Source organism: Corythoichthys intestinalis, chromosome 13 (assembly GCF_030265065.1).
Source record: "Corythoichthys intestinalis isolate RoL2023-P3 chromosome 13, ASM3026506v1, whole genome shotgun sequence".
Lineage (NCBI taxonomy): Eukaryota > Metazoa > Chordata > Actinopteri > Syngnathiformes > Syngnathidae > Corythoichthys > Corythoichthys intestinalis.
Window position 1 is genome coordinate 45,691,617 of NC_080407.1, and position 144,179 is coordinate 45,835,795.

Consider the following 144,179-nt stretch of genomic DNA (forward strand, 5'->3'; position numbering starts at 1 on the left):
AAATGGTTTTATATTCGATAAAATGTCTTGTTTTCTCATGTATATTTTAGGGCTGTCAAAATTATCGCGTTAACGGGCTTTAATTAATTTTTTAAATTAATCACGTTAAAATATTTGACGCAATTAACGCACTCCCCCCACTCAGACAGATTTAAATGACAGTACAGTGAACTGCTTGTTAATTGTGTTTTATGGAGTTTTGAATTGGTTTGAATTGCGATTAATTACGATAAATTTTTAAGCTGTAATTAACTCGATTAAAAATTTTAATCGTTTGACAGCCCTAGTTTTATTGCTTTACAACTTATATATATATATATATAGGAAAGTCTATTACATGCCAGGCCCCCCCTGCCCCCCTCTTAACACCCGCTTATGCGTCCAATCTAGGGCTGCAGCTATCGATTATTTTAGTTGTCGATTAATCAATTAACTAGTTAGTTCGAATAATCGAGTAATCGGATAGGCAACATGAAAAATTAAAATACCTGAGCTGAGCCTCAAACGGTATAAAAACAAAAACAAAAAAATGAGGATATCTATGTACAACAAAAGAACAATTGGTCTGCTAGCTTAAATGCTATAAAATGCTAACATTTTACAATGCTCTTAACAAATTGTTCAGACACATATTTCCACAAAAAACGGCTATGTATACCTATAAACGGAATTACGAATGCATTAAAAAACATTAGCTCAAACAAAAACTTAGCTTATGTTGGTCTTAACAGGGAGAGGTTGGGATTCATCCATGTAAAATGAGGCTTACCAGAGGGCAGTGTTTCCACCCTAATCAGTAAAACTAAATGTGAACACCAGGGCCATTTGGGGGCCCTAAGCAAAATAATGCCAAGGGTCCCATATTTTTGGCCCACCATTTCGTCACACTGTACTGTGAAACCCATACATGCAATCCAACCCATACGTCCATATTTTGTATATTAATCAGATTTTGTTGCACTGCATACTTCAAACTTCTTACCCCAAATGATTGTCAGTACTTCAAGTAGATAGCGCCAAACCTTTTTCTAAAAGAGGAAAAGAACACAGTTAAGGAAGAACTTTTATTTTTTAAGCTTGAAATTAAGTATCAAAACTCACAAAAGTCAACTAACGCAAACTAGTAAACAAAAAAAATATATATATAAATTAAACAATTGCCAGATTGGGGGCCCCCTAGTGGTCAGGGGCCCTAAGCAGCTGCATAGTCTGCGTATAGGCTGAGCCGGCCCTGTTGAACACTTTCAAAATACACCATTACAACACCACTTTAATTAAACGAATACTCGAAGCAATAAAATTTAATTCGAATATTTTTTTTCTAATCGAATACTCGAGTTAATCGTTGCAGCGCAAGTCCAATCCATTTGAAGTGGGAGGTTGGCAGCGAATGAACTCCCATTTCAAATGGATTGGACGTCAATCACCGTCGTTTGCTGCCAAACTGCTTGGAAAGAAGAACGAGATGATTGAAAACTGGATGTAATCGAGCGATTACTTCCAATCGATCGCACTTGTGGGCTTCCCGGAAGGAGCCGAGGAAAGCCGAAGTCTCTCCCCCGCCTCTTCCCTCCCTCTCCGGTGGTGGTGCAAGCAAGCAGCCATGTTGCCTCGAGCTTGTTCCGGTACGAGGGCTGTCCGCTGCGCATGAACCGCATTCGGACGCAGCTCGTCGCTCCCCCCTGCTCCAGCCCAGGAAGCCGCAGTCCGCTTAAACATGGATCGGAGCACCTGATTCCCGAATCTGTGGAACATCGTCGTCATCGGGTACTAGCGATCGGGTGTTTATCGGCCGCAACGCACCGCAGTGCAGCGCGCTCCTGGCGAACGACCTTATTATTCCCGTGAAAGCAAAAAAACGCCAGGTTCGTGGATTTTGGACTTTGGTGGTGGTGGCACCAGCCTCCTCCTCTTCCTCCTCTTCTTCCTCCTCCTCCTCCTCCGCTGGAGCGCTAGCGGCTAGCGAACTAGCCCAGTTAGCTCCGCCTTGAAGGGAAAGTCGGGCTAGCTCGATGGGCTAAAAAAGCAAAAGAAAGGAAAATATCGGACTAAATCATTCCCAATCGGGCCATGTTAGCCTTCGACGATCTGGCGATTTTATTCTCCCGATGTTTGGATATCTCGCCGGGGACGATTGTTTGGTGTGAGTTGGCAAGGTCGGGACCGAGACCTCGCCGGGAATAACTTTGGCCTGAAAGTTTTTTTGGGCTCTCCTGCTCTTTTGAACTCCTCGGAAAGAAGCAAAAGCCAGCGAAACCGCAAGAAATAAATGACTTGGAAGCTAACGCTCAGTGGACGTTTGTCGTCGCGTCACCTAGTTGAACCTTGTCTTGTTTATACACCCCCACAAGCCAACTTTGGATTCCTTCGTGGCTACTTACGCCTTCAAATGGTTCCGATCAAGCCAGATTCTTCAGAGTGACACTTATTATTTTTTTTTTTTTGGAATTATTGACCAACATGAAACGCGCGATTGACGCTAGCTAAGTGCTAGCCGCCGATGTGGGATCCAACTTGTTGCTTCACGGGCCGCGTTCCGACCACCGGGGCTTGAATGTGTAAAAGACACTGAAAAGTCCAATCTTTCCGGGAGTCTTTTAGCAAGAAAAACCATCCAAAATGTCAACAAGGACCCCACTAGTGCAAGTCATTGAAAATTCCTCCGGGCAGGTAAGATTATCCATCACTTTTTGGAGTGTTAATTTGCCGATAATTGTCAGACAAGTGCAAAGTGGGGACCCATTGACATTGATAGAGGTCCAACTACCACAACGTAATTAGTATGTTTGCAATCCAAAACTGGTGAAAATGCGCCAATTGTTTGCCCAAAATGTTTGTACAGTGGTACCTCTACCATAGACTTCATAATATATTTTCATGGGACCCGCGCACACCTGCACAGTGTTGTAAAATCATCAAATAACATTTCTGCATAGACTTCATAACCCGTTGACATGACACGGGAAACGAGGCCAATCTGTTGGGGGCCTACTGAGTTTAAATATTTTCAAAACCAAAGCTGCTACCAACCTAAAAACAAAACCGGCACCTACCTTAGCCATATATCAGTCCCCATGAGCAGCGGCATAAAAAAATCCAAAGTCGTTCCCTTATAAAATCCCGATTCTTTTTTTTTTTTTATATATAGGAACAACAAAACTTAAAATGGCTATAAAATTCTCAGATTTTACACTCGATTCACAAAAATCACCCAATGCAGAGATAATCACCTATATTTTCAGGATCAATAGCAATATTTAACATATCGTCATATAGTTTTTACCCAAAATAGCAACTTAATTAATCAATAGCTAATAAATCAAACAATTTTCACATCAGAAACTTAATACTTGAGAAAAACATGCAGAATCAATTATAAATAATTTATGAATAGATTATTATTAAATTCTATGTGCAATCACAACTTATTATAGAATAGAATAGCTCTTTATTGTCATTATACAGTTGTATACTGTAGTTAGTTATATAGTTGTAGTGACATAAACAGAGCTTTTCTGGTGAAAATTCTTGTGAATAAATGCTTAATTCCCAGAATTCTTCATATATACGGCCGTAAAACAGTCTCGATTCTTGGTTAAAAGCAAAAAAAACGTGCATTTAGCGTTTATGTAAATATGTCGAAATACAATGTGACTCTGTTCGCGACTGAGGCTAGCGGCCGCCTGACGTAAACAGAGCTTTTCTGGTGAAAATTCTTGTGAATAAATGCTTAAATGCCCAAATTCTTCATCGATATGGATGTAAAACAGTCTCGATTCTTGGTTAACAGCAAAAAAACGTGGAGTTAGGGTTTATTTTACGTAAATATGGCTGACTCTGATGCCAATGCAATAGCGGCTGATTTCTCCCATTGATTTTTTTCACAACGTTTAAAAATGCATGCATGGTACGAAAAGTATAATAATTACCTTGAATCCTTGAACAAATCACTCCTGAGACAATCCTTCCTATTTGCCGATCATTGTCCGACAAGTGCAAAGTGGCGACCCATTGACATTGATAGAGGTCCAACTAGCACAACGTAATTAGTATGTTTACAATCCAAAGCTGGTGAAAATGCTTGCCTAAAATAAGAGTACAGTGGTAGCTCTACTTATGAATGTCTTTACATACAGAATTCTCAGGTTAAGACACACCTCAATGGGAAAAAATTGCCTCTTGTTAAGAATGAAATTTCAGTATAAAAGACACTGAGAAGTCCAATTTTTCCGGGATTCTTTTAGCAAAAAACAACTATCCAAAATGTCAACACGGACCCCATTAGTGCAAGTCATTGAAAATTCCTCCGAACAGGTAACCTGCTTTTTTGGGTGTTAATTTGCCTAATATTGTCAGACAAGTGCAAAATGGGGACTCATTGACAGCGATAGACGTCTAACTACCACAATGCAATCAGTGTGTTTACGATCCAAAACTAGTGAAAATGTGCCAATTGTTTGCCCAAAATATGAGTACAGTGGTACCTCTATGCCCAAAATATGAGTACAGTGGTACCTCTACTTACAAACGTCTCTACATACAGAATTTTCAGGTTAAGACACACCTCAATGCGAAAAAATTGCCTCTTGTTAAGAATGAAATTTCAGTATAAAAGACACTGAAAAGTCCAATCTTCCCGGGAGTCATTTAGCAAGAAAAACCATCCAAAATGTCAACAAGAACCCCATTAGTGCAAGTCATCATTGAAAATTCCTCTGAACAGGTAAGATACTTTTTGGAGTGTTAATTTGCCGATATTTGTCAGACAAGTACAAAATGGGGACTCATTGACAGTGCGAGACGTCCAACTACTACAACGCAATTAGTATGTTTACAATCGAAAACTTGTGCTGATGCGCCATTTGTTTGCCGAAAATATGAGTACAGTGGTACCTCTACTTACGAACGTCTTTACATACAGAATTTTCAGGTAAAGACATGCCTCAATGGGAAAATATTGTCTCTTGTTAAGAATGAAATTTCACGATAAAAGACACTAAAAAGTCCAATCTTCCCGGGAGACTTTTACAAAGAAAAACCATCCAAAATGTCAACAAGGACCCCACTAGTGCAAGTCATTGAAAATTCCTCCGGGCAGGTAAGATCATCCATCACTTTTTGGAGTGTTAATTTGCCGATAATTGTCAGACAAGTGCAAAGTGGGGACCCATTGACATTGATAGATGTCCAACTACCACAATGTAATTAGTATGTTTACAATCCAAAACTGGTGAAAATGCGCCAATTGTTTGCCCAAAATGTCAATACAGTGGTACCTCTACCATAGACTTCATAATATATTGACACTCGCACAGTGTTGTAAATTAATCAAATAACATTTCTGCATAGACTTCATAACCCATTGACATGACATGGGAAACAAGGCCGATCCGTAGGGGGCCTATTTTCAAAAACTTCAAATTCATATATTTACAAAACCAAAGCTGCTACCGACCTACAACCAAAACAGGCACCTACCTTAGCCATATACGAGTCTCCATGAGCAGCGCCATCAAAAAATTAAAAGTCGTTCCCTTACAAAATCCCGGTTAATTATTTTTATATAGGTATAAGAAAACTTAAAATGGCTATAAAATTCTCCAATTTTACACTAGATACACAAAAATCACCAAATGCAGAGATAATCCCTTATATTTTCAGGATAAATAGCAATATTTAACATATAAGATTTTGCCCAAAATAGCAACTAAAATTTTTTTCAACAGCTAATAAGTCACTCCATTTTCACATCAGAAACTTAATACCTTAATACCCTTTATTGTCATTATACAGTTATATAGTTGTAGTGAATGAGGCTAGCGGCCGCCTGACGTAAACAGAGCTTTTCCGGTGAAAATTCTTGTGAATAAATGCTTAAATCCCCAAATTCTTCATAGATATGGACGTAAAACAATCTCGATTCTTGGGTAAAAGCAAACAAACCGTGCAGTTCGCGTTTTATTTTACGTAAATATGTCGAAGTACAATGCTACTCTGTTAGCGGGCGCCTGATTTAAACAGAGCTTTCCTTGTGAAAATTCTTGCGAATAAATGCTTAAATCTCCAAATTCTTCATAGATGTGGACGTAAAACGGTCTTGATCCTTGGTTAACAGCAAAAAAAAACGTGCAATTAGGGTTTATTTTACGTAAATATGGCGAACTATGATGCCAATGCAGTAGCGGCTGATTTCTCCCATTTATTTTTTTCACAATGTTTAAAAATGCATCGTACGAAAAATATAATAATTACCTTGAATCCTTGAACACATCACTCCTGAGAGAATCCTTCCTATTTGCCGATCATTGTCCGACAAGTGCAAAGTAGGGACCCATTGACATTGATAGAGGTCCAGCTACCACAACGTAATTAGTATGTTTACAATCCAAAACTGGTGAAAATGGGCCAATTGTTTGCCTAAAATAAGAGTACAGTGGTAGCTCTACTTACAAACGTCTCTACATACAGAATTCTCAGGTTAAGGCACACCTCAATGCGAAAGAAATTGTCTCTTGTTAAGAATGAAATTTCAGTATAAAAGACACTGAAAAGCCCAATCTTTCCGGGAGTCTTTTAGCAAAAAACAACTATCCAAAATGTCAACAAGGACCCCATTAGTGCAAGTCATTGAAAATACCTCCGAACAGATAACATGCGTTTTTGGGTGTTAATATGCCTAATATTGTCAGACAAGTGCAAAATGGGGACTCACTGACATCGATAGAGGTCCAACTACCACAACGCAATTAGTGTATTTACAATCCAAAACTAGTGAAAATGCGCCAATTGTTTGCCCAAAATATGAGTACAGTGGTACCTCTACCCAGAATTTTTCATATATATGACCGTAAAACAGTCCCGATTCTTGGTTAAAAGCAAAAAATATGCATTTAGTGTTTATTTTACATAAATATGTCGAAATCCAATGCCACTCTGTTAGCGACTTAGGCTAGCGACCGCCTGACGTAAACAGAGCTTTTCTGGTGAAAATTCTTGCGAATAAATGCTTAAATCCCCAAATTCTTCATAGATATGCACGTAAAACAGTCTTGATTCTTGGTTAACAGCAAAAACAAAACGTGCAGTTAGGGTTTATTTTACGTAAATATGGCGAACTATGATGCCAATGCAGTAGCGGCTGATTTCTCCCATTGATTTTTTTCACAACCTTTAAAAATTTTTGGTAGTGTTAATTTGCCGATCATTGTCAGACAAGTGCAAAATGGGGACTCATTGATATCGATAGAGGTCAAACTACCACAACGCAATTGGTGTGTTCACTATCCAAAACTGGGGAAAATGCGCCTATTGTTTGCCTAAAATATGACTACAAGGGTAGCTCTACTTACGAACGTCTCTACATACAGAATTTTCAGGTTAAGACACGCCTCAATGAGAATATATTGCCTCTTGTTAAGAATGAAATTTCAGGATACAAAAGGCAACTCAGCCTCCAAGCAGGACAGAACGGGCCCTCGCAGTTTGGCGCAACTCGGACGTCACGCAACTCAGACGGGAAGCAGGTCATGGTGGTGGCAGATCGTCTCTCTCTCATCACCTCTTGAGAACCTAACTTTCTCAGAACTCGCCTCTTTTTTGGGGATTACAAATACATTCGCACACCAAGGTGAAAAAGCCCCTATTGAAGATAGTCCTACAGAAAAGCACGCGCTACCGGGCTGTGCAGCCACGCCGATATTCAAAACCAAAATGAATCTTCTAATTGGGCCAATTTGACCAAGTGTGCCAAATTTTGTGGGTCTATAAGCTGCCTAAGTCACTGAAAAAAATCGACTTCCTTTTAATAGTGAGCAGAGGGTCGTCACAGCAACAGACAGAGACTTGTGGACATGGGCCTTAAATTGTAGTCTTACAAAAGGTTTTGAAACTACAGTGAGCAACCTGAAAAGAACTGGACATGTATAAGTAAAATGAGTGACTTTCTGTTGCCACTAGTTGGCGCTACAGAATTAATGCAAATGTTCCCTACAGGACCCTTTCAGGGTACGACTCTTTGGCACAGTTATGTTGTATATCTGCCAAGTTAGAACTGTTCAGAATTTGTGGCGAGACGAAATAGCGACGGTCATTTTCACTTTCCGGTTTGGACCCCTCCGCTTCAACGAAACTTCAATATTTTTCATCAGGCACCTGAACATATGTCTTAAGGCTTCCCTGAAACAGGTTTGAGGTCAATAGATTTTTTTTCCTCTTGGAGGAGGAGACCGTAGAGCATTTCCTGTTCTCACTAGGGGGCGCCAGGCCTAATAGGTCATATGTCAATGCAGTCGTGTTCAGGCTGGGATACCTCACACACATGCCAGATATAAAAAAAGATTGAATGTTGTAGGAGGGAGTTATTAGTCGTTTTGTGAATTTTGTGTTTTGCCGACTTTGGCACCCTGCCCAGGTCAGGCCCGTGAATGAAAACTCAGTTTTGCGAACCTTAGCTCTCATGTGTCTCATGAACATTCTCACCAATTTTGAGGAGGATCCAACTAACACTCAAGGCACCAAGGTCTCAAATGTGCACCCTGTTAATCGATAAAAATTTCACATTCAATCCAAAATACTCGATTTCCTGTTGGGTTTGGAATATGAGTAATCGATTGATGAACATTAAATGCGTTGCAGATTAAATTTTAGGATATGGAAAATAAGTGTTTATTCTTGCAGTAATATTTACTGTGGCTTGCTAACACTTTCAAAATAAAATTCTTGATTTCTTCAAACTATACAGAATTGCGCTTTCATTAAGTACCTTAGCTCAGCCTCAAACGATATATAAAAAAAATGACTAAATAATGATCTAAGCATAACAAAAGAACAATTTGCTGACTTGCGAACCAAATGTCCGCTCTCTTAAATGCTAACTTTATTTTTATACAATGCTCTGAATAAATCGTTCAAAAACCTATTCCCACAAAGAACTGATAATTATACTTCTAAACGCGTAAACAAACATATTACGTAAAAAAACAACAACCTTCGGTTGGTCTTCACAGGGAGCAGCTGGATTTTTGGCATATTCATTGTTGTCACTAGAGGGCAGTGTATCCAACCAAATTAACAAAGCAAAATATAACACTTTCAAAACAACCCATTGAAACGAATCTTGGAATCAGCAAAATTTTCTAATCGAATAACTCGAGTTCGATTAATTGTTGTAGAACTAGCATAATGTTATAACATAGCTAATTTGACATTTTTATAGGATAAAAAAATTATTTCTGATGTAGCAGCATTATTATAGAGAGCAGCATTGTCATATAGCTATATACAGTTGTACCTCTACTAGGCAATGAAATGGTTCTGGAAGTAGTTGCGTAACTTGAAATTCTGTACGTAGAGACGTTCGGAAGTAGAGTTACCACTGTATATAAAAAACATTCATCCGTAAATCTGGAAAAGGGCTTTCGATGATGTAGTAACTTTGTATTTCTGCTCATTTTTGCGCTAATTTTACGAGAGAGCGAGAACAAAAAGTGGTATTTGGTATGTGGCAAAATTGATTTTGCCATGTAGCATTTTTTTGCCGCGTGGCAAAATGTATTTCGCCATATGACACTTTTTTGGCCATCAGTGGCATGGACGTGCATGGCTTGCAAAAATGCCATACACCCACAAAAAAAAAAAAAAAAAAAAAAAAGACACATACCAAAAAAAATGCAACATAGCAAAATCCATTTTGCCACATACCAAAAAAATGCAACATACCAAAATCCATTTTGCCACATACCAAAAAAAATGCAACATACCAAAATCCATTTTGCCACATACCAAAAAAATGCAACATACCAAAATCCATTTTGCCACATACCAAAAAAATGCAACATACCAAAATCCATTTTGCCACATACCAAAAAAATGCAAGATACCAAAATCCATTTTGCCACATACCAAAAAAATTGCAACATACCAAAATACATTTTGCCACATGCCAAAAAAATTGCAACATACCAAAATCCATTTTGCAACATGCCAAAACAATGCAAAATACCAAAATCCATTTTGCCACATACCAAAAAAATGCAACATACCAAAATCCATTTTGCCACATACCAAAAAATTGCAACATACCAAAATACATTTTGCCACATGCCAAAAAAATTGCAACATACCAAAATCCATTTTGCAACATGCCAAAACAATGCAACATACCAAAATCCATTTTGCCACATACCAAAAAAATGCAACATACCAAAATCCATTTTGCCACATACCAAAAAAATGCAACATACCAAAATCCATTTTACCACATACCAAAAAAAATTTCAACATACCAAAATCCATTTTACCACATACCAAAAAAAAAAAATTGCAACATACCAAAATCCATTTTACCACATACCAAAAAAAATTGCAACATACCAAAATCCATTTTGCCACATACCAAAAAATGCCACATGGAAAATAATGCCACATGCCAAAATGCATGTTGCCACATACCAAAAAAAATGCCACTCGGCAAAAAAAGCCAAAATCCATTTTGCTACATGGAAAAAAATGCCACATGACAAAATCAATTTTGCCACATACCAAAAAAATGCCACTTGGCAAAAAAAGCCAAAATACATTTTGCTACATGGCAAAAAAATGCCATATACCAAAATACATTTTGCCAAATGGCAAAAAATGGCACATGCCAAAATACATTTTGCCACACAATAAAAAAAGCCAAAATCCATTTTGCCACATGTCAAAATAATGCTACATGCCAAAATCCATTTTGCCACATGGAAAAAAAATGTCACATGTAAAAAAATGCTACATTCCAAAATACATTTTGCCACACACCAAAAAAAAAATGCCATATGGAAAAAAGAATGCCACATGCCAATACAATGCCATGGACCAAAATCCATTTTGCCACATACCAAAAAAATGCAACATACCAAAATTCATTTTACCACACATCCAAAAAAATGCCACATGCCAAAATCCATTTTGCCACATACCAAAAAAATACACACACCAAAAAAATGCCACATGACAAAATATATTTTGCCACATGGCAAAAAAATGCCATATGTAAAAAAATGCTACATGCCAAAATCCATTTTGCCACACACCAAAAAAAATGCCATATGGAAAAAAGAATGCCACATGCCAATACTATGCCATGGACCAAAATCCATTTTGCCACATACCAAAAAAATGCAACATACCAAAATTCATTTTACCACACACCCAAAAAAATGCCACATGCCAAAATCCATTTTGCCACATACCAAAAAAATACACACACCAAAAAAATGCCACATGCCAAAATATATTTAGCCACATGGCAATAAAATGCCATATGCCAAAATCCATTTTGCCACATGTCAAAAAAATGTCATATGTAAAAAAATGCTACATGCCAAAATACATTTTGCCACATGGCAAAAAAAAATGCCACATGCCAAAAAAAAAAGCCACATGCCAAAATCCATTTTGTCACATACAAAAAGATGCTACACGGCAAAAAAAATAAATCAAAATCCATTTTGCCACATGTAAAAAAAAATACAACATGCCAAAATTCATTTTGCCACATGGCAAAAAGAATGCCACATGCCAAAATACATTTCGCCACATGGCAAAATACATTTTGCTACACAACAAATACCACTTTTCGTTCTCGGCCCGGCTGAATTTTACACCAATTTTTCAAAAAGGTATGCGCAACTATCTCGCAAATAAGCCATGTATAGAAAGGCTCAGTACACACCAAGGACACAGGCTGTTTTTTTTTGTGTGATGTAACTTAAACCCTAAAAGTGGACTCCACAAACGCAGATATTTATAACCCGAGTGTTAAGAGGACAGGCCTTATGTTCACCCCGTGTTATATTGTAACAACTGAATTGAGATGTCATGACTCAAATAGACTCGAAGACTGAATTTGTTTATATCCTGAAGAGAATTCAAATGCTTTCCAGGTCGGAAATGAGACAAAACACACAAATTTTGGACTTGTGTTTGACTGTTCCGGCGTGTGATGCTACTGTTTTGGCTAGCAAAACAATTGGCAAGTTCAAATGAGCTCAGTGCGTGACTATTTTGTTACACGCGTGTGAGGAAGTACAGTATTTCCTGTTCGACCGTGTTCGTCCGAGACTGACTGAGCACGAAATACGAGTCTTCCCTCGACGTCATCCTTCAGTGTTCAGAGGAGTAAAAGGGGCGTGGTTGCAACATCACGCTCTTGGCCACGCTTCCTAGCTCATTCATTGACAGCCGTCCTATTCCTTTTGACTTGGAATATAAATTATGGCAGAAAAACCTGTGTGGTTGTGATTTTTAACCCAAAAACTTACCATGACAGCCCATTGACATTCAACTGGCACCCATGTAAGTCCATGCCATTGATATCAATGCAACCCCGAAATGTCCCAAAATAATTTAGGAAATGATATAGCGACCAGGACGTGGCATTATAATAGCCATGTGAAGAGTTTTACTAGTTTCGGTGAGAAGTTGAATAGCTTTTTGTTGTTGTTCGTGGACTACATATCCACACGAACGCACATCGAGGTACCATTTAGCTAAGCTAGGAGAGGTATCATTTTTGAGTGTCCCTGAGTTTGCGAAAATTTTTAAAAAATGCATTTATCAAGGCTTCATCGACCGTGGTTTGTGTGTATCCGTCTTCCGAAACAGCCTGATAGCACTGATAAAAGTACGCCTGCCTTCTGCTATTGGATGCGTTGTTGACGTCAGTGCGGTGGCGCTAAGGCTCTATTTTGGGCCCCGCCTCTCGGTGCAAATTCATTCAAACTTGCCGTTCCGCCCAAGACGACCCTGAACCCTTCGTGCTAGGCTGCCGCTCGTTTGAAACGGCCTTTAAACCCACCAGGACGTCACGACCAGATGTAAACACGTTAGAGTTTTGGAGGATGCTCGCCATGCTAGAGCGAATGCTATGCTAATGCTGCGAGTTACATTTAGAGTGTAAGGATCAGAGAAGTTTGATAGCTTTTTGTTGTTTTTTGTGAACTACATTTCCACACAAAGGCACATATATGTACCATTTAGCTTAGCTAGGAGAGGTTTTGATTTTTTGAGTGTCCCTGAGTTTGCGAAAATTTTAAAAAAGCGCATTTATCAAGGTTTCGTCGGCCGTGGTTTGTGTGTATCCGTCCTCCGAAACAGCCTGATAGCAGAGATAAAAGTACACCTTCCTTCTGCTATTGGTTGTGTTGTTGACGTCAGTACGGCGGCGCTCTGAAAATAGAGCAAGGCTCAATTTTGGCCCCGCCTCTCGGCGCAAATTCATTCCATCTTGCCGTTCCGCCCAAGACGGCTCTGAACCCTTTGTGCTAGGCTGCTGATAGCTTGAAACAGCCTTTAAACCCACCAGGATGTCAAGACGAGATGTAAACACATGAGAGTTTAAGAGGGTGCTCGCCATGCTAGAGCGAATGCTATGCTAACGCTACGAGTTACATTTAGAGTGCAGGGATCACTCAGTAAACACCTTAAAAGGCTAAACTAACATTGCATATTCTCTCATGCAAGATGATAAAAAATCTTGGAATATTTACAAAACAGGCATGCCTTTTATTGTTGCACTAGAAAACAGCGATTTTTTTTCTATTTCAAGAAGTAGAAGGCGTTATAATAGCCGTGTAAAGAGTTTTGCTTGTTTCGGTGAGATGATTAATAGCTTTTTGTTGTTGTTCGTGAACTACATTTCCGCACAAACGCACATCAAGGTACCATTTAGCTTAGCTACGAGAGGTATGAGAGTCATTTTTGAGTTTCTGAGTTTGCGAAAATGAAAAAAAAAGCGCATTTATCAAGGTTTCGTCGGCCATGGTTTGTGTGTATCCGTCTGCCGAAACAGCCTGATAGCACAGATAAAAGTACGCCTATCCCTCTGCTATTGGATGATTTGTTGACATCAGTGTGGTGGTGCTAAGGCTCTATTTTGGGCCTAGCCTTTCGGCGGAAATTCATTCCATCTTGCCGTTCCGCCCAAGACGACCCTGAACCCTTCGTGCTGGGCTGCCGCTCGTTTGAAACGGCCTTTAAGCCCACCAGGACGTCACGACGAGATGTAAAGCTGTGAGAGTTTAAGATGATGCTTGCCATGCTAGAGCGAACGCGAATGCTACGCTAATGCTACGAGTTACATTTTGAGTGTAAGGATCACTCAGTAAACCCAAGGCTAAACCAACATTGCATATTCTCTCATGCAAGATGATAAAAAATCGAGGGCTGCAGCTCTCGACTATTTTAGTAGTCGATTAATCGATGAACTAGTTAGTTCGAATAATCGAGTAATCGGATAAGGAACATAAAGAATTTAAATACCTGAGCGGAGCCTCAAACGTTATAAAAAATAAATAAATGAGGTTCTATGGACAACAAAAGAACAATTGGCTAACCTACATAGCAAAAGTCTGCTAGATTAAATGCTACGGTACGCTATGATACGTTTTTTTTGTTTTTGTTTTTTACAATGCTCTCAACATATGGTTCAGACTCATATTCCCACAAAAGGAAAAAAAAAAAAAAAAACGGCGAAATATACCTCTAAACTAAATTATGAACGCATTACAAAACATTAGCCCAAACAAAAACTTAGCTTATGTTGGTCATAACAAGGAGCAGTTGGATTCAGTCATGTGATATGAGGCAGACCAGAGAGCAGTGTATCCACTCTAATCAATAAAACTAAATGTAAACACTTTCAAAATAAACCAATACAACGCCACTTTAATTAAACAAATACTCGAAGCAACAAAATTTGGGCTGCAGCTATCGAATATTTTAGTAGTCGATTAATTGATGGACTAGTGAGTTCGAATAATCGAGTAATCGGATAAGGAACAACTCTTGATTCAAGCAGTTGAAGGCCGCACAGTACCTTTCAACTACTTTTATTTTGCGCCTCTGCCGTCGAATGAGTCATCGCACGAGCAACGGCGTCAATTCCGCCCGGCTCGTCCGACGCCGCGGTTGCTAGGCAGAACATGAACGGCGCCGGCTGGGGTCCTAGCAACAAAGACGCGCGCTTGCACATTCAGATTGGCGCGATAGCCCTCCTTCAGTTTGTGTTTCACTTGCCCGGAATGACATTTTCATCGAGTGAGCTGTGTCAGCGGCCCTATGAATTGCAGCAAGAACAGGTGCCGCCGCGTTACTCCGGCGCCGCGCGGTACGTGCGCGTGGGATTGTGGGAAACAAAAACAAGCCTTTCTGGTTGGGTTTCATAGCAGGTGTGGCGGCACACTGTTAACCTGTGCGCTTTGTCTGTTACCATGGAAAAGAAGTTGAAGAGATTTAGTGTCATTTTGGGATTGGCTATCTTAATAGCCACGAAGAACAGGGGTGACGACGTACTGGAAAATTCATACCGTGGGGTCAAATCAGGATTATTTGTACGAGGGGCGTATCCGTAAGAAAGTAGGGCTGCAGCTATCAAATATTTTAGTAATCGAGTATTCGACTGAAAATTCTATCGATTAATCGGATAAAACATTTATTTTAGGTAGAGAGCAATTATAAATATACATGAGAAAACAACACATTTAATCTAGGGCTGTCAAAATTATGGCGTTAACGGGCGTTAATTAATTTTTTAAATTAATCACGTTAAAATATTTGACGCAATTAACGCAGATGCCCCGCTCAGACAGATTTAAATGGCAATACAGTGAAAAGCTCACTTGTTGTGTTTTATGGAGTTTTGCCGCCCTCTGCTGGCTGATTTTATAGGCTTCAGCATCCATGAGAATTGTGTAAGTAATTATTGACATCAATAATGGCGGGCTACTAGTTTATTTTTTGATTGAAATTTTTTAAAATTTTATTAAAACGAAAACATTAAGACAGGTTTTAATATAAAATTTCTATAACTTGTACTAACATTTATCTTTTAAGAACTACAAGTCTTTCTATCCATGGATCGCTTTAACAGAATATGTAATAATGTTAAAGCCATCTTGTTGTTTTATTGTTATAATAAACAAATACAGTCCTTATGTACCGTATGTTGAATGTATATATCCATCTTGTGTCTTATCTTTCCATTCCAACAATAATTTACAGGAAAATATGGCATATTTTATAGATGGTTTGAATAGCGATTAATTGCAATTAATTACGATTAATTTTTAAGCTGTAATTAACTCGATTAAAAATTGTAATCATTTGACAGCCCTAATTTAATCTAATATTGAACTATTTTCAATCAATCAATGTCTTTATTTTCGAAGTAAATTGTTGAAACTAGTCGATTAATCGATGAACTAGTTAGTTCGAATAATCGAGTAATCGGATAAGGAACATAAAAAAAATTAAAATACCTGAGCTGAGCCTCAAATGTTTTAAAAAATAAATAAATAAGAATCTATATACAACAAAAGAAAAATGGCTAACTTACATAGCAAAAATCCGCTAGCTTAAAAGCTATAAAATGCTAACGCTTTTTTTTTTTTTTTTACAATGCTCTTAACAAATGGTTCAGACACAAAAAAACGGCTAAATATCCACTAATCTAAATTACGAAAGCATTAGAAAAAAGCAGTAGCTCATACAAAAACGTGGCTTATGTTGGTCTTAACGTGGAGCAGCTGGATTCAGCCATGTGAAATGAGGCAGACTAGAGGGCAGTGTATCCACCCAAATCAATAAAACTACAGTAAATGCAAACACTTTCAAAATAAACCATTACAACGCCACTTTAATTAAATGAATGCTCGAAGCAGCAAAATTTAATTCGAATCTTTTTTTCGAATCGAATACTCAAGTTAATCAATTAATCGTTGCAGCACTCGAAGAAGGCATAGACTTCATAACCTATTGACATGACACAGGAAACGGGGTAAATTCGTAGGGGGCCTATTTTTAAAAACATCAAATCGATAATCGAGTTAATCACAGCTTAAAAATTAATAAATTGTAATTAATCGCAATTCAAACCATCGATAAAATATGCCGTATTTTTCTGTAAATTATTGTTGGAATGGACATTCAGCATACTGTACATAAGTACTGTATTTGTTTATTATAACAAAAAATGAACAAGATGGCATTAGCATTAACATTCTGTTAAAGCGATCCATGGATGGAAAGACTTCTTAAAAGATAAATGTTAGTACAAGTTATAGAAATTTAAAATTAAAACCCCTCGTAATGTTTTGTTTTAATAAAATTTGTAAAATTTTCAATCAAAAAATTAACTAGTAGGTCGCCATTGTTGATTTCAATAATTACTAGAGGTGCATGATAATTATCGGTCTGATAACAGGAATTATGACGTCATCCCAATTAATCCGATAACATAATATATTATCGGCCCTATTAATAATATTTTTGGCACGGTGTCGGTTTGGGATTTGTGCGTTTGTTTCCACTCCTGTTTTTCCAGTATGCAAAGTTTTGTTACTGTCTTTTTTTTGTTCATTATAATAATGTAAATGTCATCATGAAAATTCTGGTTCGGTCAAAGGCAAATCTAAGCTGAATCAACCACTCGTATTTTTTACCTAAAGGTGTTCAAAAACTCAGGTGAATATACACAGAAAAATTATATATGTATTATCGGTTATCGTATCGTTATCTGCCTTGAGGAGCAGGAAGTTATCGATATCGGTTTCAAAAAAATGGATATCGTGCACCCCGAATAGTTACACAATTCTCATGGTCATAAAATCAGTCGCACCCAAGCGCCAGCAGAGGGCGACGAAACTCCCAAAAACACAAGTAACAAGTGCACATAACCCTGTGCTGTCATTTTAATCTGTTTGAGCGGGGCATGTGCGTTAATTGCGTCAAATATTTTAACGTGATTAATTTAAAAAAGTAATCACCGCCCGTTAACGCGATAATTTTGACAGCCCTAATTCAAATATTTATAAAACCAAAGCTGCTGCCCTAAAACCAAAACAGGTACCGACCTTAGCCATATATGAGTCTCCATGCGCAACGGCATCAAAAAATTCAAAGTCGTTCCCTTATAAAATCCCGATTATTTTTTATATAAGTATAACACAACCTAAAATGGCTATAAAAATCTCAGATTTTACACCAAATGCACAAAAATCACCAAATGCAGAGATAATCACCTATATTTTCAAATAGTCTCGATTCTTGGTTAAAAGCAAAGAAACCGTTCAGTTAGCGTTTATTATACGTATATTGACGAAGTACAATGCTACTCTGTTAGCAAATGAGGCTAGCGGCCGCCTGGCTTAAAAGGAGCTTCTCTGGCGAAAATTCTTGTGAATAAATGCTTAAAACCATGAATTCTACTTAAATATGGACGTAAACAGTCTCGATTCTTGGTGAAAAGCAAAGAAACCGTGCAGTTAGCATTTATTTTACGTATATTGACGAAGTACAATGCTACTCTATTAGTGAATGAGGCTAGCAGCCGGCTGGCGTAAATGGAGCTTTTCTGGCAAAATTCTTGTGAATAAATGCTTGAAAACCACAAATTCTTCATAGATATGGACGTAAAACAGTCTCGATTCTTGGTGAAAAGCAAAGCAACTGTGCAGTTAGCGTTTATTTTAAGTATATTGACGAAATACAATGCTACTATGTTAGCAAATGAGGCTAGCGGCCGCCTGGCGTAAATGGAGCTTTTCTGGCAAAATTCTTGTGAATAAATGCTTGAAAACCACAAATTCTTCATAGATATGGACGTAAAACCGTCTCGATTCTTGGTGAAAAGCAAAGAAACTGTGCAGTTAGCGTTTATTTTAAGTATATTGACGAAATACAATGCTACTATGTTAGCAAATGAGGCTAGCGGCCGCCTGGCGTAAAAGGAGCTTTTCTGGTGAAAATTCTTGTGAATAAATGCCCGAAAACCACAAATTCTTCATAGATATGGACGTAAAACAGTCTCGATTCTTGGTGAAAAGCAAAGAAACCGTGCAGTTAGCATTTATTTTACGTATATTGATGAAATACAATGCTATTCTGTTAGTGAATGAGGCTAGCGGCCGCCTGGCGTAAACAGAGCTTTTGTGGAGAAAATTCTTGTGAATAAATGCTTGAAAACCACATTCTTCATAGATATGGACGTAAAATAGTCTCGATTCTTTGTTAAAAGCAAAGAAACCGTGCAGTTAGCGTTTATTATACGTATATTGACGAAGTACAATGCTACTCTGTTAGCAAATGAGGCTAGCGGCCGCCTGGCTTAAAAGGAGCTTCTCTGGCGAAAATTCTTGTGAATAAATGCTTAAAACCATGAATTCTACTTAAATATGGACGTAAACAGTCTCGATTCTTGGTTAAAAGCAAAGAAACCGTGCAGTTAGCATTTATTTTACGTATATTGACGAAGTACAATGCTACTCTATTAGTGAATGAGGCTAGCAGCCGGCTGGCGTAAATGGAGCTTTTCTGGCAAAATTCTTGTGAATAAATGCTTGAAAACCACAAATTCTTCATAGATATGGACGTAAAACAGTCTCGATTCTTGGTAAAAAGCAAAGCAACTGTGCAGTTAGCGTTTATTTTAAGTATATTGACGAAATACAATGCTACTATGTTAGCAAATGAGGCTAGCGGCCGCCTGGCGTAAATGGAGCTTTTCTGGCAAAATTCTTGTGAATAAATGCTTGAAAACCACAAATTCTTCATAGATATGGACGTAAAACCGTCTCGATTCTTGGTGAAAAGCAAAGAAACTGTGCAGTTAGCGTTTATTTTAAGTATATTGACGAAATACAATGCTACTATGTTAGCAAATGAGGCTAGCGGCCGCCTGGCGTAAAAGGAGCTTTTCTGGTGAAAATTCTTGTGAATAAATGCCCGAAAACCACAAATTCTTCATAGATATTGACGTAAAACAGTCTCGATTCTTGGTGAAAAGCAAAGAAACCGTGCAGTTAGCATTTATTTTACGTATATTGATGAAATACAATGCTATTCTGTTAGTGAATGAGGCTAGCGGCCGCCTGGCGTAAACAGAGCTTTTGTGGAGAAAATTCTTGTGAATAAATGCTTGAAAACCACATTCTTCATAGATATGGACGTAAAATAGTCTCGATTCTTTGTTAAAAGCAAAGAAACCGTGCAGTTAGCGTTTATTATACGTATATTGACGAAGTACAATGCTACTCTGTTAGCAAATGAGGCTAGCGGCCGCCTGGCTTAAAAGGAGCTTCTCTGGCGAAAATTCTTGTGAATAAATGCTTAAAACCATGAATTCTACTTAAATATGGACGTAAACAGTCTCGATTCTTGGTTAAAAGCAAAGAAACCGTGCAGTTAGCATTTATTTTACGTATATTGACGAAGTACAATGCTACTCTATTAGTGAATGAGGCTAGCAGCCGGCTGGCGTAAATGGAGCTTTTCTGGCAAAATTCTTGTGAATAAATGCTTGAAAACCACAAATTCTTCATAGATATGGACGTAAAACAGTCTCGATTCTTGGTAAAAAGCAAAGCAACTGTGCAGTTAGCGTTTATTTTAAGTATATTGACGAAATACAATGCTACTATGTTAGCAAATGAGGCTAGCGGCCGCCTGGCGTAAATGGAGCTTTTCTGGCAAAATTCTTGTGAATAAATGCTTGAAAACCACAAATTCTTCATAGATATGGACGTAAAACCGTCTCGATTCTTGGTGAAAAGCAAAGAAACTGTGCAGTTAGCGTTTATTTTAAGTATATTGACGAAATACAATGCTACTATGTTAGCAAATGAGGCTAGCGGCCGCCTGGCGTAAAAGGAGCTTTTCTGGTGAAAATTCTTGTGAATAAATGCCCGAAAACCACAAATTCTTCATAGATATTGACGTAAAACAGTCTCGATTCTTGGTGAAAAGCAAAGAAACCGTGCAGTTAGCATTTATTTTACGTATATTGATGAAATACAATGCTATTCTGTTAGTGAATGAGGCTAGCGGCCGCCTGGCGTAAACAGAGCTTTTGTGGAGAAAATTCTTGTGAATAAATGCTTGAAAACCACATTCTTCATAGATATGGACGTAAAATAGTCTCGATTCTTTGTTAAAAGCAAAGAAACCGTGCAGTTAGCGTTTATTATACGTATATTGACGAAGTACAATGCTACTCTGTTAGCAAATGAGGCTAGCGGCCGCCTGGCTTAAAAGGAGCTTCTCTGGCGAAAATTCTTGTGAATAAATGCTTAAAACCATGAATTCTACTTAAATATGGACGTAAACAGTCTCGATTCTTGGTTAAAAGCAAAGAAACCGTGCAGTTAGCATTTATTTTACGTATATTGACGAAGTACAATGCTACTCTATTAGTGAATGAGGCTAGCAGCCGGCTGGCGTAAATGGAGCTTTTCTGGCAAAATTCTTGTGAATAAATGCTTGAAAACCACAAATTCTTCATAGATATGGACGTAAAACAGTCTCGATTCTTGGTAAAAAGCAAAGCAACTGTGCAGTTAGCGTTTATTTTAAGTATATTGACGAAATACAATGCTACTATGTTAGCAAATGAGGCTAGCGGCCGCCTGGCTTAAAAGGAGCTTGTCTGGTGAAAATTCTTGTGAAATAAATGCTTAAATCCCCGAATTCTTCATAGATATGGATGTAAAACAGTCTCGATTCTTGGTGAAAAGCAAAGAAACCGTGCAGTTAGCATTTATTTTACGTATATTGACGAAGTACAATGCTACTCTATTAGTGAATGAGGCTAGCAGCCGCCTGGCTTAATCGAAGCTTTTCTGGCGAAAATTCTTGTGAATAAATGCTTAAAACCACAAATTCCTTATAGATATGGATGTAAAACAGTCTCGATTCTTGGTTAAAAGTAAACTATGAGGCTTGTCAGTTACGAAAATTAGCCGCCTCCATGTGTAAACAAAGAAGAAAATTCCTCCGAATAAATGCTTCAATGTAAAATTTAATATTTACCTTGAATCCTCGAACAAATCACTCCTGAGACAATCGTTCCTGTTTGAATGCGGTATAGCTTTCGTAGTTAAATCCAACCATAATTCAAACCAAGCTTAAATCTGACATGAGCGTGTGCCGTCTTCGGCTATTACTCATTGAAGCTCGGCCCCTCTGACAAGGCGTCGCACAAAAATTGACGAAGTGACACGTCAATAGTGATGATGTCTATGAAGAAAGTTAGAATAGCTGACCTGGAATATCAAGGCTTGTTGTCTTTGTATTGAAATGGTGGTGCGTTTTCATTCGTTTTTAAAGCAACAAACATCCCAATATATCTAAAACATGAAAATAAGACTCATTCATCAACTGAAATTTTAGTTGAAATCTCAACATATTGTCAGGTTACGACCCCTGAGAGGCACTTTTTAAGTGCCGAATGCCATCTGGTGTTGAAGCTGAGAAGTGCAACAGAATGTCAGGTGTACTCCAGCTTCTTGTGTGGACCATATTTAATTATACAACCCCTAGCAAAAACTATGGAATCACCAGTATCGGATGAGCACTCACTCAGACATTTTATCATGTAGAACAAACTCCGATAAAAAGCTTGAAAAAATAATGAATTAGTTCAAAAGTGCAACTCTCTAGCATTCAGAAACACTAAAAGAAATGAATAAAAAACATTCTGGTCGTCAGTAAATGTTACTTTTATAGAGCAAGTGCAGGGAAATAGATATGGAATTACTCCATTCTGAGGGAAAAAATATGGAATCATTAGAAACAAACAAAGAAATAACAAAACACATCTCTAGCATTTAGTCCCACCACCTCTGGCTTTTATGACAGCTTGCAGTCTCTGAGGCATGGACTTGATGAGCATTCTTCATCAATTTGGTGCCAACTCTCTTTGATTGCAGTTGCCATATCATCCTTGCAGGTTGGAGCCCTGCTGTGGACCTTTTTTTTTTCCAATTTCCACCACAGGTTTTCAATAAGGTTGAGATCTGGGCTATTTGCAGGCCATTATATTGACTGGATGAGTCTTTCTCCAAGGAATGCTTTAACAGTTTTAGCTCTGTGGCATGATGCATTGTCATCTTGGAAAATGACATATTTTCAATGGAAGGGATAAGAAAAATTTCAATGTAAACTTGTGCATTTATTGAAGATTTAACCACATCCATCTCCCCAGCGCCTTTTGCCTGACATGCAGCCCCGTATTATCAAGGACTGAGGGAATTTTGCTGTTTTCTTCAGGCAATCATCTTTGTAAATCTCACTGGAACAGCACCAAACAAAAGTTCCAGCATCATCACTTTGTCCAATGCAGATTCTTGACTCTTGACACCTTATCCAATGCAGATTCTTGACTCTTGAGAACATGCCACAGAGCTAAAACTGTTAAAGCATTCCTTGGGAAAGGCCTGCATATAGCCCAGACCTCAACCCAATTGAAAACCTGTGGTGGAAATTGAAAAAAATGGTCCACAGCGAGGCTCCGCGTGAGTGCTCGTCCCAGACTGGTGATTCCATACTTTTTGCTAGGGGTTGTATTTGCATCTTTTGGGCTACAGAGCATAGTTTGGACACCCCTGGTTGAGACCATCAGGCTGTCCTCAACAGCAAATTCACACCAAACTGACACCCACTGCGACACCCGCGTGCTAAAGTTACCCGCCTGTGTCTACAGTACCGGCGTTTGCACATATTGTGCGCGCTTTTCCGATGCTCCCTCTTCAAACAGATTGGACGTCTAACGATGAAAATGGACATTTTCTGGTCGTGCAAAACCAAAAAACTGAATCCTTTTGCAATCAAATATACTGTCTAGATACACCATATCCGTATCAATAGTTTTGACAAGCCACTTCCCGACTCGCCACCTGTCTGCTCAGATCTAGCTTAGTCACACTTAGTCACCCTTTCCTGGATTTGGAACATTGTTGCTAGCCGTGCTAACACCTGCCGGCGCCTCAGTTCGATTCTTGGCTATCATGGTGCTCAGGAAACACAAGGTATTATCAGCAGATGTCTATTGTGGGTTAAACATTAACCACCTCTGTATTACTTGCGGTTCCTTGGTGAGTTTTTATTAACGTTGCAGACTGAAGGCCTGTGAAGTCGCCACTGGTCATGTGCCGATTACTGGTTTCAAGGTATACCGTGGTATGGAAACGTCCCGGTTACAAAACCACAGAAATAGTAGAAACCGTAAATATAGAAACAGTAAATATGTCAAACGTGATGCTTGTCTGGTAGCCAATGTGGCGCCACCTTGTCACAAGAGCTTTTTACGTTGAAAATTCATGTTAATAAATGTTTAATACCCTGAATTCTTTATTGATACGAATGTAAAACAATCTCGATTCTTGGTTAAAAGCAAAAAAACTGGCAGTTAGCATTTATTTTACGTAAATATGTTGAATATGACGCGAGTCTTTTAGCCACTGTGGCGCCGCCTTATCACCACAAAGAGCTTTTTACGTTGAAAATTCTTGTGAATAAATGCTTATATTTCTGAATTCTTTATAGATTTGGATGTAAAACTGCCTCGATTCTTGGTTAAAAGCAAAAAAACCAAGCAGTTAGCATTTATTTTACGTAAATATATCGAATGTGATGCTAGTCTGCTAGCCAATGTGGCGCCGCCGCCTTGTCACAACACAGCTTTTCACGATGAAAATTCCTGTGAATAAATGTTTCAATCCCTGAATTCTTTATATATGAATGTTAAACAGTCTTGATTCTTGGTTAAAAACAAAAATAAACGGGCAGTTAACATTTATTTTACGTAAATATGTCGAATGTGATGCGAGTCTTTTAGCCAATGTGGCGCCGCCTTGTCACAACAAAGAGCTTTTTACGATGAAAATTCTTGTGAATAAATGCTTAAAACCCTGAATTCTTTATAGATATCGATGTAAAACAGTCTCGATTTTTGGATAAAAGCAAAAAAACCGGGCAGTTCGCATTTATTTTACGTAAATATGTCAAATGTGCTGCTAGTGTTTAATCCACTGTGGCGCCGCCTTATCACCACAGAGCTTTTTACGTTGAAAATTCTTGTGAATAAAAGCTTAAATCCCTGAATTCTTTATAGATATCGATGTAAAAGAGTCTCGATTCTTGGTTAAAAGCAAAAAAAAAAAAAAAAAAAACGGGCAGTTCGCATGTATTTTACATAAATATGTCGAATGTGATGCTAGTCTGCTAGCCAATGTGGCGCTGCCTTGTCACAACAGAGCTTTTCACGATGAAAATTCTTGTGAATAAATGGTTAAATCGCTGAATTCTTTATAGATATGGACGTAATACAGTCTCAATTATTGGTTAAAAGCAAAATAAAACAGGCAATTAGCATTTATTATATGTAAATATGTCGAATTTGATGCTAGTCTTTTAGTGAATGTGGTGCCGCCTTGTCACACCAAACTTTTTACGATGAAACGTCTTGTGAATAAATGCTTAAATTAAATCCCTGAATTCTTTATAGATAAATGAATGTAAAACAGTCTCGATTCTTGGTTAAAAGCAAAAAAACAGGCAGTTAACATTTATTTTAAGTAAATATGTCGAATGTGATGCTAGTCTGCTAGCCAATGTGGCGCCGCCGCCTTGTCACAACACAGCTTTTCACGATGAAAATTCTTGTGAATAAATGTTTCAATCCCTGAATTCTTTATATATGAATGTAAAACAGTCTTGATTCTTGGTTAAAAACAAAAATAAACGGGCAGTTAGCATTTATTTTACGTAAATATGTCAAATGTGGTGCTAGTCTGCTAGCCAATGTGGCGCCGCCTTGTCACAACAAAGAGCTTTTTACGATGAAAATTCTTGTGAATAAATGCTTAAAACCCTGAATTCTTTATAGATATCGACGTAAAACAGTCTCGATTCTTGGTTAAAAGCAAAAAAATGGCGGTTAGCATTTATTTTACGTAAATATGTCAAATATGCTGCTAGTTTTTAAGCCACTGTGGCGCCGCCTCATCACCACAAAGCTTTTTACGTTGAAAATTCTTGTGAATAAATGCTTAAATAGCTGAATTCTTTATAGATTTGGATGTAAAACAGTCTTGATTCTTCGTTAAAAGCAAAAAAAACAGGCAATTCGCATTTATTTTACGCAAATATTGTGAATTATAACACCAATGCCGTCGCGTTTAATTTTTTCCATTGATTTTTGAAGGTTTCAAAATGCATGTATGGTTCGTAAAACTTGAATCTTTCAACAAATCACTCCTGAGACAATCCTGTTTGTATGCGGTACAGCTTTAGTCCTTTTTCAACCTAAATCCGGCTTTGGATCACTGCATGTGTTTGAGAATAATTGCGACTGACTTAAGTGGAGTGTGGGACAGCCTCCTACTTCAAGGCTTGGCGCAGTGTCTGTGGAATGTGTCCCCGCAATCTGATTATGAAGTCTGTGGCTCAACCCTCACCCACTGGTTGTTGCTCAGTGTCAGTGAGTCAGCTGTGCTACACAATGGCTGGAGGAGGTGAAACTCCATCGAAGAAAACGTCTGTAACTTTTCTGTAGCCGAAGTATTCCCATACTAGCGATTTCGTTTTCTTCGATGGGGGGCAAAAGTTCAGCAGTTTAACCTCCTCCAGCCATCCTGTAGCACAGCTGACTCACTGACACTGAGCAACAACCGGTGGGGGAGGGTTGAGCCTTACAACTGAAAGTGACGGATTTCTACATGCATTTTTGGGACATAAAAAATGGCTAAAACCTTAGGGACAGTATGACCTTGAAACCTTGACGCTTTCATACCACGGTGTCCCTTGAAACCGGTATTCGGCTCATATCTAGTCCCCACCTACTCACGTTATTGTTGGTGTGTACACTATCATTTTGAGCTATTTCTGCATTATTCGTTAACGGCTCATCATGAAATTTGGTAGGTGTATTCTTGCGATGTATGCACATTGATCCTTGGAACCTGTTTTTTGGTATTAGGGCTTATTAATCAACTGTGGTATCAGAGTTAGCAGGTAAAGGGCTGGACTGTTTTTGGTTAACCAAAAGATATCTTTTGTTGTCATCACTCAGGACGGCAAGTCATCCGCCCGCTTCAGCATGTCGCGATGTCGGAACTCCATCGCGACGACCACGTCCGACGACCAGCCGCACATCGGCAACTATCGTCTGCTGAAGACCATCGGCAAGGGCAATTTTGCCAAAGTCAAATTGGCTCGCCACGTCCTCACCGGGAAAGAGGTAGGCACTTGCTTCGTTTCAATCGTGGTGTCTTCTGACCATTTTTAGTTTGACACTCTGACAGTCCCTGGCAAAAGTCTTGTCGCTTATCCATTTTGTTGAAATAGTTGCTAATAACCTGACTTTCAATTATTCAATTGGTTTCAGAAATGGCTCATATGAAAGCTAAGATCCTCCAAAATGATGTTAAATGAACAAAAATATATTTGTTTCAATGAAAAAATATTTATCATTTAATGAAGACATAAAGGTCAAATTTTGGCAAGGCAATAGTTGTGCTGCCTACAGAAAGTAGTGTGAGAATAGAACAAAAAATGTACTTCAAATACAAAAATATGTTGCATAACATAAGCGAATTAAGTAGTGGTGCTGTGAGATCCATATTTAATATTTTGTCTGACTTCCATGGGCTTCAGCAAGGATTCATACAATTTATTGATGAAGTCATCAGGAACATAAAAAAAAAAGCAGTCTTGCATGCCTCCCAGAGTTCATCAACATTCTTGGGTTTCGTCTTCCATGCTTCCTCTTTCATCCTGTTCATGTTTGGTGACTGGGCTGGCCAGTCCTGGAGGATCTTGATCTTTGCTGCCTTGAGGAACTTTGAGGTAGAGATTGAAGTATGTGATGGAGCATCATCCTCCTGCAGAATTTGTCCCTTTTTATGGTTAAGAATGTTAGAGGCAGCTAAGATTTGTTGATATTTCAGACTATTTATCTCTCAGGGTGCAGACAATTAAAAAACCGTGTGGCATTTGCCAAGGCCCACAGCCTGTCAAAAGGATGGACGCTGGAAAAGTGGCAAAAGGTGGATTTTTCAGATGAATCTTCCATTGAATTACACCACAGTCGCCACAAATATTACAGGAGACCTACTGGAGCCCGCATGGATCCAAGATTCACTCCGAAAACAGTGAAGTTTGGTGGTGGCAAAATCATGGTCTGGGGTTACATCCAGTATGGGGGTGTGCGAGAGATCTGCAGGGTGGAAGGCAACATAAATAGCTTGAAATATCAACAAATCTTAGCTGTCTCATACATTCCTAACCATAAAAAGGGACAAATTCTGCTGCAGGATAATGCTCCATCGCATACTTCAATCTCTACCTCAAAGTTCCTCTAGGCAAAGAAGATCAAGATCCTCCAGGACTGGCCAGCCCAGTCCCCAGACATGAACAGGAAGAAAGAGGAAGCATGGAAGACGAAACCCAAGAATGTTTATGAACTCTGGGAGGCATGCAAGACTGCTTTCTTTGATGTTTCTGATGACTTCATCAATAAATTGTATGAATCCTTGCCGAACCACATGGGAGTCATACAAAATATTATATTTGGATCTCACAGCACCACTACTTAATTCGCTTATGTTATAAAACATATTTTTGTATTTGAAGTATATTTTTTGTTCAATTTTCACACTACTTTCTGTAGGCGACAAAACTTTTGTCTTGCCAAAATTTGACTTTTATGTCTTTATTAAATGATAAATCTTTTTTCAGTGAAACAAATATATTTTTGTATATTCAACAGTCTTAGCTTTCATATGAGCCATTTCTGAAACTAACTGAATAATTAAAAGTCAGGTTATTATTAGGGCTGTCAAAATGATTGCGTTAACGGGCGGAAATAATTTTTTAAAAATTAATCACGTTAAAATATTTGACGCAATTAACGCACATGCCCCGCTCAAACAGATTAAAATGACAGCACAGTGCAATGCCAAGTTGTTCGTTGTGTTTTTGGAGTTTTGTCGCCCTCTGCTGGCGCTTGGGTGCGACTGATTTTATGGGTTTAAGCACCCATGAGCATTGTGTAATTATTGACATTAACAATGGCGGGTTCCTAGTTTATTTTTTGATTGAAAATTTTACACATTTTAAGAAAACGAAAACATTAAGAGGGGTTTTAATATAAAATTTCTATAACTTGTACTAACATTTATCTTTTAAGAACTACAAGTCTTTCTATCCATGGATCGCTTTAAGAGAATGTTAATAATGTTAATGCCATATTGTTGATTTATTGTTATAATAAACAAATACAGTACTTATGTACCGTATGTTGAATGTATATATCCGTCTTGTGTCTTATCTTTCCATTCCAACAATAATTTACAGAAAAATATGGCATATTTTATGGATGGTTTGAATTGCCATTAATTACGATTAATTAATTTTTAAGCTGTAATTAACCCGATTAAGAATTTTATTAGCAACTGTTTCTACAAAATGGATAAGTGACAAGACTTTTGTCAGGGACTGTACTTTAAGGCCGGGGTCTCCGAACCGCTCTTCAAGGGCCGGTTTGGGTCCTGGTTTTTGTTCATACCGATCGTATGTTTAGTTTAAACTAAGGGTGGGCAAACCGGTCCCCAAGGGCTGCAGTTGGTCCTGGTCTTTGGTACAACTGATCCAGCACAGGCAGTTTAACCAATCAGGGGTCCGGGGAAACGAGAAACACCCGAGTGTAGGGTTGTTCCGATCATGTTTTTTTGCTCCCGATCCGATCCTGATCGTTTTAGTTTGAGTATCTGCCGATCCCAATGTTTCCCGATCCGATTGCTTTTTTTTTGCTCCCGATTCAATTCCAATCATTCCTGATAATTTTTCCCGATCATATACATTTTGGCAATGCATTAAGAAAAAAAATGAATAAAACTTGGACGAAATATACATTCAACATACAGTACATAAGTACTGTATTTGTTTATTATGACAATAAATCCTCAAGATGGCATTTACATTATTGACATTATTTCTGTGAGAGGGATCCACGGATAGAAGGACTTGTAATTCTTAAAGGATAAATGTGACGTTGTATATTGTGACTAAATATTGCCATCTAGTGTATTTGTTGAGCTTTCAGTAAATGATACTGTAGCCATTTAACTGTTCTGCCCAAATGCATGATGGGAAGTGCAACCATGACTGTGCGTATTGGTACCAATTGATATATCTTCTCTGCGTTAGGAAATAACATAAGGTGGTAAGAAAAAAATCGACTCCAACCTTTCTTCCCCACATTGCTTCCCACGACATTTCTAATCGTTGGGAGAGGGATTGTAAGGCTTTAGCCAATTAAAAAAAGTCTCCAAAGGCTGCCAAAATTCACTCTACTCATTTTACGCTGCCTTTTAGCTCTATATATAGGTATAACGGCGCCATTAAAGATACAACGCGACAATGCGTGAGTGGGTCGTCCAGCGCATGCGTTAATTGCGTTAAATATTTTAACGTGATCAATTTTTAAAAAATTTATTACCGCCGTTAACGTGATAAATTTAACACATTATGTCTGTAACGTTAGATACAATTAGAAAACGGTTTAATTAAAAAAAAATTTAAAAAGCATGTCCGATATTTTTTTGCCGATTCCGATACTTTGAAAGTGACATGATCGGACCCGATCGATCGGGAATCTGATCGATCGGGACATCTCTACCTGAGTGCAATCACCAGATTCATGCTCTTGATGAGTTGCAACGAAAACCCGCACCCACTGTGGCCCTTTGTGGAATAGTTTGCCCACCCCTGCTTTTAGGGAAAGCCCGTGTACCTCCTTTGGACCAGACTAGCCAGCTCATTGGTTGAGAGGGACGTGGGCGGGCTCTGTCAATGTGTGACAGCTCTCTGCCTGACACCCTGATAACACACACATTGGAAAAACAAGGGCATTGACTCAAGAGAGGAAGAAGGCACTCATTTGTCTTCAATCAGAGCTCCCTTCAAAGTCCAAGCCACTCCCTCTATTTTGGTTTTGGTTTCATCACTCCCTTTCTCTTCATGACCCTTGCCCCCGGTTATGCAAACGGCGCCTGCTGCCATTATGAGTTCTTTAATAAAGTATCTCTTCTTAAACCAACTTAAACTTTCTGCCTCCTAGGTGGCTGTGAAAATCATCGATAAGACGCAGCTCAACTCCTCCAGTTTGCAAAAGGTGGGTAGAACGAAAAACCAGTCCCTGTTCACCCGGCGGGTACCTTTGCAAGAGTGTCTTCTCAGTCTGAATCTTCCTTGTTTCTTTTCTGAAACGCTGCAGTCTCTCAGCGCATTTTAATTACAGGAAATAAGCTGCAATTACTTCCTTTGATGGGGGATAGGGTGGGGTTTAGTTCACGTGCACGCGCCACCGCGCGTTTGCATCAGGACAAAAAGAAATGCAGAACCGCCGACTGGCTTGCCACATATCCGCTGCTACCTTCACCCCCCATGCGCTTTCACGCAAAAGAATCTGTACTTGAGTTTCCAAAGTTTGACAGTGATAGATGTCCGATTCATTTCAAGTGGGAGGGTTGGCAGCGAATGAACGACCCCAGGAACCCTCCCACTTCAAATGGATCGGACTTATCCTTGCGAGAAACTCAGTGAATGAGTTCTAATTCAGGTTGTGTAAACGTTCAGCTAATCAACTCGGCTAGCTGTGTGCTAGCATAACCGCCAGGGTTTGACGCTACTGTTTCTGGCTCCTTTGCTAGCTCTTCCGGGAGGTGAGGATCATGAAGATGTTGAACCACCCCAACATAGGTGAGTCAACAAAACGTGAAGAGATCCGTTGACGTCTTGCTGACATCTCCTCCCCCAACAGTGAAACTCTTCGAGGTGATCGAGACCGAGAAGACTTTGTACTTGGTAATGGAGTACGCTAGCGGAGGTAAGCTGCTAATATGTCGATCTCTGAGCTGAACGGGAGCTTTATTGCGCGCTCGTCCGGTAGGAGAGGTATTCGATTACTTGGTGGCTCACGGCAGGATGAAGGAGAAGGAAGCCCGTGCCAAATTCCGACAGGTAAAACCACAAAAACGGTAGGTTTTTGACTGCGTTTTCTGATGGAATTCTCTCATTTCACAGATTGTTTCAGCAGTGCAGTATTGCCATCAGAAGTGTATAGTACACAGAGACCTCAAGGTAACATTCACACACGATTATGTTTTATCAATGGCACTGAACGAGTTGATTCTAAAAGATTGTCTGGAGGAAAGTGTTGCGTCCATCCATCATCTGCCGCTTAATCCAGGGTCTGGTCGCGGGGGCACCAGCTTTATCAGGGAAGTCCAGACTCCTCTGGCGGGATCCCAAGGCATTCCCAGGCCAGCCGAGAAGTATGGTCTCTCCAGTGTGTCCTGGGTTGTCCCCAGGGCCTCCCACCAGTGGGACATGCCTGGAACACCTCCTGGACCGGTGCAGAGTCTGCATCACTGCCGACGCTGCACCGATCTGCCTGTCGAGCTCCCGCTTACTCCTACCCTCACTCGTGAACAAGATACTTGAACTTCTCCACTTGGGGCAGGATCTCATCCCAGGCAGCCGAGACACATAGTCTCTCGAGCGTGTCCTGGGTAGTCCCCGGGGCCTCCCACTGGTGGGACATGCCTGGTACACCTCTCCAGGGAGGTGTCCAGGAGGCATCTGAACCAGATGCTCGAGCCACCTCAACGCGTAGGAGAAGCAGCTCAACACTGAGTCCCTCCCGGATGACCGAGCTTGTCACCCTATCTCTAAGGGAGACCTCAGACTCCCTGCAGAGGAAACTTATTTCGGCCGCTTGTATCTGGGATCTTGTCCTTTCGATCACGACCCACAGCTTGTGATGATAGGTGAGGTTAGGAACGTTGATCGACGGGTCAATCGACAGCTTCGCCTTTTGTCTCGGCTCCTTCATCACAACTACGGACCGGTGCAGAGTCCGCATCACTGCAAACGCTGCAACGATCCGCCTGTCGATGTCCCGCTTACTCCTACCCTCGCTCGTGAACAAAATACTTGAACTCCTTCACTTGGGGCAGGATCTCATCCCAGGCCAGCCGAGACACATAGTCTCTCTAATGTGTCCTGGGTCGTCCCCGGGGCCTCCCACCGGTGGAACATGCCCGGTACACTTCTCCAAGGAGGTGTCCAAAAGGCATCCGAACCAGATACCCGAGCCACCTCAACGCGTAGGAGAAGCAGCTCGACACTGAGTCCCTCCCGGATGACCAAACTTCTCACCCTCACTCTAAGGGAGACCTCAGACTCCCTGCGGAGGAAACTTATTTCGGCTGCTTGTATCCGGGATCTTGTCCTTTCGGACACGACCCACAGCTTGTGACGATAGGTGAGGTTAAGAACGTAGTTCGACGGGTCAATCGACAGCTTCGCCTTTCATCTCGGCTCCTTCTTCACAACTACGGACCAGTGCAGAGTCCGGATCACTGCAGACTCTGCACCGATCCGCCTGTCAATCTCCCGCTTACTCCTACCCTCACTCGTGAACCAAATACTTGAACTCCTCCACTTGGGGCAGGATCTCATCCTAGGCCAGCCGAGACACATAGTATCTCCAGCGTGTCCTGGGTCGTCCCCGGGGGCTCCCGACGGTGGGACGAAGGTGCTCGAAAAATAATTTTGACCCATTACAAAAATATTTTTTTTGTTCATTTCATTTTTGTTGCAGTTTTATTGTTTTAAAACTTTTATATACAATGCCTTGCAAAAGTATTCTGCCCCCTTGAACCTTGCAACCTTTCGCCACATTTCAGGCTTCAATCATAAACATATAAAATTTTAATTTTTTGTCAAGAATCAACAAGTGGGACACAATCGTGAAGTGGAACAAAATTTATTGGATAATTTAAACTTTTTTAACAAATAAAAAACTGAAAAGTGGGGCGTGCAATATTATTCGGCCCCCTTGTGTTAATACTTTGTAGCGCCACCTTTTGCTCCAGTTACAGCTGCAAGTCACTTGGGGTATGTTTCTATCAGTTTTGCACATCGAGAGACTGACATTCTTGCCCATTCTTCCTTGCAAAACAGCTCGAGCTCAGTGAGGTTGGATGGAGAGTGTTTGTGAACAGCAGGGTTCAGCTCTTTCCACAGATTCTCGATTGGATTCAGGTCTGGACTTTGACTTGGCCATTCTAACACCTGGATACGTTTATTTTTTAACCATTCCATTGTAGATTTGGCTTTATGTTTAGGATCATTGTTCTGTTGGAAGATAAATCTCCGTCCCAGTCTCAGGTCTTGTGCAGATACCAACAGGTTTTCTTCCAGAATGTTCCTGTATTTGGCTGCATCCATCTTCCCGTCAATTTTAACCATCTTCCCTGTCCCTGCTGAAGAAAAGCAGGCCCAAACCATGATGCTGCCACCACCATGTTTGACAGTGGGGATGGTGTGTTCAGGTTGATGAGCTGTGTTGCTTTTACGCCAAACATATCGTTTTGCATTGTGGCCAAAAAGTTCAATTTTGGTTTCATCTGACCAGAGCACCTTCTTCCACATGTTTGGTGTGTCTCCCAGGTGGCTTGTGGCAAACTTTAAACGAGACTTTTTATGGATATCTTTGAGAAATGGCTTTCTTCTTGCCACTCTTCCATAAAGGCCAGATTTGTGCAGTGTATGACTGATTTTTGTCCTATGGACAGACTCTCCCACCTCAGCTGTAGATCTCTGCAGTTCATTCAGAGTGATAATGGGCCTCTTGGCTGCATCTCTGATCAGTTTTCTCCTTGTTTGAGAAGAAAGTTTGGAAGGACGGCCGGGTCTTGGTAGATTTGCAGTGGTCTGATGCTCCTTCCATTTCAATATGATGGCTTGCGCAGTGCTCCTTGAGATGTTTAAAGCTTGGGAAATGTTTTTGTATCCAAATCCGGCTTTAAACTTCTCCACAACAGTATCTCGGACCTGCCTGACAGAACCCTGAGACTATCACAGAGCAGGTGCATTTATACGGAGACTTGATTACACACAGGTGGATTCTATTTATCATCATCGGTCATTTAGGACAACATTAGATCATTCAGAGATCCTCACTGAACTTCTGGAGTGAGTTTCTCGCACTGAAAGTAAAGGGGCCGAATAATATTGCACGCCCCACTTTTCAGTTTTTTATTTGTTAAAAAAGTTTAAATTATCCAATAAATGTTGTTCCACTTGACGATTGTGTCCCGCTTGTTGTTGATTCTTGACAAAAAAATAAAATTTCATATCTTTATGTTTGAAGCCTGAAATGTGGTGAAAGGTTGCAAGATTCAAGGGGGCCGAATACTTTTGCAAGGCACTGTGTATATATATATATATATATGTATATGTATGAAAGTCAATTACATGCAATGACACTTTGCGACCACCGGGGGGGGGGGGCTGGCTGGCCTCCCCTAAAAATCCGCTTATGGTGGGAATGACAGCTTTAAACCACTCGTCAGTGTTTGGGCGCACACCTGACTTAAAATGTTTGGTAAAAATTGGGAGGGTTCACTTATTTTTCCCGTTCTGTCATTGTTTGCATGCTATCCTCATGAAAATATGAAAACCTATAAATGTTTGGGTGGTTTTAGTTAAAGCAGACACTTTATTTTCATCTGTATGATTTTGACAAACACCAGATCACATTTGATGGTGATTTTATGCAGAAATGTGAGAATTTCCAAAAGGTTCAGACACTTTTTCTTACCACTCTAGAATCTTGATCGGAATGGAATTGACGGGGTCGGAATATTCCGAACGGGTGGGTGTATACGAAGCATTTTTATTCCGATCAGGTTTTACATTGGAACGAATGCGTCCGTGTCAAAGGTAACCAACGAGTCGTCGTGAAGTGAGCATCGACCTTTGAACGCAATCTGGCTTTGTTGCGTGGTTTCCCCACGTTATTGTTTCCAGGCAAGCTCCTTCAAGCCTTGAGATCGTAACGCGCAGAAGGTAGGGAATATTTAGAGCAAGTGAAAAGGAGAGTGCACCTGTTGCTAGGCAACCAGGGCCTTCTTGCTCAATAACTCACTTCAAGCTTCAGGAAGTGTCATCGTTGAGTTTGCTTATTGTGTTCTACCAGCCTTTTTTACCTCAAATTTGTCTTCAAAAAGAATCACATCCATGTTTGAATTCAATCCTCTATGTCTGTCTATAGGCAGAGAACCTGCTCCTGGACGCCGACATGAACATCAAGATCGCAGATTTCGGCTTCAGCAACGAGTTCACTCTGGGGAACAAATTGGACACGTTCTGCGGCTCCCCGCCGTACGCCGCGCCAGAACTGTTCCAGGGCAAAAAGTACGACGGGCCCGAGGTGGACGTTTGGAGCCTGGGCGTCATCCTCTACACGCTGGTCAGCGGCTCGCTGCCTTTCGACGGACAGAATCTAAAGGTTCGTCTTATATAAGCGGCTGTCTGTTCAGCGTGGGAGTTCGTGGCGTTTGCGTCGAAACAAGGGCGACCGTTGATTTTACTCCGACGGTGTTTTGACAAGATGCGGTAGAGCGGAGCGCTTTTCTTAACGCCGCCTACAATGCCTCGCCGCTATGACGCACAGACACATTTCGGGTGGGCGCGCTGATACCAAATGTGATGTTGGTATTATCAATCCTGTGAAAGATCTCAGACTCGCAAGTTTGCCTTTTCGCTGCCGGTTTCCGCGTTTGGTTTTGTTCAAAACCGACATCACCTGCCAATTCATTTCGACCGCTGCCAGACTTTCCTAGTTGAAATGGATCAGACAAAACTGTTTAGACGTCAATACGGCTGAAACATTATCGCGTTTCGGACTATACAGTCATGTGAAAAAGTTAGGATAGCTCATTAAATATTGAAGGAATTTGACCTTTTAGCCAGATGGCCGGAATCACGCCGCCGAACCCGACTACCCGGCCAAAAGGTCAAACTCCGCGCGTTCACCTAATAGTCTTAACCCGTTGTACAGTCTCTCACAAAAGTCTTCTCGCTTATCCATTTTGTAGAAACAATTGCTGACTTTTAATTAGGGTTGTTCCGATCATGTTTTTTTGCTCCCGATTCAATTCCAATTATTCCCGATAATTTTTTCCGATCATATACATTTTGGCAATGCGTTAAGAAAACAATGAATAAAACTCGGACGAATATATACATTCAACATACAGTACATAAGTACTGTATTTGTTTATTATGACAATAAATCCTCAAGATGGCATTTACGTGATTAACATTCTTTCTGTGAGAGGGATCCACGGATAGAAAGACTTGTAATTCTTAAAGGATAAATGTGATTTATATATTGTGACTAAATATTGTCATCTAGTGTATTTGTTGAGCTTTCAGTAAATGATACTGTAGCCATTGAACTTCTGCCCAAATGCATGATGGGAAGTGCAACCATGAATCTGCGTAGTGGTACCAATTGGCTTCATAGGCTGCCAAAATTCCCTCAACTCATTTTACGTTGCCTTTCAGCTCTATGTTTACGTAAAACGGTTCCATTATAGATTGAATGCATGTCTGTAATGTTAAATACAATTAGAAAACAATATATATATATATATATATATATATATATATATATATATATATATATAATTCCGATACTTTGAAAATGATGTCGATCGATCGGGACATTTTTACTTTCCGATCGATCGGGTCCGATCACGTCATTTTCAAAGAATCAGAATCGGCAAAAAAATATCAGACATGCCTTTTTTTAATACTGTGTATATTTTTTGATTAAATCGTTTTCTAATTGTATTTAACGTTACAGACGTAATATGTTAGTCATCCAGAGTCTTTAGGTAAGGTTATCAAATTTATCCCGATAACGCCACGAATTAATTTTTTAAAAAATGTATCACGTTAAAATATTTAACGCAATTAATGCATGCACTGCACGACCCACTCACGCATTGTCGCATTCAATCTGTAATGGCGCCGTTTTACCTATATAGAAAGCTAAAAGGCAGCGTAAAATGAGTAGAGTGAATTATGGCAGCCTTTGGAGCCTTTTTTTAATTGGCTAAAGCCTTTCAATCCCTCTCCCTACGATTAGAAATATCGTGGGAAGCAATGTGGGGAAGAAAGGTAGTAATTGATCTTTTTCTTAACACCCTATGTTATTTCCCAACGCAGAGAAGATATATCAATTGGTAGCTCTACGCACAGTCATGGTTGCACTTCCCATCATGCATTTGGGCATGGCTACAGTATCATTTACTGAAAGCTCAACAAATACACGAGATGGCAATATTTAGTCACAATATACAAAGTCACAAGTTATTCTATCTGTGGATCCCTCTCACAGAAAGAATGTTAATAATGTAAATGCCATCTTGAGGATTTATTGTCATAATAAACAAATACAGTACTTATGTACTGTATATTGAATGGATATATTCGTCCGAGTTTTATTCATTTTTTTCTTCATGCATTGCCAAAATGTATATGATCGGGAAAAATTATCGGGAGTGATTGGAATTGAATCGGGAGCAAAAAAAAAAAGCAATCGGATCGGGAAATGTCGGGATCGGCAGATACTCAAACTGAAACGATCGGGAGCAAAAAAACATGATCGGAACAACCCTACTTTTAATGATTCAATTGGTTTCAGAAATGGCTCATATGAAAGCTAAGACCCTCCCAAATGATGTTGAATGTACAAAAATGTTTGTTTCACTGAAATAAATATTTATCATTTAACGAAGATATCAAGGTCAAATTTTGGCAAGACAAAAGTTTTGTCGACTACAGAAAGTAATGTGAAAACTGAACCAAAAATGTACTTCAAATACAAAAAATTGTTACATAAGATAAGCGAATTAAGTAGTGGTGCTGTGAGATTCAAATGTAATATTTTGTATGACTTCCATGGGCTTCGGCAGGGATTCATACAATTTATTAATGAAGTCATCAGGAACATCAAAGAAAGCAGTCTTGCATGCCTCCCAGAGTTCATCAACATTATTGGGTTTCGTCTTCCATGCTTCCTCTTTCATCCTGTTCATGTCTGGTGACTGGGCTGGCCAGTCCTGGAGGATCTTGATCTTCTTTGCCTTGAGGAACTTTGAGGTAGAGATTGAAGTATGCGATGGAGCACCATCCTGCTGCAGAATATGTCCCTTTTTATGGTTAGGAATGTAAGAGGCAGCTAAGATTTGTTGATATTTCAGACAATTTGTCTCTCAGGGTGCAGACAATTAATTAAAAATGTGTGGCATTATCCAAGGTCCACAGCCTGTCAAAAGGATGGACGCTGGTAAAGTGGCAAAAGGTGGATTTTTCAGATGAATATTTCACTGAATTACACCACAGTTGCCGCAAATATTGCAGGAGACCTACTGGAGCCCGCATGGATCCGAGATTCACTCAGAAAACAGTGAAGTTTGGTGGTGGCAAAATCATGGTCTGGGGTTATATCCAGTATGGGGGTGTGCGAGAGATCTGTAGGGTGGAAGGCAACTTAAATAGTCTGAAATATTGACAAATCTTAGCTGCCTCTTACATTTTGAACCATAAAAAGGGTAAAATTCTGCGGCAGGATGGTGCTCCATCACATACTTCAATCTCTATCTCAAAGTTCAAGGCAAAGAAGATCAAGATCCTCCAGGACTGGCCAGCCCAGTGACCAAACATGAACATCATTGAGAATGTCTGGGGTAGGATGAAAGAGGAAGCAAGGAAGACGAAACCCAAAAATGTTGATGAACTCTGGGAGGCATGCAAGACAGCTTTCTTTGATGTTCCTGATGACTTCATCAAAAAATTGTATGGATCCTTGCTGAAGCCCATGGAAGTCATACAAAATATTAAATTTGGATCTCACAGCACCACTACTTAATTCGCTTATGTAACATATTTTTGTATTTAAAGTACATTTTTTGTTCACTTTTCACACTACTTTCTGTAGGCGACAAAACTTTTGTCTTGCCAAAATTTGACCTTTATGTCTTCATTTCTGAAACCAATTGAATATTTAAAAGTCAGGTTATTGGCAATTGTTTCTACAAAATGGGTAAGCGACAAGACTTTTGTCAGGGACTGTAGAATGCACCATGAATTCTATTGTGTGTCAGAGGGTGCTTGAGGAACACTTGAGATCATCTGTGAAAAATACTAAAGCTGAAGCGAAACTGGACCCTTCAACATGACAATGACCCAAAACATACCAGTAAATCCACCAAGGACTGACTGAAAGACCTGGAATGGTCGAGTCAAAGCCCAGATTGTGATCCCATTGAGGTTCTGTGGGTTGCTGTACATGCAAGAAACCCCTCAAACATCTCACAGCTGAAAGTATTCTGCGTTGAGGACTGGGGCAAACTTTCTTCAGACTGTATTCTCGCTAATCACTGACTGCCGGCACTCCCGTAGGAGCTGAGAGAGCGCGTTCTCCGCGGCAAATACAGGATTCCGTTCTACATGTCCACCGACTGTGAGAACTTGCTCAAGAAGTTCCTCATCCTGAACCCTTCCAAAAGAGGAAGCCTCGAGGTACGCCGGTCCTCAGCGCTCTTGCTTTTGATCCCAACTTATATTTTTCCTGATTTTTCTCCCAGCAGCAGATCATGAGGGACCGATGGATGAACGTCGGACACGAGGACGAGGAACTAAAGCCCTACATCGAACCGCAACCAGATTATAAGGACCCGAGGAGGACAGGTACGCACGTACCGCGGGTTATACCGTGCGTCCACAAGTCTTAACAAGTCGACTGTGTTTGTAGACATCATGCTCCAGATGGGATTCTCTCAAGAGGAGATCCAGGACTCACTGGTGAATCAGAAGTACAACGACGTCATGGCTACCTACCTGCTACTGGACTATAGGAACTCTGAGGTAAATCCTTTTATCCCCTGCTCATTAGCAGCGGTTCATTCATGCTTTTCTGTCTTTTCTGCACCAGCTGGACGAGGGTGGTATCAAGCCCCGGCCCGGAAGCGATGTAAGCAACAAAAATGCCCCCTCCCCGCCGCACAAGGTACAATGGGAACTATTGCTAACTAATAGCCGGAGATGACGGCGGAGTCATAATCGGCATTTCCTGAAACGTTCGGCTTCACGCAGGAGTGTGACTCTCAATCCCCGACCCGCCTCAAGGTCCTTTCCGTCTCTTTCAGGTACAGCGGAGCGTGTCTTCCAACCAGAAGGCTCAAAGCCGCAGAGCTACCGAGCAGGGTGAGAGACGGTTATACAACCCCTTGCAAAAAGTATGGAATCACCAGTCTCGGACGAGCACTCAATCAGTTCAGAAACATTAAATGGAATGAAGAAAAAACATTGTGGTGGTCAGTAAATGTTACTTTTATAGAGCAAGTGCAGGGAAATATATATGGAATCACTCTATTCTGAGGAAAAAAATATGGAATCATTAGAAACAAACAAAGAAATAACAATCAAAACACATCTCTAGTATTTTGTAGCACCACCTCTGGCTTTTATGACAGCTTGCAGTCTCTGAGGCATGGATTTGATGAGTATTCTTCATCAATTTGCAGTTGGCAGATCATCCTTGCAGGTCGGAGCCTTGCTGTGAACCATTTTTTTCCTCATTTCCACCACAAGTTTTCAATAGGGTTGAGATCTAGGCTATTTGCAGGCCATGACACTGACTGGATGAGTCTTTCTTCAAGGAATGCTTTAACAGTTTTAGCTCTGTGGCATGATGTTTCACTGGAACGGCACCAAACCAAAGTTCCAGCATCATCACCTTGTCAAAGGTCAAGAATCTCCATTGGACAAGGTGTCAAAGGTCAAGAATCTGCATTGGACAAGGTGGTGATGCTGGACCTTTTGTTTGGTCCTGTTCCAGTGAGACTTACAAAGATGACTGCCTGAAGAAAACATCAAAATTCCCGCAGTCCTTGATAATATGGGGCTGTATGTCAGGCAAAGGCACTGGGGAGATGGCTGTGGTTAAATCTTCAATAAATGCAGAAATTTACCCAGACATTTAAGACAGCTTTCTTATCCTTTCAATTGAAAATATGTTTGTCATTGATGCATTTTGTAAATCTCACTGGAACAGCACCAAACAAAAGTTCAGTTCAGTTAGTTTATTGTTGCCTAACGAGGGGAAACTTATCTTCCAGCAGGTGAGCACACAGATACACAACAACAGATAACACATACACATAAAATAACAAAGACCCCAATTTAAAAAATGCTATGAACAGCTTCGCCTCTCGGTGCAAGAATTGTTTAACCACAGCCATCTCCCCAGTGCCTTTGCCTGACAAGCAGCCCCATATCATCAAGGACTGAGGGAATTTTGATGTTTTCGTCAGGCAGTCATCTTTGTAAATCTCACTGGAACAGCACCAAACAAAAGTTCCAGCATCATCACCTTGTCCAATGCAGATTCTTCACTATTGACAATGTGATGATCCAGCATCATCACTTTGTCCAATTGTTGACTCTTGACAAGGTGATGATGATGGAACTTTTGTTTGGTGCGGTTCCAGTGAGATTTACAAAGATGACTTCCTGAAGAAAACATCAAAATTCCTTCAGTCCTGGATTATATGGGGCTGCTTGTCACATTGAAGTTTTAGACAGCTTTCTTATCCTTTGAATTGAAAATATGTTTGTCATTTATGCATTTTGTAAATCTCACTGGAACGGCACCAAACAAAAGTTCCAGCATCATCACCTTGTCCAATGCAGATTTTTGAGTCTTGACACCTTGTCCAATGCAGATTCTTAAGTCTTGACAAGGTGATGATGCTGGAACTTTGGTTTGGTGCGGTTCCAGTGAGACTTACAAAGATGATATCCAAGATGACAATGCATCATGCCACAGAGCTAAAGATGTTAAAGCATTCCTTGGAGAAAGACTCATCCAGTCAATGTCATCCATCCATACTTTTTGCTAGGGGTTGTAGGACATGAGGGTTTGGAAATGCTACATCTCTCTTGTCCTTTCCAGGCTCCTCCTACTCCAAGAGAGGGGGGCAAGCGGACAACCGGGCCGCCGGCGAGGATGCTGGAAGGAAAGGATCCTCGGGCAGCTCCACCACCAAAGTGTCGGCCAGCCCCTTGGTGTCCTCTGATCGCAAAAAGAGCGCCACGCCCTCCACCGTGAGCTCCCTAGTGTTTCATTTTAATTCACTCATGCTAGACTAGCTAAGGGAACGCAGGCGTTGCCTGTGTTTTATCAGCGGCAGGGTCCAAAGATCAACATTGAAACAAGTTACTCATTAACAGCCATGTGACTCAAACTTGGAGTTAAATCATCATGACATTTTTTTTTGTTTGTTTGTTTGTGCATCTTCTTCCGTGTCTCTTCAGAATAGCATCCTGTCAACCGGCACCGGTCGCAGTCGGAATTCTCCTCTGACTGAGAGAGCCACGCTGGGTCAGGGCATCCAGAACGGCAAAGACAGGTACACAGAAACAGCCACAATGGCCAAATGGTGAACTACAACCCATAGCAAAAAGCATGGAATCACCAGTCTCGGACGAGCACTCACTCAGACAGTTTATCATGTAGAACAAACTCTGATAAAAAGCTTGAAAAAATAATGAATTAGTTCAAAAGTGCAACTCTTTAGCGTTCAGAAACACTTAAAGAAATGAATAAATAACATTGTGGTGGTCAGTAAATGTTAATTTTATAGAGCAAGTGCAGGGAAATAGATATGGAATCACTCCATTCTGAGGAAAAAAAGTATGGAATCATTAGAAACAAACAAAGAAATAACAATCAAAACACATCTCTAGTATTGAGTACCACCACCTCTGGCTTTTATGACAGCTTTCAGTCTCTGAGGCATGCACCTGATGAGTATTCTTCATCAATTTAGTCCCAACTCTCCTTGATTGCAGTTGCCAGATCATCCTTGCAGGTCGGAGCCTTGCTGTGGACCATTTTTTTCAATTTCCACCACAGGTTTTCAATAGGGTTGAGATCTGGGCTATTTGCAGGCCATGACATTGACTAGACGAGTCTTTCTCCAGGGAATGCTTTAACAGTTTTAGCTCTGTGGCATGTTCTCCAGAGTCAATCTGCATTGGACAAGGTGATGATGCTGGAACTTTTGTTTGGTGCTGTTCCAGTGAAATTTACAAACAGTTTTAATAGTTTTAGCTCTGTGGCATGATGCATTGTCATTTTAGATTATAACAAACATGTTTTCAATTGAAGGAATAAGAAAGCTGTCTAAAATTTCAATGTAAACTCGTGCATTTCTCAAAGATTTAACCACAGCCATCTCCCCAGTGCCTTTGCCTGACATGCAGCCACGGGCTGAGGGAATTTTTATGTCTTCTTCAGGCAGTCATCTTTGTAAATCTCACTGGAACAGCACCAAACATATGTTCCAGCATCATCACCTTGTCCAATGCAGATTCTTGACTCTAGACAAGGTGATGATGCTGGAACGTTTGTTTGGTGCTGTTCCAGTGAGATTTACAAAGATGACAAAATTCCCTCAGTCCTTGATAATAGGGAATTATGTTGAAAATAGTTCAAAATTCACAATGTAATGGTTCAAAATAGTTCAAAATGTTCAAAATTCCCTCAGTCCTTGATGATAGGGAATTTTGTCATCTTTGTAAATCTCACTGGAACAGCACCAAACAAAAGTTCCAGCACCATCACCTTGTCAAGAATCAGCATTGGACAAGGTGTCAAGAGTCAAGAATCTGCATTGGACAAGGTGATGATGCTGGAACTTTAGTTTGTGCTGTTCCAGTGAGATTTACAGAGATGACAAAATTCCCTCAGTCCTTGATGATAGGGAATTATGTCGAAAATAGTTCAAAATTCAAAATGTAATAGTTCAAAATGTTCAAAATTCCCTCAGTCCTTGATGGTAGGGAATTTTGTCATCTTTGTAAATCTCACTGGAACAGCACCAAACAAAAGTTCCAGCACCATCACCTTGTCAAGAGTCAAGAATCTGCAAAGGACAAGGTGATGATGCTGGAACTTTTGTTTGGTGCTGTTCCAGTGAGATTTACAAAGATGACTGCCTGAAGACCACCTCAGTTTACATTGAAAGTTTACATTGAAATTTTAGACAGCTTTCATATACCTTCATTGAAAATATGTTCGTCATTTTCCAAGATGACAATGCATCATGCCTAGTGCGGCAACGATGAACCGAGTATCGAGTATTAACTCGAGTATTTAATTAGAAAAAAATATCGAATTAAATTTTGTTGCTTCGACTATTCGTTTAAAGTGGCATTGTAATGGTTTATTTTGAAAGTGTTTGCCTTTAGTTTGATTGATTTGGTTGGATACACTGCTCTCTGGTCTGCCTCTTTTCACATGGCTGAATCCAACTGCTCCCTGTTCAGACCAACATAAACTAAGTTTTTGTTTGAGCGAATGTTTTTTTAATGCATTCATAATTTAGTTTATAGGTATATTTAGCAGTTTTTGTGGGAATATGTGTCTGAACCGTTTGTTAAGAGCTTTTTAAAAAAAAAAAAAAAAAAAAGGTAGCATTTTATAGCATTTAAGCTAGCTGACCTTTGGTATGTAAGTTAGCCAATTATTCTTTTGTTGTACATAGATCCTCATTTATTAATTTATTAATACCGTTTGAGGATCAGCTCCAGTATTTTAATTTTTCATGTTACTTATCCGATTACTAGATTAATGGAACTAACTTGTTCATCGATCAATCAACTACTAAAATAATCGATAGCTTTAGCCCTAGCTTTCTTATCCCTTCAAATTGAAAATATGTTTGTCATTTTCCAAGATAACAATGCATCATGCCACAGAGCTAAAACTGTTAAAGCATTCCTTGGAGAAAGACTCATCCAGTCAATGTCATGGCCTGCAAATAGCCCAGATCTTAACCCGATTAAAAAACTTTTTTAAAAATGGTCCACAGCAAGGCTCCGACCTGCAAGGATGATCTGGCCACTGCAATCAAAGAGAGTTGGCACCAAATTGATGAAGAATACTCATCAAGTCCATGCTTCAGAGACTGAAATCTGTCATAAAAGCCAGAGGTGGTGCTACTAAATACTAGAGATGTGTTTTGATTGTTATTTCTTTGTTTGTTTCTAATGATTCCATTTTTTTCCCCTCAGAATGGAGTGACTATGATAAAATGATATGATGATGATAAAACGTCTGAGTGAGTGCTTTTCCGAGACTGGTGATTCCATACTTGGTGATTCTAGGGATCGTAGATTAACAGCGGGGTGGACACGAAGGATATTTAGACCAAATCGCCAGTAGATTACAGATTACCCGAGTGGTTTCCAAGCAGCGTTCTATCGTCATTGCCGCTCCATTGCTTGTTTTGCTCATCATCAATCGACTGCGCGATTCTGTATGGTCATTAATGCTTTTAGCAGTCTCTGTTCCATCTGTTTTACTTCACCTACCTTTCTTGTCTTTGAGCCCCCCCCCCTCCTCGTTTTCTCTGTAAGGAGATTAAAATGACTTGTGATGGAATATTAACTCCTAGCGGCATGACGTGCTGCCTCATAATAGGCTTACGCACGCACAAAATCACCGTGCGACCTGCGAGCCTGGCGATATACGGCAAATTCGCTTACTCATGGAGTCTGTAACTTCCGTAGAATACCACAAGATGTCGCTAAAGACCTGAGTTTAAGGAAAATAGTCAATGATGTACTTTAGAAATCAGTCGTCATGCCCCGATACAGGTTGTCCCTGGGTTATGTGATTTCGACTTTACGATGTCCGCCATTTTGTCTTCAGTCGTTTACTTTTAGTCGCGTAAACAGTACCCAGTTCCCGTTTTTCATGCCAGGATTCCCTCATCCCCCAGTATAACGTATAATACAGTGGTACCTCTACTTACAGTGGTATAAAAAAGTATCTGAACCTTTTGGAATTTCTCACATTTCTGCATAAATTCACCATCAAATGTGATCTGTTCCTTGTCAAAATCACACAGATGAAAAAACAGTTTCTGCTTTGACTAAAACCACCCGAACATTTATAGATTTTCATATTTTGATGAGGATTATATGCAAAAAAAATGACAGAAGGGTGGGAAAATAAGTAAGTGAACCATCACATTTGTGGCTTAACTTCAACCAGACGCTTCCTGTAGCTGCAGATCAGTCTGGCATATCAATCAGGACTAATCTTGGCCCATTCTTCTCGACAAAACTGCTTTAGTTCAGTCAGATTCCTGGGATGTCTGGCATGAATCGCTGTCTTTAGGTCCTGCCACAGCTTCTCAATGGGGTTCAAGTCTGGACCTTTGACTTGGCCACTCCAGACCGTGTATTTTGTTCTTCTGAAACCATTCAGAAGTTGATTTACTTCTGTGTTTTGGTTCATTGTCTTGTTGCAACTTATAAGCTTCAACTGTCTGAGAGACTGCCTCAGGTTTTCCTGAAAAACATCCTGATAAACTTTTCATTAATGACTGCAAGTTGTCCAGGCTCTGAAGTAGCAAAACAGCCCCAAATCATGTTGCTCCTTCCACCATGCTTCACAGTGGGGAAGAAGTGTTGATGTTGGTGAGCTGTTCCCTTTTTCCTCCACACATGACATTGTGTGTCACTCCCAAACAATTCAACTTTGGTTTCATAAGTCCACCAAAACTTCTGTGGTGTGTCCAAGTTCCCTTTTGCAAACGAGCAATCATGTTTTTTTAGACAGTAGTGGCTTCCTCCGTGGAGTACAGTTCTTTTTTACTTCTCTAAGTATGCTGCATTGATTGATGAACACCCAGACTTTAAGAGAGGGTTTCGTATCCTTTCCCAGCTTTATAAAAATCAACAATCCTTGATCGCAGGTCTTGAGACAGCTGTTTTACCATGATGCACAACAGACAATGCCTTTCATCAAGACAATTCTTACCAGGAGTGTGTTTTATAGTGGGCAGGGCAGCTTTAAACCACTCCTCAGTAATTGGGCACGCACCTCACTTAAATTGTTTGGCAAAAAATGGTTTCAATTGCTCTTTAAGTCTCCTTAGGCAGAGGCTTCACTTGCTTATTTCCCCCCCTTCTGTCATTGTTTGAATGCTATCCTAATTAAAAAATGAAAACCTATAAATGTTTGGGTGGTTTTAGTTAAAGCAGACAGTTTTTTCATCTGTGTGATTTTGACAACGATTACATTTGATGTTGATTTTAGGCAAAAATGTGAGAGATTTCGAAGCTTTCAGATATTTTTTCATGCCCCTGGACAAACGTCTCAACATACAGAATTTTAGAGGTTAAGACACGCCTCAACAGGAACATATTGCCTCTTGTTACGGTAAAAATTTCAAGATACAAAAAGCAAAAATACAGTACAGCTGGTACTCGTAGCTCCAAGATTTTACTGAATGTAACATACCTAAAGCTCTTCAGCCTAACATTCCTGGAATCAGATTTCCGAAGATCGACCTCTACTGTATGTGTATGTGTTTATCCAAGCGTCCTCTTCATTTGCTCCTCGTGTTCAGACAGCTTTACATGAGTGAATTAACTCTAATTCTTTATTCGTGTTTTTTTTAATTATGCGCAACTCTGATTTTAGTTTTAGTTCAACAAAAGTGAGTACACACCTTAGAAACTACATCCCTAAGTGTCCTAATCGAGTACTGCTTGTCATTTTCCCTCCAAAATGTCATGTGACTTGTTTCAGGAGTGCTGTCAGCATTGCTGCAGAGATTGAAGGCGTGGGGGGTCAGCCTGTTAGTGCTCAGACCATACGCCGCACTCGACATCAAATTGGTGTGCATTGCTGTCACCCCAGGAGGAAGCCTCTTCTGAAGACTGTACACAAGAAAGCCCGCCCGTCTCATCAGACCATTGGACATGGTTCCAGTAATCCACGTGCTTTGTTGACATGTCTTCAGCAAACTGTTTGCGGGCTTTTTTTGTGTACTGTCTTCAGAAGAGGCTTCCTCCTGAGGTGACAGCCATGCACACCAATTTGATGTAGAGTGTGGCGTATGGTCTGAGCACTAACAGGCTGACCCCACACCCCTTCAATCTCTGTAGCATTGCTGGCAGCACTCCTGTAACAAGTCACATGACATTTTGGAGGGGAAAATGACAAGCAGTACTCGATTTGGACATTTAGGGATGTAGTTTCTAAGGGGTGTACTCACTTTTGTTGCCAGGTGTTTGGATATTAGTAAATTTTGAGTTATTTTGAGGGGAAAATGAATTATTATATAAGCTGCACACAGACTACTTTTCATTGTGTCAAAGTGTCATTTTGTCAGTGTTGTCCCATGAAAATACTTAAATATCTGCAGAAATGCGAGGGGTGTACTCACTTTTGTGAGACACTGTACATGGAAAACGCGTCTCTACTTAAAGAATGTGCAAGTTAGGAAACTACTCCCAGAAACAATTTCGTAAGTAGAGCTACAACTGTACATGTTTTTGAATAGTTATTTTGAGATTTAAGGGGTATTTAGGGGTACTTATCGGGTAAATCCCGACTTATGCGTAAATTCGGGTTACATCGCCAGTGTAGTAAGTAGGAACGGAAGTCATTCGTAACCCGGGGACTACCTGTACTTAAGTTAATTATGCCAAATGGCCACTAGATGTCCCTATACTAGCGGACCGAGGGTGGGGTACATAACTAAAACATAGTTAAATGATAATTGGAAAAAAATTAAGTGGCTAACAAGCTAACAGACCCATTCAACGCCTCATTATTAACTCATCGGCTGCCATTGACAGCAATCCATTTGAACTGGGAGGCTGACCTCCCACAACTAGCGATAAACTCATCGTCAATGGCAGCCAATGAGGTATTCATGCTGTATTTTTGAATGTATCCTTCCATTCCTCCTTACCTGCCATTAAGTGTTTTAATCTGTTCCGCTTCTAACCATGTGCTACCTCACTGCCCCGCCCACCAACACACATACAACTGTGTGTGTGTTTGTGTGTCTTGTCCTCACCATGTCCCTCCCAGCCTAAACACTCCGGGTTCCCGCGCCTCCACTGCCTCAGCCGCCGCCGTCCTCACCTCGTCCTCGCGTCCCCGCCACCACAAGTCCTTGTCTTCCTCCAATCATCCATGCCCCTCTGACCTGCATGCACCACGACCCAGGCAAGTCCGCTTAGCGACGATCCAACGGTGTGTCTTTTTACGAAGGGTGCCGTTGTTTTGAGCTAGCAGCGACGGCGATAGACATCCAATCCTGAACCTTTTTGCCTCACACTTCAGATTGGACGTCTACTATCGATAAACAATTTGATAGAGTTTAAACTGACTTTCGAAGAAGCACGTGATTGGACGTCTATCGCTGTCAATGGCACTAAACGATATATTCAATGAGTACTGAGTACTTCATCAAAGACGACAGAATTCCAAATAGTATTTTTCTGAATAAATGATTTAAAAAATGAATAATTCTAGGGCTGCAGCTATCGATTATTTTAGTAGACGATTAATCGATGAACTACTTAGTTCGAATCATCGAGTAATCTGATAAGGAACATATAAAATTAATATACCTGAGCTGAGCCTCAAAAGGTATAAAAACTAAATAAATGAGGATCTAAGTACAACAAAAGAACAATTGGCTAACTTGCATAGCAAAGGTCCGCTAGCTTAAATGCTATAAAATGCTAACAATGCTTTTTTTTTTTACAATGCTCACGGCTAAATATATCAATAAACTAAAAAACATTAGCTCAAACAAAAACTTAGCTTATGTCGGTCTTAACAGGGAGCTGCTGGATTCAGCCATGTGAAATGAGGCAGAGAAGAGGGCAGTGTATCCACTCAAATCAATAAAACTGAATGCAAACACTTTTGAAATAAACAATTACAATGCCACAATAATCAAACGAATACTCGAGTCGGCAAAATTTAATTCAAATCTTTTTTTTTTCACCTCGAATACTCGAGTTAATCGATTAATCGTTGCAGCACTAAAATGTATGCATTTATTGAATATTTAACCATAGCCTGTCTCACTGGAACGGCACCAAACCAAAGTTCCAGCATCATCACCTTGTCAAGAGTCAAGAATCTGCATTGGACAAGGTGATAATGCTGGAACTTTTGTTTGGTGCGGTTCCACTGAGATTTACAAAGATGACTGCCTGAAGAAAACATCAAAATACCCTCAGTCCTTGATGATATGGGGCTGCATGTCAGGCAACGGCACTGGGGAAGATGGCTGTGGTTAAATCTTCAATAAATGCACAAGTTTACATTGAAATTTTAGACAGCTTTCTTATCCTTTCAATTGAAAATATGTTTGTCATTTATGCATTTTGTAAATCTCACTGGAATGGCACCAAACAAAAGTTACAGCATCATCACCTTGTCCAATGCAGATTCTTGACTCTTGACATGCAGCCCCATATTATCAAGGACTGAGGGAATTTTGATGTTTTCTTCAGCCAGCCAACTTTGTAAATCTCACTGGAACTGCACCAAACAGAAGTGTGTATCCACCCAAATCAATACAATTAAATGCAAACACTTTGAAAACTAACCATGACAACGCCACTGTAATTAAACGAATACTCGAAGCAGCAAAATTTAAATTTACCCTTTTTTTTCTAATCGAATACTCGAGTTAATCGATTAATCGTTGCAGCACTAGATCAATAAACTAGTTAGTTTGAATACTCGAGTAATCGGAATAGGAACATTTAATGCGGTGCTTAAATGCTATAAAATGCTAACTTTTACATTGTTAACAAATTGTACAAACATATGTTGCCACAGAAATTGGGAACATTCTGTGAAAAATGCTTAAATCCCCAAATTTTTCATAGATATAGACGTAAAACAGTCTCGATTCTTGGTTAAAACCAAACAAAACGTGCAGCTTGCGTGTTTATTTTACGTATATTGTCAAAGTACAATGCGACTCTGTTAGTGACTGAGGCTAGCAGCCGCCTGACGTAAACAGAGCTTTTTTGGTGAAAATTGTACTGAATAAATGCTTAAATCACCAAATTCTTCATAGATATGGACGTAAAACAGTCTCGATTCTTGGTTAAAAGCAAACAAACCGTGCAGTTAGCGTTTATTTTACACAAATATTTTGAAGTACAGTGCTACTCTGTTAGCAAATGAGGCTAGCGGCCGCCTGGCGTAAACAGATTTTCTGGCGGAAATTCTTGTGAATAAATGCTTAAATCCCCGAATTCGTCATGGATATGGACGTAAAACATTCTCGATTCTTGGTTAAAAGCAAAGAAACCGTGCAGTTAGCGTTTATTTTCCGTAAATATGTCGAAGTACAATGCTACTCTGTTAGCGAATGAGGCTAGCGGCCGCCTGGCGTAAACAGATTTTCTGGCGGAAATTCTTGTGAATAAATGCTTAAATCCCCGAATTATTCATAGATATGGACGTAAAACAGTTTCGATTCTTTGTCAAAAGCAATGAAACCGTGCAGTTAGCATTTATTTTACATAAATATGTAGAAGTGCAATGCTAGTCTGTTAGTGAATGAGGCTAGCGGCCGCTTGACGTAAACAGAGCTCTTCTTGTGAAAATTCTTGTGAATAAATGTTTAAATCGCCGAATTCTTCATAGATATTGACGTAAAACAGTCTCGATTCTTGGTTAAAAGCAAAAAAATGTGCAGTTAGCGTTTGTTTTACGTATATTTTTGAAGTACAATGCTACTCTGTTAGTGACTGAGGCTAGCGGCCGCCTGATGTAAACAGTGCTTTTCTGTTGAAAATTCTTGTGAATAAATGCTTAAATTCCTGAACTCTTCATAGATATGGACGTAAAACAGTCCCGATTCTTGGTTAAAAGCCCAAAAAACGTGCGGTTGGAATTAATTTTACGTAAATATGTCGAAGTACAATGCTACTCTGTTAGCGACTGAGGCTAGCGCCCGCCTGACATAATCTCAGCTTCTCTGGCGAAAATTCTTGTGAATAAATGTTTAAATCCCCAAATTCTTCATAGATATGGACGTAAAACAGTCTTGATTCTTGGTTAAAACCAAACAAAACGTGCAGCTAGCGCTTTTATTTTATGTATATTGTCAAAGTACAATGCTACTCTGTTAGTGACTGAGGCTAGCAGCCGCCTGACGTAAACAGAGCTTTTTTTGGTGAAAATTGTACTGAATAAATGCTTAAATCACCAAATTCTTCATAGATATGGACGTAAAACAGTCTCGATTCTTGGTTAAAAGCAAACAAACCGTGCAGTTAGCGTTTATTTTACACAAATATTTTGAAGTACAATGCTACTCTGTTAGTGACTGAGGCTAGCAGCCGCCTGACGTAAACAGAGCTTTTTTTGGTGAAAATTGTACTGAATAAATGCTTAAATCACCAAATTCGTCATGGATATGGACGTAAAACAGTCTCGATTCTTGGTTAAAAGCAAACAAACCGTGCAGTTAGCGTTTATTTTACACAAATATTTTGAAGTACAATGCTACTCTTTTAGCGACTGAGGCTAGTGCCGGCCTGACATAAACAGAGCTTTTCTGGTGAAAATTCTTCTGAATAAATGCTCAAATCCCCCAATTCTTCATAGATTTGGACGTAAAACAGTCTCGATTCTTGGTTAAAAGGGAAAAAAAAGTGCAATTAGCGTTTTTTTTCCCACGTAAATATGTCAAAGTACAATGCTACTCTGTTAGCGAATTAGGCTAGCGGCTGCCTGACGGAAACAGAGCTTTTCTGGCGAAAATTCTTCTAAATAAATGCTTAAATCACCGAATTCTTCATAGATATGCACGTAAAACAGTCTTGATTCTTGGTTAAAAGCAAACAAACCGTGCAGTCAGCATTTATCTTACGTAAATATGCTGAAATACAATGCTACTCTGTTGGTGAATGAGGCTAGCGGCCGCCTGACGTAAACATAGCTTTTCTGGCGAAAATTCTTGTGAATAAATGCTTAAATCCCCCAACTCTTCATGGATATGGATGTAAAACAGTCTCGAGTCGTGGTTAAAAGCAAAGAAAGTTAGCAGTTAGCTTTTATTTTACGTAAATATGGCGAATGATGATGCCAGTGCAGTAGCGGCTGATTTCTCCCATTGATTTTTTAAACAACGTTTAAAAATGCATGCATGGTCCAAAAATTATAATAATAATTTACTTGAATCCTCGAACAAATCGATCCTGAGACAATCCTTCCTGTTTGTGTGCGGTCCAGCTTTTGTACTTCTTCAAAAATCCAAGCTTAAATCCGGCTTGGACATGAACGTATGCTGTCTTCGAATGACTATTACTAAATGAAGCTCAGCCCTCTATGGTAAGGCGTGACGCAAAGAATGACGACGTGTCAAGTCAATCGATGATATACCTATGATATACCTATAAACTAAATTACGAAAGCATAAAAAAATGAACATAGCAGCTCAAACAAAAGGTTTAACAAAACCTTACGTTGGTCTTAACAGGGAGCACCTGGATTCAACCATGTTAAATTAGTTATGTCATATTCACTGTTGCCACTAGAGTGCAGTGCATTCACCCAAATCAATAAAACTAAATGCAAACACTTTCAAAACAAACCATGACAACGCCACTTCAATTAAACGAATACTCGAATAAGAAGCATTTTTCCTAATCGAATTACTCGAGTTAATCGATTAATCGTTGCAGCACTAAATAATTCGGTTTTTTTTTGTTGTTTTTTGTTTTTTTTGACAAAATTATTTTTAAATGAATAATAATCTCATATTGAATTCTCCTTCATGAAAAATTGAACTCATTCACAGCCATTGACGTGGGCAGACCCTTCCCGTCCAAATAGATTGGACGGCTATCGCCGTCAATGGCGTCTACTTCCATCGCAAACCAGTGTTTGGTGTGTGAGCTTTGCTGTTGCGTTTTATTTTGGTATTTGTAGGCCACTTTGATATTTCCTGGCTATTGTCTCAAGATTTTCCACTTTTGGAGCTTATCAATCCCATCAGAAAATGTCAAGGTGGCCCCGTAGCTCTTTGTGGCTCACATCTGCTTCACATTGAGGTCTTATTATGTTGCATGCGTCCTTCAGCAATGAGCTCGGGCTCTTCAGAACCTGGTTGGGAACGCTGGAGAGAAGGTATTGCTCGAACACGTAGAGGAATAGGGGAATGAAAATGGCTGAATCATGAAAAAAGGGTGTATTTTGGTGGAAAAAACAAGTTCAAACTAGGCCTGAAGCAGGACTGAACAGGCCCGCGCACTTTGGTGCAACTCGGATGGCACGCAGGTCAGGGTGGTGGCAGATCGTCCCCATCTCATCATCTCTGGAGAACCCAACATGCTCGAAACGCCTCTTTTTTGGATTAGAAATACATTCACACACCTAGGTGGAAAACCCCTATTGAAGAGGGTGCTTCAAAAAAGGAGACGCTACTAAGCTGTGCAGCCATGCCCTTATTCAAAACCAAAATGAATCGTTTAATTGGGCCAAAACATGTGGCAAAACAAATGGCGACTGTCATTTTCACTTTCCTGTTTGAACCCCTCTATTTCAATGAAACATCAATATTTTTCATCAGGCACCTCAACACATGTCTTAAGGCTTAAATTTTCCCTGGGAGGAGGATCCTGTCTAGTATTAAAGGGCGTTTCCTGTTCCATGCAGGGGGCGCCAGGCCTAATGGGTAATATTTCAATGCAGTCGTGTTCAGGCTGGAATACTTCTCATAGATTCCAAATATAAAAAAGACTGAACCTTGGATCCTCAAGTTAAGTCATTTACTGAATTTGGTGTGTTGCCAAAAAATTGGTCGACTTTGGCACCCCGCCCAGGTCAGGCCCATGAATGAAAACTCACCATTTTCATAACTTGAGATCTTATATGTCTCATGAACAGTCTCACCAATTTTGAAGAGGATCCAACTAACTCCCTAGCTTGCAAAGTCTCAGATATGCACTCTGTAACTCGATATAAAATACACATTCAATCCAAAATACCCGATTCCCTGTTGGGTTTGGAATATGGGTATAAGAGTTTTTGGAGCGGTTTTGCACAAAGTATCAACTCTCCAAATGCTATACCGAACCGACTAAACCGATGTTTTTTTGAAAAATTCAAGGGCATGCCACAGTCATTTTATGTTTTTTTTCGCAACATTGAAAAAATAATTGAAATTTACGCCAAGCTGTACGTACAGTATTTGCAAACCTTGGTAAGTTTTCGAGCATGTTAAGGCCTCCAAATTTTAATTTGCCCTGAAGAAAAATGAAATAAAAAAATAATCCTTGGCATTACAATAGGGCTCTCGCACCACTTGGTGCTTGGGCCCTAATGAACTACGACCGCCCGCTTCAGTGCTTTTTCAATCGCACCCGCATTCCTGCCTATACGTTCATCACTAGTCGTTTAATCACCATCAATGGCAACTTATAAGTTAGTTAATCAAGCTTGATATATAAAAATTTTAAAAAATCAGGCTCTGAGGATAGATATAGATGCTAGTACATGCTACGTAGCTAGCAAATTTCAGTTTGACTGACAAATAGGATTCAAAGTAAGTGTCCACAAGAACAGTGGAGGGGCTCGGTAGGGAAAGAAACTACAGTGCCCGAAGTCAGGGTGCTAGAGTTTTCGCGATTGTTTTTCACCAGAGTTCTTTAGAGGATATAAACATTTTGGAACACTTAAACTCTTTAAGTACAAATAAACATGTAAGTACCAATAATAAATCACAAACAATGAGGTCAAATCTTAGTCAGTCTTGGAGCAATCACCTCTGCTTGAAATACAGATTTACGTACAAAAATAGAATACAATTCAGTACAATGGCAAAGAGCTGGGACAGGTTTCTTCACATATCGACCATAAGATGTCACTATTGCACTTTCTACCCTGTCACTAGAAGTGGTTAAAGTAATGATACGGTTCATATTTCATTTGTAGCATTGTTTTAGCCTGGCATGGGGAGCAAGAGGGCCGAGAACAAAAAGTGGTATTTGTCACGGGGCAGAATGGGTTTTTGCATGTGGCATTTTTTCTATGCCATGTGGCATTTTTCTTGCCATGTGGCAAAATGGATTTTGCCATGTGGCATTCTTTTCTTGCCATGTGGCAAAATGGATTTTGCCATGTGGCATTGTTTTTTGCCAAGTGGCAAAATGGATTTTGCCATGTGGCATTCTTTTCTTGCCATGTGGCAAAATGGATTTTGCCATGTGGCATTCTTTTCTTGCCACGTGGCATTCTTTTTTGCCATGTGGCAAAATGAATTTTGCCGTGTGGAATTTTTTCTTTGCCATGTGGCATTCTTTTTTGCCATGTGGCATTTTTTTTTGCTATTGGGCAAAATGGATTTTGCCATGTGGCATTCTTTTTGCCACGTGATAAAATGGATTTTGCCATGTGGCATTCTTTTTTGCCACGTGGCAAAATGGATTTTGCCATGTGGCATTTTTGTTTGCCACGTGGCAAAATGGATTTTGCCATGTGACATTTTTTTTTTGCCATGTGGCAAAATGGATTTTGCCATGTGGCATTTTTTTGGCATTGGGCAGAATGAATTTTGCCGTGTGGCAAAATGGATTTTGCCACGTGGCATTTTTTTTCCATTCGGCAAAATTAATTTTGTCATGTGGCAAAATTTATTTTGACATGTGGCCTTTTTTTGGTATGTGGCAAAATAGATTTTGGTTTGTGGCAATTTTTTTTGGTATGTGGCATTTTTTGGGGGTATATGGCATTATTGCAGGCCATGGATGTCCATGGCATTGGCGAGTATGCACGTCCAAATTTCCATTAATATTAAATGGCAGAAAAACATGTTTGGCTGTGATGTTTGACCATACACTTTACATTACAGCTCATTGACATCCAACTGAAAACCAACGGCTATGAACGTCCAAATTTTCCATTCATTTTAAATGGCAGAAAAACGTGTGGCACATACCCCAAAAAATGCCACAAACCAAAATCCATTTTGCCAGATGTCAAATACAATTTTGCCACGTTGCAAAGAAAAAATGCCACGTGGCAAAGAAAAAATGCCGCATGGCAAAATCCATTTTGCCACATGGCAAAGAAAAATTGCGACATGGCAAAATCCATTTTGCCACATGGCAATAAAAAAATGCCACATGGCAAAATCCATTTTGCCACATGGCAAAGAAAAATTGCGACATGGCAAAATCCATTTTGCCACATGGCAATAAAAAAATGCCACATGGCAAAATCCATTTTGCCACACGGCAATAAAAAAATGCCACATGGCAAAATCCTTTTTGCCACGTGACAAAGAAAAAATGCCACAGGGAAAAATCCATTTAGCCACAAAAAAAAATGCGACATGGCAAAATTCATTTTGCCACATGGCAAACACCACTTTTGGTTCTCGCTGTCTCTCGCAAGAGAAGCCCGCCAGGTTCATAATGTACTGAGGGCAACACTGATCTTGGTGTTTATCTCCCCACAGCGCCCCACCTCAGCGGGCCCCCGGCGCCTCCCCGTCGGCCCACAACATCAGCAGCGCGGCGGTGACGGACCGTACCAATTTCTCTCGCGGGGTGGGCATCCGCAGCACCTTCCACGCGGGACAGCAACGGGGGGCTCGGGACCAACAGGGCTCGGCCTACCCCGGCGGACCAGCCTCTCCGTCGCTATCGCACGGCAACAGTCAGGCCCGGCGGACGCACGGCGCCACCGGCATTTTCAGCAAGTTCACGTCCAAGTTTGTACGCAGGTGAGCAAAACGCGCCGGCTCCGAGAGAGGAGACGTGGCGGAATAATTCGAACCCCCGCTAACACACACGTCGCGATAGCGGTAGCACGAAAACTTATTTTTGGCCCTTTGAGGTTTCAGACTAGAGCAGAAAATAACTAGGTTTATGTTACATGTCATTTCATGTGCTCATTTCCTCTGAGGAACCACCTACTGTATGTCCATGTCATCTTTGTGAAAGGGGATCCTCTCCTGATGCGATCCCAGCGGCCTCTGTAATTTAGCAGCGAGCGTGGCAGCGTTCTTGTGGGCGGTGCCAATGAACTCGAACGAGTTCGCCGCCAGTTGAAACGATTTGATCAAACGTTCAAATTTGTTCTTGTGACCTCCCATCATTGATTTGATCACTATAGCAGTGTTGTTTTCATCAATGATGACTGTAATGAAAATATTTCATTGACTAACACTTTTTTCATGACGACCACGAGACGACAACGAGCTAAAAAGGACAGCTTTTTTTTACATACACTTTGTGGCGTCCATTTGGGTATAATTCTTAGATTTAGAAATTAATCTAGTCCTACAACTTGTATCATAAGTGTTGTATTCAGAATTTGGCAAAAACGTACAGTTCCCCCCAAATTTGCCAAAAACTTTTCCCATTCATTTCTAATGGGATGCCATTGACGGCCATGTTCGTCCAAATTTCCCATTCATTTTCAATGGCAGGAAAACAGGTTCTTGTTTTTGGCCATGACAGCCTACTGACATGAAACCGGCACCCATGTAAGTCGATGCCATTGACAGCCACGCAACAGGAAGTGTCCCCGAATGTTTCCAAATCAACAGGAAGTGACCCGTTATCCACAGTATGAACAGGAAGTAACCTGATATCAACAGGTCATGTGACCCAAATGTCTTCAAATCAACAGGAAATGACCTGATATCAACAGGAAGGGTCCCCGAAGTGTCCCCAACTCGACAGATATCAACAGGACGTGTCCCCAAAATGTCCTCAAATCAACGGGAAATGACCTGATATCAACAGGTCGTGTGACCCAAATGTCCTCAAATCAACAGGAAGTGACCCAATATCCACTGGCCGTGTCCCCAAAATGTCCCTGAATCAACAGGAAGTGACCTGATATGAACAGGTCGTGTGACCCTTATGTCCTCAAATCAACAGGAAGTGACCCGATAGCAACAGGAAGGGTCCCCGAAATGTCCCCAAATCAACAGATATCAACAGGACGTGTTCGTAAAATGTCCCCAAATCAACAGGAAATGACCTGACTTCAACAGGTCGTGTGACCCAGATGTCCCCAAATCAACAGGAAGTGACCCGATATCAACAGAAAGAGTCCCTGAAATGTCCCCAAATCAACAGATATCAACAGGATGTGTCCCTGAAATGTCCCCAAATCAACAAGAGGTGACCAGATATCAACAGGAAGGGTCCCGAAATTCCCCAAATCGACTGATATTAAAAGGATGTGTCCCCAAATCAACAGGAAGTGACCCGATATCAACAGGAAGGGTCCCTGAAATGTCCCCAAATCAACAGATATCAACATGTGTCCCTGAAATGTCCCCAAATCAACAGGAGGTGACCAGATATCAATAGGAACGGTCTCCGAAATGTCCCCAAATCGACAGATATCAACAGGACGTGTCCCCAAAATGTCCCCAAATGAACAGGAAGTGACCTGAAATCAATTGGTCGTGTGACCCAAATTTCCTCAAATCAATAGGTGACTCGATATCAACAGAAAGGGTCCCGAAATGTCCCCAGATCGACAGACATCAACAGGACGTGTCCCTGATTCAACAGAAGGTGACCTGGCATCAACAGTTCGAGTGACCCAAATATCCCCAAATCAACAGGAAGTGATGCGATATCAACAGGAAGGGTCCCCGAAATGTCCCCAAATTGACAGATATCAATAGGACGTGTCCCCAAAATGTCCCCAAATCTACAGTAAGTGACCCGATATTAACAGAAAGGGTTCCCGAAATGTCCCCAAATTGACAGATGCAACAGGACGTGTCCCCAAATCAACTGGAAGTGACCTGATGTCAACAGGACGTGTTACCAAAATGTCCCCCAAATCAACAGGACGTATCCCCGAAATGACCACAAATCAACAGGGAGTCACCTGATGTCAACAGGTAATGTGATCCAAATGTCCCCAAATCAACAGGAAATAACCTGATAATCAACAGGTTTGTGACCCAAATGTCCCCAAATCAAAAGTAAGTGACCTGATATCTACAGGAAGGGTTCCCGTAATGTCCCCAAATTGACACATATCAACAGGACGTGTTACTAAAATGTCCCCCAAATCAACAGGACTTGTCCCCGAAATGTCCCCGAATCAACAGGAAATGACCTGATATCAACAGGAAGGGTTCCCGTAATGTCCCCAAATTGACACATATCAACAGGACGTGTTACTAAAATGTCCCCCAAATCAACAGGACTTGTCCCCGAAATGTCCCCGAATCAACAGGAAATGACCTGATATCAACAGGAAGGGTCTTGAAATGTCCCCAAATCGACAGATATCAACAGTGCTTCTCCCCAAAATGTCCCTTAATCAACAGAAGGTGACCTGATATCAACAGAAAGGGTTCCCGAAATGTCCCCAAATTGACAGATATCAACAGGACGTGTCCCCAAATCAACTGGAAGTGACCTGATGTCCAAAGGACGTGTTACCAAAATGTTCCCCAAATCAACAGGACGTATCCCCGAAATGTCCCCAAATCAACAGGAAGCCACCTGATGTTAACAGGTCATGTGATCCAAATGTCCCCAAATCAACAGGAAATGACCTGATATCAACAGGTTTGTGACCCAAATGTCCCCAAATCAACAGTAAGTGACCTGATATCTACAGGAAGGGTTCCCGAAATGTCCCCAAATTGACATATATCAACAGGATGTGTTACTAAAATGTCCCCCAAATCAACAGGACATGTCCCCGAAATGTCCCCAAATCAACAGGAAATGACCTGATATCAACAGGAAGAGTCTTAAAATGTCCCCAAATCGACAGATATATGAAGGACTTGACCCCAAAATGTCCCCAAATCGTCTGTCAATGTTCGTTCGAAACGGATGAAAAACTTTATTTCCTTATTTTTGGAGTAAAACTATTGACTTTTGCAGACGAAAATATTTTGATTAAACACTGACTAAAACTAGACAAAATTATTACGAAATTTCGTCAACAAAAACTTTACGAAGACAAACACATTTTGAAATGACTAGAATACTGCATGGCTTAGTATTCTTGTCCAAAAGACTAAGACGAAAATTAAAAGGGATGCCAAAAACTTCCGGAACTCATTCAACTCACCGGCTGCCATTGACGGTGCGAGACGTCCAATCTGCTTTGACTAGGAGGGACCGACTCGTTCTGTCAGTGGCGCTGAAGCAAATTCAAATCAAAGGAAGTCCTGGACGTCAGCCCATCCATGCCTGTTTGCGTGAGGAGGCGGAGTCACCGCCCACTTGGTAACGCCGCGGCAACATTGCAGGCAGGGCACACCTTGGAAAGAAGTCGGACTGACACAGTGAAATTTCCCGACGTGCCTCAAATGTCTTCCCACGTTTATACATCCGTTTCTTTCTCTTTCTTTATCCCTCTTGTTTTTTGTAGAAATCTCTCGTTCAGGTTTCCCAGAAGGTAGGCCAACATCCCCAACGTTAACTCCAAAGCCTTGATACTGTATATCGTTATATTTTCTTCTTCATATTTATTTTGACATATCAGTATTTCCTCCCCTTTTGGTGTTTTGTGCAGCAATCTTCCCCTGTGCCTTGAGCCTTATCTTTTCTCCTGTTTATTGATTTTCTGTGGTTGCGCCCCTCTATATTTTTTTCCCCAGCCGTCTGGACCGGTTTTTGAGTTGTGTTTGGACCCTTTTTTTGTGTATTTTTTTGGGTTTCTTCATGCCACTAATGCCCCGCCCTCCCTCACCCGCCACGCACCTAATTCGCTCACTCGCCTGCTAGCTGTCATGGCCTCCACCGTCACCCGGCACATTAACACTTCAGCCCTATTTCTCTCCCGTCGACGGACGTCCAACGATCGTAGGTTACCAAATACCAGAAATTAATGAAACAACTAGAACAGTAACTGAAGAAACATCTCTAGCGCTGCAATGCATGTTAGGAGGCATGTTGGACGACAACAGTGTTGACAGCAGGTGGCAGCAGAGGTTGATTGTCTCCCCCAAGGGAGCAGTGAGGGCCAAATGAAGCTTCTTGAAGCAGTGAAGCTTCATGGTGGTTCATTCGGTCTTACGATAGTCGTAGTATGCCGCTGTCAAATAAAGTGTTACCGGTTAATATCTTTTGGTGTAAATATCCCATAATACATTGCAGTTTACCTATGAACAAATTCCGTTTTCGTGTTAAATTTGGTGGGTGGCGGCTTATAGTCAGGTGTGCCTTATAGTCCGAAAATTACGGTAATCGATTAAGAAATTCTCCAATCCGATTGCGTCGTTTTCAAATGAATTGGATGAGAAAGGTTAGGTTTTTTGAGTGGTACCTCTACTTATGAACGTCTCCACATACAGAATTTTCAGGTTAAGATGAGCATCGACGGGAAAATATGGAAATTTCAGGATACGAAAGGCAAAGCTCTCATAGTTTACTGAACGCAAAATACTTATAACTGCTCTGCCATTGGCTATTGCCTAGCGTTCCTGCCATCCAATTGGCTAAGAGGGTCCTCTACTTTATGTGTATGTGTGTATCCCAGAGTCCTCTTCGTTCATTATGAGGTGTTCCAACAGTTTTACATTAGTGCATTAACTTTATTTTTGTTTTTTTACTTTATGCACAACTCTGATTTTACGTTTTTTTGGGTATTAATTTAATTATAACAAAGATTATGACTGAATTTTGGGTGGCATGGAACGGATTAGCTAATTAATTTCATGAGTAGATGTACCACTGTATCAACTTCAGGACCCTCTCGTCAGGACTCGCTAGCTTCCACCGTCGTCGTCCCGTCGCTAATATATCTTAAAGAGCTGAAAACTGGCAGAAAAAACGATCAATTTGGTCACTGACGAGACCGTAGTTGGCTGCAAACAGCAAGTACAACCAGCTCCAAAATCAATTAATTTTGTAAGTAGAGGTACCACTGTTTTTATGGTAGGTGTGCACGCACGTTTGTTGTATGCGTTGCATAGAAACCTCCCTCCTGATGCCTTCAGGAGTGCTAGCTAAAGCTGCTAGCCTGGGCTTTTGGGTTGGCGGCTAAGCGTGTTTTCCCGCCGTGCTGGACGTGCCATGCGGCGCGGGTGCAAGTCCTGACCTGGAAAAGGAGGACTAATTGCGTCGTGCAGCGCAGCTCCATGCAGACCGGTTACATTGGTGCCGTGACCCGGATCAGCAGTGAAGGTTTCGGGGGTTGAGTGTATCTGGTGCACACAGGTTCGTTGTGTGTGTTGCATAGAAACCTCTCTCCCCGTGCCTTCAAGACTGAGCGCTGGCAGATAAAGTTGCTAGCCTGGGTTTTTGGCTTGGTGGCTAAGCGCGTGCTCCCTGGACTCGTCGTGGCTCGATGCAGACTAGTTAGATTGGTGCCGTGACCTTGATCGGCAGTGAAGGTTTTGGGGTGCGAGTGCCACGGGTGCATGCAGGTCCGTTAGGTGGGTTGCATAGCAACCTCCCTCCTGCTACCTTCAAGAGGGCGTGCTGGAAGCTAAAGACGCTAGCTTGGTGGCTAAGCACGCTCTCCTGCCATGCTGAACGCGTCGTGCAACACTGGTACGGAACATGTCGTGTGGCGCTGCTCCATGAAGACCGGTATCATTGGTGTCGTGACCCGGATCGGCACTGAAGGTTTCGGGATGTAAGTGTAACTGCTGCACGCAAGTTTGTCGTGTGCGTTGCATAGAAGCCTTCCTCCCGATGCCTTCAAGACTAAGCGCTGGCAGCTAAAGCTGCTAGTGGGGGGTTTTGGCCTGGCAGCTAATACGCTCTCCCGCCATACTGGACGCGTCGTGACTCCATGCAGACCAGTTACATTGGTGCCGTGACCCGGATCTAGAGTAAAAGTTTTGTGGGGTGAGTGTCACAGGTGCACGCAGTTCTGCTATGTGCGTTGCTTAGAAACCTCCCTCCCGATGCCTTCAAGACTGAGCGCTGGCAGCTAAAGCTGCTAGCCTGGGCTTTTGGCTTGGCAGCTAAGCGTGCTTTCCCACCATACTGGACACGTCATGCAGCGTGGCTCCATGCAGACTAGTTACATTGGTGCCATGCCCCCGGGTTGGCAGTGAAGGTTTCGTGGGGTGAGTGTCACAGGTGCGCCGAAGTCCGTTAGGTGCGTTGCCTAGAAACCTCCCTCCCGATATCTTTCAAGGGGGCGCGCTGGAAGTTACAGATGCCAGCTTGGCGGCGAAGCGCGCTGTCTCGCCATGCTGGACACGTTGTGGAACATGGGTTCGGATCATGTCGTGTGGCGCGGCTCCATGCGGACTGGAATCATCGGTGCCGTGACCCGGATCGGCATTGAAGGTTTTGGGGGGTGAGTGTCACAGGTGCACGCAGGTCCGTTAGGTGCGTTGCATAGAAACCTCAATCCTAATGCCTTCAAGCGGGCGCGCTGGAAGCTAAAGATGCTAGCTTAGCGGCTATGCGCGCTGTCCTGCCATGCTGGACGCGTCGTGCCGCCCGATTCCATGCAGACCGGTTACATTTGTCCCATGACCCGGATCAACAGCGAAGGTTTTGGGAGGTGGGTGTAACTGCTGCACGGTAGTTAGTTGTGTGCATTGTATAGAAACTTGCCTCCCGATGCTTTCAAGAGGGCGCGCTGGAAGATAAAGCTGCTAGCTAGGGTTTTTAACTAAGCTGGCTAAGCATGCTCTCCGCATGGGTACGAGTCCTTACCTGGAAAAGAGGGATGGATCGCGTCGTTCGGTGCGGCTCCAGTCAGACCGGTTACATAAATATTTGGACTTTCAATTTTATAAGGACTACAAAGTAACCAAACAACCACAACAAACGTCTGCCGATACTTTTAAAAACCATAATAAATTCCCATAGTCAGGTTGAAACCCAGAATAAAGTAACTGCAAATAACGCGATTTCTACATCACCCGATTAGTGGGCTTGTCGCGACAATAATCGCTGATTCATCAAAATTAGAGGGGGATGGAGATGGTTGGCGGAGGGATGGGGCTTTTTATTTTATTTTTTTTCTTTTCTGGAGGCTGCGCTCTCCTACTCTTTTCCTCTCACTGGCTGGCTAACAGACAGCAGCAGGAGCAACACCACTGGATGGCCGCTGATGTATATGTGCATGGTGCAAGTCATGGTCTGAATAGATTTTTTTGGAACAAAACAAAAACAAAAGTTGGACTTGCTGCTTCCAATAACTGCGAATGGTCATTCTGCGGCCTTCAAGATGGAGGCATCACTGCTACGTAGTCTTATCGATAAGTTTAATTGTATCCTAAACCATGCCCACGTATACGAAGCGTATTAACAACAAACAGCTAGCGTAAATTAGCATGAGCTAGCTGGCTAATTTTAAGCTCGTGAACTAAGCTATTTGATTAATTGCAGTGACGCCCCCATCTTGCACGCCGCGGAAAGATATAAAAACTTTGGTATTTTCAAACAAGGTGTAGCGTCACTCTGATGCCACCTGGTGGTCACGAACACTTGCCAATTGAACGCCACATAAACAACTGTCTTCATTGTCTCGTCTACGTCTGTTCCATGTATATAATGTTATCCTAACCTTGATCCTAATGATCACCTATTAACCCATTGGCTGCCACTGACGCTGATACACGTCCAATCCCTTTGGCACGACAGTTCAAATGGATCGGACGTCGATCTAGTGACAAACTCATTTAACTTCACAGCAGAAGAATGATAAGAGGCCCCGTAATATTCTATTCAAGCCCATTATTCGCATCAGGTTTTTTTTCGAGGGGTTATGTGCTTGGGTTTGGGTGGGTTTAGCTTAAACCTGGGACCCCAGAAAGACTAAACTTGTGTTGATTTTTCCCGAGGAGCCCGTTTGAGGGAGAGGGTCGGGAAGAGGGGAGCAGGTGAGATTAAAAAAACAAACAAACATAGAATACTCCGCCTACCCGATAATCAGTAGAGTGGAGTAAAACGCTGTAGATCACAGGTGTCAAACTCAAGGCTCGGGGGCCGGATCGGGCCTGCAAAACTAAATTACAGTGGGTGTAAGAAGTATCTGAACATGTGGAATTTCTCACATTTCTGCATAAAATCACCATCAAATGTGAGCTGATCTTTGTCAAAATCACACAGATGAAAAAACAGTGTCTGCTTTTATCTAAAACCACCCAAACATTTATTGGTTTTCATATTTGAATGAGGATAGTATGCAAACAATGACAGGAGGGGGAAAAAATAGTAAGTGAACCATCACATTTAATATTTTGTGGCCCCCCTTTGGCAGCAATAACTTCAACCAAATGCTTCCAGTAGCTGCAGATCAGTCTGGCACATCGATCAGGGCTAATCTTGGCCCATTCTTCTCAACAAAACTGCTGGAGTTCAGTCAGATTGCTGAGATGTCTGGCATGAATCACTGTCTTTAGGTCATGCCACTGCATCTCAATGGGGTTCAAGTCTGAACATTGACTTGGTCACTCCAGAACATGTATTTTGTTCTTCTGAAACCATTCTGAAGTTGATTTACTTCTGTGTTTTGGATCATTGTCTTGTTGCAACTTTTTAGCTTCAACTGTCTGAGAGACGTCCTCAGGGTTTGCTGCAAAATATCCTGCTAAACTTTTGAATTCATTCATTAATGATTGCAAGTTGGCCAGGCCCTGAGGTAGCAAAACAGCCCCAAATCATGATGCTCCCTCCACCAAGCTTCACGGTGGGGACGAGGTGTTGATAATGAACATGGATGACATTGTGTGTTACTCCCAAACAATGAACTCTGGTTTCATCAGTCCACAAAATATTTAGCCAAAATTTCTGTGGAGTGTTCAAGTTCCTTTTTCCTAACATTAAAGGGGCAACAATGTTTTTTTGTGGAGTCCTCTTATGAACACCATTCTTGGCCATAGTTTTACATATGGTTGATGTGTCCATATAGATATTGGACTGTGCCAGTGATTTCTGTAAGTCTTAAGCACACACTCTAGGGTTCTTTTTTTACTCCTCTGAGTATTATGCGCTGAACTCTTGGCGTCATCTTTGGTGGACGGCCACTCCTTGGGAGAGAAGCAACAGTGCCAAACTCTCTTCACTTGTAAACTACTTCTCAGACTGTCCATTGATGAACATCCAGACTTTTAGAGATTTGAGGTTTGGTATCCTTTCCCAGATTTATACAAATCAACAATCCTTGATCACAGGTCTTCAGACCGCTCTTTTGACCGAGTCATGACAATGTTTTTCATCAAGACAATTCTTAACCAGGTGTGTGTTTTATAGTGGGCAGGGCAGGTTTAAACCACTCATCAGTGATTGGGCACAAACCTGACTTAAATTGTTTGGTAAAAATTGGTTTTGATTGCTCTTTAAGTCTCCTTAGGCAGAGGGTTCACTTGCTTATTTTCCCCCTTCTATTTTTGTTTTCATGCTATCCTCATTAAAATATGAAAACCTATAAATGTTTGGGTGGTTTTAGTTAAAGTAGACCGTGTTTTTTTCATTGTGTGATTTTGACAAAGTTAATCACATTTGATGGTGAGTTTTTTGCAGAAATATGAGAAATTCCTCAAGGTTCAGATACATTTTTCAAATCACTGTACATACATTGGCTTACTTTAATGATAAACTCATGTAAAGTGTTTTCGAGTCGCACCCTAACGAGATTTTTACAGTTTTGACTGAAATTTGAATGAAAATAAACCAAAAATATATTTGAAAAAATATATAAGGGTTCGTGTCATGTTTACTCTTATTTCCTTCCATGAAAAATACCCCCCAAAACCTGATGAATTTGTTTCATCAAATGAATCTATTAATGCTGGCGGCCCTATTAGTCAGAATTAAAGCAACACTAGGTAACTTTTCATTTCTGGTCAATTTTAGCGACACCAGTGGACAAAAGCGGTAGTGTTTTGCTTAAGGAAAACTGAGTTTCCCATTAGGACCAACGTACACCCGCATAGCGTCGTAAAATCATGATCTCCCGGTCGCCTGCATATGGATTAAACAGCATTTCTTTTTCCAGCGGCTATGTGAAGGATGAATTGTAATAAGGTAATGAATCCAGTTATGGCTAAACCATAGACTTCATAATATATTGACATGACACGGGGTTCAAAACCAAAACCAAAACACCTACCGTAGCCATATGAGTCTCCATTAGCAGCGGCATCAAAAAATTCGTCCGTTTATAAGTCGTTCACCTATAAAATCCTGATCAATTATTTTTATATTGGTATAACAAAACTTAAAATGGCTATAAAATTCTCATATTTTACACTAGATACACAAAAATCACCAAATGCAGAGATAATCACCTACATTTTCAGGATCAATAGCAATATTTAACATACCATATCAAGTGTTTGCCCAAAATAGCAATTTAATTTTTTTTCAACAGCTAATAAATCACTCCATTTTCACATCAGAAACGTAATACTTGAGGAAAACATGCAGAATCAATTATAAATAATTTATAAATAGATTATTAATAAATTCTATATGCAATAACAACTTATTATAAAATAGAATAGCCCTTTATTGTCATTATACAGTTGTATAGTTATATAGTTGTAGTGAATGAGGCTAGCGGCCCCCAGACATACACATAGCTTTTCTGGTGAAAATTCTTGTGAATAAATGCTTAAATCACCGAATTCTTCATAGATATGAACGTAAAACAGTTTCAATTCTTGGTCAAAAGCAAAAAAAAAAAAACTGCAGTTAGCGTTACTTTTACGTAAATATGTCGAATTACAATGCTACTCTGTTAGCGACTGAGGCTAGCGGCCGCCTGATGTAAACAGAGCTTTTCCGGCAAAAATTCTTGTCAATAAATGCTTAAATCCCCAAATTCTTCATAGATATGGACGTAAAACAGTCTCGATTCTTGGTGAAAAATAAAGAAACCGTGCAGTTAGCGTTTATTTTACTTAAATATGTCGAAATACAATGCTACTCTGTTAGCGACTGAGGCTAGCGGCAGCCTGATGTAAACAGCTTCTCTTGCAAAAATTGTTGTGAATAAATTCTTGCATCCCCGAATTCTTCATAGATATGGACGTAAAACAGTCTCGATTCTTGGTTACAAGCAAAAAAAACGTGCATTTAGTGTTCATTTTACGTAAATATGTTGAAGTACAATGCTGGTCTATTAGTGAACGTAGCTAGCAGCTGCCTGACAGATTTTCTGGTGAAAATTCTTGTGAATAAATGTTTAAATCCTCGAATTCTTCATAGATATGGACGTAAAACAGTCTTGATTCTTGTTTAAAGGCAAAAAAAGTGCATTTAGCGTTTATTTTACGTAAATATGTTGAAGTACAATGCTACTCTGTTAGCGAATGAGGCTAGCGGCCGCCTGACTTAAACAGAGCTTTTCTGGTAAATTCTTGTGAATAAATGCTTAAATCCCAGAATTCTTCATAGATGTGGACGTAAAACTGTCTCGATTCTTGGTTACAAGCAAAAAAAACGTGCATTTAGCGTTTATTTTACGTAAATATTTCGAAGTACAATGCTACTCTGTTAGCGACTGAGGCTAGCGGCCGCCTGACTTAAACAGAGCTTTTCTGGTGAAAATTCTTGTGAATAAATGCTTAAATCCCAGAATTCTTCATAGATATGGACGTAAAACAGTCTCGATTCTTGGTTTAAAAAAAAAAAAAAAAGTGTAGTTAGCGTTTATTTTATGTAAATATGCCGAAGTACAATACTACTCTGTTAGCGAATGAGGCGAGCGGCCGCCTGATGTAAACAGAGCTTTTCTGGTGAAAATTCTTGTGAATAAATGCTTAAATCCCAGAATTCTTCATAGAAATGGACGTAAAACAGTCTCAATTCTTGGGTCCAAGCAAAAAAAACGTGCATTTAGTGTTTATTTTATGTAAATATGTTGAAGTACAATGCTGGTCTATTAGTGAACGTAGCTAGCAGCCGCCTGACGTAAACAGATTTTCTGGTGAAAATTCTTGTGAATAAACGTTTAAATCCTCGAATTCTTCATAGATATGAACGTAAAACAGTCTCGATTCTTGGTTAAAGGCAAAAAAAAACGCGCATTTACCGATTATTTCACGTAACTATGTCGAAGTACGATGCTACTCTGTTAGCGAATGAGGCTAGCGGCCGTCTGACGTAAACAGAGCTTTTCTGGTGAAAATCCTTGTGAATAAATGCTTAAATCCCCGAATTCTTCATAGTTATGGACGTAAAACAGTCTCGATTCTTGGTTACAAGCAAAAAAAACGTGCATTTAGCGTTTATTTTACGTAAATATTTCGAAGTACAATGCTACTCTGTTAGCGACTGAGGCTAGCGGCCGCCTGACTTAAACAGAGCTTTTCTGGTGAAAATTCTTGTGAATAAATGCTTAAATCCCAGAATTCTTCATAGATATGGACGTAAAACAGTCTCGATTCTTGGTTTAAAAAAAAAAAAAAAAAGTGTAGTTAGCGTTTATTTTATGTAAATATGCCGAAGTACAATACTACTCTGTTAGCGAATGAGGCGAGCGGCCGCCTGATGTAAACAGAGCTTTTCTGGTGAAAATTCTTGTGAATAAATGCTTAAATCCCAGAATTCTTCATAGAAATGGACGTAAAACAGTCTCAATTCTTGGGTCCAAGCAAAAAAAACGTGCATTTAGTGTTTATTTTATGTAAATATGTTGAAGTACAATGCTGGTCTATTAGTGAACGTAGCTAGCAGCCGCCTGACGTAAACAGATTTTCTGGTGAAAATTCTTGTGAATAAACGTTTAAATCCTCGAATTCTTCATAGATATGAACGTAAAACAGTCTCGATTCTTGGTTAAAGGCAAAAAAAACCGCGCATTTACCGATTATTTCACGTAACTATGTCGAAGTACGATGCTACTCTGTTAGCGAATGAGGCTAGCGGCCGTCTGACGTAAACAGAGCTTTTCTGGTGAAAATCCTTGTGAATAAATGCTTAAATCCCCGAATTCTTCATAGTTATGGACGTAAAACAGTCTCGATTCTTGGTTACAAGCAAAAAAAACGTGCATTTAGCGTTTATTTTACGTAAATATTTCGAAGTACAATGCTACTCTGTTAGCGACTGAGGCTAGCGGCCGCCTGACTTAAACAGAGCTTTTCTGGTGAAAATTCTTGTGAATAAATGCTTAAATCCCAGAATTCTTCATAGATATGGACGTAAAACAGTCTCGATTCTTGGTTAAAAGCAAAAAAAAACAAAAGTAGGTAGCGTTTATTTTACGTAAATATGTCGAAGTACAATGCTACTATGTTAGCAACTGAGGCTAGCGGCCGCCTGATGTAAACAGAGCTTTTCTGGTGAAGATTCTTGTGAATAAATGCTTAAATCCCAGAATTCTTCATAGATATGGACGTAAAACAGAAAGAGATACAGACCCCCTTAAGATATAAAAGTTGTCAGTCGACATAGCCTCACAAATGTTATGAAAATATTTGATAAAGAATGAAAATTTATCTCGTGTTGCTTTAAAGGCCCCCTGAAAGACAACCTAAAAACGATGCCACCCCCGCCACCACGATGAGTTTGACACCCCGGCTGTAGATGATCTGGGATTTAATCGGGTGAAGGTGCTAACAGCTAAACCAATCGGGAGCGAGTGCCGGTGTGGAGGTGACCCTGCATGGTTGCGTGAGCGATTGAAGGGGAAAAAATCATCGCCTTCCCGTACCTGCGTGTTTGCGCGTGTCAACGTTCCCCGCAGAAATTCGTCACGCGCAAACACGCACATGGTTGCTTCATTGTTTTGTCACAGTCGTCGTCTTGGTCATCTTCTCGATTCGCCGTCTTTCAAACGGTTCTGTCCCTCTTGTGCCCGTCGTCCTTCCAGGTCCATGCTGAGCAGCCACGCGGATAAATCCGAGAAGACGTCCGGCGGCGTGCTCTCCTCCTCTTCTAACAATGACGAGAACAACTCCTCACCAGGATCCGGGAACACCGGTAAGCATGGCCAGAAGAAAGAATATGCAAAGTATTAAGAGTTACAGTGTGAAATAGTCGCAACTTGAGTAGATCAAGAGCAAATGCAGGCTATAGGCAAGCTAGGCAGTTACCTAGGGCGCCATCTAGTGGAGGGGGCGCCAAATTGCTTTGAAGAAAAAAGTACCCTAGATTTCCTGAAAGTTTTCATCTTTTTTATAAAGTGAATAATGCTGGTCACTTACTTCAGCCCCAGGACACCTGGGCGGCACCATACAACTGTTGTTGTGGAAGCTGCTTTAGATGTTCTTCCAAAAGTGCACGGGGTCAAAGAGCTGCTTGTTGCCGTCGGTGTAGGGGTTTGTGTAGGACCATGGTGTTTCACTGAAAGTTATTAGATTGAAATATTACATCAAATAAAACGCGTAAAAGCTGATTGTTTTTTGATATGTATGCGGAAATAAAGTCTAAAATAAAATCTAGAGATACAAAATCCAACATGGCCGCCGTAGCAAAACAGTGAGGTTTTCATGTTGAAATTCTTGTGAATAAATGCTTAAATCCCTGAATTCTTTATAAATATGGACGTAAAACGGTCTTGATTCTTGGTTAAAAGCAAAAAAACACATGCAGGTAGCATTTGTTTTACGTAAATACTGCGAAAGAGCGGCTCGTCTTTAAGTTCGCTGTAGCGCCACCTTACCACAAGTCCACAGCAAAGAGCTTTTTACGTTGAAATTCTTGTGAATAAATGCTCAAATCATTGAATTCTTTATAGATATGGACAAGTCAAGTGGTTATCAGGAATTCAAACAAACAGAAGCCCGGTAGGCTAACGCTAGCGGCTATCGCTACAAGCAAACCTGATGGAGTCGGGCTTAGGGGAGCTTCGCTAAACTTTCACCCGACATTAAGTAGATTCTTGGCGGCCTCCAAACTGGCTTTCACCCGCTTTCCACATTGGTTCTCACGATTTCAGGAGAAGGTGCTTTCTACTGGTAGCCAGGTCACACGCTAACGCTAGCAGCTAACGCTATAAAATGAACGTCATGGAGTCGGATAGCGGCTCTAACCTTGTCAAAACGCCTTGTCAATTTTTTTTTTTATCAAGTTTAACTAATAAGTTGCCATTGATGGTGATAAGACTACTAGTGATAAACTTATAGGCAGGAATGAAGGTGCGATTGAAACAGCACGAAAGCGGGCGGTCGTAGTTCATTTGGGCCCAAGCACCGAGTGGTGCGAGAGCCCCATTGTAATGCAAAGGATTATTTTTAAAAATTTTTCTTTAGGGCAAATGAAAATGGACAAATTGGAGGCCTTAACATGCTTGAAAAGGCCGCAGAGTTTGCACATCCATACGACTTGGAGTAAATTTCGATTATTTTGCAACGTTGCGAAAAAAAAACATAACAAAATGGCTCAGTGGCGCACCCTTGAATTTTTCAAAAAAACATCTCTTATTATGTTTTTCCCAATATAGAGTGTTGAAATTTGGGGAGTTGATACCTTGTGCAAAACTGCTTCAAAAAGTCTGTTACACCCAAATTCCAAACCCAACAGGAAATCACGTATTTTGGATTGAATGTGAATTATACATCAAGTTACAGGGTGCATATCTGAAACCTTGGCGCCTAGCGAGTTAGTTGGATCCTCCTCAAAATTGGTGAGACTGTTCATGAGACATGAGCTTGAAAGTGATGAAAATGGTGAGTTTTCATTCATGGGCCTGACCTGGGCTGTCGCAGTCAATTGGTTCAAAGCTTCACCGTGGTTCATTTGCTCTTTGGCGGCATCAAGTGGTCTTTGAAGCCCATTCTATGCAAGTGCCAGTAAATTACGGTAAAAGTGTTATTTCTTGCCGTCCTCGCAGGCGGCACGGGCACGCCTCCCGCCATTGCCGGCCAGAAGGACACGGCCAAGCCTCGCTCGCTACGCTTCACCTGGTCCATGAAGACCACGTCGTCCATGGAGCCCACGGAGATGATGCGCGAGATCCGCAAGGTGCTGGACTCCAACAGCTGCGAGTACGAGCTACGCGAGCGCTACATGCTGCTGTGCGTGTCGGGCAACCCGGCGCGCGACGACTTTGTCCAGTGGGAGATGGAAGTCTGCAAGCTGCCGCGCCTCTCCCTCAACGGCGTGCGCTTCAAGCGCATCTCGGGCACGTCCATGGCCTTCAAGAACATTGCCTCCAAGATCGCCAACGAGCTCAAGCTGTGAGCGGAGATTGACGAACGGACAGAGGAGAAGGAGGAGAAGAGGGAGGAGCTTTCCAGCAGGGGCAACGAGGAAGGGGGGGTCCATTTCAACTCTTTTAGCGCCACTGACGATGATAGACGTCCAATCATAGGCTACATCATGGCCAGAGGAAGAACAAATGTTATTTTTTTTAACTCATCGGCTGCCATTGACGGCAATATTAGTCCAATCCATCCGAAGCGGGAAGGTCGATGCCCTCCCACTTCAAACTGATTGGATGTCTAGTTGCGCTAAACTCATTTAAAGAGTTTTAATTTAATCTAGTAAACTAAAGAACCCGGCTAGCGGCGTGCTAGCCTAGCATAGCAGATCTCAACGTGTTTGTCACTAGAGATTGGACGTCTATCGCCGTCAACGGCAGCTAGCGAGTTAAAGAACACGTTCGAAGCAGGGCTATCCGTTCTGACCTTACTTTCTTGAGATTTTTGCTTTTTTTCAACGCTCTTCTGCATGTCGGATCTCTCACTTCCGAGCTATTTATTCCCCCTTTATTTTTATTTTCTTTGTGAAAGCGGCCATCTCAGGACAGGACTTTCTACGAAGGATCGAACCGGGGATAGTTTCGGAGGCCTTCTCGGACCCCTGCTCTGACTCGACTTTCCTCCTCCCAGATTCCTCAAGTCAGGCCAGGCCAGTTAGACTTGATGGTAATACCCAAAAGAAAATGTGTATTCTCGTTTTATGGCTTTTATTTTTTTGTTTTTTTCAACACACTCGTGCACTGGAAAAGAGGGGTAACCCAGCTCGCACCCTGCAATTGATCACCCTCCCCCGTTATCTCGTTTGACTGCTCCCAAAGAGTAAAACGCGTAGATATCGCATATATAAGACTAGACGTGGCGGCCATCTTACGTCAGAGGTGTGTTGAGAGATACTGAAGTTCTCCCTTTGGTATTGGGACTAAAAATCCTCGAAATTTTCGATGCTACTTTAAAAACTCTTCAGATTATTATTTTTTAACCTCGTTTTAAAAAAAACTCAAAATAAATTGGACATTTAGCGCGCTTAATATCATGCTAATGAATTAAAAAATGGCCGAGATTCAATGAGTTTATCACTAGGTGACATCAATTGGACGTCTGTCGCTGTCAATGGCAGCCAATTTAAAAGCACTGCAGTTGGTTGTGATAAAAGGTTATGCTAAAAGGGGGCGTGGCTTAAATTAGCACTAGGTTGGCGTTGGTTGCACATTTGAACTGGAAAGGAAATTAACATTTTTTTCGGTGGCTAAATTGTTGTCAAACTATTTTTTTTTTAACTAATGGCTGCCATTGACAGCGCTCGACATCCAATTTAAATATCGTATCTGGATGCGGTACTTTTTGACAAGCCTAAGCTGAGCGATTTCCTCTACTATAATACTCTTGTTGAATTTGTGATCGATTCACAAACATCATGCATTTATAATGAACTGTAATAACGCAACTTTGTTTAGCTCATCGGCTGCGCTAGACGTCCAATCAAAATATCGTATCTGGATACGATACTTTTGACAAGTCTAAGCTGAGTGGGTTCTAACACTGAAATACTTTTAACTTGCTGAATTTGTGACCGATTCACAATTAGTTGGTCTGTTAACAACGCAACTATAATTAACTCATTGGCTGCCATTGGCTGCGCTAGATGTCCAATCGAAATATCGTATCTGGATGCGATACTTTTAAGTGACTTCCTCCACTAAAATACCCTTAACTTGAATTCGTAACCGATATACAAACAGTTCGTCCAGTTACAACGAACTGTAACAATGCAACTATGATTAGCTCATTGGTTGCGCTAGACGTCCAGTTGAAATATCGTATCCGCGTGCGATACTTTTGAGCGACTTCCTTCACTAAAATACCCTTAACTTGCCGAATTAATGACCGATTTACCAACAGTTGGTCTGTTTATAACGAACTGAAACAACGCAATGATGATTCGCTCCTTGGTTGCCATTGACTATGCTAGACGTCAAATCGAAATATTGTATCTAGATGCGATACTTTTGAGCGAATTCCTCCACTAAAATACCCTTGCAAAATTCATCACCGATTTACAGTTTGTCCATGTACAACAAATTGTAATAACGCAGCTATGATTAGCCCAATGGTTGCCATTGACTGCTCTAGATGTCCAATTGAAATATCGTATCTGGATGCAATACTTGTGATTGACTTCCTCCACTAAAATACCCTTAACTTGAATTCGTAACCGATATACAAACAGTTCGTCCGATCATAACGAACTGTAATAACACAATTTTGACTAGCTCATTGACTGTGCTCGATGTCCAATCGAAATATCGTATCCGGATGCGATATTTTTGAGGGAGTTCCTCCACTAAAATACCCTTAAATTGAATTCATAACCGATCTACGAACTGTTTGTCAGTTTGCAACGAACTATAACAACGCAACTATGATTAGCTCTTTGGCTGCCATTGGCTACGCTAGACATCCAACCGAAATATCGTATCCGGATGCGATACTTTTTGACAAGCCTCAGCTGAACACTTGCTGAATTAGTAACCAATTTCCAAACAGTTCATCCGTTTGTAATGAACTGTAGCATCACAACTATGATTTGCTCATTGGCTGCCATTGACTACGCTAGACGTCCAATCGAAATATCGAATCGGGATGCGATACTTTTGAGCAACTTCCTCCGCTAAAATACTCTTAATTTACTGAGTTCGTGACCGATATACAAACAGTTTGTCCGTTTACAACGAATTGTATCAACGCAACTATGATAGCTCATTGGTTGCCATTGACTGCGCTGGATGCCCAATCGAAATATCGTATCCGGATGTGGTGCTTTTTGAAAAGCCTCAGTTGGGCAAATTCCTCCACTAAAATACTCTTGCTAAGTTTGTGATCGATTTACAAACAATTGGTCCGTTTATAACAAACTGTAACAACGCAATGATGATTAGCTCTTTGGCGGCCATTGGCTACGCTAAACATCCAATCGAAATATCGGATCCGGATGCGATACTTTTTGACAAGCCTCAGCGCTAGACGTCCAATCAAAATATCGTACCTGGATGTGATACTTTTGAGTGACTTCCTCCACTAAAATACCCTTAACTTGCCAAATTCGTAACAGATTTACTAACAGTTTGTCCATTTACAACAAATTGTAACAACGCAGCTATGATTGGACCGTTGGTTGCCATTGACTGCGCTAGACGTCCAATCGAAATATCGTATCCGGATGCGATACTTTTGAGCGACTTCCTCCACTAAAATACTCTTCACTTACTGAGTTCGTGACCGGTCTACAAACAGTTTGTCCGTTTACAGCGAACTGTAATAACGCAACTATGATTAGCTCATTGGTTGCTATTGGCTGCGCTAGACCTCCAATCGAAATCTGGATGCCATACTTTTGATTGACTTCCTCCACTAAAATACCCTTAACTTGAATTCGTAACCAATTTACAAACAGTTTGTCCAATCATAACGAACTGTAATAACGCAACTTTGACAAGCTCATTGACTGCGCTAGACATCGAATTGAAATATTGTATCCGGATGCGATGTTTTTGAGCGACTTCCTCCACTAAAATACCCTTAAATTGAATTTGTAACCGATTTACAAACAGTTGGTCTGTTTATAACGAACTGAAACAATGCAATGATGATTAGCTCATTGGTTGCCATTGGCTACGCTCGACATCCAATCGAAATATCGTATCTGGATGCGATACCTTTGAGCGAATTACTCCACTAAAATACCCTTGCTGAATTCGTAAAGGATTTACAGTTTGTCTGTTTACAACGAATTGTAACAACGCTACTATGATTAGCACTTTAGCTGCCATTGGCTACACTAGACGTCCAATCGAAATATCGTATCCAGATACGATACTTTTGACAAACGTAAGCTGAGCGACTTCATCCACTAAAATACTCTTAACTTGCTGAATTTGTGACCGATTTACAAACAGTTCGTCAGCTTACAACAAACTGTAGCAACGCAACTATGACGGTAGACGTGCAATCGAAATATCGTATCCGGATACGATACTTCTGACAACCTTCAGCTGAGCGATTTCCTGCATTAAGATACTCTTAACTCACTGAATTCGTTGATACCGAACCGGAAAAACCTAACTACGTTTAGCTGATTAGCTTCTGTTTATGGCACTAGCTATAATTTCGATTTACAATCCCTGACACAAAATGGCCGACAAACGACGTCTAGGTATATATATCTACGATATCTGCGGAAGCGAATTCTCGTACGTTTTGATTTGACGATATATTTTTTTGCGTGGTTCTAATAACTTTGTGCAACGCGTGCGGTTTTTCTGTTTTCGTCCCGGGCGGGGGTCACGTCACTTCGAATCACGGCTGCCTTTCGGTCGAGAAGCTTAACTTCACGGAAATTCCCCCCGACACGATCACGGAGAGGGAGCCACGTGCGGCTCCGGAGCCGCAAAGCGTCAAAACACACACTGGGATGTGGTGGGACGAGGCTCGCCGGCGTCGCGCTAACACGATGACACACTGTCGTTATTTTGAGTTCTTCAAGTCAGTTTTTCTCGCAAACTTGATCTTTGTATTAAGGTGCTGGGTATCGTATTCTAATGATTATTCTGGCTGTTGCTGTTATATTATCTCTTTCAGGGTTTTTTGATTTGATCTCGCGTTATTTTTGGTTGTTTTTTTGTTGCAACATTGCTGTAATTTACGTTGATTTTTGTTTGTTTTTTTCAATGTGTTTTTGAGCAAACTGTAACTGTAGTGGTGGGTTTGGGGGGGTCTTCAGCTCATGAAATGTATGTTTTTTTTGTGCAGATTCAATGAAAACTTAACAATGATAGTAATAAAACAATGATATCATGATCACGTGACCTTGAAATGCCTAGTGTTCGAGGTTTTTTTTCCCCTTTAATTTATTGTGGAAAAGTGCTTTTATTTTTGAAAGTCACTTCCTGTCCCTCCCACTTCACTCGAAGACGGAAGTGCTGTCGAAACCACCTGAGCCGCGCAGGACGTCACTCAAAAAGTATGTTTGACATTTTCGTGCATAAATTGTCATAAACTGTTGATATTCTCATGTTAATATTATTATAAATTATGTAGTATGTACTAGAATTGTAGTATTCCACGACAGTGTGGTTAGCAAATGAGTATATGCTAGCATGATGTGTTATGTGTTGCTAGCTTTTGACCACACACATTTTGAAATGATTGTTTTAGATGGGGATCGTTAACCCCCAAAAAAATCAGAAATAACCTCATTTAAGCTTGGATAGCATATTAAATCTCTTTAGAATTCAGAACCTGTCCTCAGAAATTGAGGACATATTTTATTAGAAAGCTTTTTCATGACAAAACAGCATTTAAAATGTGATAAACATGTTTTTTCGTTCAAGAAATGTCATACTCTTGTCAGTGGTTCCCAAACATTTTTGACGAGGGAGGTCCCTCATCGGGCCATTATTCAGAGAGTATGAATCAGGTGAAAAGTTTTTAATTTAAAAAAATAATAATTTTAAGGGCTAAAAAGTTATAAAATAATCCAGAAATGCAATGGCATTGCCAAAAAACACAAAAATATATGTTTTTATACTCTGCAACAGGGGTGATGTTGATGTGAATTTTATCTGATCTTTGTCAAAATCACACAGATGAAAAAACTGTCTGCTTTAACTAAAACAACCCAATCATTTTAGGGTTTCATATTTTAATGAAGATAGTATGCAAACAATGACAGAAAGGGGGGAGGGGTAAGTAAGTGAACCATCACATTTAGTATTTTGTGGCTTAACTTCAACCAAATGCTTCCCGGAGCTGCAGATCAGTCTGGCACATCCATCAGGACTAATCTTTGCCCATTCTCATCTTCAAAACTGCTGTAGTTTAGTCAGATTCCTGGGATGTCTGCCATGAATCCTTGTCTTTAGGTCATGCCACAGCATCTCAATGGGGTTCAAGTCTGGGCTTTGACTTGGCCACTTCAGAATGTGAATTTTGTTATTCTGAAACCATTCGGAAGTTAATTTACTTCTGTGTTTTGAATCATTGTCTTGTTGCAGCCTTCATCCTCTTTTATAGCTTCAAGTGTCTGACAGACGGCCTCAGGTTTTCCTGCAAAACATCCCGATAAACTTTCGAATTCACTCTTCCATTAAGTTGTCCAGGCCCTGAGGTAGCAAAACAGCCCCAGATCATGATGCTCCCTCCACCGTACTTCACGGTGGGGATGAGGTGTTGTTGTTGGTGAGCTGTTCCATTTCTCCTCCACACATGACGTTGTGTGTTCATTTCACAACGCAAAATTTGGAAATACACGTTTTTTTTGTTTGTTTTACAAGTAAAAATTAGTCATTTTACAGGTATATTTTTTTTTATTTTAAAACTAGGTTACGAGTATCTTTTTTGGCTCATAAAACTCGACAAGAATATGACAAAACGTGTGCACTTGTAATTGGTAATTTTTAACCTGTAGTGAAGAAAAAACACCTGTAGAACAACAACAAAAAAAATACTTGCAAACAGAAAAAAACAACTTGTAGAACAATTGAGTTTTTTTTCATGTGTACTTTACAACGCAAAATTTGGAAATACAAGTGTTTTTTAGTTAAAATTGTAAATTTTACAGGGATAATTTTCATTTTACAACCTCACTTCTTTTGGCACTATTCTATCTCCATATCCGCGCCACCTAGCATCGCATTTGCAAAGGCGTCACAACCCCCTTCCCCTACTCCCGGTCTGCTCTTTCCATGTCTCTTGACATTTCTCGCGTCATTCAACCAACGTAGTAACGCATAGTAACGCACAGCCATTTGTATGTACTACGTTTGCGCTAGTTGTTAGCACACTCCTCTGTTATTGAGAAAGTGTACGCTCTGTCAGCCTCGACGGAGGGGCTGTGATTGACGTCATCACTCAAAGTTAATATCTCAATATCTATAAAACGATAGCAGCACAAACAAGCAAAAACGTAGCACAAACAATTGACATCTTTTTTGTATTTGCATCTGATAGGGGGCCCGCTTAACTGAGGTGTTTAGCTTGCATGGTTAACTTGGAGCTCTTGAAGGTGCAGCGATCATGAAACCCCGACTACACGTCGTGGTTGACCCCATGGGCTGGCTGTGCATCAGCGCCGTGTTTGGGATCTGGCTCTACAACTCCTTCTTCGTCCCTGAGCTCGTCCTGCTGCCGCACTACCGAGAAGGCCACATTCCTTGGATTCTAGTCATTTGTAAGGACAATCCTGGAAGGCAGACGGTCAGTGATTCCTTGTTCACGGCGATCTGTGTTTTTCAGGTTATTACGCCGCTTCGGCACTCTGCATCGCGGCGTTGTTTAGGGCCTCCACGGCGGATCCCGGCCATCTTCCCACAAACCCCAATATACCTCACTCGGGTATGGTGACATCTAGGAATTGTGGTCTATTCCGCCGATGCTTATTGTGCTGTTTTCAGAGCGGCAGCACTGGGAAATGTGCAACAAGTGCAACCTCATGAGACCTAGAAGATCCCATCACTGTAGTCGTTGTGGACATTGTGTGCGAAGGATGGACCACCACTGTCCTTGGTAACTCGGAACCCTTCTCAATAGATCAGTTTGTGGTTTAAAACTTGAAATACAAGGAATTCCTTTCAGGATCAATAACTGTGTGGGAGAAGACAACCACTGGCTCTTCCTGCAACTCTGCTTCTACACACAAGTCCTTAGCGGGTTCACGCTGGTGCTGGACTTTTGTCAGTACTATTACTTCCAGCCTCTCACGCAGCTAGACCAGGTAGCCGAATGGAATTGTAATTGAAAATGAATTGGACCATAGACTTCATAACCTATTGACATAAGACAGGAAACGGGGCCTATTTTCAAAAACTTCAAATTTTTTCAAAACCAAAGCTGCTACCGACCTAAAACCAAAACTGGCACTTACCTTAGCCATATATTAGTCTCTATGAGCAGCGGCATCAAAAAATTCAAAGTCGTTCCCTTATAAAATACCGATTAATTATTTTTTATATAAGTATAACACAATTTAAAATGGCTATAAAAGTCTCAGATTTTACACTAGATGCACAAAAATCACCAAATGCAGAGATAATCACCTATATTTTCAGGATCAATAGCAATATTTAGCATGTCATTTTTGGCCAAAATAGCCACTTCATTTTTTTAAAATTTACTGCTAAGTTCTCAACAGCTAATAAATTACTCAATTTAACATCAGAAACTTGACACTTAAGGAAAACATGCAGAATCAATTATAACTAATACGTAAATAGATTATTAATAAATTCTATGTACAATCACAACTTATTATAGTCTAGAATAGCCCTTTATTATCATTATACACCATATACTGTTAGCGAATGGGGCTAGCGGCGGCCTGATGTAAACTGAGCTTTTATGGCGAAAATTCTTGTGAATAAATTCTTGAATCCCCGAATTCTTCATAGATACGGATGTAAAACAGTCTTGATTCTTGTTTAAAAGCAATGAAACTGTGCAGTTAGCGTTTATTTTACGTAGATTGTCTAAGTACAATACTACTCTGTTAGCGAATGAGGCTAGCTGCCGCCTGGCGTAAACAGCTTTTCTGGCAAAAATAATTGTGAATAAATGCTTTAAATCCCTGAATTCTTTGTAGATATGGGCGTGAAACAGTCTCGGTTCTTGGTTAAAAGCAAAGAAACCGTGGAGTTAGCGTTTATTTTACGTATATATGTTGAAGTACAGTGCTACTCTGTTAGCGAATGAGACTAGCTGCTGCCTGACGTAAACAGAGCTTTTCTGGTGAAAATTCTTGTGAATAAATGCTTAAATCCCCAAATTCTTCATAGATATGGACGTAAAACAGTCTTGATTCTCGGTTAAAAGCAAAGAAACTGTGCAATTAGAGTTTACGTATATATGTCAGAGTACAATCCTACTCTGTTAGCGAATGAGGCTTGCAGCCGTCTGACGTAAACAAATCTTTACTGGCGAAATTTATAGTGAATAAATGCTTAAATCCTCGAATTCTTCATAGATATGGACGTAAAACCGTCTCCATTCTTGGTTAAAAGCAAAGAAACTGTGCAGTTAGCGTTTATTTTACCTATATATGTCTGAGTACAATGCTACTGTGTTAGGGAATGAGGCTAGCGGCCACCTGATGTAAACTGAGCTTTTCTGGTAAAAATTCTTGTGAATAAATGCTTAAATCCCTGAATTCTTCATAGATATGGACGTAAAACAGTCTTGATTCTCGGTTATAAGCAAAGAAACTGTGCAGTTAGCGTTTATTCTACGTATATATGTCGAAGTACAATGCTACTCAGTTACCGAATGAGGCTAGCGGTCACCTGACGTAAACAGAGCTTTTCTGGCGAAAATTCTTGTGAATAAATGCTTAAATCCCCAAATTCTTCATAGACATGGACGTAAAACAGTCTTGATTCTCGGTTAAAAGCAAAGAAACCATGCAGTTAGTGTTTATTTTACGCAAATATGTCGAAGTACAATGCTACTCTGTTAGCTAATGAGGCTAGCGGCTGCCTGACGTAAACAGAGCTTTTCTGGCGAAAATTCTTGTGACTTAATGCTTAAATCCCCAAATTCTTCATAGATATGGGCGTAAAACCGTCTCCATTCTTGGTTAAAAGCAAAGAAACCGTGCAGTTAGCGTTTATTTTACGTATATATGTCTGAGTACAATGCTACTCTGTTAGCGAATGAGGCTAGCGGCCGCCTGATGTAAACAAAGCTTTACTGGCGAAAATTCTTGTGAATAAATGCTTAAATCCCCGATTTCCCCGACGCAACAAATGACAGAGTTTCACGTCAATAGGTAATGAATTCTATGATTGGATGTCTAATGCTGTTAATGGCAACTGATGAGCCAACATAAACACTATTCTACTAGAAGATGCTAGTCGCACCTCTACATTTAACCGTGCGCTTTTTGCCCGCCCGGCAGGAGAAGTTCACTACGCGACACGAGCTAGCGCTGTTGCGGACCTCTGCGCTCACGGGCGTGATCATGTTCGGCGGAATCTCGGCGTTGTTTTACTCTCAACTGGTGGGCGTCATCTCGGTGAGGCTAGTTTCATTTTCCATGTTTCGGGATCGTCGCGGTACGCTCGTTCAAACGCAACCTTTCCCGTCGCAGGATACCACCACAATCGAGATGATGACACGGTTTTCCGGCGAACTGTAAGACTGCGAGATTTTCTCGGTGATGTCTTCTTCTTCTCCCCTAACGTTGGCTTTTTGGCATCCGCAGTGGTGGTCCGAAGAGATCGTGGCGGGGGGCGCTGGCCGAAGTGTGTGGCACCCGCTGGAAGGCGCTGTGGTTCGTGCCGCTCCGAAGCAGACGGGCGCTCCCGAACGGCGGCCATTATGTGTAGCCTCATTCACAAAACCACCAAAGTAGTCTGCTAACGCTAACCTCAAGCACGTCAACGAGGCGTCTACGAGAAAAAAACTCATTGGTATGAGAGTCCATCTTGGCCAGTGGAAGGATACATTTTATTTAATTTTTAAAGGCTGCTGCTAACATGCTAATTGATAATCATAAACATACTGTAATTTTTGGACTATAAACCGCTACTTTTTCCCTCATTTTGAAACCTGTAGCTTATAGTCCAATGCGGAGGTTAATGGGTAACACCAAATGCTTCTTGAAGCTTCATTGCTTCAAGAAGCTTCATTTGGCCATCACTTCTCCCTTGGGGAAGACAGTCAACATCTGCTGCCACCTGCTGTCAACACTGTTGTCGTCCAGCATGCCTCCTAGCATGCATTGCAGCGCTAGAGATGTAAATAACAATCAAAATTCATGTTCTTTGCCAATTTTTTCTTCAGTTACTGTTCCAGTTGTTTCATTAATTACTAGTTACGGTATTCGGTAACACTTTATTTGACAGTGGCACCAAAAGACTGTCATAAAACCAAGTGAAACATCGTGAAGCTTTGAACCAATTGGCTGCAAAGCTTCATTGCTTCAAGAAGCTTCATTTGGCCACCTGCTTTCAACACTGTTGTCATCCAACTTGCCTCCTAGCATGCAATGTAGCACTACAGATGTGAATAACATTCAAAATTCATGTTCTGTGCTAATTATGTCTTCAGTTACTGTTTCAGTTGTTTCATTAATTGCTAGTTATGGTATTCGGTAACACTTTATTTGAGAGCGGCGTTTTAAGACCAAATGAACCACCATGAAGCTTGAAACAATTGGCTGCAAAGCATAATTATGACATGACACTATCCTGGGCATTATAATGAATGCTTATGACGGATGTCATTAAGTCTCATCCGGCAAATTACGTCACTAACTCCATTTATGTCCAGCTCGGATATTTTAGATCCATTAAAGAGTGAGTTAATTTGCCAGATGATACAAAATGTCATAATTATGATGGTCTAATGACAGTCTAACTGAAGAAATAATTAGCATAGAACATGAATTTTGATTGTTATTTACATCTGTAGCGCTGTAATGCATCCTAGGAGGCATGTTGCACGACAACAGTGTTGACAGCAGGTGGTAACAGAGGTTGACTGTCTCCCCCAAGGGAGCAGTGATGGCCAAATGAAGCTTCTTGAAGCAATGAAGCTTTGCAGCATGGTGGTTCATATGGTCTTATGACACCACTTTTGGCACCACTGTCAAATAAAGTGTTACAGAATACCGTAACTAACTAGCATTTAATGAAACAACTGGAATAGTAACTGAAGAAATAATTCGCACTAAACATTAATCTTCATAGTTATTTATATCTGTAGCGCTGTAATACATAATAGGAGGCATGTTGGATGACAACAGTGTTGAAAGCAGGTGGCAGCAGAGGTTGACTCTCCCCCCAAGGAAGCAGTGATGGCCAAATGAAGCTTTGTAGCCAATTGGTTCAAAGCATCATGGTGGTTCATTTGGCTACTTTTTTCTCTCATTTTGAATCCTCCGGCTTATAGTCCAGTGCGGCTTATTTGTGGATTTATTTGGGTTAATTGGTAACACTTTATTTGACAGTGGCATCATAAGACTGTCATAATTATGACATGACACTATCATGGTCATTACTGAATGCTTATGACAGATGTCATGACGTGTCGTCCGGCAAATTATCTCACTTTTGAATTGATGTAAAAGATCTGAGCTGGACATAAATGGAGTTAGTGACATAATTTGCCGGATGACACTTAATGACATCTGTTATAAGCATTCATTAATGCTCATGACAATGTAATGTCATAATTACGATTGTCTTATGACGGTCTTATGGCGCCACTGTCAAATAAAGTGTTACCGAATACCGTAACTAGCAATTAATTAAAAAAAAAACCGAACAGTAACTGAAGAAATAATTAGCACAAAACATTAATATGGTAGTTATTTACATTTATAGCGTTGTAATGCATACTAGGAGGCATGTTGGACGACAACAATGTTGACAACAGGTGGCAGCAGAGGTTGACTGTCTCCCCCTAGGGAGCAGTGATGGCCAAATGAAGCTTCATGAAGCAATGAAGCTTTGCAGCCTATTGGTTCAAAGCTTCGTGGTGGTTCATTTGGCTACTTTTTTCCCCTTTTGAATCCTCGGCTTATAGTCCAGTGCGGCTTATTTGTGGATTTATTTGGGTTAATATGAAACGCTTTATTTGACAGTGTTATCAAAGGACTGTCATAAGACCGTCATAATTATGACATGACACTATCATGGTCATTACTGAATGCATATGACAGATGTCATGACATGTCGTCCGGCAAATTATCTCACTTTTGAATTGATGTAAAAGATCTGAGCTGGACATAAATGGAGTTAGTGACATAATTTGCTAGATGTTGTAAGTTGTCTGTTATAAGCATTAATTAATGCTCATGACAATGTAATGTCATAATTATGATTGTCTTATGACAGTCTTATGGCGCCACTGTCAAATAATTTTACTGAATACCGTAACTAGCAATTAATGAAACAACTGGAACAGTAAGTGAAGAAATAATTAGCACAAAACAGTAATCTTGATCGTTATTTACATCTGTAGCGCTGTAATCCATACTAGGAGGCATGTTAGACAGCAACAGTGTTGACAGCAGGTGGCAGCAGAGGTTGACTGTCTCCCCCAAGGGAGCAGTAATGGCCAAATGAAGCTTCATGAAGCATTGAATGGTGGTTCATTTGGTCTTATGACAGTCTTTTGGCGCCACTGTCAAGTGTTACTGAATACCGTAACTAGCAATTAATGAAACAACTAGAACAGTAACTGAGGAAATATGATAGCACAAAACATGAATTTTGATAGTTATTTACATCTATAGCGCTGCAATACATGCTAGGAGGCATGTTGGATGACAACAGTGTTGACAGCAGGTGGCAGCAGAGGTTGACTCTCCACCAAGTGAGCAAATGAAGCTTCTTGAAGCAATGAAGCTTTGCAGTCGACTGGTTCAAAGCTTCATGGTGGTTCATTTGGTTTTATAACAGACTTATAATGCCGCCGTCAAATAAATTGTGACCAGTTAATATCTTTTGGTGTAAATATCCCATAATACCGTGAGGACAGCGGCGGCTTATAGTCCATTGTGGCTTATCTATGAACAAATGTCGTTTTCGTGTCAAATTTGGTGGGTGGCGGCTTATAGTCAGGTGCGCCTTATAGTCCGAAAATTACGGTACCTGTTTTTATTGCTTGTCTTACTTTAATACTTGAGACTAAAGGGACATGACATTTTTGCTAACGTGCTAAACGCTAAGCAGGTATGTTCATGATTAGCGATTAGCATGTTAGCAAAAAATACAATTTTCCCTCATGTGATGGGATGCTAATCGCCGTCAATAGTTGCGTACTTGAACTTGTTTGTTCAAATCTGTTGGGAGTTTTTTTTATCCATTTTTGTAATTTCCAAATATTGTATCTCAGGTTGAGGGTTGGAAGTATTTTTCTATTGAAACACTTGTGAAGCGAGTGTATATATGATTTTTTAAAAAGTCTGTTTTCATTGATTATTTGATTTTTATTATATTTTTGTCCTTTGTTGGACTGCGGCGTAATGAATTGAATTGTGGTCATGAAATGAATGCCAGTGAATGACATTATTGTATTTTTTGCACTATAGGACGCCCCTTCATCGACCTATATTCAGGTGCGACTTATACACCAGAAAATGAATAGCATTTTCATGACCTGTATATTTGCACTTTGTCCACATCGAAGGTAAATAAACGGACATTATTAGTGCACGCGTCGACTGGATTGGGTGTGTTTTCGCGTCTTGAAAAGGTCTGAAAATGAGGCTTGAGTAGTCGGAAACCCGGAATGACCGGACGAACAAGTCGAACTGCCAAAACTGGGTGAAGTTAACCTCCAGAGAAATGAGAAAAAAATGTCGATACCAAACCTGTCATTGAAAGTAGAAATCCAATTAAAAATTGAACAAGAAACGCTTAATCCCATCAAGACGATAAAACGTATCGATAGAAGATTTGCCCCGCCCAGTCAAAACAGGATTGGATGTCTCGCGCTGTCAATGGCAGTGGCGGAATGTAACAAAGTAAAAGTACTTTGTTGCTGTAACTTAAGTGCATTTTTTGTGTATCTGTACTTAAGTAAAAATATGTACACTGCAAATTTATAACATCTTATATTTCTAAAATGTAGTCAAATCATTTTCTCCATTTTGGTTGTCAGTGTTAAAAACTAGTTAACAGATTAATGCGCCAGATTATTCTACTGTAAGTAAATACTATTATATCAAACCCATACATCTAAAAGTTGGTCATTTTTCACCCAAATTAAGACAAAAATGTGCTTTCAAATAATGTTTTGAACAAAATTCTTGAATTAAAGCAGCACTAGGTAACTTTTTTTTTTAACCTTGACTATGATTAATGTATGGTTATCTGAAAAAAATGCATAGGTTGCAAAGAAAAATATTTTAAAACTTGAAACTGCAATTTTGCTGTAGTACAAACTTGGGCTGCAGCTATCGAATATTTTAGTAATCGAGTAATCGACTGAAAATTCTATCGATTAATCGAGTAATCGGATAAAACAAATATATTTTTAGGTGAAGAGCAATTATAGATATACATGAGAAAACAAGACATTTTATCATTTTCAGTCAATCAATGTATTTTTGATGTATATATATATACACACACACACACACACACCTAAAATGCCTTTACGCTTGATAACACACATCACTTAAAAGTTAGGATTTTTCCCCACGTTTTTCAATTGAATTTCTATTTGTGTCAAGCCATTTTTAAGTTCTAGTAAAGTTTTAAGTTCGTCTAAACTGTAAGTCCTGATAGGATTTTGAATTTTTGCAGTATTCAAAATAAATGTATGATACAGGCTGTATTGGAGCACATTAGTGCTACATGGTGTTTTATCCAGCAATGACTACTGAGCTAAAATTGATAGTTAGCGTTATTGAGTTTTTATTTGACACCCTCATCACTCCACAACGCTATTTTATGTTAAAGCCTGTATGTAAGACACGTTAGCCACGCATCGAAAGTGGTCTTAATTAATAGAAACCTAGCCCACCGCAGGGCTAACGTTACGTGAGCTAGTAGTGACAGTAATGTTAATCATATATATATTAGCGCTTAGCGCTCTTTATTAGCGCTTAGCGCTCTACTGCTTTAAGATGGCGGCTGTTTGCTAACGCTGCCCAGGCATCTAGTTCAACATACATGTGATCTCTATGAGACTCATCAGACGCGCTACCTGCAACTAACGTAGCATGTGCAGGCTAGTATTTAGCAACGCCAGCGTCGTTTGTAGCGGCTGTCTGCTGCAGTAAGTTTTTTTTTTTTTTTTGCTTCTTCCTCTACGCACGTGACATCAGCGCGTTGTCCCGCATTAAAAGTAGTCTGAGCAAAACGTGATGCTTAGAGCTGTCAAAATAAATGATTACTCCAGGTGAATAAAATTACTCGGATCAGTTTTTAAACTCGAGTTGCTCGAGTATTCGTTTCAGCTCTAGTACAAACATATTTTTTAACCTGAGCTCCTGAAGCACTCTCTTAACTGATAAGCGCTCAGGGCCAGCAAGCTCGACTCCCAGTTTGGCTCCAAAGAATTTGAAACCTGGAGACTTGGATGAAATAAAATCCTCCATACAGAAGTTGGAGGTCTCCTTGACTGGCTTGATAAGAAATCGTCAGAGAGCTCCAGTTAATTCGCGCTGAAAACAAGAAACTCAAGCAGGCAGTCGAGGAGAAAGATGTTCGCATCAAGAGGCTGGAAATTTTGGCTGACGATCTCGACCAGTGCCGACGCGCAAATGAGCTCATCATTTCTGGATTACAATTGATGCCTAGCCCAGGGGACACAGTGCCAACTGACAATTGCTAGGCTGAAAGAGAATGGAATAACCATGGAACCGCTGGACATCCGTCGCTGCCTTCTGCTCCCGTCTGGGGGGAGACGACTGGCGACGGTGCTCATGAAGCTGGCAGACCACAAGACCAAGATTGCCCTGCTAGATAACTGCAAATACTACACAGCGGACCAGTATAACAACTCGTGGATGTGGACGGTAAGCTGAAACTTATCTACGGCAGGAGTCTCTACAAGAATCTTGAACACACTAAGGATTATCTACTAAAGATTACAAAGGCTCTGACTTTAATTTGCACGGACATAACATGACACAAATGAATCGGGCATCTAAGGGGGGAGCGGGTGTTGCAATTATGATTGACAATCTTCTGTAATGTACTACAATTGAGCTCCTAATCCCCAATTGTAAAAACATAATTACCTGCTGTGTCTACCGAGCTCCTGATTCAAATGTCTAGTATATGGAAAATATTCTGTAAAAAACGGGATAACATATGTACAGCATGTTGTTTGATTTTATACATTAATGTCTGATGAAACTGTTACAGTGACCTTTGTGTGCGCCAATTGTTGCCACCATGTACACCAGCTGTGATAACACATAATCACTTTTGCCACACACATAGCCACAAGAAAAATGTTCCACTGCAAACAGATGCAAAAATGTCAGGGACATGACTAAGCCATAACCTTGTACGCCCTGAAATTAATCGAGCTGCTTGACTGGACGCTAAGTTACTAAACTCAGTTTGTTGATTGTTTTATTGTACAGTTTTGATGTATGTTCCATGCCTGAATGTGCGTCTTTAGTTGTATGGGGGACGGGAAACTGATAAGCATATGCTTCATCCCATTCGCCTTTGTCTTCTTCTTCGGGTCCTTCGGGCAAATCATATCACATTTTGTAATTGTCAATGATTGTCAATGATACCGATGATGATGACGACAATAAAATTCCATTCCATTCCAACCTGTCCTGTTCTGCTGTTTGACACAGAGAATGGAAGTCTCAGTGTCCGGTTGCCCTGAACAGTTTTAATGTTTCACATCCAGAGTATGACTCCCAATGTGATCATTCAAAATACCTTGTTTATTATGACAAAGCAGTAAACAGGAAGGGATTATGGGGGAACAGAAGAAAAGAAACACAACAAGAAATACATTGAACGCCTACACTAACTATGAATATGTTGGTGCTATCGTCAGCTAGATGTATTTCCGTTTGACACCATGTGGGGGGCCTGTTGACCTGGGAAAGAAGGTAAGAGAGGTGGGGGAGTCTACAGTATAAGTGATTGGGATGGTTGGCGTGGACACAAATCAGCTTTGTGATCTAAAAACCAGTAATCGTGTAAATCTCTTGTGAGTGTAAACCCGTCGGCAACTGACCTTACGCCGCCCCATCGCCAATCCCGGCACCGGGGCCTCCCACCCGAGCGTTCCCAATCACATCCAGCCGCGCGTGAGCACCACTAGACACGTGACAGCCAGGCAGACGGGTGGAGACGTTGCGCGGGCACCACTCCAGGGCCACGGCCCCCATAGCCAGCCCGGGGAGGGATGGTGTGCGCGGGGTTAGTGCAGCCCAGCAAAGGAGCCATCGTCACCCGCTCCCGGGATCCAGGGTGGTCCCCCGGGCCACCCGCGCCCACATCAACCGGCATTCAGGAATTGGAATTCCATCAACCCTATGCCCACCCCCACCCGGCCCACAGGCCACAGTTGCAGCCCCCCAACCGGCACACCATGCCACTTGGACCTCCAACGGCCCACCAAGGGCAGGGCAGGGTCCCCTGCCGAAGCAGGCGACACCCAGCCAATACACTGGTGTCCAGCCAGCGACCCACGACTGAGCGCAGGGTGGATACCCAGGCAGAGAAGAGAGGGGAAGGCGGAAGCAGGAGAACGCTGAGGAGCCGCCGCAGGGCGTTGTGAGATCGGAGCCCCGACCTCCCCCCACTCCCGCGGCCGGCAGCCCAGGCAGAGGGGAGGCCACGCCCCGGGAGCCATGTCATAGAGAGGAAATGTGGGACGCACCTACCACCATATTACACCTGGCAGCCATTACCCAGCATTGTGATGGGATTGTGTGGGGAGGGTAGTGCAATGTTAAAATAGGAGAGCTCTGCTTGGGGCAGTGAGGGTCAATCATAAGCGGATTTTAAGGGGGGGCCAGCCCCCCCCCCTTTGGCCGAAAAGTGTCATTGCATGAAATTGACTTTCCAATGTATATAAAAGTTTTAAACCAATAAAACTGCAACAAAAATGGTATATTTTTATAATGGGTCAAAATTATTTTTCGAACAGATCATGTGACTAGCATCTTAGGCGGTCATTTGCTTGTGCTGGAAGCATTCCTTAGAGAGTTTGATCCATATTGACGTGTTGGTGCAGATTTGTCGGCTGCACATCCATGATGCGAATCTTCCGTTCCACCACATCCCAAAGATGCTCTATTGGATTGAGATCTGGTGACTTTGGAGGCCATTTGAGTACAGTGAACTCATTGTCATGTTCAAGAAACCAGTCTAAGATGATTCCAGCTTTGTGACATGACGCATTATCCTGCTGAAAGTAGCCATCAGAAGTTGGGTTCATTGTGGTCATAAAGGGATGGACATGGTCAGCAACAATACTCAGGTAGGCTGTGGCGTTCCAACGATGCTCAATTGGTACCAAGGGGCCCAAAGAGTGCCAAGAAAATATTCCCCACACCATTACACCACCACCACCAGCCTGAACCGCTGATACAAGGCAGGATGGATCCATGCTTTCATGTTGTTGACGCCAAATTCTGACCCTACCATCCGAATGTCGCAGCAGAAATCGAGACTCATCAGACCAGGCAACATTTTTCCAATCTTCTATTGTCCAAGTTCGATGAGCTTGTGCAAATTGTAGCCTCAGTTTCCTGTTCTTAGCTGAAAGGAGTGGCACCCGGCGTGGTCTTCTGCTGATGTAGCCCATCTGCCTCAAAGTTCGACGTACTGTGCGTTCAGAGATGCTCTTCTGCCTACCATGGTTGTAACGGGTGGTTATTTGAGTCACTGTTGCCTTTCTATCAGCTCGAACCAGTCTGGCCATTCTCCTCTGACTTCTGGCATCAACAAGGCATTTCCGCCTTATTATATTTTTTCTTTTTCAGACCATTCTCTGTAAACCCTAGAGATGGTTGTGCTTGAAAATCCCAGGAGATCAGCAGTTTCTGAAATACTCATACCAGCCCTTCTGACACCAACAAACATGCCACGTTCAAAGTCACTCAAATCACCTTTCTTTCCCATACTGATGCTCGGTTTGAACTGCTGGAGATTGTCTTAAACCATGTCTACATGCCTAAATGCACTGAGTTGCCCCCATGTGATTGGCTGATTAGAAATTAAGTGTTAACGAACAGTTGGACAGGTGTGCCTAATAAAGTGGCCGGTGAGTGTAGTTTTCAGTTGTCGCCTGACCACTCCAAATGTAAAACTAGCAGTTACATACAGTGCCTTGCAAAAGTATTCGGCCCCCTTGAACCTTGCAACCTTTCGCCACATTTCAGGCTTCAAACATAAAGATATAAAATTTTAATTTTTTGTCAAGAATCAACAACAAGTGGGACACAATCGTGAAGTGGAACAAAATTTATTGGATAATTTAAACTTTTTTAACAAATAAAAAACTGAAAAGTGGGGCGTGCAATATTATTCGGCCCCCTTGCGTTAATACTTTGTAGCGCCACCTTTTGCTCCAATTACAGGTGCAAGTCGCTTGGGGTATGTTTCTATCAGTTTTGCACATCGAGAGACTGACATTCTTGCCCATTCTTCCTTGCAAAACAGCTGGAGCTCAGTGAGGTTGGATGGAGAGTGTTTGTGAACAGCAGTCTTCAGCTCTTTCCACAGATTCTCGATTGGATTCAGGTCTGGACTTTGACTTGGCCATTCTAACACCTGGATACGTTAATTTTTGAACCATTCCATTGTAAATTTGGCTTCATGTTTTGGATTTTTGTCCTGTTGGAAGACAAATCTCCGTCCCAGTCTCAGGTCTTGTGCAGATACAAACAGGTTTTCTTCCAGAATGTTCCTGTATTTGGCTGCATCCATCTTCCCGTCAATTTTAACCATCTTCCCTGTCCCTGCTGAAGAAAAGCAGGCCCAAACCATGATGCTGCCACCACCATGTTTGACAGTGGGGATGGTGTGTTCAGGGTGATGAGCTGTGTTGCTTTTACGCCAAACATATCGTTTTGCATTGTGGCCAAAAAGTTCAATTTTGGTTTCATCTGACCAGAGCACCTTCTTCCACATGTTTGGTGTGTCTCCCAGGTGGCTTGTGGCAAACTTTAAACGAGACTTTTTATGGATATCTTTGAGAAATGGCTTTCTTCTTGCCACTCTTCCATAAAGGCCAGATTTGTGCAGTGTACGACTGATTGTTGTCCTATGGACAGACTCTCCCACCTCAGCTGTAGATCTCTGCAGTTCATCCAGAGTGATCACGGGCCTCTTGGCTGCATCTCTGATCAGTTTTCTCCTTGTTTGAGAAGAAAGTTTGGAAGGACGGCCGGGTCTTGGTAGATTTGCAGTGGTCTGATGCTCCTTCCATTTCAATATGATGGCTTGCACAGTGCTCCTTGAGATGTTTAAAGCTTGGGAAATCTTTTTGTATCCAAATCCGGCTTTAAACTTCTCCACAACAGTATCTCGGACCTGCCTGGTGTGTTCTTTGGTTTTCATAATGCTCTCTGTACTTTAAACAGAACCCTGAGACTGTTACAGAGCAGGTGCATTTAAACGGAGACTTGATTACACACAGGTGGATTCTATTTATCATCATCGGTCATTTAGGACAACATTGGATCATTCAGAGATCCTCACTGAACTTCTGGAGTGAGTTTGCTGCACTGAAAGTAAAGGGGCCGAATAATATTGCACGCCCCACTTTTCAGTTTTTTATTTGTTAAAAAAGTTTAAATTATCCAATAAATGTTGTTCCACTTCACGACTGTGTCCCACTTGTTGTTGATTCTTGACAAAAAAAATTAAATTTCATATCTTTATGTTTGAAGCCTGAAATGTGGCGAAAGGTTGCAAGATTCAAGGGGGCCGAATACTTTTGCAAGGCACTGTATATATGTCATAATGCAATGACATAATCAAACAAGTACTTAGACACAATACGAGACCCCCCCCTGCAAATTTGCTCTTTCTCTGGCCAAGATGGACCCACCCACCAATGAGTTTATCTCTGGTGGACGTCCATTTGATTGGACGCTTCCTCATTATGGTTCGTTCTCCACCTGTGATCAATTTTGCGCCAGCATTGCAATCCCCTGCTTTCATTTTGTCAGTCTTGATCTAATGTGGCAAATCTGTCCTTTGCAGCTCTTTGTTTGTTTTTTTTTTTTTTTTTTTTTTTTGTCGTCTAACCAGGACAAATAACTATTTTTCACGCGCGGGATTTGATTCTCAATATGAGGGGCAGTTCTTGCAGATTTTAATGAGGCACCCACGTTCAGGCGTGGAGGGGCTGTTATGGGAGGGTCACCACTCGCGCGTTCGGGCCCAAAGCGACTGCCTGCCGGCCGGGGATGCACATCCTCGGCCCCCCGCTGTCCTCTGCGATGACTACCAACTTTTCCCACAGGCCTGTGAAATGGCAGCTTTGTTACGACGTGACGGCCAAGACCTGGTGGATGGTGAGTAAATTGCTTCCCTTGCTCTTATAATGGCTCAATTTGATCGGAACTGTTACTTTATGAGGGTGGAAGACAATCTTTTTAAGTATACAGTTGATCCCTCGTTTTTCGCGGTTAATGGCGACCGCCCTCTCGCGAAATTTTTGTGTGTGTGCTTAATGTATGTATGCAGATTTAACAGCATTGGACAGATACATATAAGTACTTTAAAAATAAATAATAAAAACATTTATATGTATATTTTAATGATTTTGCAAATGTAATTGTATGATATCTATACAAAAGAAAATGATTTCTACATGTATGCATGCATATATCTTAACATTTTTAATACTGTGATACCTCAGCTCACGAACATAATTGGTTCCCAGAAAGTGTGTGTAAGGCGAAAAGTTCGTCTTCCGAACATTTATTTCCCATAAGAAACTATTAAAATGAGAATAATCCGTTCCCAGGTCCCCATAAAACATAATTTTCTACTAAATAAGCCTTAAAACTACACAAAAATATACCTTATTTTCTTTAATGTCTTCTTAGGCTTAACACTAGCCTGTGGTGGGGTCTTTTTCGGTCCCATAATAGCAAAAGTACACTCAATATGGTCCAAAATTTCTATCAAACGCAAATCACGTCCGCACTCAACGAAAGGGAGGGGACGAAATCCGCGATGGACTGTGGGCACGAAGTTTGAAGCGTGAATTCAGCGAGGGATCACTGCGTATCTCTTGTGGATAACTCATTGCCTGCCACTGACAACAGTAGACGTCCAATTCTTTGACCTAATGGACATTGATTGGACATCTCTCGCCGTGGATGGCAGCCAACGAGTTAAAAAGCTAGCCACTACACACGTGCTCATATAAATAATAGTTCTTTTAGACAAAAGCGCTTTGTCCAACCCGCGCCTTTCCCACACCCGTCTTGGATGTGGGATTTCTGGACACACTGGAAGGCTATTGTTAGCGTTTTTTCCACGCGTATTCGCTAAGTTTTGCTTTTGCATCATCTTGGTGCTGAGGAACTGTTTCATTGTGATTGGAGGAGTTTTGTTCTGCTGCGTTATGCGTTGGGATAGAGTATCAGGATCCATCACGATAATGAAATATCAGGGGTCCTCAAATAATGTCATTTGGGGGTTAAAAAATCTGTTTACTCACATCATCAGCCAGTACTTAAGTGAGTCTTGTGGTTGATAATTCTGAGAGAGATTTGATTTTTGTTGTCATTTCCTCGTTTTCTTTCCCTTTGAACATTGCTGTCATCACTTCAGTCATACTTTATTATTTCTCCATCAGAGAACGGCTTATGTTTGGCCAACACCCATGACACTGAGTGAGAACTCCATTGCAATTTGTTGTGTCATAGATTTAACAATAACCTTGCTTGACTCTTGATATGACTGCTTCAACTTGTTTGCCTTCTCAATTCTGATTTAGGAGGAAACTTATCTTCAAAAGAGCTGTGCTCTTTAACATAATGGCGCATCACATTTTCACTTTATCAGAGCAACTCTCTTTAGGCATATTAAGCACATAGGTTTGGTATTTACAGTCGGTAAAATTGACGCATGTTTGTCATTCCATTCGTCATATAAACAGCGATTTTTTTTTTTTGTCCACTTCTCTTTGTCAACTTTGAACATGCCATTTTGTTAGATTTGGTCTTCTACTGGTGGCATGTGTGGTGTTAGTGAACGTTGTGATCTTGAATGTTTCCCGCATGCAGCGAGAGTGCCAGGGTAACACAGGGAAATAAATAAATCACGTTTGCTCACAGTATGACTCACATTCTTCACGTTTTTTTTCCCCTCATTTTTTTCGTTCGTCCGTGTGCCGTGGTCTGGTCGTGGACCGCGGTCCGCTAATTGAGGGCCCTGGTGATCTATTGTCACAGCCCTAATATTGAGTATTGTAGTGTAGTATAGTATAGTATAGTGCAGGGTTCACGAAATCCGGACCTCGGTGCCACTTTTTCTGTCGTGTTTTCCACGTCTCTCTCCCCTTACACACCTGAATCAAACTATTATATCATCAGCAACCTCTCCAGAAGCCTGATAATGATCCTGATTATTTTGATTCAGGTGTGTTGGAGGAGGGAGACGTGGAAAACACGACAGGAAAAGTGGCACCGAGGTCCGGATTTAGTGAACCCTGTTAGTGTGTGTGTATATGTATATATACATTGCATATTTCTGTGTGTATAACATGTTCACACATTTTCATTTTAGCATGGGGGTGTGAAATTCTGGCAATGCTGTATTGCCTGCCAAAATTATACTCCCCTCCTAACGTCTGAGGAAAAAAGTCTGATACACTTCAAAATCATTCTGGTGGCATCGTCAGACCACAGGAGTGTACCCTAGAAGGCACAAATCTCTAGTTCAAAAAGAGAGCATTTTAGCATGGGGAGTAGAGATGTCCCGATCGATAGGCGTCCCGGTCCGATCACGTCATTTTCAAAGTATCGGAATCGGCAAAAAAAATATCGGCCATGCCTTTTTTTAATATATATTTTTTAATTCAATCGTTTTTTAATTGTATTTAACGTTACAGACATAGTATGTTACACTCATCCAGAGTCTATAGTTTAGGCTTAAGCTAGGGTTATCAAATGTATCCCTATAACGGCGGTAATTAATTTTTAAATAAATATATCACGTTAAAATATTTAACGCAATTAATGCATGCGCTGCACGACCCACTCACGCATTGTCGCGCTCAATCTGTAATGGCGACGTTTTACCTATATATAGAGCTAAAAGGCAGCGTAAAATGAGTAGAGTGAATTCTGGCAGCCTTTGGAGCCTTTTTTTAATTGGCTAAAGCCTTACAATCCCTCTCCCTACGATTAGAAATATGGGAAGCAAGGTGGGGAAGCAAGGTAGCAATTGATCTTTTTCATAACACCTTATGTTATTTCCCAACGCAGAGAAGATATATCAATTGGTAGCACTACGCACAGTCATGGTTCCACTTCCCATCATGCATTTGGGCATGGCTACAGTATCATTAACTGAAAGCTCAACAAATACACTAGATGGCAATATTTAGTCACAATATACAAAGTCACAAGTCTTTCTATCCGTGGATCCCTCTCACAGAAAGAATGTTAATAATGTAAATGCCATCTTGAGGATTTATCGTCATAATAAACAAATACAGTACTTAGGTACTGTATGTTGAATGTATATTTCGTCCAAGTTTTATTCATTTTTTTCTTAATGCTTTGCCAAAATGTATATGATCGGGAAAAATTATCTGGAATGATTGGAATTGAATCGGGAGCAAAAAAAAAAAAGCAATCGGATCGGGAAATATCGGGATCGGCAGATACTCAAACTAAAACGATCGGGATCGGATCGGGAGTAAAAAAACATGATCGGAACAACCCTAATGGGGAGTAAAATTTTGGCAATGCCTGCCTTCCAAAAAATCTCACTCCCCCCTAACTTCTGATAGAAAAGGCTGAAACATTTCAAAATTATTCTGTTTTCATCTTTGCCTAACAGGAGTGTATCCTAGAAGGCACAAATCTCTAGTTCAAACAGAGCATTTTAGCAAGGGGAGTGAAATTTTGGCAATGCCTGTTTGCCAAAATCTCACCCCCCCTAACTTCCGATAGAAAAGGCTGAAACCCTTCAAAATTATTTTGCTGGCATCTTTGGCTAACAGGAGTGTACCCTATAAGGCACAAATCTCTAGTTCAAACAGAGAGCATTTTAGCAGGAGGAGTAAAATTCCGGCAATGCCTGCCTGGAAAAATGTCACTCACCCCCTAACAACTGGTCGAAAAGGCTGAAACACTTCAGAATTATTCTGGTGGGCATCCATACCACTCTAGCCCACTGGTAGAATCTCTGCCAATAATAAAATCAATATGTAGAATAAAGACAAAAAATATACTTTTGTGTAGCCCAAAGTAATGGAGTAAGTGTTTTTCCACAAACTTAAGTAAAAGTATTGTGTGATAAAACTACTCCAAGACAGTACAGTAACTACATTTTTTCTCTAAAGGTTACTCAAGTAAATGTAACTGAGTAAATGTAACATGTTACAACCCACCTCTGATTTGCAACTAGCTATATTTGTTATTACAAGAAATTTGAGTAAAATTTACTTGAAGCACTGGCTGATAATTTCACTTCCTTCTAGTGGATTTACACTAAAAACAAGGGAATCTAACTCGTTTTAAGGAGGTGTCGTTTTGCAAGTGTGTATCGATTATATATAGTATTGTTGTGGTCATCAGTAAAGTTTGGTAATTCATTAGCTGCCATTGGCGAGCATTAATATAATAAACGAAATGGGAGAAAATGGTACATTTTAAAAATAGGAAGAAAACGGTAAATCTTATATATATATATATATATATATATATATATATATATAAATTTAAATAAGCAATAATTAACAATTAGATTTTTAAAAGTGTTTCAGTGTCATTATTTTAGTCGGACTTGGAGAAAATTGACGTACATATTCCGCATGGCCACTCGAGGGCGCCATGTCCACGCTTAGCTGCTTTCAGCGTGTCCGCGTCACATGACTTGATAAGAAGCGCACTGTTGCTCTCCCCCCAACCAATCGGATCCCGGAATGTCAATCCTCGTGGGAAAACGCATCCCTATCAAGTACTGGGGGCTTTGTCAGTGTCGGAAGTGTCCCGTCAAAATAAGAGGGAAAGACCGCTTTCATTATATGATTATCTAATAATCAAAAAAGAACCAGCCTCATTCCTAGTTTGCGCTGACTAATTGGCTGCCATTGATGGTAATAGATGTCAAATCCAATTTGAACCAGGAAAAAACTCATAATCATGTGACTCTTCAAAACAAAATGGAGAACGCTTATGACTAGGACTGTCATAAGGCATCACAATTCTGACATGACACTGTGATGAACATTAATGAATGCTTCTGACAGATAAGACATTATAAAAAATTTAGAGTTTTAGGGTGCTTCGAACCAGTGGTTCGTTGACGAACACTTTTAACGAGCTAAAAACGTGTTTTGAGAGACTAAAACAACGAAAATGTCAGTTTTTGTCAGACGAGACGAGAAATAAGACGAAAATGCGCAATGGTTTCCGTCACGTTCACAACATGTGACATTTTATGTGTAGTTGGCCTGCATGTAGCATTGTCTTGAGTGTGTCGTATCCATGCAGGCTTGCACACACGGTAAGATTTGTTTTCTTGGACAGAGATAAAATGCATTGTTTAAAAGTGTTTGCTGACTGATCATCACACACTAGATGTAACTTGTAGCGTTAGCATAGCTTTCGTGTTCACGTTAGCATTAGGCTAATGCTAACGCCGGGCATCCTCTGAACTCTCAGCCACCCGATTTTTAGATCAGCTGTATTTCTGCTTTGTGTATATCAAGTTAGCGTTGTCCTTGTAGACTCTACAATATGTGTTCGTCTGTCAATGTACATTTGAAATGTTTCAAATGGCACTGACGCAACATGGCCGACAAGTTATAACGAACAAGCTCGCAAAAATCGCAAAATTTGAGAGTACAAGGTGTCGAATGGCGCCCAGCAAGTTATCTCGGCACCCTTCTCTTGGATCGCTTGGGCTTAAATGTAGTCTTGATGAGCTTGAATTGGCTGAGGGGTACGACATCGGGAATGCTCCCACAACCGGCTCTGTGGCAAAGCACGATATGACCAACAGAATGTGACAGCCGATGCCGAACAAAAATGACTTCATGTCCAGGTAATAAAATCACGCCGGCCGCCCTGCCCGCACAGAGAGCGCCGAGACCCGGGATGAATCAAGCCACTTTCACACATAAAACCCGGTTTAATCCCGGGACATTTCCTCATGTATGAAAGCCATGACACGGCTAAATCCTGTGTCATTTTACGCAGGAATTTACTAGGATATGAGTCTGAAAGGGGCTTAAATCTAACTCGTAGCGTTAGCGTAGCATTCGTGTTTGCGTTAGCATTAGGCTAATGCTAAGGGCGAGCGTCTTCTAAACTCTCGGACAACCTATTTTTTCATGCAGTTCATGGTGTCCAGGTGGCTATAATCAAAAATAATGTACCGTATACCTGCTTAGAGTGTATAATCACTACATTGGCATTGTCCTTGTAGATGCTACAATATGTGGTCGTCTGTCAATGTTCATTCAAAATGGTTGGAAACCTTTATTTTTAAGAGTATTTTTAAAAAAAAATTTACAGACGAAAACACTTTCCGTAAACTAAGATGAACATTTAAACGGCTACCAAAAACAACACTGCTTGGAACGGATCAGGGCCTTTACATGAAATAGGATTCTCTACTTAGTTTTCAAGTTACAAAACAACTTTTGCTTATTAAAGTTAACGATGATTGACGGACGTTAAGGTTTGATCTTGTCAGAGACGCTTGGGAGCCGAAACTTCAAAGCGCCGCATACGTCAATCATCGTTTAACTTGTTAAACAGTTGCTGTGGCAACTCATTGTGTGTGTTTGTGAGAGCAGCTTGGGTGGACTCACTCAATGAAGCATTCAATAAAGACCAGCATTTTTCTACTTTTGTTTAAAAATATGTTGGGACAGTAACATGTTTAAAACTTATCATAATTATTACATTTGAAATGCTTAAATACCGTTTATTAAAATATATTTTTTTAAAAGTTTTTTTAACCCCTTCAGAACTGCATTTTTTCATGCTATGCAAAAAAAAAAAATCTGCGCTGATTTTTACGCCACTCAAACACCAATACAATGTACAACTTTTTTGGTCGAGCATATTGCATGCTTTTATTGTTTTTTTGTTTTTTTTTAATGAAGTGGCAATAGCAACTAATTTCAGTGTATTTGATGGTTTAGAGACGCGAACGCGCCATGTCCTTCAGCAGCATGCTTAGGTCTGAAGGGGTTAATTACACTTTGGTGGGAAAAAAGTGGGGGAAAAAATGTCTTATATGTTTCTCTTTCCAATGCTAAATCTGCGTAAATACAGTCGTACCTCTACATACGAAGTTAATTCCTTCCGGGACCTTGTTTGTAAGTCGAAATGGTCGTATGTCGAGCAGGATTTTCCCATAAGAATACATTATAATTCCATTGATTCCAAACTGTTTTTGTTGGTCACCAGTTCATCTAGCGTTTGGTACTTAGAGTTCAAGATGATTGACAGGTTCATAACTTTGATCTGGTCATTGACACCTTTAGTAGCTCTTCGATCAAAGGCACTAATATGCTAATCATCAGTGTTGTTAATCTTACTGAAAAAAAGTAATTAATTATAGTTACAAATTACTTCTCCCAAAAAGTAATTGCGTTAGTAAATCAATTACCTGAATGTAAGAGTAATTAGTTACTTGGCAAAGTAATTGGTGATAATTACTTTTTTTTTTTTTTCCCTCAATAAAAAAAAAAAAAAAAAAAACATTGGCCACACTATGTGAAGTTTTTTGTGAAGGTTTTTGGTACAATTGGCCCGAGCCCAATTCTTTACCCTAATTTACTCTTTACCCTTAATCAACTGTTAAAAGTTGTTAGAATTGCTCCCATTATTGCATTAGTTCCCTTCTCTCTACTTTCGACATATGAAAGTTTTAAAACTGTTTCATCATTTAAAGATAGATTCAGGTCAAGATTTTGCCGATTTAGAAGTATTTTATATAAAAAGTTAGGTTTGCTAGGAAGGTTCTCTACAACAGAGCCATCCTAAAAAGTCTACTGCTTCAAGATGGCGGCTGTCTACTAACGCATTTAGTGTCTGTCATTTTGCATCTAGTTATATCTATATACAGTACATGTGGTATCTACCATGTCTACCATATCTACCATAACATGCGGGCGTAGTTTGAAGGCTATCGGCAACAACATGTATTATTGGAGCTACCTAGCATCGCGTTTGTTCGGCGTCATAACTTTCTTGCCTCCTCCACACTCCTGCTCTGCTCTGTCGTCTCGGTGAGTCAGTCTCCCTCAGACTTTTCGACCAATATAGTAACGCATAGTAACGCATGCCTTTCCGTCCTCAGTAACGGTAACGGCGTTGCCAAGATGAGAAAAGTAATTAATTAGATTACCCACTACTGAAAAAAATAACGCCGTTAGTAACGCCGTTATATTGTAACGCCGTTATTAACAACACTGCTAATCATCTTTAAGATTGGTACATAGTCTGAAGTGTGCTGTGGCAACTCATTGTGTAAGTGAGAGGCTGTTCTCTGCAGCGTGAGCGTCAAAACAAGAACAACTTTTTTTTTAATTTTTTTTTATCGGATCGGGACTCCGTATTGGCACCTCTCAAAATTTGGTGATTCGGGTGCAAAAATATGCGATCGGGACAACCCTAGTACTGTACAGTATAAATAGAATACTGGTTAATCCAGGCCTTTTTGGAGGGGGTGGTACTTTGCGGTTTTTCAATTATCTGGCTGGTTCTAGACCTTGAAAGACTCACAAAATTTTCCGAGCGTGACTTCTTTGGCAAGCAAGAGGTGTTTTCAATTTTAGGACCTCCAATTTTGAGTGTTAGACACATTTTGTGTGATTAAAAACAAACATTTGTACGACACAATTCAGTTGAAATTTCTGTCCAAAATGTGGAGATGTCACAGACAATGCTAGCCACCTTGAAAGACTCAGAAAATTTTCCTAGCGTGACTCCTTTGGAAGTCATTCAAGAGCTGTTTTCAATTTTAGGACCTCCAATTTTGAGTATTAGAAACATTTTGTGTGACAAAAACGTTTCTACATCACAATTTCTCTCTCAAAAAATGTATCAGACAATGCTAGCAAAATTCTAAAGCTAAAATTGTCGTATGTACTCAAATTATCCCTCGAAAGGGTCACAAAACTTTTCCAAGTATGACTGCTGGGGAAGTCATCCGAGAGCTGTTTTCAATTTTAGGACCTCCAATTTTGAGTATCAGAAACCTTTTATGTGAAAAGAACAAATTTTACAACAATTGTAGACTTCAAATAAAATTTTATGACCTTTTTTTTTTTTTCATTATTTGCGTATGACGAGAAAAGATGGCAACAAGGTAGGAACATTTCACCTGAGGTGTGTACATTAAAGTGCGTATGACACCAAAAAGCATGTTTATTTCATATTTCACGCGGTGTTTTATGCTCCTGAATGAAATAGACCGCTTGGATATGTGTGGAAGCGATCGTTTTATATGTTCAATTTTTGAATCCCGCGCCATGAAACTGAGTGACTTCCGGCTCCAGTCTCGAGTTGAGGACGAATGCAAATATGACGCCACCCGGGTCAGCATCTCACAATAAAGTATTGCTTTATTACATGCAGATGGACTGTGGATTCAGCTGATTTTGTGGATTAATTAGTTTTATTTTTCGCATCACGCCAGCCAAACGGCTGCAGGCTTTTGTAGCTGCACCAGGGAGAGGCGTGTGAGCCTTTTTGGGTTTCAAAAGGTTCCCTTTCACCGTGGATATTGGCCAAAACAAGCCCTACTACAGTGGGACCATTGGACTTACGAGGAAGTGAGTAAACATCGTGTTTTGTATTATGTCAAATACTGGGATCATTGCACTCGTTTTAAAATGGAGGTAGCTTGCATTATGTGGCTGACATGCTCCTTGTCCACCGAGAATGCCACTCAGCCGACGACCGGCGGCTTGTCGCACATCCCACCCGCCGGGAGAGCGCTACACTCAGCTTATTGCCCTCTTCGTGTGTGTGTGTGTGTGCCCGAGGTTCTGTCAAATTTTCCACCCGATTAGAAATTTGTGTTAATAATGGCTGCGAATACAGCGATTACAAAGTAAACACAACAAACTTTCTTTAAATCAAGAACTATTTACTTAGGTTTGATCATGGACAAGTCGAAAAGTTCTCCTCAGACACATCCTGCCATGTTAGCTGCACAGCAAATGCACGCCGCTCTCACTGTTCTTCGCCGTGTAGTTAAGCATTAATTTACGCCATATTTGTGTTGACCATGTGGCCGCTACATGCTCCTCCGACGAGGGCCAGTTTGTCCGTCGGTAATTCTCTAGCTGCTTCCCCGGCAAACATGCTCGCCTCCCGCAGCAGGGGACGAGCTGTAACTTGCTCGCCGCCGAGCGAGTTGCCAATCGGCGAAGACAATCGACAACCCCGCCACGTGACCGGATCCCGGGTAGTTTTGAGTGATTTTACAATTCAGAAGCCGAGAATAGTTATGAAAACATCACTTGGTTTGGGTTAGCATGTCGGCCGAGAATAGTTATGAAAACATCACTTGGTTTGGGTTAGCATGTCGGCTAGCTGTCACGCCTCTTGGTTTGTTTACATTCTCCGAAGACGCCTCTTGGTTTTACGCTCTCTGAAGCCACGGCAGGGCAATGACAAAAGCCGGACTTATCCGGTGGCATAAAATATCATTTGGGAGGTGCGACAGTAAAAGTGAAGTCGACAGTTTTGACCATTATTGAGTAATTTTGCCATGTCGCACTGAATAAATACATTTTTAATATTTCATATTCCATTTAGCACAAGACTTATTTGTCATGACCATACAATTTATTTAGCAAGTGGGGAAAAATACTCGGATAAAAAGAATATCCTGTGAAAATATTGGAGTAGAGAGACTGAAACAATGACATTTTTCTCGTCATATGCACTTTATCAAATTGTTGTATATAGTCGAATTGTCTCGAAATATGATTCGAATTCACAAAATAATGCTATTTACTTTTGGGAGAAGTAATTTGTAGGTGTACTGTAATTACTTTTTGAAAGATTAACAACACTGTTTATCAATAGTACAACCCCAAGCAAAAAGTATGGAATCAGCAGTCTTAGACGAGCACTCATTCATTTTATTATGTAGAACAAACTCTGATAAAAAGCTTGAAAAAATAATGAATTGTGAGGAAAAGTGGCATGGAAAATGAGTGAATGAATAAATATTTCAAAAGTGCAACTCTTTACCTCACTGGAACAGCACCAAACAGAAGTTCCAGCATCATCTTGTCAAGAGTCAATTATCTGCATTAGACAAGGTGTCAAGAGTCAAGAATCTGAATTGGACAAGGTGATGATGCTGGAACTTTGGTTTGGTGCTGTTCCAGTGAGATTTACAAAAATGACTGCCTAAAGAAAACATCAAAATTCCCTCAGTCCTTGATGATATGGTGCTACATGTCAGGCAAAGGCACTGGGGAGATGGCGGTGTTTCCATATATATTTCCCTGCACTTGCTCTATAAAAGTAATTTCCTGACCACCACAATGTTTTTATTCATTTATTTTAGTGTTTCTGAATGCTAAAGAGTTGCACTTTTGAACTAATTCGTTATTTTTTTAAGCTTTTTATTTGAGTTTGTTCTACATGATAAAATGTCTGAGTGAGTGCTCGTCCGAGACAGGTGATTCCATACTTTTTGCTAGGGGTTGTATATTCAACATTGTTTGTTGTCAAAAATTTCAATGTCAATGGCTCGTGGACGGGGTGGGGACGGGCGTGGGGTTGGTGGTGCGTCCCCTCTTGCCATCCCTGAAGGCCGGGTGATGGGAGCACGGGTGGCTTGGGGGACCACCCTGGATCCCGGGGGGGACAATGGCTTCTTTGCTGGGCTACGGGAGGAGGGATGGGCTGTGCTGCCCGTGCCCCGAAGCGCCCTCCCTCCCCGGGTTGGCTGGGTGGGGGCCGTGGCTCTGAGTTGGCACCCACGTGGCATCTTCTCTCGTCTGCGTGGCTGTCGTGTGCTTGGTGTGGCTCGCGTGCGGCTGCATGTGATTGGGCGCGCTTAGGTGGGGGGTCCCAGTACCGGGATTGGCGATGGGGCGGCGCAGGGTCGGTCGCCAACAGGCTTACACTCACAAGGGATTCACACGATTACTGGGTCCTAGATCACAGAGCTGATTTGTGTACACTCTACCCAGAGGCGTAGCAAGGGGCCCCAGGCAACAAGCAACATGAAGCCCTTCGAGTGTGTGCAAATAAGGGGGACAGTTGGACTTGGAGCAATAGCATATTTAATAAAAGTATAATAATGCCTCGGTCTCATAGAGCTCGTTTTAGGACACTCAAAGTGCCCGGCTTCTACTACATTAGGACATACAACTACAGTAACATAGTACACTCACTGCTGTCTTTCTTGCTTTTGTACTCTTCTGCTTTTTTTTTTTTCTTTTGTCGCTTCCAGAAAGATAACTTCTCTTCATTTTGGATATACTGTACGCCAATTAAAAAAAAAAGCCAAATCACCGCCCACTCTCACTCTGTCACGTGAGGGAGGGGGGGGGGGGGAGCAGCGAGTGAAGGGGTCCCTTCAGGGAACTCAAACACAAGGTTTTCACTGGCACTGTCGCACTTGTCGTAGTAAAGCTGCGTGTGCTAAATCTGTTGGCCCTCTGGGGGCCCTAGGCAATTGCCGGGTTTGCCTAATGGGACGCGACGCCTCTGACTCTACCCCTTTCAATCACTTATCTTATAGACCCTACTCACCTACGTCACAAAATGACGTGTCGCTGTATCCGGCCGCCATATTGTCCGTCATTTTTTAGCCCTATTCTCAATGGTTTCAATTAGTCGTGCAATTTATAGAGCAATTCATGGAAGCCCCGGTGTTATCTGACGCTGTAAACTCATTGGATGCGTTGCATAAAAGGCGTTATGTGGAAAAGCTTCAGTTTATCCATTCGCCAGATCCATATTTGATGCCTAAATCGATGTTTTTCGACCCGCTTTCTTCGCCGTCTCTGCCTGACATCTGCTACCCTGATATTTACAACTATCTTGTCCACACAAAATCAGCCTATTCTCACGAAAGTTTGAAAAACTTTAAGAGCTTGGAGGCTTATAAATACTTCGTTGCTGGTTGGGTGAAACAAGTCCTCGTCCACGAAAATTCGGCAGGAATCTATCTCGTGCTCGGGAAGGTGAGTTTTTCAATTCAAAATCTTTTGTTCTTGCTAACATCCACTGTCAAGTCTAATGTATTTCATGTCATTTGTCAATGGAGCTAGGGCTTTTAATGTTTATATGGTTTAGCGATAGCACTCTCACTACATACACATATAATACGTAATAAATATGAAGTGCGATAGCACTACTCCAAATTGTCCCTAGTTGAATTTTTTTTTTGGCTTTTGACCTCAATAGTGAAATTGTGAATTAATTGTATGACAACTGTCTTATTATCCCCTTATAATTATATATTTTCAGGTAGTTCGTTCACAACGTCTGAGTGTATGTTGTCGGCGATTAGCCTAGCACTGATCTTAATTGTGGTTGTCAGCCCCAAACCCTCTAAATATATATTAAATGCATCTTACCAGATATTAAATGACTACTACATAATCTGCGGTAATCGTTTGGAGCCCAGTTTTCTCGTCGAATTGCAGCAGCCCATCTCGCTCTCCTCTCCGGGTCTCTCGGAATCCGGTCAAACTTCAAGTCTCTCAGTCTATCTTCTCTGTTATTGCAACCGACCGCCACACACGCCTTCCCCATTTTGATTATTAATGTTAACGAGCAGAAAAACACGCCATAATAGGAGGAATTTACGTAGCGGTAATGCATCAACAGTGACGAGTTGACGGACAATATGGCGCGGGGGCGTGGTTGTGACGTCACGTGAGTAGGGTCTATAGACCCTACCCACGTGACGTCACAACTCCACTCTCCTGAATGGTACCGCCCAATTGGCCGTCAAAACATAGTGTTAACCTGTTACGGCTACGTACATTCCTCCTATTTACGGCGTGTTTTTATGCTCCTTAACATTAATAATCAAAATGGTGAAGGCGTGTGTGGCTGTTGGTTGCACTAACAGAGAAGATGGAAGGAGAGACTTGAAGTTTTACCGTATTCCGAGGGATCCAAAGAGGAGAGCGAAATGGACGGCTGCAATTCGACGTGAAAACTGGGCACCAAAAAATCACCACAGACTATGTAGTAGTCATTTTATATCCGGTAAGATGCATTTAAGATATACTTAGAGGGTTTTGGGCTGACAAATAACCACAATTAAGATCATTGCTAGGCTAATCGCCGACAACATACACGTATGTATGTAGTGAGAGTGCTATCGCTAAACCATATAAACATTAAAAGCCTTAACTCCATTGACAAACGACATGAAATACATTAGACTTGACAGTGGATGTTAGCAATAACAAAAGATTTTGAATTGAAAATTTCGTAACTCACCTTTCCAAGCACAAGATAGATTCCTGCCGATTTTTCGTGGACGAGGACCTGTTTCACCCAACCAGCAACGAAGTATTTATAAGCCTCCAAGCTCTTGAAGTTTTTCAAATTTTCTTGAGAATAGGCTGATTTTGTGTGGACAAGATAATCGTAAATATCAGCGTAGCAGATGTCAGGCAGACAGGGCGAAGACAGTGGGTCGAAAAACATCGATTTGGGCATCAAATATGGATCTGGCAACTGCATAGAATAAAGCTTTTCCACATAACGCCTTTTATGCAACACATCCAGTGAGTTTACGGCATCAGAAAGCACCGGGTCTTCCATGAAATGCATTTTAAATTCCTCGATCAATTGAAACCAATGCTAATACACAGACAAAATGACGGACAAGTGGGCGGAACCATACAGCGAGCACGTGGTTTTGTGACGTCGGTGGGTAGGGTCTATATAAGTAAAATGGCGCCATTGTAGGCTGTTTGCGGCAATGCGTGAATGAGTCGTACCGCAAATGCGTTAATTGCGATAAATATTTTCGCGTGATTAATTAAAAAAAATTAATTACTGCCCCTTAACGCAATAAATTTGACAGCCCTACATTTAACAAAACAAAATAAATGCATTCATTTAGGATGAAATCCATAACTGATGCCACAATAATCTAACGATATACTGGCAAGCGGGGTGGCCAGTGGGGTGGCCGTGGCCACCCCTGGCCACCCCCTGGTGGCGCCACTGCCCTTGCGTCCAATCCATGTGAACTGGGAGGCTCGCAGTTCAAATGGCACTGACGCAACATGGCTGACAAGCGATAACGGCCGTCCTCTTTGGCTCACAGCGCGCTTTTATAATCTAGTTCTATTAAAATGTCATATTTATACTAAGCTGCCCACACAGTGAAAGTGAAGGCGGGGACGACAATCCGAACCGCCGGCCTACTATTTTGGGTCAATTTTACTAACATAAAAAAAAAAAAACTTGCAAGAGGAAGGAAGACGAGCATAAAAGAGGGAGGGGGCGCGAGGTGCTCCATTTTTTTTTTCCACTCCTAAAAAAAATAAACTTTGTTGTTGTCGTTATAACTCCAAAGTAAAAGCGCATTGAGTGAAATCTAAAGTTGAGTTGTTCATTAACTCGCTTTTTGATGGCTCGGGTCCAAAGTGCGACGTACATATTCAACCTCCCCCTTTTTTTAAAAAAAGAAGTGATTTTGAAGACAAGGTGCTCTGTGGATGGCTGGAAGAAGAGGAGGAGGAGGAAGGCGGTGGGAGGGCGAGTTGAGAAGGAGGAGGAGGGGTGTGAGCGTGTAATTACGTGGGTTCGAAAAAAAAAAAAGTTGGTCTGATTTGCTGGAATCGCGCACGCAGGAGCGAAGGTGCGCCACATATGAAGCGAGCTCCGGTCGGGCGCGACATCCTCCACGCGCGGCGAACAAGCCAGCCCGGCTGCAGCAACTCTTTTTATTTCCTTTTTTCTTAATACGGACTGCAAAAAACGGGGAGCAAGTTGATGGATTTTCTCGGAAGCTTTGTCGCTCGTTGCGGATGAGTTCGGTCGGCGGTGCGGGAATGGAGCGATAAAAGTCGGCAGCAACTCTTTTTCTCTCTCCCCCCTTTTCCTCTTCTCCCTGCTCACTTTGTGTGTGCAGACGACTCGTCATGTATTCTCCGATTTGCCTCACTCAGGTATTTATGGGACTTTTCACCCGATTTTTTTCCAAGTTAACTGACAGCCATTGACGGCGAGAGACGTCCAATCCAATTGGATTGGCTGTCACTCAGTGAAAAAATGGATTGGACGTTAATCACCGTCAATGGCAGCCAATGACTTAACAGTATTCTTAATTTTTTTTTTTTTTTTAAACTATCATTATTATTAATCCAATTTCTCGCGTGCGCGTGCGCGCGGAGATAATTTCCACTGACAGCGACTGTTTATATTTTACTTGGCATTAAGTGAGTGACTGAGATGTGGGTTAGTTTGCGCTTAAGAGGATTGCGCTTTTTATGGCTGAGCTATTTATCCTTAAAGGATTTGGATTTCCTAAAAAAATAAATAAATAAAGTGTAATTGAATAATTTAAAAAATGAGGCAAATGCCGGGTGTGTATCGACACTTGACGCTCTTAAATCACCATCCGATAACGCATTCCTGTATCGTTTTTAGCCGTTTCAAAGATGTGACAATTGGAAAAATGGAACAAAATCCGCTTCAAAGTTAAAATTACTCATAACTAGAGCTAAATTTGTCATTTTACGACACTAATTATCCCTCGGCTTATTTTTCTGGACCAATCAATTTGTTATTATAAACCTTTTCTCATCATTTTGGGTTAGAATCGGTGTGAATTTTCAGAAAATCGTCTGAAATCTGGAAATGCAAGCACTCATTGTCAGGATAATTCCTTGAAACGGTGAAAATTCTGTTAGATTGGCCAAACGGACAACATATTCCTATGGGAAGAAGAGCTGTTTTCAATTTTAGAGACCCCTTTTTTACATTTTGTGTGACCAGAACTGTTTTTACATTACAGTGTGCCTGAAATTTCCAATAATTTGTACAATATGTGGAAATAAAACAGCAGAATCCAGATTTGAATAAAATTCTAAGACTGAAAGTCACAAAATTTTCCTTGCGTGACTTGTGGGGACGTCATTCAAGAGCTGTTTCAGTTTTAGAACCTTCAGTTTTCAGTATTAGAAACCTTTTGTGTGACAAGAACAAACGTTTCTACATCATAACTTGCCTGAAATTTCTCTCCAAAATGTGGAAATGTAACAGATAATTTTAGTTCTCGCATTCTGCTCGCATTATCTCTTGAAAGGGTCACTAAATTTTCCTTGCGTGACTTCTGGGGACGTCATTCAAGAGCTGTTTCAGTTTTTGAACCTTCAGTTTTGAGTATTAGAAACCTTTTTTTTGACAAGAATAAACGTTTCTGCATCACAATTTGCCTGAAAGTTCTCTCCAAAATGTGGAAATGTAACAGATAATGCGAGAACTCAAATTATCTCTTGAAAGGGTCACTAAATTTTCCTTGCGTGACTTGTGGGGACGTCATTCAAGAGCTGTTTCAGTTTTAGAACCTTCAGTTTTGAGTATTAGAAACCTTTTTTTTTTTTTTTTTGACAAGAACAAACGTTTCTGCATCCTAATTTGCCTGAAATTTCTGTCCAAAATGTGGAAATGTAACAGATAATGCGAGAACTCAAATTATCTCTTGAAAGGGTCACTAAATTTTCCTTGCGTGACTTGTGGGGACGTCATTCAAGAGCTGTTTCAGTTTTAGAACCTTCAGTTTTGAGTATTAGAAACCTTTTGTGTGACAAGAACAAACGTTTCTGAATCCTAATTTGCCTGAAATTTCTCTCCAAAATGTGGAAATGTAATGGATAATGTGAGCAGAATGCTAGAACTCAATTTATCTCTTAAAAGGATCACAAAATTTTCCTTGCGTGACTTCTGGGGACGTCAATTGAGAGCTGTTTCAATTTTAGAACCTTCAGTTTTGAGTATTAGAAACCTTTTGTGTGACAAGAACAAATGTTTCTACATCCTAATTTGCCTGAAATTTCTCTCCAAAATGTGGAAATGTAACAGATAATGCGAGCAGAATGCTAGAACTCAAATTATCTCTTGAAAGGGTCACAAAATTTTCCTTGCGTGACTCCTGGGGACGTCATTCAAGAGCTGTTTTCTTTTTTGAACCTCTAATTTTGATTATTAGAAACCCTTTGTGTGTTGAGAACAAACCTGAAATTTCTGCCCAAAAAGTGTGAAAGTAACAAATGAATCTAGCTACCTTGAAAAGGTGACAATTTTCCTCGCGTGACTTTTGGGGACGTCATTTAAGAGCCGTTTTCAATGTTTTGAACCTCCAATTTTGATTATTAGAAAGCTTTTGTGTGACAAGAACAAACATTTTACATCACAATTCGCCTGAAATTCTTGTCCAAAAGTGGGAAAGTAACAAATGATTCTAGCTACCTTGAAAGGGTGACAATTTTCCTCGTGTGACCTTTTGGGGACGTCGTTCAAGAGTTGTTTTCAATTTTTGTGAACCTCCAATTTTGATTATGAGAAAGCTTTTGTGTGGCAAGAAATTACATTTTTACATCACAATTTGCCTGAAATGTCTGTCCAAAAAGTGGGAAAGTAACAAATGATTCTATCTACCTTAACTAGGGTGACAGTTTTCCTCGCGTGACTTCTGGGAACGTCATATAAGAGGCGTTTTCAATTTTTTGATCCTCTTTTTGATTATTGGAAAGGTTTTGTGTAAAAGAACAAACATTTCTACGTTCCAATTCACCTGAAGTTTCTGTCCAAAACGTGGAATAGTAACAGTCAATGCTAGCTACCTTGAATTGGTCACAAAATGTTCTGAGCATGACTCCTTTGGAAGTCATTCATGAGTTGTTTTCAATTTTAAGACCTCCAATTTTGAGTGTCACAAAGATTTCTACATCACAATTAACATGAAATTTCTGTAACTGACAAAGCTAGCTACCTTGACTCACAAAGTTTTCCAAGCGTGACTTCTTTTGGAAGTCATTCAAGAGCTGTTTTCAATTTTAGCACCTCCAATTTTGAGTGTTGGAAACATTTTGTGTGACAAAAACAAACATTTCTACGCCACAATTCAGTTGAAATTTCTTTCCAAAATGTGGAAATGTAACGGACATTGCTAGCTTACCTTGAAAAGGTCACAACATTTTCCTACCGTGACTCCTTTGGAAGTCATTCAAGAGCTGTTTTCAATTTTAGCACCTCCAATTTTGAGTGTTGGAAACATTTTGTGTGACAAAAACAAACATTTCTACGGCACAATTCAGTTGAAATTTCTGTCCAAAATGTGGAAATTTAACAGACAATGCTAGCTTACCTTGAAAAGGTCACAAAATTTTCCTAGCGTGACTCTTTTGAACGTCATTCAAGAGCAGTTTTCAATTTTAGCACCTCCAATTTTGATTATTAGAAACATTTTATGTGACAATAACAAACATTTCTACGTCACAATTCACCTTAAATTTCCGGCCAAAATGTGGCTATGTAACGGACAATGCTAGCTAGCTTGAAAAGGTCATAAAATGTTGCTAGCGTGACTCTTTGGAAGTCATTCAAGAGCTGTTTTCAATTTTTGGACCTCCAATTTTGAGTGTTAGAAAGATTTGTGTGACTAAACATTTCTATGTCACAATTCAGTTGAAATTTCTGTCCAAAATGTGGAAATGTAACAATGCTAGCTACCTTGAAAAGGTCACAAAATGTTCCTAGCGTGACTCGTTTGGAGGAGCTGTTTTCACCTCCAATTTTGAGTGTTCGAAACATTTTGTGTGACAAAAACTAACATTTCTACATCACAATTCAGCTGAAATTTCCGTCAAAAATGTGGAAATGTAACAGACAATGCTAGCTACCTTGAAAGACCCACAAAATTTTCCTAGCGTGACTCCTTTCCAAGTCATTCAAGACCTATTTTCAATTTTAGGACATCCAATTTTGAGTCTTAGAAACATTAAATGTGACAAAAACGTTTCTACATCACAATTCGCCAGAAATTTCTCCCTCAAAAATGTATCAGACAATGCTAGCAGAATTCTAAAGCTAAAATTCTCGTATATACTTGCGTTATCCCTCGAAAGGGTCACAGAATTTTCCTATCGTGACTCCTGGGGAAGTCATTCAAGAGCTGTTTTCAATTTTAGGACCTCTAATTTTGAGTATTAGAAACCTTTTATGTGACGAGAACAAATTTTACAACAATTTTAGGACCTTAAATCAAATTTTAAGAGCCGTTTTCAATTTTAGCACCTCCAATTTTGAGTGTTGGAAACATTTTGGGTGACAAAAACAAACATTTCTACGTCACAATTCAGTTGAAATTTCCGTCCAAAATGTGGAATAGTAACAGACAATCCTAGCCACCTTGAAAAGGTCACAAAATTTTTCTAGCGTGACTCTTTTGGACGTCATTCAAGAGCAGTTTTCAATTTTAGCACCTCCAATTTTGATTATTAGAAACATTTTATGTGACAATAACAAACATTTCTACGTCACAATTCACCTTAAATTTCCGGCCAAAATGTGGCTATGTAACGGGCAATGCTAGCTAGCTTGAAAAGGTCACAAGATGTTCCTAGCGTGACTCCTTTGGAAGTCATTCAAGAGCTGTTTTCAATTTTAGGACCTCAAATTTTGAGTGTTAGAAAGATTTGTGTGACAAAAACATTTCTACGTCACAATTCAGTTGAAATTTCTGTCCAAAATGTGGAAATGTAACAATGCTAGCTACCTTGAAAAGGTCACAAAATGTTCCTAGCGTGACTCGTTTGGAGGAGCTGTTTTCACCACCAATTTTGAGTGTTTGAAACATTTTGTGTGACAAAAACTAACATTTCTACATCACAATTCAGCTGAAATTTCCGTCAAAAATGTGGAACTGTAACAGACAATGCTAGCTACCTTGAAAGACTCACAAAATGTTCCTAGCGTGACTCCTTTCCAAGTCATTCAAGACCTATTTTCAATTTTAGGACCTCCAATTTTGAGTCATAGAAACATTTTATGTGACAAAAACGTTTCTACATCACAATTCGCCTGAAATTTCTCCCTCAAAAATGTATCAGACAATGCTAACAGAATTCTAAAGCTAAAATTCTCGTATATACTTGCGTTATCCCTCGAAAGGGTCACAGAATTTTCCTATCGTGACTCCTGGGGAAGTCATTCAAGAGCTGTTTTCAATTTTAGGACCTCTAATTTTGAGTATTAGAAACCTTTTATGTGACGAGAACAAATTTTACAACAATTTTAGGACCTTAAATCAAATTTTATGACCCTTTTTTTCATTGTTTGCGTATGACGAGAAAAAATGGCAACAAGTTGAGAACATTTCACCTCAGGTGTGTACTTTGAGAAATTTTATGACCTGCTTTTTGACAGCTGATTTTTTTGTCTTGGTGCCAAACTTTAAATTGTCTCCCCAGGATGAATTCCACCCGTTCATCGAGGCGCTGCTGCCGCACGTCCGCGCCATCGCCTACACGTGGTTCAACCTCCAGGCCCGCAAACGCAAGTACTTCAAGAAGCACGAGAAGCGGATGTCCAAGGACGAGGAGCGCGCCGTCAAGGACGAGCTCCTGAGCGAGAAGGCCGAGGTCAAGCAGAAGTGGGCCTCCCGGCTGTTGGCTAAGCTGCGCAAGGACATCCGGCAGGAGTACCGCGAGGACTTTGTGCTGAGCGTGACGGGGAAGAAGCACCCGTGCTGCGTGCTGTCCAACCCGGACCAGAAGGGCAAGATCCGCCGCATCGACTGCTTGCGGCAGGCCGACAAAGTCTGGCGCCTGGACCTGGTCATGGTCATCCTCTTCAAAGGCATCCCGCTGGAAAGTACCGACGGCGAACGCCTGGTCAAGTCGCCGCACTGCACCAACCCCGCACTTTGCGTCCAACCGCACCACATCACAGTTTCCGTCAAGGAGCTGGATTTGTTCCTCGCCTATTACGTCCAGGACCAAGGTGAGAAATTTTGGCTGAGATGCAAGGGAGTTTATCCCTAGTAGACGTCCGTCCATGCACCGTCAATGACTGTTAGCTAACAAGCTAACAAGGATAATGCCAAAATATAAGCCAAATTTAACATACGATGACAAATTTCCAGTGAAACCAAAACAAAAAATGGCTAAACGGTACCTTCTATGGTGACATGGATTGGAAAATACAATTTTTCTACTGGTTGGCTATTCCAGACAAGCAGTATAGTACTTGTGCTGGGTTCTTGGGGCTAAGGTTTGTTACATAGACTCATAAGGGACCCTGAAATCAGAGGTTCCCAATAATTTTTAGCTGACAATTCAGTGGTTCCATACTTACCGTATTTTTCGGACCATAAAGCGCACCTGAGTATAAGTCGCGCCAGGCAAAAAAATGGACAAAAAGAGGAAAAATAAGTTACATTGAAATACAAGTCGAATTTTAGGCGAATAGAAGTAAAAAAACGGAAAACAAAGTGTTAAATTGGTACTTGTTGACATATTAAGTTATTCAGAAAACGATACACATTTCAAACAAAATCCATTCAAGTCTACATCTTTATCACTTTTGAACAACTGCCCCAACTCGACGTTGAGGGCACGCCTCGAGTATGAGTATCGATATATACCGTAGTTTTCGGACAATAAACCGATACTTTTTTCCCTTCATTTTGAATCCTACAGTTTATAGTCCAGTGTGGCTTATTTGTTGATTTATTTAGGTTAATAGGTAACTCTTTATTTGACAGCAGCGTCATAACACTGTTATAAGACCGTCATAATTAGGACATGACACTGTCATGGGCAATACTAAATGCTTATGACAGATGTAACTCATTTATGTCCAGCTCAAATCTTTTACATCCATTCAAAAGTGAGATAGTTTGCCGGATAAAACTAAATTACATGTGTTATAACCCATTTATTAATGCTCAGGACAGTGTCATGTTATAATATTGTCTAATGACAGTCTTATGGCGCCGTGGTCAAATAAAGTTGTTGATAGTGGATAGTGTTATATAGCGCTTTTCCACCTTTCAAGGCAATTAATGAAACAACTGGAACAGTAACTGAAGAAATAATTGGCACAGAACATGAATTTTGATATTTACATCTCTAGCGCTGCAATGCATGCTAGAAGGCACGTTGGACGAAAACAGGGTTGGCAGCAGAGTTTGACTGTCTCCCCCAAGGGAGCAGTTATGGCCAAATGAAGCAATGAAGCTTTGCAGCCAATTGGTTCAAAGCTTCATGGTGGTTCATTTGGTTTTATGACAGTCTTATGGCGCCACTGTCCAATAAAGTGTTACTAAATAACATAATTAGCAATTAATGAAACTGGAACAGTAAGTGACGAAATAATTAGCATAGACCATGAATTTAGATTGTTATTTACATGTCTAGCGCTGCAATGCATGCTAGGAGGCATGCTGGATGACAACATTGTTGACAGCAGGTGGCAGCAGAGGTTGACTGTCTCCCCCAAAGGATCGGTGATGGCCCAATGAAGCTTCTTGAAGCAATGAAGCTTTGTTCATGGTGGTTCATTTGGTCTTGTGACAGTCTTATGCCACCACTGTCAAATAGTGTTACCCAATACCGTTACTAGCAATTAATGAAACAACTAGAACAGTAACTGAAGAAATAATTAGCACAGAACATGAATTTTGATATTAACATCTCTCGCGCTGTAATGCATACTAGGAGGCATGTTGGACGACAACGGTGTTGATAGCAGGTGGCAGCAGTTTCAAGTTTCTTGAAGCAATGAAGCTTTGCAGTCAATTGGTTCAAAGCTTCATGGTGGTTCATTTGGTTTTACGACAGTCTTTTGATGCCGTGGTCAAATAAAGTGTTCCCGGTTAATATATTTTGGTGTAAATATCCCATAATACAGTGAGGACAGCTGCGACTTCTAGTCCAGTGTGGCTTATCTATGAACAAATACCTTTTTTTGTGCAAAATTTGATGGGTGGCGGCTAATAGTCAGGTGTGCCTTATAGTCCGAAAATTACGGTACAAGTCTCACCTGAGTATAAGTCGCAGCTATACTATGAAAAGGGTGAAAATTACATCTGTAGCGCTGTAATGCATACTAGGAGGCATGTTAGACGACAACAGAGGTGGCAGCAGAGGTTGACTGTCTCCCCCAAGGGAGCAAATGAAGCTTCTTGAAGCAATGAAGCTTTGCAGTCAATTGGTTCAAAGCTTCATGGTGGTTCATTTGACAGTCGTATGATGCCGCTGTCAAATAATGTGTTAGCGGTTTATATCTTTTGTGTAAATATCCCATAATACAGTGAGGACAGCTGCAGTTTATAGTCCAGTGCGGCTTGTCTATGAACAAATGCCTTTTTCATGTAAAATTTGGGTGGTGGCGGCTTATAGTCGGTACAAACTATTGATGTCGATCTCTATGAGCGGTTCAAATTTCATTCAAATCGGGCCATTCCATCTGCAACAAGATTTATTTTCGATTAATTATCGGGCATACAATTGGTTCTGGAAGTAGTTTCGTAAATTAAATTCTGTAAGTAGAGACACATTTTCCATGTAAATGCCCTAATCCGTTCCAAGCCTAGCAAATTTCAGACATGAATCTTTTATAATGCATCAAAACATGTGACAAATACATTTTACAATTACGTTATTGTATAATAAACATCTGATTTGTGCAAAATGTAAAAAAAAACCCAAAGAAGTTCATATTCATGTAAAGCTGTCGGAACACGAAGGGTGAATGAAGAGGGATATACACATACAGTAGAGGTCCTGCTTAGCCAATGGGATTCCAGGAATGCTAGGCAATAGCCAATAGAAGAGCAGCTATATGTATGTTACGTTTAGTAAACTTTTGGAGCTGTGAGTGCCAGCCATACTGTATTTTTGCCTTTTGTATCCTGAAATTTTTCTTATTTTCCCATTTGAGGTATGTCTTAACCTGAAAATTCTGTATGTAGAGACATTTGTAAGTCAAAGTATGACTGCACTTTGTTACAAAACCTAAGAACAGTCAATTTTTTTCTTTAATCCCAGACAATGTGTGCTAGCGCTTATGAAATACAGTGATCCCTCGTTTTTTGCAATTAATGGGGACCGCCCCTCCCCGCTAAAATCAAAAGTCTGTGAAGTAGAGGCGGAGCTTATTCACATTATATATAATATATATATATATATATATATATATATATATATATGGCAGAAAACACTCAGTTGACATGAAGTTCTGCTATGAGACCCCCAATTTGGCCAAATTTCAAAATTGTCCGATATGCACGTGTGATACATCATTGGAAAGCTTCAAATCTCAATTTTCTGGGGGACGAAAAATTTTGAACAGGAGGCCATTTAAAAAAATAAAAAAATAAAAAAATTAATTAAACCTTGAGAGCATGAGAGAGCATTATTAAAGACACTATGATTTAACGAGATATTATCGCGTACTTACCTTGTTTCAATCCAAAAACTCAGCTCTGAATAGCCACAGCTGGACTTTTTGGGGATTTTATGGGTGAAACACGGGAATATAAAAAGGGTCGCAATGCCGAAATTGCAGACATCAAAGGAGTGGTCGAGATGTATTTTTTCAAATATTTATCCTTTTAAACATTTTTAAATTTTTTTTCCCTTTGGATTGATTATTTATCATCTAAAATATTGGGAAAAATGCGACGGTACCGTCGATATCCGTGACCTATTTACAGACACCATTTTTTTCATTGTAACGTAATTTGTTGAAAAGCTTAAAATATGCGAGTGAATAATTCTTTAAAGTTTTTTTTTTTTTTAAACTAAATATTAGACATCAATTAAGGATTCTAAGCTTAAAATGAGACATTTTGAATAATAATTCTTTTTATAGTTGGGTTGAAACAAAAGCGGTTGCGCGGTGTCTGTAAACGGGGGTCTCCAGGGTAAAACGGACAAAGTAAAAATAGTTCGGGGGCTTAATGCGCCATGAAACTGCTATATCAGCATATACATATATTGTTCTATTAAACACAAGTTCTTTTGGCTTAAAATACAGCAATTTATTTTAAAAAGGAGTGCAAGAGCAGAAACTGCTTTTTCAGCCTTGTCTGTGTTTTCTGCCATATATAGTTTGGGTGTGTTGAAAGTATTCAGATTTAACAGCATTGAAAAGAAATACTGTATATATAAGACATGTTTTTTCCTCATTTCTATCCCTCCAAAGTATAAATAAAAATATTTTCAATAAATGGTTTAAAGCACTGCTAATGCAATACATATGTTATGAGATATACAGTATATAAAAGAAAATGGTTTTTACATCTATACTTGCATATATCTTAAATTTTCAAAATACTGTATTTTTTTCTTACTTGGAAAAACTGTGATGGACTGAGGGCGCAAAGTTTAAAGCACGATAAAGCGAAGGATCACTGTTTGTCCACATCATTGCATTTTGTCTACTTCCAAAACATCAGGATTTATGGGATACATTGAAAATCTCTTATGTCAAAGCTGTTTATTTAACTAGATGTCAAAAACTATAGCCAATTGACTAGAGGTGCAACAATTAATCGATTATTCGACAACTATTCTGATAGCAAATTGACCGTTTAGGACTTTCTTCACCTTGAACTTGTCGAAATTCATGAAATTATAACATATAACTTCTAGGTTGTAAATCTTATCATATTTCTTCATTATATTTTTGTTAATTCAAAGTAGGACATGAAAAAAAATCTGCTTTTACTTTGGAAAATTAATCACATTTTTGCCAATTCTCGGAAATCTTACTGTCGAAACTAGCCTTAATAATTCTGCAACAACTAATCGATTAAATCGATGAATAAATTAGTTGCCAATGAATTTGAAGTCAGGAAGCTGTGATTTTATTTTTGATGGAAATGTAAATCCATTTTGGCTTCATTGCTACTTAAATCTTGCCAAAAACAACTTCAAAGTAATTGAAAAAGTCCGTTTAATTGATTATGAAAATAATCGTTAGTTGACACTTTTGACCTCATTTTTTTCATTTTTAGAGACTCAAATTTAGTAAAGCCTCACTACTTTTTTGATCCTGCAAGCCTTTTTTTCCTGCTTGTAGACCACTCGATGCATTTGCAAACAAATATCCGGATTAACGAGATGACGGTACGGATACTTTGGACGAGCCTACTGTGCAAGAAAACAAAGAGCCTTTCTTTTGTCAACACGTTTTCTGCGTGCGTGAAATTAGCCTTCACTGCCGTTCAGTGCAAATGCATTGGACGTCTATTTAAGTCAATGGCAGACTTGAAGTGTGAATACACATATATAGGTACATTCTAAAAAAGTGGAGGGGTAAAAATATTTTTTGTGTGGGTGAAAATTGCCTTAAGTGGTCCTAATTACTTTAAAAAATATATAAATGTAAGTATATATTGGGTTTATTTCTATTTGAGCTTTTTGATGGTTTAGCCTGTTCATTATATAAGAACTTATATTATGCGAATTGATTTTTAACCGTAATTCTGGTTCCCACACTGTCTAATTTATAAGAATCCGTGTGTGTGTGTGCTGAAAATGTTCCTTTGTGTCAGTTAAAACAAATATTTGAGCTAATTTTGCCATTATTTGATGCGCTTTATATCCTCTGGCACCTTTTAGCATCGTGTAACATTGTGTGTCGAGGTTGACGGGGGGGAGAAAAAAACGGCGGCGGCGCTCATTGTGGCCAAAGGCTGGCCGCCATTTTGTGTTTTGATGCGTACCGGGCGAAGCAGAAGGCACAGAGCGCCCGTAAGAATGGTTGCCACTGGCACCCGGGTTGGCATCGGAGCCTCTTTTGTGTCTTTTGTGGGACCGTGCCAGCGCTTTGCATCTGCTGCGTGCTTAACCGCGCCACGCCGAACTTCAATAGACCTCCTCCTTTAATATCATTAGGGTAGAAAATATTTTTAACTGGCATTTGTGAAATTTGTGGACGATTTTCTAAATGGGGACATTTACTATGAATGTTTTAACTTGCTTTAAATCAATTGACTGCAGCAATACCCGTGATAAACTCACATTAAATGTCCCTGATGCAAAATGGCTGACAAACGACGACACATTAGCAGTCTAGGTTTATATATTTACGATATCTAAAGAATCTCGCATCATACATTTGTCAAATGATGTTATTTTTTTAGCTCATTAACCGCCATTGACCGTCGTATATTGGCTGCCAACCCTCCCACTTCAGTCGGATTGGATGTCGGCTAGAGATCAACTCAACGGTGGGAGTGAGAAATTTCGCTTTGTGGCAACGAATGAGTTCATATCATGAAAAAAATTCCGCGTTTGTATACTCGCGGACGGTTCTAGACAATGCAGCCATATTGTGCGGCCCGCCGCCATTTTGTTTCACGCCGTGCCAAGTAGGCGGGCAGGCAGGCGGGCAGGCGTCCCACCGTGCCGGCGGTGGGCTGTTGGAGCTTTTCCGAGGTTGGCATCGAACCCTCTTTGTCTGCCTTCAGCATGCCTTTCATTCGTCGCTTGGCATCCGCAATGCAGCCGACGCTAGTTGTTTTTTTTGTTTGTTTTTGCATGTGTTCTTTCCTTCCGGATCCATCGTTGCTGCCTTTTGTGTAGGGGAAAAAAAAAAAAAAAGGCAATTCCGTCCAGGGCGTGAGGTGTCTAAAATAAAAATCCTAAACATTCACTAGGTTGGCAGAGAAGGGGCACGCGGGTGTTTAGCCACCTTTGCGCGCAGCCCAGATGATTTTTTTTTCTTCAATGTGTTGCGTATCATATAATGTCCTATCTGCATGCATTTATATTCATCATAGCAGACATGTATAGATTCTAGCTAGAAGTTGACAAATGTATGGGATTTTCAAAGGCAGATACCAATTTTATTATAAAATTCAGCCAATTTTGAGGACATATATATATGGCGGAAAACACAGACAAGGCTGAAATAGCAGTTTCTGCTCTTGCACCCCTCTTTAAAATAAACTGCTGTATTATAAGCCAAAAAAACTGTTGTGTTGGATGGAACAATATGTATATATGCTGCCTTAGCAGATTCATGGCGCATTAAGTCCCTGAACTATTTTTAATTTGTCCGTTTTACCCTGGAAACCCCGTTTACAGACATCGCGCAACCGCTTTTGTTTCAACCTAGCCATAAAAATAAGTAATCGTATTTATAATTATATATATAAATCGTATTTATATTATAGAATCATTCATTGATGTCTAATATTTAGTTAAAAAAAGAAAAAACGGCTTATTATTCACTCGCATATTTTAAACTTTTAAACAAATTACGTCACAATGAAAAATTAGCGTCTGTAAAAAAAGTAACGGATATCTATGTCATAAATATCGCTAAATTGTATTTTTTTTCATCCTGTCGCATTTTCCCCAATATTTTAAATGACAAATAATCGATCCAAACAAAGAAAAATTGAAAAAAAAAAAATTTTTAAAGGGTAAATATATGAAAATCTCGCGCACCTTGATGTCTGCGATTTCTGCAACGCGACCCTTGTTATATTTACCATGTTTCACCCATAAAATCCCCCCAAAATCCGGCTGTGGCCATTCACAGCTGCGTCTTGACACCCGGTGATACATGCTTCATGGAGTTTTTGGATCAAAACAAGGTAAGTACACGATAATATCTCGTTAAAATCATGGCGTCTTTAATTATGCTCTCGCGTGCTCTCACCTCGAGTTAGGGTGTTGCCATTAAAATGTTTTTTTTTTTTTTTTTTTTTAAATGCCCTCCTGTTCAAAAAAATTCTTCCCCCAGACAATTGAGATTTTAAGCTTTCCAATGATGTATGCATGTATGATATATACAAATATATATGTATATATATATATATGTATATATGTGTATGTGTGTGTGTATATATGTGTATATATATGTTTATGGCGGAAAACACTCAGGTGACTTGAAGTTCCGCTCTGACCCCCAATTTGGAAAAATTTGGCAAAATTTCAAAATTGTCATATATGCATGCGTGATATATAATTGGAAATTTTAAAATCTCAATTTTCTGGGGGAAGAAAAATTTTGAACAGGAGGGCATTAAAAAAAATAAATAAATAAAAAAATTAAACCCCAAAACCCCAACTCGAGGTGAGAGCATGAGAGAGCATAATTAGAGACACCATGATTTTAACGAGATATTATCGCGTACTTACCTTGTTTCGATCCAAAAACTCCATGTAGTATATATCACAGAGTGTCAAGACACAGATGTGAATGGCAACAGCTGGATTTTGAGGGGGTTTTATGGGTGAAACATGGTAATATAACAAGGGTCGCGATGCAGAAATCAGACATCGAGTGGTCGAGATGGTTCTTTTTCATATATTTACCCTTTTAAATGTTTTTTCCTTGTTTGAATCGATTATTTATCTAAAATATCGGGGAAAATCCGACAGTAACAAAAAAACAAACAAACAAATGATAGTTATGAGGTAGATATCAGTGACTTATTTATAGACATCATTTTTTTCATTGTGGCGTAATTTGTTTAAAAGTTTAAAATATAATGAGTGAATAATTTTTTAAAGTAGTTTTTTTTTTTTAAACTAAATATTACACATCAATTAATGATTCTAAGCTAACAAAGAGACATTTTGAATAATATCTTTTTATGGCTGGGTTGAAACAAGCGGTTGCACGACATCTGTAAATGGGGTTTCCAGGGTAAAACAGACAAATTAAAAATAGTTTATGGGCTTAATGCACTATGAATCTGCTATGGCAGCTTATAGACATATTAACAGATCTTTTGGCTTCAAATACAGTTTATTTTAAAAAGGGGTGCAAGAACAGAAACTGCTTTTTCAGTCTTGTCTGTTTTTTCCACCATATATATTTTAGAAACATGTTATGAAAGCCAACTGAACGCTCACTGTATAACTTTATATACAATGATCCTTCAATTATCACTGTTATTGGGCACCAGAACCAACTGAGTGAAGTGCAAATTAAGAAAATATACATACATATAGTGTACCGTAATTTTCCGAATATAAGGTGCACTTCGCTATAAGCCACCACCCTCGAAATTTCACACAAAAACTGTATTTGTTCATAGATAAGCCGCACTGGAGTATAAGCCACAGCTGTTCTCACTATATTATGAGATATTTACACAAAAAGATATTAACCGGTAACACTGTCTTTGACAGCTGCATCATTAGACTGTCATGAGACCAAATGAACCAATTGACTGAAAAGCTTCATTGCTTCATTTGGCCATCACTGCTCGCTTGAGACAGCCACCCTTTACTTCCACCTGCTGTCAATGTTGTTGTCATCCAACATGCCTCCAAGCATGCATTGCAGTGCTACAGATGTAAATAACGATCAAAAATCAATGTTCTGTCCTACATATTTCTTCAGTTACTGCTCTAGTTGTTTCATTCATTGATAGTTATGGTATTTGGCAACACTTTATCTGACAGTGATGCTGTAAGACTGTCATATGAGCATCATAAATATGACATGACACTGCCATGAGCATTATTAAATGCTTATGAAACATATCATTTTGGGTCATCCAGCAAATTTTCTCACTTTTTAATGGCTGTTAATGATCCCAGCTGGACATAAATGGAGTTAGTGACATAATTTGCCGGATGACACTTAATGACATCTGTCATATGCATTCATTAATGCCCATGATCGCGTCATGTCATAATTATGATGCTGTCAAATAAAGTGTTACCTATTAACAAATAAGCCGCAATGGACTATAAGCCACAGGATTCAAAATGAGGGGGAAAAAGTAGCGGCTTATAGTCCGAAAATTACAGTATATATAATATCAATAAGTGTGTGTAAAACCCTATAAATGCATAAGTTATTATGAAAACAATAAATAACAGTATGAAACGTTTAAACAAAATAATATCGATAACATCAGGTGCTAGGGGGGCGACCGCGTCCAGGAGATATATCGTGGCCTGGTTTGTGGGCGTGGTTGGTGAGGGGAGGGTCAAACAGATTCGTGAAGATGTAATATAATGTTATAAGTGTTAAGATGATTAAATAATAATCAGAAATAAAAAAAATAATTTCCACTTGCACCCCTTCATCTTGAGGGGCCCGCAAATAAATGCACCCGGGCCCTGTTCACATTTGTTCCGCCACTGAATAACATCCATCAAATGTATAAATAACATGTACTGTACATTCTCTTTCTCATATGATACATAGATGACCTCCGACCTCTGTTCCCCAATCTTTATAAGTTAAGGTAACAATAAAAAACTTTTTTATTTCCGATTTATTATTATTACTCAGTTTTGTATTTATAATTGATTTTTTTTTTTGCAATGTGTAATTGGTATTTGTTATTGTACCTGCAGTATTTATGAAGTATTTAGCATAGGTTTTTGGAATGTGGAACGAATTAATCGAATTACCGTACTTTTTGAAATATAAGCCCCTACTTTTTTTCCCCTTATTTGGAATCCTGCGGCTGATAGACCAGTGTGGCTTATTTGTTGATTTATTTGGGTTAATAGGTAACTTTTTATTTGACAGTGGTGTCATAAGACTGTCATAAGACCATCATAATTTTGACATGACACTATCATGGGCATTACTGAATGCTTATGACATATGTCATTAAGTGTCATCTGGCACATTATGTCACTAACTCCATTTATGTCCAGCTCGGATATTTTACATCCATTTAAAAGTGAGATAATTTGCCGGATAACAGCAAATGACGTGTTATAAACCATACATTAATGACAGTGTCATGTCATAATTGTCTAATGGGAGTCTTATGGCGCCACTGTCAAATGAAGTGTTACCAAATACCATAACTAATAATTAATGAAACAACTGGAACAGTAACTGAAGAAAAAATTGGGTAAGAACATGAATTTTGATAATTACATCTCTAGCGCTGCAATGCATGCTAGGAGGCATATTAGACGACAGCAGTGTTGACAGCAGGTGGCAGCAGAGGTTGACTCTCTCCAAAGGTAGCAGTGATGGCCAAATGAAGCTTCTTGAAGCAATGAATGGTGATCATGGTGGTTCATTTGGTCTCATGACAGTCATATGATGCCGCTGGCAAATAATGTCCGACTCAAATCTTTTACATCCATTCAAAAGTGAGATAATTTACTGGATGAGACTCAAGGACATCTGTTATAAGCATTTATTATTGCTCATGACAGTGTCACGTCATAATTATGATTGTTATATGACAGTTACTACTACGCTGCTGTCGAATTAAATATTACCAAATACCATAACTAGCAATTAATGAAACAACTGGAACAGTAACTGAAGAAATAATTAGCACAGAACATGAAATTTTGATTGTTATTTACATCTGTAGCACTGCAATGCATGCTAGGCGGCATGTTGGACGACAACAGTTATGGCAGCAGAGATTGACTGTCTCCCAAAAGGGAGCAGTGATGGTCAAATGAAGCTTCATGAAGCAATGAAGCTTTGCAGCCAATTGGTTCAAAGCTTCATGGTGGTTCATTTGGTCTCATGACAGTCATATGATGCCGCTGGTAAATAATCCAGCTCAATCTTTTACATTCATTCAAAATTGAGATATTTTGCCGGATGACACTAAACGACATCTGTTATAAGCAATCATGACAGTGTCATGTCATAATTATGATTGTCTTATGGCAGTTACTACTACGCTACTCTCGAATAAAGTATTACCAAATAACATAACTAGCAATTAATGAAACAACTGGAACAGTAACTGAAGAAATAATTAGCACAGAATATTTGTAGCGCTACAATGCATGCTAGGAGGCAAGTTGGACGAAAACAGTGATGGCAGCAGAGGTGTCTCCACCAGGGGAGCAGTGATGGTCAAATGAAGCTTCTTGAAGCAATGAAGCTTTGCAGCCAATTGGTTCAAAGCTTCATGATAGTCTTATGATGCCATTGTTAAAAAAAAAAAAAAAAAAAAAGTGTTACCGGTTAATATCTTTTGGTGTAAATATCCCATAATACAGTAAGGACAGTTGCGGCTTATAGTCCAGTGCGCCTTATCTATGAACAAATGTTGTTTTCGTATCAAATCTGGTGGGCGGCGGCTTGTCGTCAGGTGCGCCTTATAGTGTGAAAATTACGTTATAATGTATTTTTATGGGGAAAAACCCGCTCGACATTTTAACTTACAAACCAGGTCCTGGAATGAAATTTATATACAGAGGAGGTACCAATGTAATATTTTTTCTTAAATCTGCAATGGACTGAGGGCGCCAAACTTGAGCCGCGAAGTAGCTTGGGATTACTGTATTACAAACTAAATACTCTAAACATTTATTTAACTTTGACTATACCTGTACAAGTAAAACAAAACGTCCAGAACTAAGTAAAAATAACACAAAGAACATGAAGTAGAATTAAAAACATTGGGTTTTAACTAAACCAGGCTTCTTAAATTCACATTTTACGTAGACAAACATTAGCGTTTGAGCTTTAATTCTCGTGTTTTCAAAAGTATTGATGCTGGATTGTTGCATATTTGATTGCAAAAGTATCAATACTTATGGGGTCAATTTGATTTTTGCGCTATTCTTAATTGTAATGAAGGATATATTTGCCTTGTGAAATCACTGACGGCGCTAGATTGGACCTCTGCTAGTGGTGCTCATTTTATAGACATTCAGTTTAGTCGGTAATAGATTCATGCTAGCTTGCTAACACGTACCAAAACTGCCTGTTCTCTCCCACTCGCTGGCCGAGATGAAAGTGACATGCAAAGCAGTCGAGGGTACTCTGCCACCTCACGTTAACGCCGCCATAAAACATCATTACCCATTTTTTTTTTTGCTCGATAGTTGGAGGAAATAGATGGATTGCTTGTGCACACATGGCTGCCGCGTTAATGGAGAGCGTGTTTAAGGAGCCCCAGGCTTAACCTTTGGCCCCCGGGGGCCGTGACCCTTGCAAAGAGATATGGCGTGCTGTCCTGTGAAGTTTAATTGAGCACAACAGATCGGTTAAGAAAAAGTGGCTTGTTCTCATAAGCCTGCCTTGTTGACCTTTCGGATGGCCGGGTGAAACGACGCGCCGGGGGAGTGGTTAGCGCAAATGGCTTGCGGTTCTGAGGTCGGGGATTGATTCTAGGATCCGAGACTGTGGACTGAATCAGTCACAGGATTGCTACGAGATTGGGATTTTAAAATGTATAGGGATATCCTGATCGAGTCACCCGATACTGAGTCCCAATCCGATACCGGAAAAAATAACCCTTCCATACATGTTACTGTCCCACCGTGCCGCCTTCTTAATGTGAATTATTTTTAAACAAGAATAAAGTAGAAAAATGCTTGGCTATTGAGTCCAATCAAATCCACTCACGCTGCTGAGACCAGCCTCTTGTTTACACAATGAGTTGCCACAGCACACTAACGCTAGTGTTTAACAAGCTAAACCATAGACTTCATTAATATTGACGTGTCAGTTCGTCATTCTTTGCTTAACACCTTATCAGAGGCGGCCGAGCTTCATTTAGTAATGGCCAAAGACGGCACATGCTCATGTCGGATTTAAGCTTCGATTTACTTCCAATATGATTTAACTACGAAAGCTGTACTGCATACAAACAGGAAGGATTGTCTCAGGAGTGATTTGTTCGAGGATTCAAGGTAAATATTTTTCGCGCCATGCATGCGTGATTGAAGCATTTATTCGCAAGAATTTTCTTTTGTTTACACACGGAGGCAGCTAATTTTTCTAACTGACTAGCCTCATAGTTTACCCAAGAATCGAAACTGTTTAGCTATAAAGAATTCAGGGATTTAAGCATTGATTCACAAGAATTTTCATCAGAAAAGCTGTTTATGCCAGGTGGCTGCTAGCCTCATTCGCTAACGTAGTAGCGTTGCACTTCGACAATATACGTAAAATAAACGCTAACTGTACGGTTTCTTTGCTTTTAACCAAGAATCGAGACTGTTTTATGTCCATTTTAGGGCTGCAGCTATCGATTACTTTAGTAGTCGATTAATCGATAAACTAGTTAGTTTGCATAATCGATTAATCGGATATGGAACATAAAAAAATTTAAATACCTGAGCTGAGCCTCAAACGGTATGAAAAAAAAAAAAAATGAATGAGGATCTATGTACAACAAAAGAACAATTGGCTAACTTGCATAAGTCCGCTTGCTTAAATGCTGTAAAACTTTTTTTTCTGGTTCACACATATATTCCCACAAAAAACGGCTAAATATATACCTATAAACTAAATTACCAATGCAAAAAAAACTAGCTCAAACAAAAACATATCTTATGTTGGTCTTAACAGGGAGCAGCTGGATTAAGCCATGTGAAATGAGACAGACTAGAGGGCAGTGTATCTCCCCAAATCAATAAAACTAAATGCAAACACTTTAAAAACAAACCATTACAACGACACTTTAATTAAACGAATACTCGAAACCGCAAAATTTAACTCAAATTTTTTTTTTCTCATCAAATACCCGAGTTAATCGATGAATCATTGGAGCCCTAGTCCATATCTATGAAGAATTCTGGGATTTAAGCATTTATTCACGAGAATTCTCGTCAGAAAAGCTCAGTTTACCCCAGGCGGCCACTAGCCTCATTTGCTCACAGAGTAGCATTGTACATACGTTGACAATATACGTAAAATAAATGCCAACTGCACGGTTTCTTTGCTTTTAACCAAGAATCAAAACTGTTTTACGTCCATATCTATAAAGAATTCGGGGATTAAGGCATTATTTCACAACAATTTTTGCCAGAAAACTCCTTTTACGCCAGGCGGCCGCTAGCCTTATTCGCGAACATAGTAGCATTGTACTTCGTCAATATACGTACAATAAACGCTAACTGCACGGTTTCTTTGCTTTTAACCAAGAATCGAGACTGTTTTACGTCCATATCTATGAAGAATTCAGGGATTTAAGCATTTATTCACAAGAATTTTTGCTGCAAAAGCTACTTTTACGCCAGGCGGCCGCTAGCCTTATTCGCGAACATAGTAGCATTGTACTTCGTCAATATACGTACAATAAACGCTAACTGTACGGTTTCATTGCTTTTAACCAAGAATCAAAACGGTTTTACCTCCATATCTATGAAGAATTCGGGGATTTAAGCATTTATTTACAAGGGTTTTCGCCGGAAAAGCTCCTTGTATGCCAGGCGACTGCTAGCCTCATTCGCTAACAGAGTAGCATTGTACTTCGACAATATATGTAAAATAAACGCTAACTGCACGGTTTCTTTGCTTTTCACTGAGAATCGCGACTGTTTTACGTCAGTGTATGAAGAATTCGGGGATTTAGGCATTTATTCACAAGAATTTTCGCCAGAAAAGGTTTTTTTACGCCAGGCGGCCGCTAGCCTCATTTGCTAACAGGATATTGTATATAATGATAATAAAGGGCTATTCTATTCTATAATAAGTTGTGATTATATATAGAATTATATATTTACATATTATTTATAACTGATTCTGCATGTTTTCCTCAAGTATCAAGTTTCTGATGTTAAATTGAATGAATTATTAGCTGTTGAAAACTTTAAAAAAATTAAGTTGCTGTTTTGGTCAAAAACCTATATGTTAAATATTGCTATTGATCCTGAAAATATTGGTGAATATCTGCATTTGATTTTTGTGCATCTAGTGTAAAATAAGACTTTTAAGTTGTGTTATAATTATATAAAAAAATGATCGGGATTTAATAAAGGAATGAGGAATTTTTTTTATGCCGCTGCTCATGGAAACTCATATATGGTTAAGGTAGGTGTCTGTTTTAGTTTTAGGTCGGTAGCAGCTTCCCTACGAATCGGCCCCGTGTCATTTCAACAGGTTATGAAGTCTATGGCTAAACGATGATTGACACATTTGCGCTTTTGATCATAGAGCTACCAAGCTTCTCAGGGGCCGTTTTCATGGTAACTCTCCGAGAATACGAAAAATTTCAAATTTGCATTTGCGTCTCCCTTCGAACAATGTCGCAATTTCGCATGAAAAAGATGTAGTATTCATGCCAGGCCCTAGGGGGCAGTACAGATTTACAGGGCGACAGAGAATGATGCACTTTGACCTCCGTCAGCCCGGGAAAAAAATATGCCCGCCCACTCGAAGCAATGGCATTTTTTTGTTCAAAAAGGCACAAAAATTGAATTATTCAACATATTTAATTTAAAAATATCATTAAAACTAGGGTTGTTCCGATCATGTTTTTTTGCTCCCGATTGTTTTAGTTGAGTATCTGCCGATCCCGATATTTCCGGTCTGATTGCTTTTTTTTTTTTTTTTTTGTTTTTTTTTGCTCCCGATTCAATTCCAATCATTATCGATAATTTTTCCCGATCATATATATTTTGGCAATGCAGTAAGAAAAAAAAATGAATAAAACTCGGACGAATATATACATTAGACATACAATACATAAGTACTGTATTTGTTTATTATGACAATAAATCCTCAAGATAGCATTTACATTATTAACATTCTTTCTGTGAGAGGGATCCACGGATAGAAAGACTTGTAATTCTTAAAGGATAAATGTGACTTTGTATATTGTGACTAAATATTGCCATCTAGTGTATTTGTTGAGCTTTCAGTAAATGATACTGTAGCCATTTAACTTCTGCCCAAATGCATGATGGGAAGTGCAACCATGACTGTGGGTCGTGGTACCAATTGATATATCTTCTCTGCGTTGGGAAATCACATAGGGTGTTAAGAAAAAGATCAACTACTACCTTTCCCACGATTATTCTAATCGTTGGAAGAGGGATTGTAAGGTTTTAGCCATTTAAAAAAAGGCTCCAAAGGCTGCCAAAATTCACTCTACTCATTTTACGCTGCCTTTTAGCTCTATATACTGTATGGGTAAAACGGCGCTAATATAGATTGAACGCGACAATGCGTGAGTGGGTCATACAGCGCATGCGTTATTTGCATTAAATATTGTAACGTGATAAATGTAAAAAATATTAATTCTCCCCGTTAACGCAATAAATTTGATAACTTAAGCTTAAACTAAAGACTCTGGAAGACTAACACATTATGTGTGTAACGTTAAATACAATTAGAAAACTATTTAATCCAAAAAAAAAAAATTTAAAAGGCATGTCCGATATTTTTTTGCAGATTCCGATACTTTGAAAATGACGTGATTGGACATCTCTAATTAAAACGGTAAATTAAAGCCGACGTTCTGCCATATTTGCTGTTTTTAATGTTTAGAAGCACCGCTGCGCATACTCATTGTGACGTGTATGAGCGTTGACGTTATCGGCGGGGTCTTGCGCCGCGGGAGCCTTTGATATGCATCCTGAAGAAGCCTCCCTCAATCCCCCGCAATCGAATTCTTCCACTTTGGAGGCAGGATTCAGAATTTTTCGTCTTCGCCGACACTATTTGCACGCGAGGCCACTCAGCAACACGGTCATTGCATCTTCGTGTCGCAGAGTCGCCATGTACACCGCCCCTGAGGAAAGATCAACGCTACAAACCTGTCAATCATCGTTAACTTTAAGTACTCAACAAGCTGGCCGGTTTGGCTGCACTGCTTGGCAGGAGGCAGGATTAGAGGCTGTGGTGCTGTACGAGCAAGAAGCAGAAAAACATACATTTAAAAAAATTAAAAACCCGATCCTTTTTACAATCCTCTGAAAAATGGATTTGGACATCCCTAGTATTAATTTACTGGCTGCCATTGACTGACGTCTAATCACTTTTGAATGGATGCTAGCAGCGATCGTTGGATCGCGAACCATAGTTTGGACACTTCGAACTTCGCTTCATATCTGTCCGACGATCGCGTCGTTGGATTGCGGGTCTGAAAATTTGGACCGATGCCAAGCAAACTTACTGTAATGAGACGGCATGAAGTGCGCTTCCCAATTTCGGTAGAAGCCGAGTTCTTTTTGGTGCTCTTTGCAAGCTGGATGTTTTGGAGCAGCGAACATTCCGAATGCAACGAACGAGACATTAAAGTCGGAAGCCTGCAGGGAAGGGGGGGGAACTTACAGAAAAGCTTTTGAGAGTGAACCGCGCAACCCTGTGCTTAGCTTCCACTGTGGCTTCCTTATTAGTATGCAATAGAGCCTGCGGTGTCTGGCCACCTCTATCTCAGAGCCATAACCTATCGAACACATTCCCTCAATCTAATCCACTTAGAACGCCTTCCCAGCTTCACCGCTTGCCTTATTGATTTCCGCTTCCCACTCAATGTCTTCCCAATCTCTTTTCCTCTTAACCCAGGAGCTATTTTGGTGTTCTTTCTCGCATGCATTTCCCTGCTTCTTCTCGCCCCGTCTTTCATTGCCGGATGCTTGTGATCTTCTGCTCTTTTGTCAAACGCCATCCTCGGTTGCGGCACGGCACGGCTCAGCGTGGAGCTTGTGTTATTAGCGGCGGGGTTTTGCTCCGGCAAATACCTCCAGGCTTAAACGGGGCCCCCGTTACCTCCTCGGCCTTTTCTTTAGGCCGGCCGTGTGTACATAAACCTCCATGGAAACCGCGCAACTCTGAGCAGAGGCCGCGGAGAAATGCGGCCGCCTTTTTCTTTCTTCCGCCGCGGAAAATTTACAACTCCTTTTCCTCGACAACTGTGTGTTTAGTGTGCGTGTGTCGCCCGCCGCATGAGAACGGGCACAGGCGTTGCGCTGAAAAGGCTTTTCATGTCTCCTTCGGCACTCGTTTTGCTTTCGGCGACTCCGCTTGGTTAAGAGCTGCGGATTGTGTCATTAGTCCACGGTTAAGATCTCGACTTCCCCGCACTTTCCCAGGCTTTTGGGGAGGACCCCGAGTGCATTTCAAATCCCCCCGAGGCCACTTGACTGGAGGGCCGGCACCTCCCACTCCTCCCGAATAGATTCCCCCCCAACCCCCATCTGCCGGTTCTCCCAAATGAAGACAAATAGCCACATTCACCCCTAACCCAAGCATTGCACTGCACCTCACTGTCCCGTGTACAAAGGCTCATCCACTCTCCCAAGTCGGGGAAATGTTAGCCTCGAAGCACCCGTAGTCTGTATTCAAGTACACCCAGAACTGATACTCTGGTTGACTTAAGACCCAAATCCTGGGTGGAGACTCGACTATCTTGAGTTTTGGCTTCGTAATCTAGACTTGAAACCCAGTTTACACCGGTCCCCTGAAGCAGCAGCGGACTTCCCCTGCAAAAGCCAGTCACTTTTCACCCAGGAAGAAGCCTTTCGGACAACAGACGAAAGGAAGAAAAATGGGAAGGGGTAGTCGAGTAGGTGGGGTGCGATGGGGAACTTTAGGCAGGGACAGACGAGCAGAGCGGTTGCCCAGGAGACCCTGAGTTCTCTGTGCGCCCCCTTTGTTCCATCAAAGTCCTTTCTCTGCCGACGGGGTCCATCGTTGGCCCGGAGTGATGGTTGTCTCGTCCTTTGTGAGGCCCCACGGAATACCAAAATCCTTCCAATGTACTTTTCGGCGGGTGCGCCATCGACTTGAACTGCTCCGCATGCAAGGGCGTAGGTTTGGTCTCAACATTGGTAGGGACGATTTACACAACCCTAGCAAAAAGTATGGAATCACCAGTCTCAGACGAGCATCCACTCAGACATTTTATCATGTAGAACAAACTCAGATAAAAAGCTTGAAAAAATAATGAATTAGTTGAAAAGTGCAACTCTTTAGCATTCAGAAAAACTAAAATAAATAAGTGCAGTTGCCAGATTCCCTTGCTGTGGACCATTTTTTTCAATTTCCACCACAGGTTTTCAATAGGGTTGAGATCTGGGCTATTTGCAGGCCATGCCATTCACTGGATGAGTCTTTCTCCAAGGAATGCTTTCACAGTTTTAGCTCTGTGGCATGATGTTTTGTCAATTGTCATCTTGTAAAATGACTAACATATTTTCAATTGAAGGGATAAGAAAGCTACTCATATAATTTCAATGTAAACTTGAGCATTTACTGAAGATTTAACCACACTCATCTCCCAGTGCTTTGCCTGACATGCAGCCCCATATCATCAAGGACTGAGGGGAATTTTGATGTTTTCTTCAGGCAATCATGTTCGTAAATCTCACTGGAACAGCACCAAACAAAAGTTCCAGCATTATCACCTTGTCCAATGCAGATTCTTGACGCTTGACAAGGATTCTTGACTTTTTGCTAGGGGTTGTTACAGCATAACCTGCATGTACACTTTTTGCTTGGGACGGGCCATTAATAAGACCAAAAAGATTGGGTGAACGGGGGTCAGGGCTACGTTTCTCATGAATATGAACCTAATTAATTTATAGGCTGAATGATCAATGCAAATTAAATCTGTATTGACTTATACATTAATGTGTACTGGTTCGAGTGATAAACCGTTCGTTTCCAACCTTTGTTTTCAAAAACTACCGTATTTTTCGGACTATAAGTCGGAGTTTTTTTTCATAGTTTGGCTTGGTGTGCGGCTTATACTCTGGAGTGACTTATGTGTGAAATTATTAACACATTATTATATAATTTCACATGTTATTTTGGTGTTTTGGAGTGACACTGACGGTTTGGTCAACTTGTTAGCATGTTCTTTATGCTGTAGTTATCTGAATAACTCTTAATAGCTATGTTACGTTTACATACCGGCCACGTTCGCATTTCGTTGTTCATGCATCATGTAACATTATCATGCTGTACACTTGTTCAGCATGTTGTTCTCTATTGTATTTTTATTTTTAATTGCTTTTCAAGATGACATATCTGTTCTATGTGTTGGATTTTATCAAGTAAATTTCCCCCCAAAATGCTCCGGTGTGACTTGTTTTTTTCCTCTTCGTTGGGCATTTTATGGCTGCGCGACTTATACTCAGGTGCGACTTATAGTCCGAAAAATACGGTACTCAAGAGACATTTTTAAAACTTTTATTAGCAAATTTAAATTGCAATAATTGAACATAATTTGAATTATATTAGCCTACACAATAAACGTGTTAATAATCTATAAATTAATAATCTATAAATAAATAAAAAATAAATATTTGTCATAGGACCATTCAACATTGTCTGTCTAAATGAATTAATACGTGTTAGTACATTTCATTTATTAAGTTTCAAAGGTGTAAAGTCACAATATGCGCTAGCCTTCTTTCCTTCTAAACCAGGCCGTTTTTTAAATTTTTTTATTTATTTATTTATTTTTTTGACAACACATTACTGTGAAACGCAGACTGCGTTCTGGGACATCGCTCTCTAAGCAGTTTCTTGCTCACGTTTCTTCCTACTCGATTTTTGCAGGTTTGCAAGTTCACACTGTTTAATGTAATGCTAACACTGATGAAGGTCTGACTTTCAGTAGCTTGTCTTCGAAGTGGGTGGTGGAGGCAGTATGTTGTCAACATGTTGTATTTGCATTTCGGGACTGTGGGACTGGCTGCGTGTGTGTCTGTAGGGGGGCGGGGGTTTGAAGTCATCAGCCAATCAAATATGTGATTGACCATAGACTTAATAATGACATGACGCAGGGCCGAATAAGTTTTTGCCCAAAATAGAAATTAATTTTTTTTCAACAGCTAATCAATTTTCACATCAGAAACTTAGTACTTGAGGAAAACATGCAGAATCAATTATAATTTATAAATAGATTATTCATAAATTCTATATACAATCACAACTTACAGAATACAATAGGCCTTTTATTGGCATTATACAGTTGTATAGTTAGTTATGTAGTTGTAATGAATAAGGCTAGCGGCCGCCTGACGTAAACAGCTTTTCTGGTGAAAATGCTTGTGAATAAATGTTTAAATCCCTGAATTCTTCATAGATATGGAGGTAAATCAATCCCGATTCTTCGTTAAAAGCAAAAAAACATGCATTTAGCATTATGTAAATATACCGAAGTGCAATGCTACTCTGTTAGCGACTGAGGCTAGCGGCCGCGTGATGTAAACAGAGCTTTTCTGGTGAAAATTCTTGTGAATAAATGCTTAAATCCCCGAATTCATCATAGATATGGACTTAAAACAGTCTCGATTCTTGGTTAAAAGCAAAAAAAAAAACGTGCGTTTGGCATTTATTATACGTAAATATATCAAAGTGCAATGCTACTCTGTGAGCGACTGAGGCTAGCGGCCGCCTGACAGAAAACAGCTTTTCTGGCGAAAATTCTTGTGAATAAATGCTTAAATCCCCGAATTCATCATAGATATGGACTTAAAACAGTCTCGATTCTTGGTTAAAAGCAAAGAAACTGCAGTTATCATTTATGCTCCGGAAATATGTCAAAGTACAATGCTACTCTGTTAGCAAATGAGGCTATCAGACGCCTGACGTAAACAGAGCTTTTCTGGCGAAAATTCTTGTGAATAAATGCTTAAATCCTCGAATTCTTTATAGATTTGGACGTAAAACAGTTTCGATTCTTGGTTAAAAGCAAAAAACAGTGCGGTTAGGGTTTATTTTATGTAAATATGTCTAAGTACAATGCTGCTCTGTTAGCGAATGAGGCTAGCGGCAGGTCAATAGACTTTTTAAGTCTATGGTTTGAGGGAAAAAAATGGACTGGAACATTCAGCAAGTGAAAGGGGCGAAATATAAGTGAACATAATGAAAAAAATTCACTTAATAATGGTAGGCTCAATTCTATCCTTACAACATATGGAAAGACGATCTAAATGACATATATAACTGAACTCAATTTGTAATGCAAATAAGGTTGCGCAAAAGTTGGTGGGGACAATTTAAGCATCCTGAAAAGTTCGTAGTGTTATGTCCCTTCCGTCCCTATGCAAACCTACGCCCTTGTCCGCATGTGTCGTTTGCCACAAATGTAAAAAGTGTGAGCGCAAGAAACGCGTGTTCTACATTTAACCCGTCAGCTTTGTAATTAGACCTCAGCCCCGCAACCAATAATTACGGTCCAGATTCTTCGCCTGAACTGCCCCGTGCCTATCTTAAGACACTTTTTTGTACTTCCTGGCTATTTATATCTTAGTTTTGATGACTTTGATTTACGATCAATACTTGCCACTCTGAGGTCTTTTGCAACCTTAGCTTTCAACTCATTGCCTGCCATTGACAACAATAGACGCCCGACTTGCGTGGAGTGCCTCACGTTTCAGTGTCATTGACGTTGCTAGTCGTCTAAATCCATTTCAGTCAATGTTAAGTCACCCGGAACCGATGGTTTCCCAACGGAATTTTTACTTGTCAGCCTTTAAACCTGTATTATGACACTCATTGCATATGCAAAAATAATAATAAATTCCAAGTTCATTTGGTTCCATGAGTCAATTTATTCATCACGCCAATACATTTCCCCCAGGTGACTCTGGCCTCGCGCATCCCCAGCTCTGCGTTTTCCCTCCAAACCACTGGCTGCGAGTGGGGCTTGCCATGTGTGTCTTGTTAAGGGCAGTTATGACAAATGGCAGCAGCTGTACAAACTAATCCCTCTGTAGCTTTCACACATGGCGCCCAATTAACAATGGACCACTGTGGGGCCCTAATCCGCCGTCCTCCGGTCCCGTTTTCCGAGCCAACGCCGCCACGGGAGACTCTTGTTTGCCCGTCTCCCAACTTTTTCTTGCCGCATCTTTGGGCAAATGGATATTATTTTGTCTTAGTCTTTAGGTTTTCCTACTTGGGCAACACCCGGTTGGATGTTTAAGGTCTTAAAGTGCATACGACAGGATAAAAAAGTCTTTGATAGCATTATTAGGGCCCGAGCACTAAGTGTGCGAATGCAAAGGATTCTTATTATTATTTATTCTCCTCGGCAAATGAAAATGGCTTATTTGGAGGCCTGAACATGCTCGACAACCCAAAATTTGCACATACTTCGCGTAATTTTTGATTATTTTGGAACGTTGGGAGAAAAATGTAGCAAAATGGTTCAGTGGGCCTCCTTGATTTTTTTAAGAGGCCTCTCCATTTAGGTTTTTTTCAACGTAGAGCGATGAAATTTGGGGGGTAGATACATTGTGCAAAACTGCTCCAAAAAGTCTCTTGCATCAGTATTCCAAACCCAACAGGAAATCTGGAATATTGGAATGAATGTACATTTTTTATCGATTAACAGATGCCTAGAATGTGAGTTGGACCCTTCTTCAAAATTGGTGAGAATGTTCATGAGACATATGAAATCTTAGGTCAGACATGTCCAAAGTCCGGCCCGGGGGCCAAATGCGGTCCGTGGTCAAATTTCATCCAGCCCCCAGCCTCTGTCATAAAATCAATAACTTTTGGCCCGCACACAGACTTAATAAATTGGTTAGCAGTACTGCTACCAGCATATGCTTTAGCTTACACACTAAATGCTGCTCCTCATTTACCCACTAAAAGGCAGCAGCGCTCTAAACAACATTAATCCATTTGACCCTTTACTTACAATTTTCTAAAATGGCGACAATCAACAAAAAAAAGTTGACTGCGATGGCAGACGCTTCAAGGATAGGCGAAAATTTGACTATTTCTTCACTAAAATATGCAACAACTGTGTTTGCCTCATTTGCAGTCGCTGTTTTTAAAGAGTTCTATGTGAGGTGATATTACCAAACAAGACACGCTGACATGTACGACAAACGCAGCGAGAAATTGAAGCAACTTGAAGCTAGTTTAATTTCAGAGCAGCAGTATTTCGCTAAAGCCCGAGAGTCGAAAGAGAACTCCACAAAGTCTAGTTGCGAGATTGTTAAAATTATTACCGGTAATTAAAAAAATAATAAAGCAAATGTGACACACAAAATGGCTTGCTTAAATTTGCTTAAGTATATTGTTCTTCGTAAAGGACATCAGCCAAGGTCGGCCCCCCCACATTTTTACCACACCGAATCTGGCCCCCTTTGCAAAAAGTTTGGACATCCCTGTCTTAGGTTCTCAAAACTGTGAGTTTTCATTCACGAGCCTGACCTGGGCGGGGTGCCGAAGTCAGCCATTTTTTTTTTTTTTTTTTTTTGCAAAACACCAAAGTCAGAAAATGACTAAAAACTCTCTGATACAACGTTCAATCTTTTTTTATATTTGGCATGTATACGAAGTATCCCAGCCTGAACACGACTGCATTGAAATATTACTCATTAGGCCCCCTAGTGACATTAGGCGAACCGAGTGACGTCGCAGTCTTATTTTCGCTTTTCGAAGCGAAAAATCACACAAAACAAGCCCGGATCATATCAGTCGGCGGAGTGGTTGTCAATTGTCTTTGCCGATCGGCAACCCGCCCGGCGGGGTCAAGTTAGAACTCGTCGTTCCCCTGCTGCGGGCAAAGGGCTCGTTTGCGGGGAAGCAGCTGGACAATGACCGCCGGACAACCGGCCGATTTCGGACGGGCGTGTAGCTGCCACATGGTCAACACGAATATGGCGTAAAATAATGCTTCACGGCAAAGACGTAAACACTTAGTCATACGAGAGCGGCGTGCAGCTAAAATGGCAGGAGGCGTCTGAGGAGAAGTTTTCGACATGTCCGTCTGTGATCAAATGTAGTGTGGACTTTTTAATCGCTGTATTTGCAGCCATTTTTAACACAAAGTTGCAATTTCTAATGGGGTGGAAAATTTGGCAGAACACCGGGCACACGAAGAGGGCAATAAGCAGAGTATAGAGGGGTGTGTGCAACAAGCAGTCGGCCGAGTGGCATTCTCTGTGGACATTCAGCCACAAATTGCAAACCACCTCCGTATTAAAACGTGTGCCATGATCCCAGTATTTGACATAATACAAATTACAATTTTATTTTTTTTATTTTTTATTTATTTTCCCTTCAGGCATGACAAATCCGAACAAACATACAGCATTTATTTGTGTTTACAATTAATTCAACCCGAAAAGGGCAGACGGGAGAAGCCGAAGCTAATTGAAACCCGCCCCCAGTATACCATATAGGACGCAGAAAATATCGAATAACAATTTTTGGTTCTCAGATTTCGTAGTTAT

The 144,179-nt window shown here is 40.4% G+C and overlaps 3 protein-coding genes across 24 annotated transcripts in view; all 3 read left to right on the plus strand.

Annotated features, from left to right (window-relative positions):
* Nucleotides 1-1,568: 1,568 nt before the first annotated feature.
* Nucleotides 1,569-79,418, plus strand: mark2b (MAP/microtubule affinity-regulating kinase 2b). Of its 12 annotated transcripts, none has more exons than XM_057854038.1 (21): nt 1,569-2,670; nt 26,885-27,052; nt 30,935-30,988; nt 31,527-31,575; nt 31,637-31,702; nt 31,766-31,836; nt 31,900-31,956; nt 35,939-36,175; nt 40,141-40,260; nt 40,326-40,428; nt 40,493-40,605; nt 40,673-40,747; nt 40,887-40,944; nt 42,695-42,846; nt 43,057-43,151; nt 49,643-49,780; nt 58,056-58,322; nt 61,967-61,993; nt 66,351-66,389; nt 72,329-72,438; nt 74,291-79,418. In XM_057854038.1, the coding sequence occupies exons 1-21, from the start codon at nt 2,620-2,622 to the stop codon at nt 74,638-74,640; spliced, it is 2,400 nt and encodes a 799-aa protein (XP_057710021.1). In that variant the 5' UTR covers nt 1,569-2,619; the 3' UTR covers nt 74,641-79,418. The 12 variants fall into 12 exon arrangements, with proteins under 12 accessions (XP_057710021.1, XP_057710020.1, XP_057710022.1 ...); XM_057854037.1 differs by lacking the exon at nt 1,569-2,670 and adding an exon at nt 2,679-5,098 and having other exon boundaries at nt 74,291-79,417; XM_057854039.1 differs by lacking the exon at nt 1,569-2,670 and adding an exon at nt 2,679-5,098 and having other exon boundaries at nt 66,354-66,389; nt 74,291-79,417.
* Nucleotides 79,419-79,529: 111 nt separating this feature from the next.
* zdhhc21 (zinc finger DHHC-type palmitoyltransferase 21) lies at nt 79,530-85,359 on the plus strand. 4 transcript variants are annotated; one of them, XM_057854050.1, is made up of 8 exons: nt 79,530-79,677; nt 81,721-81,885; nt 81,951-82,049; nt 82,109-82,220; nt 82,290-82,428; nt 84,604-84,720; nt 84,796-84,839; nt 84,910-85,359. In XM_057854050.1, exons 1-8 carry the CDS (start codon nt 79,530-79,532, stop codon nt 85,031-85,033), a joined length of 948 nt encoding a protein of 315 aa, XP_057710033.1. In that variant the 3' UTR covers nt 85,034-85,359. The 4 variants fall into 4 exon arrangements, with proteins under 4 accessions (XP_057710033.1, XP_057710034.1, XP_057710035.1 ...); XM_057854053.1 differs by having other exon boundaries at nt 79,616-79,677; nt 81,666-81,885; XM_057854051.1 differs by lacking the exon at nt 84,796-84,839.
* Nucleotides 85,360-96,355: 10,996 nt separating this feature from the next.
* The window catches only part of LOC130927803 (nuclear factor 1 B-type-like), a 148,627-nt gene continuing 100,803 nt past the window's right edge, over nt 96,356-144,179 (plus strand). For 3 of the 8 annotated variants that reach the window (XM_057853834.1, XM_057853835.1, XM_057853836.1), the window contains exons 1-2: nt 112,107-112,481; nt 117,786-118,317. In XM_057853834.1, coding sequence (XP_057709817.1) covers nt 112,455-112,481; nt 117,786-118,317 — 559 coding nt within the window. In that variant the 5' untranslated portion in view covers nt 112,107-112,454. Of the gene's footprint in view, nt 96,673-112,106; nt 112,482-117,785; nt 118,318-144,179 lie in introns of those variants that run through there. The other 5 variants (XM_057853837.1, XM_057853830.1, XM_057853831.1 and 2 more) reach the window with 5 other exon arrangements.

Coding starts and splice junctions, on each gene's coding strand:
- mark2b (XM_057854038.1), top strand. CDS start 2,620: ATGTCAACAAGGACCCCACTAGTGCAAGTCATTGAAAATTCCTCCGGG. Junction 31,957..35,938: donor TAGTACACAGAGACCTCAAG/GTAACATTCACA, acceptor GTCTGTCTATAG/GCAGAGAACCTGCTCCTGGA. Junction 42,847..43,056: donor AGAGCGCCACGCCCTCCACC/GTGAGCTCCCTA, acceptor GTGTCTCTTCAG/AATAGCATCCTGTCAACCGG.
- zdhhc21 (XM_057854050.1), top strand. CDS start 79,530: ATGCCTAGTGTTCGAGGTTTTTTTTCCCCTTTAATTTATTGTGGAAAA. Junction 82,221..82,289: donor ATGGACCACCACTGTCCTTG/GTAACTCGGAAC, acceptor AATTCCTTTCAG/GATCAATAACTGTGTGGGAG. Junction 84,840..84,909: donor ACACGGTTTTCCGGCGAACT/GTAAGACTGCGA, acceptor TGGCATCCGCAG/TGGTGGTCCGAAGAGATCGT.